At 45.5% G+C, this 121,896-nt stretch overlaps 37 non-coding genes across 37 annotated transcripts; 20 read left to right on the top strand and 17 right to left on the bottom strand.

The window, feature by feature from the left end:
- Positions 1-1,030: 1,030 nt before the first annotated feature.
- On the bottom strand, positions 1,031-1,112 carry trnas-aga (transfer RNA serine (anticodon AGA)). The gene has a single exon. It is a non-coding gene; the product is annotated as a tRNA-Ser (tRNA).
- A 15,136-nt stretch (positions 1,113-16,248) lies between these two features.
- On the top strand, positions 16,249-16,321 carry trnav-cac (transfer RNA valine (anticodon CAC)). Its single transcript has one exon. It is a non-coding gene; the product is annotated as a tRNA-Val (tRNA).
- Positions 16,322-17,884: 1,563 nt separating this feature from the next.
- trnat-agu (transfer RNA threonine (anticodon AGU)) lies at positions 17,885-17,958 on the top strand. The gene has a single exon. It is a non-coding gene; the product is annotated as a tRNA-Thr (tRNA).
- A 1,376-nt stretch (positions 17,959-19,334) lies between these two features.
- On the top strand, positions 19,335-19,476 carry LOC138234139 (U4 spliceosomal RNA). The gene has a single exon (XR_011187835.1). It is a non-coding gene; the product is annotated as a U4 spliceosomal RNA (small nuclear RNA).
- Positions 19,477-26,235: 6,759 nt separating this feature from the next.
- On the top strand, positions 26,236-26,352 carry LOC138234144 (U5 spliceosomal RNA). Its single transcript, XR_011187840.1, has one exon. It is a non-coding gene; the product is annotated as a U5 spliceosomal RNA (small nuclear RNA).
- A 391-nt stretch (positions 26,353-26,743) lies between these two features.
- Positions 26,744-26,860, top strand: LOC138234150 (U5 spliceosomal RNA). Its single transcript, XR_011187846.1, has one exon. It is a non-coding gene; the product is annotated as a U5 spliceosomal RNA (small nuclear RNA).
- A 757-nt stretch (positions 26,861-27,617) lies between these two features.
- On the bottom strand, positions 27,618-27,751 carry LOC138234138 (U4 spliceosomal RNA). Its single transcript, XR_011187834.1, has one exon. It is a non-coding gene; the product is annotated as a U4 spliceosomal RNA (small nuclear RNA).
- A 230-nt stretch (positions 27,752-27,981) lies between these two features.
- LOC138234155 (U5 spliceosomal RNA) lies at positions 27,982-28,098 on the bottom strand. The gene has a single exon (XR_011187851.1). It is a non-coding gene; the product is annotated as a U5 spliceosomal RNA (small nuclear RNA).
- Positions 28,099-34,344: 6,246 nt separating this feature from the next.
- trnan-auu (transfer RNA asparagine (anticodon AUU)) lies at positions 34,345-34,418 on the bottom strand. Its single transcript has one exon. It is a non-coding gene; the product is annotated as a tRNA-Asn (tRNA).
- A 1,174-nt stretch (positions 34,419-35,592) lies between these two features.
- Positions 35,593-35,665, top strand: trnar-ucg (transfer RNA arginine (anticodon UCG)). The gene has a single exon. It is a non-coding gene; the product is annotated as a tRNA-Arg (tRNA).
- Positions 35,666-37,224: 1,559 nt separating this feature from the next.
- On the bottom strand, positions 37,225-37,306 carry trnas-uga (transfer RNA serine (anticodon UGA)). Its single transcript has one exon. It is a non-coding gene; the product is annotated as a tRNA-Ser (tRNA).
- A 9,686-nt stretch (positions 37,307-46,992) lies between these two features.
- LOC138234111 (U4 spliceosomal RNA) lies at positions 46,993-47,134 on the bottom strand. The gene has a single exon (XR_011187806.1). It is a non-coding gene; the product is annotated as a U4 spliceosomal RNA (small nuclear RNA).
- Positions 47,135-47,249: 115 nt separating this feature from the next.
- Positions 47,250-47,362, bottom strand: LOC138234162 (U5 spliceosomal RNA). Its single transcript, XR_011187858.1, has one exon. It is a non-coding gene; the product is annotated as a U5 spliceosomal RNA (small nuclear RNA).
- Positions 47,363-49,579: 2,217 nt separating this feature from the next.
- trnar-ucu (transfer RNA arginine (anticodon UCU)) lies at positions 49,580-49,651 on the top strand. Its single transcript has one exon. It is a non-coding gene; the product is annotated as a tRNA-Arg (tRNA).
- Positions 49,652-52,068: 2,417 nt separating this feature from the next.
- trnar-acg (transfer RNA arginine (anticodon ACG)) lies at positions 52,069-52,141 on the top strand. The gene has a single exon. It is a non-coding gene; the product is annotated as a tRNA-Arg (tRNA).
- Positions 52,142-54,594: 2,453 nt separating this feature from the next.
- trnar-ccu (transfer RNA arginine (anticodon CCU)) lies at positions 54,595-54,667 on the top strand. The gene has a single exon. It is a non-coding gene; the product is annotated as a tRNA-Arg (tRNA).
- Positions 54,668-59,539: 4,872 nt separating this feature from the next.
- trnar-ucg (transfer RNA arginine (anticodon UCG)) lies at positions 59,540-59,612 on the top strand. Its single transcript has one exon. It is a non-coding gene; the product is annotated as a tRNA-Arg (tRNA).
- An 8,986-nt stretch (positions 59,613-68,598) lies between these two features.
- On the top strand, positions 68,599-68,672 carry trnat-agu (transfer RNA threonine (anticodon AGU)). The gene has a single exon. It is a non-coding gene; the product is annotated as a tRNA-Thr (tRNA).
- Positions 68,673-74,899: 6,227 nt separating this feature from the next.
- On the bottom strand, positions 74,900-74,972 carry trnav-cac (transfer RNA valine (anticodon CAC)). Its single transcript has one exon. It is a non-coding gene; the product is annotated as a tRNA-Val (tRNA).
- Positions 74,973-75,423: 451 nt separating this feature from the next.
- Positions 75,424-75,495, bottom strand: trnae-uuc (transfer RNA glutamic acid (anticodon UUC)). Its single transcript has one exon. It is a non-coding gene; the product is annotated as a tRNA-Glu (tRNA).
- An 847-nt stretch (positions 75,496-76,342) lies between these two features.
- trnav-aac (transfer RNA valine (anticodon AAC)) lies at positions 76,343-76,415 on the bottom strand. The gene has a single exon. It is a non-coding gene; the product is annotated as a tRNA-Val (tRNA).
- A 1,196-nt stretch (positions 76,416-77,611) lies between these two features.
- Positions 77,612-77,683, top strand: trnad-guc (transfer RNA aspartic acid (anticodon GUC)). Its single transcript has one exon. It is a non-coding gene; the product is annotated as a tRNA-Asp (tRNA).
- Positions 77,684-78,317: 634 nt separating this feature from the next.
- On the bottom strand, positions 78,318-78,390 carry trnav-cac (transfer RNA valine (anticodon CAC)). Its single transcript has one exon. It is a non-coding gene; the product is annotated as a tRNA-Val (tRNA).
- Positions 78,391-78,832: 442 nt separating this feature from the next.
- trnae-uuc (transfer RNA glutamic acid (anticodon UUC)) lies at positions 78,833-78,904 on the bottom strand. The gene has a single exon. It is a non-coding gene; the product is annotated as a tRNA-Glu (tRNA).
- Positions 78,905-79,105: 201 nt separating this feature from the next.
- trnah-gug (transfer RNA histidin (anticodon GUG)) lies at positions 79,106-79,177 on the top strand. The gene has a single exon. It is a non-coding gene; the product is annotated as a tRNA-His (tRNA).
- Positions 79,178-79,751: 574 nt separating this feature from the next.
- Positions 79,752-79,824, bottom strand: trnav-gac (transfer RNA valine (anticodon GAC)). The gene has a single exon. It is a non-coding gene; the product is annotated as a tRNA-Val (tRNA).
- Positions 79,825-82,616: 2,792 nt separating this feature from the next.
- On the bottom strand, positions 82,617-82,758 carry LOC138234106 (U4 spliceosomal RNA). Its single transcript, XR_011187801.1, has one exon. It is a non-coding gene; the product is annotated as a U4 spliceosomal RNA (small nuclear RNA).
- Positions 82,759-84,051: 1,293 nt separating this feature from the next.
- On the top strand, positions 84,052-84,170 carry LOC138234212 (5S ribosomal RNA). The gene has a single exon (XR_011187908.1). It is a non-coding gene; the product is annotated as a 5S ribosomal RNA (ribosomal RNA).
- A 15,740-nt stretch (positions 84,171-99,910) lies between these two features.
- LOC138234149 (U5 spliceosomal RNA) lies at positions 99,911-100,027 on the top strand. Its single transcript, XR_011187845.1, has one exon. It is a non-coding gene; the product is annotated as a U5 spliceosomal RNA (small nuclear RNA).
- Positions 100,028-100,257: 230 nt separating this feature from the next.
- Positions 100,258-100,399, top strand: LOC138234105 (U4 spliceosomal RNA). The gene has a single exon (XR_011187800.1). It is a non-coding gene; the product is annotated as a U4 spliceosomal RNA (small nuclear RNA).
- A 1,330-nt stretch (positions 100,400-101,729) lies between these two features.
- LOC138234117 (U4 spliceosomal RNA) lies at positions 101,730-101,871 on the top strand. Its single transcript, XR_011187812.1, has one exon. It is a non-coding gene; the product is annotated as a U4 spliceosomal RNA (small nuclear RNA).
- Positions 101,872-105,437: 3,566 nt separating this feature from the next.
- On the bottom strand, positions 105,438-105,556 carry LOC138234186 (5S ribosomal RNA). The gene has a single exon (XR_011187882.1). It is a non-coding gene; the product is annotated as a 5S ribosomal RNA (ribosomal RNA).
- A 1,806-nt stretch (positions 105,557-107,362) lies between these two features.
- Positions 107,363-107,526, top strand: LOC138234214 (U1 spliceosomal RNA). The gene has a single exon (XR_011187910.1). It is a non-coding gene; the product is annotated as a U1 spliceosomal RNA (small nuclear RNA).
- A 636-nt stretch (positions 107,527-108,162) lies between these two features.
- On the bottom strand, positions 108,163-108,281 carry LOC138234201 (5S ribosomal RNA). The gene has a single exon (XR_011187897.1). It is a non-coding gene; the product is annotated as a 5S ribosomal RNA (ribosomal RNA).
- A 1,755-nt stretch (positions 108,282-110,036) lies between these two features.
- Positions 110,037-110,200, top strand: LOC138234213 (U1 spliceosomal RNA). Its single transcript, XR_011187909.1, has one exon. It is a non-coding gene; the product is annotated as a U1 spliceosomal RNA (small nuclear RNA).
- A 636-nt stretch (positions 110,201-110,836) lies between these two features.
- Positions 110,837-110,955, bottom strand: LOC138234185 (5S ribosomal RNA). Its single transcript, XR_011187881.1, has one exon. It is a non-coding gene; the product is annotated as a 5S ribosomal RNA (ribosomal RNA).
- A 6,231-nt stretch (positions 110,956-117,186) lies between these two features.
- trnam-cau (transfer RNA methionine (anticodon CAU)) lies at positions 117,187-117,260 on the top strand. The gene has a single exon. It is a non-coding gene; the product is annotated as a tRNA-Met (tRNA).
- Positions 117,261-121,896: the final 4,636 nt, after the last annotated feature.

The raw sequence follows: 121,896 nt of genomic DNA, 5'->3' as shown, positions 1-121,896 counted from the left end.
TAAATCTTCAAACACTTTTCTCTTCTCCCGCAACACTCTTGTCTGTCGGCACTATGTGGCAGTGTTGCATGACAACCCATCTCACCACGGAAAGGAACCTAACAGCTTTGGTAAGAAAGGAGAAAAGGACCTGGCCCGTACGATTAGGCGTTATTAGCACCACGCTCTAACCAACTGAGCTAACCGGCCTCACGACAGTGCTCCTCTCTGTGCTGCAAAAAATCAAACTCAGGGAATTTCTTTTGCCCTCCTTTGAATAGAAAGCCGTTTAATTCAGTGTACGGGCTTTCTTGTGCAGTTTCATGGTTCTTGTAACCCAAATCCTACACTGGCCTGAAGTGCCCCCCCATTTCACAGCATTTTTCAGCTGATTTAAAATGTACCTAAAGGAGAAGCATTATTGAAGACCATCAATTACCAAGAGCTTTTGTCAAAGGTTTTGGTGGTCATTTTTAATGACCACAGAGCGCTGTGACCTCGGTTTTACATCTCATCCAAAAGACAGCGCCCTTTTACAACACAGCATATCCGTCACTATACTGGGGCATTAGGACCCGCACAGACCTCAGGGTGAGCGCCCCCCCGCCGGCACCATTAACACCGCTTCCAGCTGGAAGCTTTGTTTTTCCCTGTAGCTCACCCTCATCCGGGTACTGACCTGGCTCACACCTGCTTAGCTTCAGTGGGTTTTCAGTTGCGAGTTGCAAGGGGATGCAAGTGATGGAGCCGCTTGCTGCAAAAGCCACTGCATTGGCCGGGAATCGAACCCGAGCCTCCAGCGGGGCAGGCAAGAATTCGACCACTGAACCACCAATGCTCAGTGCCTGGGCCTTCAAAAAAGACGCTTTTTTGGTGCTCTGTGCAAAAAGCGTCGACATCTGCTTCCAGCTGCAAAATGCCATTCGCAGACGCTGAAGAATTTATTTCTAAGGCAGCGGGTACAAGCGATTTGGCGTTTTAAAACCACCAGGAACAGCAAAGAGGCACGTTTCTTTGCTTGCGCCGGAACACAACGACAGGAGGTGGACAACGTAGTCGGCAGGATTCGAACCTGCGCGGGGAGACCCCAATTGATTTCTAGTCCATCGCCTTAACCACTCGGCCACGACTACAGCAAGCCCCACCGCGGCTGCGTTTTTGATACAATCTTACCTGGATCGCGAGGCGCCGGCGGAAGCCTATTTCAAAGTCGTTCTCCGTTTCAAAAAAACATTTCCAAAATACAAGCCTTGCAGACAGACACGCCTCAGAGGACTTAAGGGTGGCTTCATGTCGGAATGATAAAGTCTCCCCGTCCGGACATGAAAATGCCACTTTGTTACACACAAAAAAAGAATCAACAACAGAGAAATGCCCACAAGCATTTGAAAAGCCGCACCACGTCGCACTTGAAATAGCTCTTACATTAGTGGTAGACGCAGGAATCGCCTTTTTATTTACGCTCTTACCAACGCGATGGAAAGCAAAACAAAGCAAAGCAGAGCAAAACAAAACGAACAAACGAAAACCCTCACGTCCCGCACTTGCATATAACGCCGTTACGTGCCCAAGCGGTATTGTACGTCATCTTAGCACTGCACCCCGGGGCGTACGGTATATGGGAACGAGCACACGCCACGAATCATCTCGAATCGCTCCCTATAGCTGTAAGGCGCCTTGAAGCGTGCACCCCCAACATTCTTCTTTGCGCATCTGTGAAAGGTACACTCTTGAGCAAACTCTGAACCAGCTCTAAGGAAACTAATCTGATTAAACGTTACTTTGACTCATCCTTTAAGGGACCCTTGTTAATTGGAGAAATCAATGATTTCTAATGAATTCTGTATGCGTTAAAAGTCAGCTATACACAGTATAGCTGCTCATGATGTTTCCCGAGCCGAAACACAGTGCGTTTTTCCAAGCCATCTGACAAAGCCCGCCCACTGAAAACTGCAGCAGATCGTGTAAAGACGTTCAACTTTGTAACTACTGCACGCACAGGAAGCAGAATAAATTCCTCTTTTCAAACTGTCAAAGGTTTGCTTTGCGAACCCTGCAGGACATCGCACAATCTCTTTTGAACGGGGACAAACGATTTCTTATGGGGCGCAGTAAGTACAGACGTTTAAAAAGCTCCACTCATGCCGACGATGCAGCATGAAGGAGCACAACCTAACGTTTGACAGACAAAAGCCGGGCGCCGCTACGAGCAATATGAAATCAAACTGACAGCACAGGGCGTTTCCCGCTGACTCAAAAGTGATCTCGACAGACGCTGTTCTCTGCATAAAGCCGAAAGAGCTAAAGAGCGTTTCTGTTGAGACGTAACAAGTTCGTTTCTTTCTACCATGATGTCACCACGACAAAATCTGTCTTTAAACACCTTGCTCTCGCTTTCGCTTTCGCCGATTGTATTGCAAGCCCGCGGAAGCTGGTGTAGTGTGCTCTCACGAGGCACCAGTTCTGTAGAGTTTGGGCATTTACGGGGACAATTATTAATTGTAGCCAAAAATTATTTTTGTGTAAGTCACAAAAATAATTATTTTAATGGCTTTAGAATCCAACTATGCGATATAACTCAAACAACGCACACACACAGGTACTAATACACGAGGATACATTTATTAATACATAGAATATGCATGTAAACCTAACAGATCTTATCGAGAGGGTTATCAGAATACAAAAGGTATATATTCATTCAGTTACAAAGAGTTACATATATCAAGAGGACATACGTTCAGTATATCATTCATCTAGACCGTTTCATAATTGAACTTGATTACAACTTCTACATTAGATACTCAAAACAAGTACATAACTCTTAGGAATTAAACTGATATCAACTGGTTGGGATAACAATGGAATTCTCGAGCTGTAATGCAGTGAAGTTGAATACTCATCCAATCTCTCGGGATTCAGATCTCCTGTGGGCACAAAGGAACAGTTGCAGGCTGTTGCTGTCCAATCCGCACTCTCTGGCTAGGTGCCAGGCTGTGCTGTGCTGCTTGCGACGGTGCGCTGCTGATGCTCACTGACCGGCTAGTTAGTGTTGGCTTTAACTAGCAAAGTTTGTGCACAGGAGAAAAGATGACTGTGGGTCCCAGCAGGTCAGGAAGAGGACCGATTCGTTCCTGATGAAGCGCTTGTTCTGAATAGTGATTCAGCTGTCCACAGTTCTGACCTGTTCACGAGGTTTGCTGCTGATGCTAACCTCGGGTGGATCCTCTGGTTACTCGTGGCAACCTCCGCTCTCGACTTTTAGAACAGAGGAAAGTACTGGCACTCAGACGCACTGGCCGTTCCGTGGTTGTCCGGGCTGAGTCTCAGGATGGTCAAGAGGCGCGCTGTGAGAATGTCCTGCCCTTGGGAGCCTTCTGCTCCTGGGCCGTCCTGCCATGGATTTGTCTTGCACCCCTGGAATTCTCCTTAGAATTCTCCTACTGGAATAGTCCTACTAGTTCTCCTTCTCCAGGCTCTCTGTTGCCTGTTTTTACCTGGAGGAACTTCAGCTTGTCATTGGCTGAAAGTTTAATGGGCATCAGAGTCCCACATGGGTTACATGGCCCTACCAATCCCTGACTGGTTGATCAAGGTGAGATATGAGTCACTTACTCCTGACACCTAGGAATGCAATCCAGATGTCCATCTGGCACTCCCTAGACAGATAGGCGCCAATGGATGACCATTGATCATGATAGCCAGGCTCAGCTAAGTGCATCCCCATTTGGGAGCTGTCCCTTATCAAAAGAAAACATCTTTAAATCAGCCTGCATGAATAGTTTCTCTGTGGTGCAGCCACAGAGATGAAGAGAGAGATGGGGCCTCATTTGGGAAAGCACAGCAACACTTAATTCTGTCTTATTAACAAGCATTGCCTCTACATATCCCCCCTTTTTGAAGGTCACGAGGTCCTGAGGCGTTGTTGCCTTCAAAACAAAACAGAGTTAAGTGATGTCCCTTGTCATTAGAACATTAACCTTAAATGTCCACATTACTCCTCGAGAATTCATACCGGAACCAGCATTGGGAACAAACAGGATGAATAACATCTGGAGTATGTATAAACAAGGTAGGAGACATCATCTCAGTCTAGGCATTACAAATCAGGAAGTTCACTGTCAGTATCTGATACCTCTGTAGGCAGATATTTGGGGAAGAGGTAACTTCCTTTCTTTTGAAATGCTACCTTTGACTCATTCGTGCTACCTGGAGTACATCTTGATGTAAGAGTACAGCATTCAGAGTACATTGTCAGTCATGATCCAGCTTCCCAGCACCAGTGTTACAATAACACCGGTTCCTGTTCCCAGCCCCCCTGATGAACCATGACACCTGTGTTGGGCACCTGCCAGGGTGGTTTGGAGGTTTGTTCCATTAAAGCAAACTAACTACCTGTACATCTTCAGGGCTTACTGTTTCTTGGATTTCTATCCAATTCAATAGTGTGGCACCTGAAGGCATCCACGACCTCAAGTTTGGTCTTATGTTGTCTGGTTGCAGACCGTACAGTGTTAAGTTACCATGCTGTACTATGGCCTCCTTGGGAACTTGCAGGAAACTGTTGGTTAGGTAGCTGCATTGTGGTAGCTGTATCATGCCTGTCACAAGTTATAGTGACAGTTAAATGTGGTGTGCTGACCAGCCATTTACTTCCCACCTGCTCTTCATGGGGTTCATTAACCTCCCTCTGCTCGTTAGTAGCTTTACACCCTTCATTGGTGGATCAGTTAGACACAGCCAATGGATAGCTTTGGTAGCCATACCCATCTCAAGATTTGGAACCGAATTCAATCTTGGATTGCCTTCTGGGTGAGCTATGAGCAATGGGTTTAATGTCACATACTCCTCTACTGAGAAGAGTGAAATCAAGTGGGTTAGGATTTGTGCTATGGCTAGACTGGCTACAGTGGCACTAAGCTCCCTTAACAGGTCTTGTGTCAACATTCTGGCCTGTTGCACACAAGCATAAACCCACTGTATAACACCAACAATCATGTCCACTAGGTGGGGGATAAGATTCAACCCTGTTGCATAGGAAGTTGCCTGTAGGGTTTTCCCTAAGCTTTCCAACTTTTGCTGCTGTTGATACAGTCTGTCACTACCCTCTGGCACCTCTGACACCTGCCTTCTTGGGGCAGTCAGGGTGAGAGTGCCAGTAGCACACAAACCTACCAGAAATAGCAAACACACAACAGTGGCGGCAGCAATCACTGTTTGATTGAAAGTGTTTGATCACTGTTTGAAAGACCCAAAAGTCTTTTCGGGTGGCTGATCCCAGTCATCTCCTTCTGAGTGACTGTCCCCTTTCTAAGCTGGCGCAGCATGTACATGGTCTCTTTCTCAGTATGCCATGTGGCATCTTGGGCACCAACATCCTGGAAATCTGAGGAGATCTGACGCAGCTGCTGATGCTGCTCCTCCATTTCCAGGACATCTGCTTTTTCGATTTGTTCATGCCTGTGCTCTAGGAACCCTGCAGGGGGTGGTGCAGCGGTGGAGCATGCCTGACCCTTGGCTTAGTGGTTATCTGGAGCACCTGAGGGATCTGGGATTGTTACTCCATTCTCACTGTTCAGGTCCACCCTGCACACTTCCTGATTGAGGAATCCCTCTATCGGCATGTTTACAATCGTTCGCTGGACGTGGGTGTAGGACACCTGCTCGCTCCCCCCTTCCCTCTCTAGGGGTTCAGGGAGCTGCCCCAGCACTGGGATAGCTAGTTCACTGTCTTCGAACTCACCATCACCCACCAGGCCCATGTCAGTGCAGGCGGGGATTCTGACACCCCCCTTTTCCATGTTCTGCACTAACAGTCGGGTGGCTTGCCCATCCAGCTCCAGTCTGGCTGAACCACTGTTGGTCAGACTCAGACTGACAAACTGAGCTGGTGGCTGTAAGAAAACCGGCTTGGCTTTCATTCCCTGTCCCTTCTGGGGGACTGGGTGTATTGGCAACCCTGCCGTTGAGGCAGGAACAATCAGGTCAATCTCACTCACTACCTGGTAGTTGTGAGAAATAATGTTACCTGACTGCAGGTTCCCTGGGTCACAGCAGAGGGAATCTCTGTGAATCTCTCTCAAATTCCTCAAATTATCATATTCCCGCCCCTTATGCAAAACCAAATCCTCCTCCCATCCCAGTTTATCCTCGTTATTATAAACAAAATCCACCTAAATTTTCAACATAAAGCATTACACAAAATCAATACCTCAACACGCCATACTCAACAACGATAATTCACCAACAGCCAGAACATGTAACTTCACATTCTCAAATAGACCTCATTTCTATAGCCCCACCCCTTATGCAAAACCAACATCCCTCCCCTGTTCTCTCTATCCGCTGGCGTTTGTAATCGTTTTTATTTTCAAATAAATTTTAGCAAAGTCATGTATTTTAAAAATATTAAGATTTCTATATTTATGTCTTTATTTTGTGGTTTCATTAGTAACAAAGGCTAAACTTTCTTGGAAAAATGTATTTTATGTAAACCATGTTTGCTATTAATTCATTTATGGCTAGAATATGTTCATAGTCTTCCAATGAAAGGAGGGTTCCTTTCGCCATAGTCAGGTTGACATTAGAAGCTGGCCACGCCCGGACTGTTACACCAAAGCATTAGCATGTTAAAGCGATTTCATTGAGGAGTCTAGCTTTCTTAACTAGTAAGTACTGTACTTCCTTGGTTTTTGAGGGGGGGAGGTGTCTTTTGCTGGAAATCTCGCCCCCTTCTACTTTGAAAATACTTGTGAAACCGGTTTAATTCGCCACAGCCAGAACTCCCGCAGAGAGGGGGGTTGTATGCAGCGTATCGGTATACAGTAGATGGGAAAGCCAGAGCCGACCGCTACGCCGCCCACGTGTTATGCTCTTCGTTTATGTCTAAACCGGAACACATCATTATATCTCATTTTGTAGTTCTTAAAAAAAAAATCGTTTGCCCAGTCAAACAGTATTGTTGTTATTGTTTTTAACCTGTAAAGTGCTTTGAGGAGCCACCTTTAAAGGCGCCATATACAATAAAGTTCATTATTATTACTATTGTTAATTTGCTGGACAGAGAGGTGAACATTATTACACAGAAGACAAAGATAGCGATTTACGTTGCATTGTGCATTGTGCTGCTGTAATACAGTTTTAAATAATTAAAAGTCTAAACAGTATCAGCTTTATTTATGGGTTTTAAATAACGGCGATTTAAACGCGATTTAAATCAATATAAATGTTTATATTGTAACGCATAGGTGACTATTCATTGTTATTAAAATGACTTAAATTCGATCATGTTGTGATTAGAAATATACATTTGTTTGGTGCGAGTGAAGTTTTATTTAATCTCTGAGCCATATTGATTCTTATGGAAGCCAATTTCCGCCAGGGAGTAAAAAAAAAAAACACACTATGGTATTCTCTCCGATGCAGTGCAGTTAAAAACATATCTCTGATGCTGTTCCTAAATGAATATCGTTTATGACCATCAGACGCTTTATGCTCCTTTTCTTTTTAACAGTAGATTGAACAGGGAGAGGCATTTCATGATGTACTTTTAACTGATGAAACAACAGTGTCTCTGGAACAGTTTTCAACCACGTTGTTTTATAAAAAGGGGAGATATGTGAACAAGCAAAACCCAAAACAAACATGTACACCATACGTACGCGTGAAGCTAAAAGTTTAGCCTTTTCACTAATGTAACCACTAAATAAAGACATATAGAAATCCCTACATTACAGACTGTATATGGCTAGTATTGGTAGTTTAAAGAAAAAATACAGACCAGTATTCCACTTTCTCCCTAAACATTCTGACCATGTTACTCTTTACTGTTACTGACCATATTAAGTTTAAGTGCCTGTGGGCACTTTTCCTGTCCGTGGGAGGTGGACCGTCTTTCATTAGAAGGTTAGTCTGTTCTACTCTGAGAATGTAGCGGGGGTGGAAAGTGCCCGCGGTCATTTAATTAGTATTAAAATTCGCACTGATTCCCTTGCGAAGATACGGACATAGGAATATTTGTGTGTGGTCAAAAAAATGGCATAAAAACAACAAAGTGAAGGCTGTGAAAACATTCACAATGTACTTTATACACAAAGCAAGTGTTCTCATAACTTTAGGAGGTTTCGTGAAAATGCTACAGGCGTGCCAAAATCGTTTTTTTTAAATTCAAGGTGACTTTACCGCTGTTTTCATTTTCAGATTGTGAATCAAAAAAGGCATTTAATTAAACGCACGATTGCGATTTTAATCAATTACTGTATTGATTGAAAGATACATTCTGTACAGATACAGTACAGTCACATTCTCCTGTCGTCCAGTGGTGTAAAACGAATTAGCAGGTGCTTGAGATAACATCCCACTGAGTGGAATGTTCTCATTTGTTCTCAAGTGTAAAAAGAGGTGATAATTCTTAATAATTCCGTGTCGCATTAACTAACCTCTTCAGTTTATTCCGCCAGACAGTACATTATTATAATTATATCATTATTAAGTTGTTTAGATACGCAATTCCATATTATATTCCCTGTTAATCAAATTCTAAAAGTATGCATTTGTTAGATAACAAGCGAATTCACAGAAAAGGCTAAATACTATCACTTTTCACAAAGTATATAATCCTAATATGGTCAGAAGGAGCACGTAAAAATGTTTCCCAAATAACAACATGTAAGACTTTGATGCTTAAAATGTTTAGGGAGAAATGGAATACTGGTGTGTATTTTTTCTTTAAACTACCAAGACCAGCAATATACAGTACAGTTTACATACATTAATATGTTTATATTCCTAAATTAAAATCGTTTATGAGCATGTGAAAGGCATGGTGAATCGGAGATTCTCAAGAATTACATTGTATGATTAGAAATGAATGCGTGATCGGATCAACTAAATGCTGTGGTGTTACTTTTTGTCAATGAAAAAATAAACTATTTTCGTTTACAAAGACGGTTACAAAGAATGTGGACCAGGGTAATACTTTGAGCTTACAGCTTGTCCAAGGTCATTCATTATTAATACTCTTAGTAATATCTTCAGTAAAGACTTTGATGCATAAAATATTCCTGCATAATTAAAATATTTATGATAAAGGTGGTAGGTTGTGTACTTTTGTCCAACAGAACAATCTTGCTTTTATAAAATATACCGCCTTTTTAATGTTTAATGATTAACATGCTGTAATACACTGTTTAAATTTAAAGTCTAAAGAGTATACACCTTAAATTCTTAATTGAATAAAGATTGTCCCTCAGCAGTGATCAGGATTCAAAACTGACGTTTTCTGGTGACAGCTCAAATGCTGTACAGGAGAGGTTAACCTTTATTAGCTCCACCTGGCGATTTTACAAGGTGATTCCGGATACTATTAACATAATCTAATTTGCGTCCGGTATGATGCGGTATACTGCGACACGCCCACCGTGTTATACCGCAGCGTACCCCGCTTGTTTTGAATGGCTGCATATGTATATAGACTCTATATATACATTTGGTGCATGCCACAATTTTGGATGGTGGTGGAGGAATAGGGATTTTCTCAACACAGCAGGGACTCCAGTTAAGAATGCTGGGTTTATCTCTGAACTGTTAGAAGCTTTGCAGCTACTGACTGAAGTAGCTGTGGTAATGTGTAAATCACATAATAAAGAAATGTTTCCAGTAACTCGAGGGAACAACTTTGCAGATGCAACTGTCAGGTGAGCAATACTTGTAGAACAGTAGTCTGAGACCTCTGTGAAGCAGAGAAATGGACATGGTTAGAAAAGATTGTGGGGCTGCATGATGATGGGGTGTGGAGCTGACAGCACACCAGACGCCCTGCATGCCCTCACAGCCTAATGCCCTTTATAGCCCGACAAATGCACTCTGTTGGACACCCAGGTGGGAGTCAAATGGTGTGCCGGTTACCCAAAACTGGGTGAGAACCGGGTTTGAAGCCGTAACCACTTATGTGGTATCTGGATGTAATGTTTATCAAAGGAACTCAACTACAGTTCAGGTGCGGGTGCAACAGCTCAAAAGGCCTGCTACTGAGGAACCTTTCAAACCTGGGAAATTGAAAATTGTAAAGGGAAACCTGGGCTCTTATAATCTGTTTTCCTGGTGGGTTGCTGCCACTGCCTCTGTGTCTACCAAACACTTGATAACAGAGATAAGCCCTCGGTGGGCACTGCCCTGCCCCTTGTATTATGATCAAGGAACACACTTCACAGGGAAGGTGTGTCAGGCTGTGGCTGCATTGTTCGGAGTGAGATGGACTGAGATCACCCTCAGTCTGCTGGAACAGTGGAATGAAGGAACAGATCTCTGAAAGATCGACTAGACATCAGACTGAAGGAACGCCATGGGATGCGGGCTGGATCAAACAGAACTGTGTAACAGCCTGTTTGATATCATCACGGGCCAATCAATGAAACTTCCTGGAGGGATGAATTTAGCTGGAGGAATGGATTGTTGAATTTGCTAATTCTCTATTGTAGTATTGTAGGTTGCTAGGACTTAGCAAAGCACATCTATGATGAAGAAAAATATATATCATAATTATAATCCAGATGATTGGGGCATTGGTACATGGCTACAGTCTGTGCTAGGAACATGGAGAGGGTCTCTGGTTCAATACATATTTGTGGGTCTGGTATTATTCGTTATGATCATATCGTTAATATCCTGTTTGAAAAACATGTGGACTAAAGCTGCTGCTTCTGTGCTAATTGTACACCCTGAAGGGATCATGAAGGTCAAAAAATGATTTCATGGGAAAGGTTCTCTTATCTAGTGGCAGAACCTGATGGGTAGAACAATATAGCTTTAAGGGGGGTTACCCTTGGGAGTGATTCCCCTAGATGCAAATGATTATTGTGGTTTGTTTGCTCATAATAAGATGTTTTGCAGGAACGGAACAAAGAGAAATTTTACAACTTCAGCTAGAATTGTTCTGCAAAACGTCACAGCTGAGGCAGGGGAACAATGTGTAGATTTTTCTAAGAGTTATTACCCAGTTGTTGACCAATCTGTTGACCAATGTTGACCAAAAAAGCCTAAGATTATGCTGGGCTCCAGCCCACAGGGATTTACCTGTGCTGTAAGAACTAATGAGTGAATAAGGAGACTGGATTCTGGTGAAAGACTTCAGGAAAAAGAAATGGTGTTCACTCAGGTGGAGGGGGCTGTACCAGGTGCTGCTGACCACTGCCACTGCTGTGAAGGTCACAGAAATGGTGCCCTGGATTCATGCTTCCCACTGTAAAAAGGTCACAAACGAACTGAGCAAAGCGCAGGAGTGATGTCTCCACAAGGACAGATGGGGATAACCTGCGTGGGACTGATGTGCACAGCCTTTTTCCTTTTTATGTAGAAGCCTGTCACCACCCCAAAAGAGGAAGAATCTAAACACGAAGCCTCTTTGTATACAAACTGGCTGAATGAAACTGATAATGAGGGGGATATGAGTAATTTGTGGTATAAATTTATAAATCATGCTGTAAAGTTAAAGAAATTTAATGCATCTTGTTATATATGTGCTTTAATGCCTCATTCTACAGCCTCACCCATGCGACTTTTTATGAAATGTACTCTTTTATTAATATCACGTTAGAAGGCTTAGACGCTATCAAACAAGAATTAAGGGGAGTTAGATTAATGGTACTTCAGAACAGGTTCGTGCTGGACCTTCAAAATGCAGCATCTGGAGGAGTCTATGCTTTAGTAGGAGACTCCTGTTGTACATATATTCCAGCTAATGACGATGATTACGGAAATATTACGCTCGCTATTCAGCATTTGAAAGAACTAAAAGACAAGGTGAATAAAGAGAGAGGCATAAAAGATACACTGGCTTTTCTCTCCTGGTTAGAATCACTGTTTGGGCCAGGGGGAATGTTTTTCTTTTAAGTTACTAACACCGATTATAGGGGCTGTGATACTTGTCTTCCTGTTTTTATGTTGCTGTATGACATGTATTATTCCAATGCTTCGAAATATGGAAATATGGTACCTAGGGGGATAAACTGTTCATCCTTCCAGTCTGGAGAATTGGCAGCTGTCTGACGTCAGTAAGTGATCCTTAAAAAATTAATAGTTCCATGACAGTGTGCATCACCAGAAAATCAATTTCAATGCATTAAAACTCTTGTTATCCTTCTGATCATTGAAGTGTCATTGCCCCAGCACTGTATACTCTTACTTTTGACGCCTGTCTGAAGTTGGATCCATTTCTAAGAATGGTGACTCACATATCCTCATGCTCAACTTTGGCTCAACCACACAAACTATGAAGTTAATCATCTGCTTTTGCTCCAAGATTTGTGTTACTAGGCTCTCTCCTGGGGATCCTCGTGTTCAAACATTGCCCTTATTGTGGATGATCCATGACAGAATTCAGGGAATTCAGAATTCTGATACCTCAGCTCAGATTCTGACTGGGCAGACTGTCATTGCCTGGTGTGAATGTGTGCATATCTGTTTTTGTGCATGTTCTGTGGCCTGTTGTACAGTACATCACAAATGAAAGGGAAATGGAAAACTAAAATAAGACTCAAGTGTTTTATCTTTCATTAACAGTGTTTCATTAGTATCTATGCTAGATCCTGTCATCCACTGCTTACCACGACAGGCTCTAGCACGGGATAGCAGCTAATACATTTAACAATCTCACTGCACAATGTTGTATATTCAAGGGCTGATCTTCTGTACTTTTTCTTTCACTTTTCATTTCCTGGAAACTCAGTCCTGCCAGGAATAATCTGAGAACATAATCAATCTGAGTGAAATTCTAAGCAGAGGAAGATTGTTTTACAGAGTCAACAAGGTCTAATTCAAGGTCATCAGCACTAACAAGATTCTCTCTGGAGACAGGCGATAAGAAAATTGAAAGTGTGTATTGTTACACAACAGCAGAGACTATGAGTTATGCTATCATGAGAGTGGTGATGGATTTTTTTCATTGCTTAGTTTTGCAGGTTCTGTACATTTGAACATTCAAAGTGACTAAAGTAAAGGAGTTTTCCCTTTTTACCACATAATTCCCAAAGATCAACACTAATAGAAAGCCTAATTCCAGCCAAGATTCAATTACTGTCTCTCAGGCATCCCAGCAGTGGATTTCATGACTTCAGACAGCCATCTTTATCAGTGGAGAACTCAATGCTCTGAGCTTTACTGGCAGAGTCTCACACTGGGTAATATGTTGGTAAATAATGTCCTATGGAATTCTACTATTGATAAATTCTACTATGGAACTGCGATGTGTCCTGAAAAAATCTTCTATGATAGTGGTACAGTCCATCACACCCCACCTACAGCCTTTAAAAGAGAAAAAAAAAACTGACAACAACAAAGTAAGTCTGGTGTAATCAACTAGGTCTTGCAAACATACTTAACCTCTTCCAGCTACCAACATTACAAATGCTGTTTACACATTAGATGGTTATTTTTTGGCTTCTGATATTATGGTGGAAAAAGAGCCCTGGAATCTTTGTAGAAGGACAAAAGACGGAAAGAACAGGCAGTGTAACCATGGCGAAGAGAAGGGAAATATTGGAGAGAGCTTTTTTCATACACTTTTTATCGTTGTTTTTCCAGCCCAACAATGATCAACAAATATGGGCAGGCGTCCTGTGCCAAATCCAATCTACCTTTCTTCCAAGCATACAGGAATGTCAGTGAATTAAATATTGACATATGAAAATACCCAAAAATATGCAATCACACATATGCAGTTTGAGCAAACATAAGACAATACCCAAGTACCACAAACTACCAGGCATCATAAGCAGTTCAGGTGGGGAGCTGTGTCAGCATGCGTAGGCTGCAAAGGAACAAGTAATAGGTCTATTCCATGCTTAAAAGAGAAGAAAGAAAACACAACATTTCAGCCGTGGAGCCCTCACACCTGAAGAAGGCTCCACGGCCGAAACGTTGTGTTTTCTTTCTTCTCTTTTCATCTAGTGTCATTAGCCAGTTCCTGTCAAAATAAAATAGAAAAGGATAACATTCTAGAGAGAGTTTGAAATACCAAGGTACAATTTAAACCATATTTCTTCCACTACAACCACAATATTTTGGAGAGATCGCTGAGCCTAACTGTTCTGGCATGTCCGTTAGCCTCCGTCCTGCTTCAGCAATGAATGCAACGGGGCACATTCTGAGGGAGATGCGGTCAATCAGGTTGCAGGAAAACCATGCTATGCTTTTTTTTGAGATCCTGAAAAGGACAGAGGGGCCATGTATATGTGTGCAGCTGGATATGTTATTGCAGGTGGCGTAGCAAATTCTGCTGAAGCCCCACTGCCTGGTGTGGACGGTAGCTGTGCATGTTGCAGCAGAATTGTGCATGTGAGATCAAGGGGGCATGTCATGTGTTTGAGCACTTCACTCCCTTCCGGAAGCACGTGATTCCCTGAGTCCAAAAAATTTGTAAGTTCTTTGGATGACCTGTGGACCGATCTTTCACGATGAAGAATTCCTTAAGAAGAATAGATCTCGGCCCACCATCCCAATGCCTCCATCTGAAAACAGCAACCTCCCACTGCCCTTAGTCTGCAAGGCAGTCCTTTCAAGTGCGATGATGACGCCGGGACCTTCGTTGCCTATTGTACGAGCTGAACTTTTGTGCTCATCAATTCAAGGCTCTTTCCATCAACTCATCTTGTCTTTTGACGCTTCATGTTTTGTACTCCTTTGACTATCGGCATATCGGGTGACTGCAAACACTGAAGTTCTTGCTTACGGAGTGTGGAACAGTGTTTTCAAGTGATCGCTGTTCTGTCATGTTGACGCCGAGCGAATCTTTCTTTGGCAACATGGGCAGGCTGACAGCAGCGCGAGCTAAAGTAATGGCAAATTTCTTGACTTATTTCTGAATGTGAATGTTCTTTAGAAAAGGGATGCGGCGTTGCTTCTCCCCCGTGTAAAGGTCACGCATTCCAGACGTGGTTATGAGCGAACAGTTGCCGCAAGTGTTTGAAAAGAGCAAGAGAGGAAGCAGCCCTGCCCCGTGTGAGGATCAAACTCAGGACCTTCAGACAATGAGACTGACGCGCTACCAACTACACCAACGAGGCCAGCTGCAGTACACAGCTGGAAAGTTTGCCTCATATGGATTTCAGTCGCCCATTCCCTAATCTTTAGACGCCCTCTGCTGGATGTTGCATTTGCCTTTTGATCTCACCGATACTTTTTTGGTCTGTTTCTGTTGCGAGTCCGTTTTTCAGATCTCACCTAGCACAAGTCTCTCTGGCTGAAGTGGCCTCTCTGCTTCAGCATCGTGCCCTCACTCAGCCATTAAAAACGTCACTCGGACTTCTGACATGCTGACATGAAATGTCAAGAGAGAGTGGCGGAGACGCTTAAGGCAGAGAGAAGATGAAGAGGGGGCGTGGCTGCAAAATGATTGACAGCTGCATGACGCTCTCCATGCAAGGCGTGACCACAGGCTAAAGGACACCTTTCGGCACATCAAGCTCTAAGCACACACCTGGAGGACGTGGGAAATGATCCCGTTATCTCTCGCATGCAAAGCGAGCGCTGTACCATGCAAGCTAACCCCCCTCGCTGGGGTTATGCCTCGGTGTCACCTAGTGCCGCTTGTTCCCCTCTTACCGGGTGCAGTTCACTGCCCTTCGTCTGCAAGGCAGTCGTGTAATTGCAGCTTTCTTGACTTATTGATGAAGGTCTGACTGGACGAGCGAATGACGCCTCTCCCCCGTCCTCAAGCTCGCTGACAGAATAAAATGGAAAGTGCTGCCGTGGCTCATTGGTTTAGGGGTATGAGTCTCGCTTAGGGTGCGGGAGGTCCTGGGTTCAACTCCTGGATGAGCCCTTGTGTGTTCTTTTTGTCCTCGTCCACAAGACTGGGAACTGCATGGGCGAATGTGAAGAAGATCCTTCTCGAACGTGCAAAACGTGCGAGAAGAGGGGGCGCTTGTTTCCAGCCAAAACTTCTCGCGTGTGAGACGAGCTGACCATCGCTGCAGGAGGTGGGAGGGTCACTCTGGTAGACAGAGCTGACCTTCGGCAATAGGATTTATACTCTCCAAGATGATATTTGCACTTTCTGGAGAGGCGATTTTCTCCACTTCAGTAGCCAGATTTCGTCGATTGCGTGGAGAGGGCTGTAGAATGTGGCAGCGCCTTTCCTGCTCCGTCCATGACAGGCGTGCTGGTCTCTGGAGAGAGAGCACGGTCCATCAGCGCACTCCAATAAAGGCACTGGAAGCAGCTGAATCGCAATGGCGAAGCTCAACACTGGGCCGCTGGGCATATCTTACCACCGTTTCCGTAGTGTAGTGGTTATCACGTTTGCCTCACATGCGAAAGGTCCCCGGTTCGAAACCGGGCGGAAACAGACTTCTTTTGTCGCCACGCACAAAAGGGGATTGGGGATTCGCCTAGCGCTGTGATCGAACAGACCCACTCACCCCTTAGTGTGGCGGGATCTGCACAGTGCATGTCGCAGCGCATCCTGCTTTCACTTCAATGCGCGTCCTGATGTACCCCGGTCTCCTGCGTGACAGGTGGGGACAGGTGACAGGTCCTATACTAACGAGGAAGACATCGCTCTCTCCGACCCCCGGCATTGTGTCCCGAACCACCGTGCTGGAAGCCGACGGGTGCTGTGATTCCTTTAAGGAGCAGAAATGACAACCGAGGAGCCGAGAGATCATTTCAGCATTTCGCGTCTGAACGGAAAACACAAACGACCAACTCGGAATGACTTGCCTTTGACGCTTTTCAAAGCGTTCTTTGTGCACGACGACTGCGCCGCCTAGCAGATACAAATGGGTTGTACAACTTTGAACTAGCAAATGGAAGAGGGTTAAGCCCCCTCTCTTTTAGCCCAGGTTCAATCTGTCTCCCAGAATCACCAGGGCGCACACACACACACCCGTGCCGTTGAAGTGCTCTGCTTCATTTCTAAGGGCAACTCAACATTCACTCCTACCCCGAGTGCAGAAAAGACAGTGTCTGCAGCAACAGCAGCTCAGGTCTCTGCACAGGAGCTAAGCTGCCCCCATCTCCTCTGCTCTGCGGCTCCTGCGGAGTGGAGTCCTGCCTGGAGCTGTGTTTGCAGGCGGCGGCTCCCCGCGCCCTGTCTGTGCGTCGTGAAATTAATTAATAACGTTAATAAATTTATAAAGTTAATTTATAAAGTTAATAAAGTTATAAATTAGAAATTAATAACGATATAATTATATTCATGTACCGCAACACAAGAATAGTACACGCTGTACATTGTCTGTCGATAATGTTTCTGTAGTGCTTTTTCAGCACTCAGCACGTGACTGTGCTGGTGGTGCTGTGGGTTAGGTTCCTGACTTCCATATCACACGGTCTATGATTGAATCCCATTGAACTATGACTTTATTTTTTAACAAACATTTCTTTGAAAAAATGAAACGTTTCCCTTGGTCAGAGATTAAATAAAACCTCACTTTTTTTGAGCAGAAGGTTTACTGTGACCTGAGAAGGGCCGGCATCCAATCACGGTGGTACACACACACGCTCTCACCTATATGAGCTACACGGCTACCAAGATGATCTCAGGTGCGCCGAGCTGGTACGGAACATATTGAACTGATCGACGGCGAATTGTCTCTCAGACAGGCTTTTCACCTCTGAGCTCCCTGACTGACAGTGATCAGCTAGGTAGTGAAACAGTCAGCTGCTTCTAAGCCTTAAACAGCTGCATCTCGGCGCTTCCACGGAGAGATGATTTGAAAGCCGAACATCACCCGTTGGGAACAACTTACTATCACTAGTTTAAGAGACTCTTAAGGTCTTGCAGAGGTGCCTGTCTAATAGCATGCACTTTGCAAGCTATAGGTGTTTAGGCTGAGGCAGAATGCCTGTTAACAAAATGTTTTTCTAAAGGTGTGTCCAAGTGGCTGCAAAAGGACAACACTCCTGGGGCGCCGTGGCTTAGTTGGTTAAAGCGCCTGTCTAGTAAACAGGAGATCCTGGGTCCGAATCCCAGCGGTGCCTTCTTTGTTCTGTCTTCTCGAACAGTACTGGTCATTATGGACAACCGCCTACGGCTAGACTTAATTAAATGCAAGTATTCATTTCCTGTCTTTAACGCGACTTGTTTTTCTTAAAATGGATGCAACTTGCAAAACATGAAATACAAACCTTGCTAATCAGCGCTAGCGGCTGGCAAAAAAAAAAGAAGTCAGCAATGTTTTTTTTCTTTAACCTTAACCCTGCTAATGGAGAAGAGTTAATCGACCGAGTCTATGCAGCTTAAACGGTGCGCATGTCGGGTCCTTAGCTGAAAGGGTGGTAAATCACGCTCACCCCAGTCCTTAATCTTTTAAAGAGGATACAAAATTGAACCTAGTCGCCACATCACATACATCCTATTCAACGATAAAAAGGTAACATCTATCCTCGTCCAGAGTAAATCTCACGTTGAGGGCATATTTTTTTCCACTTTACCATGAGTCGGGCTCGGCTGCACAGAGGAGAGAGCAGAGCAATGAGGTCACGGGGACAGGGGAGTCACATGCTGGCGGTTTGAATACGCGGAAGATCACTGAGGGATCCACAGTATGTGGACCCTCCGTGCGCCATCAGTCCGCACTCCGGACTCTGAATCCTGCCATCCGAGTTAAGATCTCGGCGGAACCTGAGGCGCAGTTCCTTCTTAAAACGTAATCTGGTGAGCATTTCTAGAATCGTACTTGTATAGATGCAGCCTTTAATGTGTTGCTAGGTTAAAATTGATGACTTCTTGAACTTCAGTAGGCAACTGCCCTCTTGATTTCGGATTTAATTTCTTTATTACAGGGGCGCTTTTATGAAGACAGAGTCATGTTCAGGTACTTTGCTTGATGGAGGAAGCTCATTTCGGACTCTGTGATCTGCTCACCTGGAAAGGTCTACTGTACTACTACAAGAGAGAAGTAGAGTCTGGAAGAAGGGACAATTTTATGATGCTTTGGAAGGTAATGCTTTTTTTTCTTTGAAATCGAAATGAATCAGAATATCAGTGCAAAAGACAAACTCTTGGTTTGGTTTAAAGAGATATGGTTTTAAAACAGACAAAATGTAGAAAACAGGTGTTTCTCACTTTTGGAAAAGAATGGACCGGGGGTAATATTTTACTAGTTGCAGGGCTGAGATCACTGGGTTACAGTCCTGTAGTGTCACACCAGGGACAGTGGCGCAATGCATAATGCATCTGACTACGGATTAGGAGATTGTAGGTTCGACTCCTACCTGGCTCGGGTCGTTTTAAAACACATCGGGCTATTCCCCAAGTAGCCTGTGCTACTTACTGCATTGTAATCGTACCCAGTAAGAGATTTCCTTCATATAAATGAACTGCACCTGACAGCTTTAGAATAACACCTGGGCTCAGTACGGTGCTGAGAGCTCAGCGTTGCTGTTGTTCTAATTAGCACGCACGATTGTTGCTAGTTGAAAACTTTTCCCAATACCCCGCTTCCGCTGGTTTGCAATACAATCGGCGAAAGCAATTTTTGACAGTCTCGTCAGAGACTGAGCAAGGTGTTTAAAGACAGATTTTGTCATGGTGACATCATGGTAGAAAGAAACGAGCTTGTTACGTCTCAACAGAAACGCTCTTTATCTCTTTCAGCGTTATGCAGAGAACAGCGTCTGTCGAGATCACTTTTGAGTCAGCGCGAAACGCCGTGTGCTGTCAGTTTGATTTCATATTGCTCGTAGCGGCGCCCGGCTTTTGTCTGTCAAACGTTAGGTTGCGCTTCTTCATGCTGCATCGTCGGCATGAGTGGAGCTTTTTAAACGTCTGTACTTACTGCGCCCCATAAGAAATCGTTTGTCCCCGTTCAAAAGAGATTGTGCGATGTCCTGCAGCGTTTGCAAAGCAAACCTTTGACAGTTTGAAAAGAGGAATTTATTGTGCTTCCTGTGCGTGCAGTAGTTACAAAGTTGAAGGTCTTTACACGATCTGCTGCAGTTTTCAGTGGGCGAGCTTTGTCAGATGTCTTGGAAAAACGCACTGTGTTTCGGCTCGGGAAACATCATGGGCAGTGTCCTGCATGTTTTCTGTGTATAGCTGTCTTTTAACACATACAGAATTCATTAGAAATCATTGATTTCTCCAATTAACAAGGGTCCCTTTTGAACCTGCGAGAAGCATTCCTTCAATGTAACAGATTTACTCCGGGGAAAGGCAGCATGACATTGAGAGTAGCTCAAGCTTTCAGCACCCGTATCGGACTGCGTGTATGCAGACACCGCTCAGAATCCCCTGTAAGATTCTCCTTCAATTCCGTTTTGCAGTGCTTTAGCTCTTTCAAAAGGCTTCGCTTTGCTAGTCATAATCCAAGGCTCATGACAGCATTTGAAACCAATTGCCACTGCGTTGGCCAGGAATCGAACCCGGGTCAACTGCTTGGAAGGCAGCTATGCTCAACACTATACCACCAATGCACGCCCACAGGTGCCCTGCAGGACACCACCAGAGAATGCTCACGATTTCGGAAGCTGTCTCCGGGACGTGCTGATTCCACACATCCTGAATAAATCATGATATTGTTAGTTGCTGTAGCTAGACGTTCAAATGAGTTTCATGGCCAGATGGACTGTTTCCTCCAGCGATTTCGATTTTTAAGAACTTTTATTTCCTTTTCACAATAAAATACAGGGCATCACAAATGCTTTACATTAATATACATACTTAAAACAGTATATATGATCACATCTTATTACATTTTGACACGGTACGAGTTACATAGCAACAATTTCTTTTTTCTGAAGCAAATCACATTCTTTACTTAAACATGATAGTGTTTTTCACAGTTTCTTGAGATATTGACCTATGCCCTCTATTTCCCACAGATTTTCTGCTTCCTCCCTCCCTTCTCTCCACAGATCTCTGAGGTAATAGTTCTCTCGGGTGATGAACAGGGCCAGGCTACCTGCAGCCTTGACTGGGATCTTGATGCCTTTGAACAGCCCCATGTTCCTCACTCTCCACAGGGCGTCTTTCCCACTGTTCACCACGGCCCAGATCCTGTCAAACACGTCAGGAGGAAGTTTGACAGGAGAGATGCCGTATATGACGAAAGCAGCGGTCAGGGTAAATTGGGGCGAGAGAGCCTGCAACCAATCTTCAAACTGTGCCCAGAAGGCCTTAGCAAAAAAGCAGGACCACAGGAGATGGGTCACAGTCTCCTCCTCGCTGCAGCCCACCCTAACGCAGCGAGGGCTGGGTGTGAGGACCATACGGTACAAGGAAGTTCGTACCGGTAAGCACTGGTGGACGACACTCCAGGCTAAATCTCTGTGAATGTTGCACAGAAACTTAGAGGATGTGTGTTTCCACACCTTCCTTGTTTGGGCTGATGTTAAAATGCCCACAGGGGTCTGCCTATTGTTCTGGGGTGCAAAGAAATCTTCCAGTTTTTGGACGCTGACATCTCGGAGGGGAATATGGCCAATTGTGTGAGATCTTAGAAAACTTTTAACTGTCCCATAAATTGCAGGGCATGTGTCAGAGAGTGGGACATCCAGCTTGGGTCTGACACCCCACACTCTGAACACCTCCCTACCTACCCAGAGCCTGGAAAAATAAGTCCAGGTACGCGCTGCAGGTGCTGTTGCAAAGCCTCTCAGCACAGAGGCCAGGAAAATGCACAGCAGCTTCGTAGCAATATCTGGGACAGACTTCCCCCCTGAGGGTAGCGGCCTGTACATTATTTCCCTTCTGAGTCTTTCCTGCTTCACACCCCATAGAAATTGAAACATCAATCTCCTCAGCACCGCCGCAACACGGTGTGGGATTGGGAAGGTAGAAGCCAGAAAATTCAAGACAGGCAAGAGCTTGGCTTTGATGACCAGCACCTTCCCTGTCATGGTGAGGTCTCGGTTCTTCCATTGCATCAGTTTTTTGTTTAAGATTGGCAATTTGTTCTGCCAATTTACTGTTCCCATCTCTTCTCCAAAATACACCCCCAGGACCTTAATTCTCTTCTCTTGCAGCCTGAGATCATGTCCTTCTTTTGGCTCCCTCCAGTTCTGATAAAAAATCTCACTCTTAGATTTGTTAATTTTTGCGGAGGAAGCCAAAGAGAAACGATCACAGCACTGCAGAGCTCTGCTAATTGAGGCATTGTCAGAGAGGAGCAGGGTGACGTCATCCATGTATAGAGATGTCTTTACCTCTCCTCCCCCACTTCCAGGTACTGGTATCCCATTAATGGCCTGATCCTGGCGCAAGGCACAGGCTAAGGGCTCCATAGCCAAAACGAATAACAAGGGGGATAATGGCCAGCCCTGCCTCACAACAGACTTCAAAGGGGCGTGATCTATTGCCATTAACCATTACTCTGCTGTTGCTACCTGTGTACAGCAGGTTAATCCACTTTCTCATGATGGGGCCAAACTTCATGTGCTCAAGTACCGAAGTTAAGTACTGCCGGTTTAGGCGGTCAAAGGCCTTTTCTAGGTCTACACCTGAAATGCACAGAGGGAGGGAGCGATCCTCTGAGTACAGACAGACATCCCTCAACAAGGCCAGGTTGTCGCTCATCAGGCATCCTGCTATCCCACAAGTCTGTTCTTTCCCTACCAGTGAGGCCACTACATTTTGTAGGCGCAGGAAAAGGGCTTTGGACAGGATCTTAGTGTCCACGCCTAACAGGCTGAGGGGTCTCCAGTTCTTTATGTCATTCTTTGCTCCTTTCTTAAACAAGAGAGAGATAGTGCCTTCTCTTAAGGAGTCAGGCAGCAATTCTGTCTTATAGCTTTCCTCGAATAGGAGCAGCAGCGGATCCTGAAGCAGATCCCAAAAGGTGCAATAAAATTCTTTAGGGAGCCCGTCAGCACCCGGAGTTTTCCCCTTCTGTAAGCTCTCCATAGCCTGTCTCAGCTCTTCTACTGTCAAATCCCTCTCAAGTACTTCCTTATCTTCTTCACTCAAAACGTTTTCTAGCTTTGAGGTAAAAAAATGAATTTCTTCATCCTTTACCTCTGTAGAGCTGTACATTCTTGAGTAGAAGGCCTCGGTGCAGGAGAGGATTGCACTCGGCTCTGTTCTCTCTCGTCCCTCCTCATCAACTACACTTTCCATGACAGACTTGGAGCCTTCCACTTTCCTGAAAAAGAGGCGAGAACACTTCTCATTTTCTTCCAAGAACTGCACTCGACTACTTTCTTCGGCTATGCTCCGGATGTCCTTTTTTAAAAGGGTGATATCCTCGAGCACATCGAAGCCACTGTGCATCATCGTGTAGAGACGCTGCAGCTGCCTCTGTTTCCTGGCTAGCACTCCTCTCCGTCTGGCAGCAGCCTTCCTTCCCTCAGCCATGAAAAAGGCCTTTGTCCTCATCTTCACCTCCTCCCACCACTCTCCTACTGACCCGTACAGACACTGCAAGGACAGCCACTGTGATAGTTTCTCCTTGTAGCGGGAGACTACCCCCTCGTTCTCTAGCAGCTTTGTGTTGAGTTTCCAGATGCCTGGGCCAAAGCCCTGGAGTTCCACTCTACGACCTAAAGCCTGATGATCTGAGAAGAAGACAGGCTGAAGAGTGACCCCAACAACTTTCACTCTCTCTGAGACAAAGCAATAGTCAATTCTGGAGCTGCTATTCCTCCCTGACCATGTATATCCTGCTGTTGTGGGATATATACATCTATATGTGTCTGAGAGTTTAAAGTCTTGAACTAAGTTTTGCAGGGCCAGTGACCTGGAATCCAATTTTATCAGAGAGCTAGACTGCCTGTCTGTGTGCTCTAAGATACAATTAAAATCCCCTCCCACTATCACGTCTGTGCTACATAACAATAGGTGAGAGAGTGCCTTGAGTAGCTCCACCCTTCCTCCCACGTCAGTAGGGCAATACACATTGAATATCCGCAGGTTAATGGTCCCCCATTCCACATCCACACACAGCAACCTGCCATCTATGACCCTCTGAATACTTTTCAATTTGAATGCCCATCCTTTGAAAAGAATGGCCACGCCAGAGGCTCTGTTGTTATTGTCCCCTGACCAAACAGAAAGCCCTTTATCCCATCTATCTTCAAAGCTTTTATACCTCTCTTGATAGGCTAAAGCACACTCCTGCAACATCAACACATCTCCCTCTCTCTGCTGGAGGTAATCAAAGACAGACTGGCATTTAACTCTGTCATTGATACCTCTGGTGTTAAGAGATATTATGTTTAGAGCCATATTACATAAGAAAGTGGAACCAGTCTTTACAAAACACATTTCTCTTCTGTCTCACCTGGTCCCTTCTTCTTTTTCTTTTTCTTCTTACCAATTTCCTGCCAGCCATCCTCTGAATGAGCCTTCATCAGGGTGGCAGCAGTAAAAGCATTCACGGAGTCCATTTCAAGGAAGGGGGTAGAGGGAGGGGTGGAGGGGTTCCAGCTGTTCCCATCGCCATTTTCTCCTTCCTCCTCGCTCGGGGAGAAAACAGAGTCATTTTTCCTTTTCCTCAAGTCCAGCTCCTGGGAGCACTGAGGGGAAAGGGGTGCAGCCGATGCACCAGTCTCCTCTTCCCCCTCACCAACCATTTGCTGCAGATCCTCTGTGATGGACTGGATGGAGGAGAGGAGGGCATCTGTAGCACTTGCAGAGTCTGAGAAAAGCAGCTCCGCTGAATCCTGGGTATCGTCGCTGGACCCGCTCCACCGGGGGGCCCCACACTGGCCCTCGTTCTGAGGAGCAGGAGTGGGGGAGGGGTCCTCGCTGTTCTCGGGGGTTTTCAAACCCTCGTGCTTGTCTGGTGCAGTCTGTTGTGGGGGCGTAGTGGATTTCTCTTCCACCGGCCCCGGAACCACAGCAGGGCAGATCCTGGCTGGAGGCTGAGACTTTATCAAACAAGGGTTCTTTGTTTGACTTGTTGTTTGCTTTGGCTTTTCGGGCCGGTTTGGCTGAAACAAGCACTGCCTCATCCTTTCTCATTTTGAGTTTATTGGCGTAGGCATGAGGGCAGTTTATAAAAACGTGTCCTTCCAAGCCAAGTAAATTGCACTTTGGCAGCATTGAACAGTCAGAGGCTAAATGTCCCTGTTTGCCACAGGTCTTGCAGCATTTCACAGTGCAGGGCGATGCCAGGTGTCCCACAGCGCCAACACACCTTTGGTTGTCCCACATAAAAAACATAGCCATTGCAGGCGCCCAGCCAGATTGTAGAGGGCAGGTGCCTTAAGCCTCCATTTATATTGTCCGGTAGCAAGCGAACCTCGAATTTCCTTGCTCCTGCTTTTATACCGTCAACATATCTAACCTCAGTTCCATGGTGGACGGTGCAGTACTGGTTAAGCCAGGTGTGAATGTCCTCCGTCTTTTTTGAAGGTACAGGCATTGAGCATTGGTGGTTCAGTGTTAGAATTCTCGCCTGCCACGCGGGAGGCTTGGTTTTGATTCCCAGCCAATGCAGTGGCTTTTGCAACTCGCAACTGAAAACCCACTGAAGCTAAGCGGGTGTGAGCTAGGTCAGTACCCGGATGAGGGTGAGCTACAGGGAAAAACAAAGCTTCCAGCTGGAAGCGGTGTTAATGGTGCCGGCGGGGGGGCGCTCACCCTGAGGTCTGTGCGGGTCCCAATGCCCCAGTATAGTGACGGAGATGCTGTGTTGTAAGAGGGCGCTGTCTTTTGGATGAGATGTAAAACCGAGGTCACAGCGCTCTGTGTTCATTAAAAATGACCACCAAAACCTTTGACAAAAGCTCTTGGTAATTGATGGTCTTCAAAAATGCTTCTCCTTTAGGTACATTTTAAATCAGCTGAAAAATGCTGTGAAATGGGGGGCATTTCAGGCCAGTGTAGGATTTTGGTTACAAGAACCATGAAAGTGCACAAGAAAGCCCGTACACTGAATTACACGGCTTTCTATTCAAAAGAGGACAAAAGAAATTCCCTGAGTTCGATTTTTTGCAGCACTGAGAGGGGCACTGTTGCGAGGCCAGTTAGCTCAGTTGGTTAGAGCGTGGTGCTAATAACGCCAAGGTTGTTGGGTCCGGCCGTCTGATTGGCGTTCTTTTCTTTGGGGGGCGGGAAGTGTCCGGCCGCAGGGGATCTTGGGACCTTGCCTGCATAGCAGCTTCCCAGAGTGCGTCGTTTCCGGCACAGTGTGGCCGGGTGTTTTCCGAGTTATCGCACGGATTGGTCACGCTCGCAAGCCGTGAGCCGCAGGCGATGAGCCCGGAGCTGAACGGGCCCCACTGGCTAGTTTGTAAGGCCAGGTGCATTGCCAACCACGACCGGCAGCGCAGAGGCTTTGAAGGCGGCCTGGGCTCCTGCAGCTGTGCAACCACGCACTCTGGTTTCTCTTCATCTTGTACAAATCTTTTGCCTTTTACTAAAGATTTCCGTGGAGAGGAGCATGAATGAGTTCCATGCAATTTTTGTGCTTCCCTGCCTTCGGGTGGGGCGCAGCCTGGCTGGTCAAAGAGAGAAAACAAAAACGCCCGCAATCGGTCTTGTTATGGCGATTGTGGCAGTCTGCTCCGCGAGTCCTCGGTCTCCATCCGTCTGATTGGCGCTCTTTTCTTTGGGGGTTGGGAAGTGTCCGGCCGCAGGGGATCTTGGGACCTCGCTTTGCATAGCGGCTTCCCAGAGTGCGTCGTTTCCGGCACAGTGTGGCCGGGTGTTTTCCGAGTTATCGCACGGATTGGTCACGCTCGCAAGCCGTGAGCCGCAGGCGATGAGCCCGGAGCTGAACGGGCCCCACTGGCTCGTTTGTAAGGCCAGGTGTATTGCCAACCACGACCGGCAGGGCAGAGGCTTTGAAGGCGGCCTGGGCTCCTGCAGCTGTGCAGCCGCGCACTCTGGTTTCTCTTCATCTCGTACAAATCTTTCGCCTTTTACTAAAGATTTCCGTGGAGAGGAGCATGAATGCGTTCCATGCAATTTTTGTGCTTCCCTGCCTTCGGGTGGGGCGCAACCTGGCTGGTCAAAGAGAGAAAACAAAAACGCCCGCAATCAGTCTTGTTATGGCGATTGTGGCAGTCTGCTCCGCGAGTCCACGGTCTCCGGCCGTCTGATTGGCGCTCTTTTCTTTGGGGGGCGGGAAGTGTCCGGCCGCAGGGGATCTTGGGACCTCGCTTTGCATAGCGGCTTCCCAGAGTGCGTCGTTTCCGGCACAGTGTGGCCGGGTGTTTTCCGAGTTATCGCACGGATTGGGCACGCTCGCAAGCCGTGAGCCGCAGGCGATGAGCCCCGAGCTGAACGGGCCCCACTGGCTCGTTTGTAAGATCTGCGGCAGATCGTGTAAAGACGTTCAACTTTGTAACTACTGCACCCACAGGAAGCAGAATAAATTCCTCTTTCAAACTGTCAAAGGTTTGCTTTGCGAACGCTGCAGGACATCGCACAATCTGTTTTGAACGGGGACAAACGATTTCTTATGAGGCGCAGTAAGTACAGACGTTTAAAAAGCTCCACTCATGCCGACGATGCAGCATGAAGAAGCGCAACCTAACGTTTGACAGACAAAAGCCTGGCGCCGCTACGAGCAATATGAAATCAAACTGACAGCACACAGCGTTTCGTGCTGACTCAAAAGTGATCTCGACAGACGCTGTTCTCTGCATAACGCTGAAAGAGCTAAAGAGTGTTTCTGTTGAGACGTAACAAGCTTGTTTCTTTCTACCATGATGTTACCATGACAAAATCTGTCTTTAAACACCTTGCTCAGTCTCTGACGAGACTGTCAAGAATTGCTTTCGCTAATTGTATTGCAAACCGGCGGAAGCGGGGTATTGGGAAAAGTAGCAATAATCGCGCATCGGCTAAACCTCAAAGGCTACGATACTGCCACTGCGCAAAGCTGACGGTTGCCAGGCAACCGCGTGGATCCTATGGAAATCGTTATCAATCGTCTCATGGCATGTCGTTGCTGTAACGCTTCATATTTGCGGCCGGACACTTCCCGCCCCCCAAAGAAAAGAGCGCCAATCAGACAGGCGGAGACCGAGGACTGGCAAAGCAGACAGCCACAGTCGCCGTAATAAGAGCGATTGTGAGCGGTTTTGTTTTCTCTCTTTGACCAGCCCAGCTGCGCCCCACCCGAAGGCAGGAAAGCACAAAAATTGTATGGAACTCATTCATGCTCCTCTCCATAGAAATCTTTAGTAAAAGGCAAAAGATTTGTACGAGATGAAGAGAAACCAGAGTGCGTGGCTGGACAGCTGCAGGAGCCCAGGCTGCCTTCAAGGCCTCTGCCCTGCCGGTCGTGGTTGGCAATGCACCTGGCCTTACAAACGAGCCAGTGGGGCCCGTTCAGCTCCGGGCTCATCGCCTGCGGCTCTCGGCTTACCTGGCAGGGGAGATACCTTGATCAGCCTGTAGTTGGAGTAGTTGGATTGTTTTCTTGTTTTGTGGAAGCAGTGTTTGTTTTGCAGTTTGAGATGGCAACCTTTGGATCCCGCAAGAATGCTGTACATTTTGAGCTTTTGGATGACCTCTTCATGGATCGTATGCAGTTCAGCAGAAAAGTGTTACAGAAGGAACTTGGCTTTGAACCTCGGCACTTGGATTTCATCTTCGCTCTCCCAGGTCAGAAAGCATTTGAGGTTGTATTTGCTACCTATCCTCCGTTTGAACAATGCGTGGATGTCTTTGAGGCAAAAAGAGGGAAAGTTCCTGCACTTGAGAAGATCAACTTGCAGCCTCTGACACAGAGAGAGAGGAAAACGGTGCATGTTGTTATGTTCTCGGAACAGGCAAAGACGGAGGACATTCACATCTGGCTTAACCAGTACTGCACCGTCCACCATGGAACTGAGGTTAGAGATGTTGACGGTATAAAAACAGGAGCAAGGAAATTCGAGGTTCGCTTACTACCGGACAATGTAAATGGAGGCTTAAGGCACCTGCCCTCTACAATCCGGCTGGGCGCCTGCAATGGCTATGTTTTTTATGTGGGACAACCAAAGGTGTGTCGGCGCTGTGGTGCTGTGGGACACCTGGCATCGTCCTGCACTGTGAAATGCTGCAAGACCTGTGGCAAACAGGGACATTTAGCCTCTGACTGTTCAATGCTGCCAAAGTGCAATTTATGTGGCTCGGAAGGACACGTTTTTAAGAACTGCCCTCACGCCTACGCCAATAAACTCAAAATGAGAAAGGATGAGGCAGTGCTTGTTTCAGCCAAACCGGCCCGAAAAGCCAAAGCAAACAACAAGTCAAACAAAGAACCCTTGTTGGACAAAGAGTCTCAGCCTCCAGCCAGGATCAGTCCTGCTGTGGCTCCGGGGCCGGTGGAAGAGAAATCCACTACGCTCCCACAACCGCAGACTGCACCAGACAAGCACGAGGGTTTGAAAACCCCCGAGAACAGCGAGGACCCCTCCCCCACTCCTGCTCCTCAGAACGAGGGCCAGTGTGGGGCCCCCCGGTGGAGCGGGTCCAGCGACGATACCCAGGATTCAGCGGAGCTGCTTTTCTCAGACTCTGCAAGTGCTACAGATGCCCTCCTCTCCTCCATCCAGTCCGTCACGGAGGATCTGCAACAGCTGGTGGGTGAGGGGGAAGAGGAGACTGGTGCATCGGCTGCACCCCTTTCCCCTCAGTGCTCCCAGGAGCTGGACTTGAGGAAAAGGAAAAATGACTCTGTTTTCTCCCCGAGCGAGGAGGAAGGAGAGCATGGCGATGGGGACAGCTGGAACCCTTCCACCCCTCTTTCTACCCCCTTCCTTGAAATGGACTCCGTGAACGCTTTTACTGCTGCCACCCTGATGAAGGCTCATTCAGAGGATGGCTGGCAGGAAATTGGTAAGAAGAAAAAGAAAGAGAAGGTAACAGGTGAGACCGAAGAGAAATGTGTTTTGTAAAGACTGGTTCCACTTTCTTATGTAAAATGGCTCTAAACATAATTTCTCTTAACACCAGAGGTATCAATGACAGAGTTAAATGCCAGTCTGTCTTTGATTACCTCCAGCAGAGAGAGGGAGATGTGTTGATGTTGCAGGAGTGTGCTTTAGCCTATCAAGAGAGGTATAAAAGCTTTAAAGATAGGTGGGATAAAGGGCCTTCTGTTTGGTCAGGGGACAATAACAACAGAGCCTCTGGCGTGGCCATTCTTTTCAAAGGATGGGCTTTCAAATTGAAAAGTATTCAGAGGGTCATAGATGGCAGGTTGCTGTGTGTGGATGTGGAATGGGGGACCGTTAACCTGCGGCTAATCAATGTGTATTGTCCTACTGACGTGGGAGGAAGGGTGGAGCTACTCAAGGCACTCTCCCCCCTATTGTTAAGTAGCACAGACGTGATAGTGGGAGGGGATTTTAATTGTATCTTAGAGCACACAGACAGGCAGTCTAGCTCTCCGATAAAATTGGATTCCAGCTCACTGGCCCTGCAAAACTTAGTTCAAGACTTTAAACTCTCAGACACATATAGATGTATATATCCCACAACAGCAGGATATACATGGTCAGGGAGGAATAGCAGCTCCAGAATTGACTATTGCTTTGTCTCAGAGAGAGTGAAAGTTGTTGGGGTCACTCTTCAGCCTGTCTTCTTCTCAGATCATCAGGCTTTAGGGTGTAGAGTGGAACTCCAGGGCGGGACTGTCTTTGGCCCAGGCCTCTGGAAACTCAACACAAAGCTGCTAGAGAACGAGGGGGTAGTATCCCGCTACAAGGAGAAACTATCACAGTGGCTGTCCTTGCAGTGTCTGTACGGGTCAGTAGGAGAGTGGTGGGAGGAGGTGAAGATGAGGACAAAGGCCTTTTTCATGGCTGAGGGAAGGAAGGCTGCTGCCAGACGGAGAGGAGTGCTAGCCAGGAAACAGAGGCAGCTGCAGCGTCTCTACACGATGCTGCACAGTGGCTTCGATGTGCTCGAGGATATCACCCTTTTAAAAAAGGACATCCGGAGCATAGCCGAAGAAAGTAGTCGAGGAGTGCTGTTAAGAGGCAGAGTGCAGTTCTTGGAAGAAAATGAGAAGTGTACTCGCTTCTTTTTCAGGAAAGTGGTAGGCTCCAAGTCTGTCATGGAAAGTGTAGTTGATGAGGAGGGACGAGAGAGAACAGAGCCGAGTGCTATCCTCTCCTGCACCGAGGCCTTCTACTCAAGACTGTACAGCTCTACAGAGCTAAAGGATGAAGAAATTCATTTTTTTACCTCAAAGCTAGAAAACGTTTTGAGTGAAGAAGATAGGGAAGTACTTGAGAGGGATTTGACAGTAGAAGAGCTGAGACAGGCGATGGAGAGCTTACAGAAGGGGAAAACTCCAGGTGCTGACGGGCTCCCTAAAGAATTTTATTGCACCTTTTGGGATCTGCTTCAGGATCCGCTACTGCTCCTATTCGAGGAAAGCTATAAGACAGAATTGCTGCCTGACTCCTTAAGGGAAGGCACTATCTCTCTCTTGTTTAAGAAAGGAGCAAAAAATGACATAAAGAACTGGAGACCCTCAGCCTGTTAGGCTTGGACACTAAGATCCTGTCCAAAGCCCTTTTCCTGCACCTACAAAATGTAGTGGCCTCACTGGTAGGGAAAGAACAGACTTGTGGGATAGCAGGACGCCTGATGAGCGACAACCTGGCCTTGTTGAGGGATGTCTGTCTGTACTCTGAGGATCGCTCCCTCCCTCTTTGCATTTTAGGTGTAGACCTAGAAAAGGCCTTTGACCGCCTAAACCGGCAGTACTTAACATCGGGACTTGAGCACATGAAGTTTGGCCCCATCATGAGAAAGTGGATTAACCTGCTGTACACAGGTAGCAACAGCAGAGTCATGGTTAATGGCAATAGATCACGCCCCTTTGAAGTCTGTTCAGGGGTGAGGCAGGGCTGCCCATTATCCCCCTTGTTATGCGTTTTGGCTATGGAGCCCTTAGCCTGTGCCTTGCGCCAGGATCAGGCCATTAATGGGATACCAGTGCCTGGAAGTGGGGGAGGAGAGGTAAAGACATCTCTATACATGGATGACGTCACCCTGCTCCTCTCTGACAATGCCTCAATTAGCAGAGCTCTGCAGTGCTGTGATCGTTTCTCTTTGGCTTCCTCCGCAAAAATTAACACATCTAAGAGTGAGATTTTTTATCAGAACTGGAGGGAGCCAAAAGAAGGACATGATCTCAGGCTGCAAGAGAAGATAATTAATTTACAGGTGCCATTCCCCGGCATTGTGGCCATTGTCGGTGCTCACACGCGATAAGATAAGGCGGAGGAGAGCGGGGCATGCCCAGCGCCAGACATTCAAGGAGGGGGCAGTGTGAGGTGAGGTGAGGTGAGGTGAGGTGCGACACGCCGGAGCCCCGACGCAGCTAATGCAGAGCAACTGTTGGACTGGCATCGAAAGGACGTGTGCGCACGGAGCGAGCCTTCCCTGCGGCGGAGCGCGGGAACTTTCTCCCACCTCCCGCTGCAGGAGTTGTGTGCGCTGCAGCGGTGCCGAGAGAAAAGCACAGAAGGCAGCAGGCTCTGGAGAGCAGGTAAGAGACGGAGCCTTGTGGGCAGGCGAGCAGGCCCGTTTTTTGGAAATTGCTGAAAAGGTTTGTTCGGTGTGTGGCAGGCGCACGTCGCGAGCTTGCGTGGCGATCTGCCGGTCTGGAGTTATGCAAATGAGGCCGAATTGCATCCCGGGACATGCTGCGAATGCGCAATGGCGACTGCAGATGTGTAGGAAACGGCGCGCTCGTTTTCTCGTTTTGCCCACACTTTTGAGTGTTAGTGTGGCGTGTGAGTGTGCGAAAGAGTGGGCCCAGCAGGAGGCGGTGGCGTGCGGGGCGAGGAGGTGGCCTAGGCTGCGCAATTTGTGCTGTGGGTGCGGGCCTCTTGCAACTTGGTTTATTTGGTTTATTTATGGTTCGCATAAATAAAACCGGAAAAGAGGAATTTATTCTGCTTCCTGTGCGTGCAGTAGTTACAAAGTTGAACGTCTTTACACGATCTGCTGCAGTTTTCAGTGGGCGGGCTTTGTCAGATGGCTTTTAAAAACGCACTGTGTTTCGGCTCGGGAAACATCATGAGAAGTGTCCTGCATGTTTTCAGTGTATAGCTGTCTTTTAACGCATACAGAATTCATTCAAAATCATTGATTTCTCCAATTAACAAGGGTCCCTTAAAGGATGAGTCAAAGTAACGTCTAATCGGATTAGTTTCCTTTGAGCTGGTTCAGAGTTTGCTCAAGAGTTTACCTTTCACAGATGCGCAAAGAAGAATGTTGGGGGTGCATGCTTCAAGGCGCCTTACAGCTGTAGGGAGTGATTCGAGACGATTCGTGGCGTGTGCTCGTTCCCATATACCGTACGCCCCGGGGTGCAGTGCTAGGATGACGTACAATACTGCTTGGGCACGTAACGGCGTTATATGCAAGTGCGGGACGTGAGGGTTTTCGTTTGTTCGTTTTGTTTTGCTCTGCTTTGCTTTGTTCCGTGGTCAAGAGGCGTAAGGTAAGTTGTAATCCAGGGAGAACACTGGTGGCAAACAGTCCAAGGTGAGAGGTGAGGTCCAAAGTCGAAAAGGCAGAAGGGGAGTCCAATATCCAGAATAAAAGAAGTAATGGAAAAAACGCCAGGTAGAGCTCTCAAGGAGTAGACTCAATACCAGCGGGAAGCAGGTAAAGATGGTAAAAATAGCACTGCGTACCGCACGGTGGAGTGTGTGCAGGTGGGTTAACTCGTGCGGCGGCGTTTGTTAATAATCACCCGCTGCTGGTGCTGATTAGATTGCTTAAGAGTTGGTCTTAACTGCCTGGCGGTCATGACAAGCTCCTCTTTAAGCTGTGGTTTAGTTTTGCATTCATGTGTTTCTAGAGCAGTTATTTATGGGGGTGGGTGGGTCTTTCACAGAGGCTCAGGACAAATCCCCTGCATGAAAGTCTACTGTGTGCGTTCAAACAGTCACAGGTCAAGAGCCAGGCAGGAGGACAATGGACAGAAGAAGCAACAAACTAAAAATAAAAGAACGAATATGAAAAAGCCACCATCTTTTTCTTTTTGACATTTTCCGACTTTCATGCAAGCCAGGACAAAGTTGCTCGTAGCTACTTGTGGATTCAAATACTCTATCGAGTGCTTTGATGAGTTTTTGCAATTTGATTGTCGTCCTGTCAGCCTGTTTCTGTTTTTTTTTTCAATCTAGGGATGGAAAGTATGAGGGAAATGATGGAGCAATCAATAACCGCTCCGGAAAAATGGCAGAAAGAAATGGTCCGTCACTAAGGACATTTGTGAAGCAGAGGAGTGACATCACCACAAAGGCGACACATTCTGCTGATGGTTTTGGTGAATAATGATTGAGGCGCGTTAAGAGAAAGGTAGCTGTGTCAGCCTGCGTAGGCTGCAAAGGATCAAGCAAAGGTTTGCTCCATGCTGAAAAGAGAAGAAAAGAAGCACAACGTTTCGACTGTGGAGCCTTCTGCGCCATTTTCTTTAGCGGTGATGATGTTTACATTGGAAAAACTGAGACATGCGTCCCTGGGTGGGCTTGAACCACCAACCTTCTGGTTAATAGCCGAATGCGCTAACCGATTGCACCACAGAGACTGACGGCCACTTGAGCTCCCTACATTTGCAGGTTTATGGTCAAAGAAAACAATCACTTGCGCTTCTTGCAGCCGGCAATCTTTTTCCACTGACAACCAAGAAATGGATTTCATCTTTCACAAGCTGTATGGATTTCTTCAAAAACAAGTTATTCCAGAAAGGAAATGAATTCTTGCATTAAACTGAACCAAGCTGTACATGTTTGTCTGAAATGAGACATTCGGCACAACAAGACACGGAGAGAGGCACCGCTGGTATTCAGACCCAGGATCGCCTGCTTACTAGGCAGGCACTTTAAGCCACTAGGGAACAGCGCCAGCAGAGCACCGCCCTTTTACAGACACTTGGACACATCTGTGTTCGGTGTGCACTTAACCTGCTCTCTGAGCCCGTTGCCTCCGTCCCATTTAATAGCAGAACTGACGCCAAGAGAAATGATGAGAAATGGCATTTATCGGGCACTTTTCATGTCCAAGGAGCTCAATGCCCTTGACACCTCCCATTCTTTGGCGACACCATTTTTTCTTTTGTTTAATTTCTATACTTATTGATAGAATAAAAACGATATGTCATGTACTGTAAGGGAAATGTCTCTTTTCATGGGGAAAGCTAGCACCAGCAAATGTTGTGTTTAGAAGAAGTGATTTAACATGACACGTGACCTAATTTACCGGAGCAAAAGCTCACCCAGCAAGCCCTGCTTTACTTCTACAGGAGAGAAGTACTGTAGAGTCTGCAAGATGTTCAGCTGGGTAGCTACGTCAGCATGCCTCGGCTGCAAAGGAACAAGTAATAGGTTTATTGCATGCTGAAAAGAGAAGAACGGAAACACAGTGTTTCGGCTGTGAGGTCTTCTCACACCTGAAGAAGCCTCACACCTGTAAAAGGCTCCATGGTTTTCTTTCTTCTCTTTTCAACATGGAATACACCTATTGTCTGCAAGATGTGACAATTTCATGGTGTTTTGGAAGAAAACCTTTTTTCTTTGAATTCAAAATCAATCGGAATTTCAGCACGACACATCAACACTTTTTCTGTTTTAAGGAGATGATATTTTAAACCTGATAAAAATAGTAGGAAACACAAGTTTCTTGCTGTGAAAATGTAGATGGGGAAGTGTACTACTAGTAGCAGTGTAGAGCTCTCTGTGGTTGAGTGCAAGCACATGTTCTATGGGCCAGTAGCGTAATGGATAATGCATCTGACTTCGGATCAGAAGATTGTAGGTTCGAATCCTGCCTGGCTCGTGTGGCTTTTAAACCTCTCAGGTTCCTCGGTAACAGGTTGCTGTCATGTATATGAACTATAGAAAAGCATTTGCCACAACCCGTAAATTAGCACGCAAGTGCGGGCTAGTTAACACAGAACTGTATGGAGATCATCTCCAGCTCCGAGCTCAATTGCAATGAAAAAACATGCAGAACAGAACTGGAGAGCAGCTGAATTTGTGCTCGGTAGGGTGGGGAGGACTCAGCATTGCTATTGTTCTAATTGGCATAAACTGCAGGGAATCTGAATCAGAACATGTCAGTTAGTTCGATCATTGCGTCAATATGTAGGCCACGTTAATATAGAATTATTAGTTTGTCTGTCTCGTCTTTGTATATAGCTGAATGTCCCTGACAATTTCATGTTAGTTTTTAAGAACGACATTGGTGCTAATATATACATATATAGCATATAAGGAACACGTAAAAGTTTAGTCCATGCTGAAAAGATAAGAAAACCGCCACAACGTTTCATCTTGGAATAAATCTTTACTTGTTGTTTTGCAGCCTACCCATTCTGACCTAACTCCTCCCTTGAAATTCCCTAACAGATAAGGGTACGTAACGGCTCATGCGATGCTCAGTTGCAATTTGTCCCAAAACAAACAAGAACAGCAGCTGAGGGTTTGAGTTTGAACATGCACTGTATTAAAGCAGCTTTTATTTCCATTGATAAATGCTAGATATTCCTACAGAGATTCTCCAGGTGTGTAAGCGATTCCTGTTTCTGTTTCTATTTCTGTTTCATATATATAAACAGTATATATATATATGTTACATGTGTCTCTGCAATAGTATAAATGTGTTATACACTATCAGGGGCTGCTTTTTTGGGCACCTCATCTACAACAAGGGATTTTTTTTCATTTATGTTTGTGGACCTTCACCATTTGAGGAAGTGAGTTAGATAAGAAAGTTACAGGTATGGTGAGCAATGACTGACAAAGGCACGTACTGCGTATTCCTTACAGAAGTGTAAGCAATTTGTTCTAAAAAACACCGGCTAAAGTCCAACATCGTTAGCAATCTTATTACTTAAACAGAATTAACATCAATAAACTGTAAGGTGCTGGTACATGCGAGTAGATTTGATCTTCTATTAAACAAAAATGCAATTACAGCTCTAAAAAGGTCAACCTAGACTTCTGTAACAGATCAGTTCAGATCATCGCTGTTCCTCTGACCTTGTGAGTCTTTGGAATTTTAATAATTGTATTTTGCTTGCCTTTCATGTGGTCTGTGTACAAGTCACTGTGGCGTATGCGGTCCTACACAGCCTTGCTATAGATGTGACGAGCCTCCGCTATGTTGCAATGGAGAACAGGTTCAGTAGGGAGCTGCCGAGAAAATTCAGCTGGAAAGCTCATTGCAGAAAAGCATCGGTATCTGTGTCCAGCTGCAAAGCGTCCTTCGTGGGTGCTGAAGAATCGATTTCACAGGCTGCGGGCCCAGACGATTTAGAGTGTTAAAGGTCCCAGCGAAAACGAAACGGCGCTGGTCCTTTTACACGCACGCACGCAACCAAATGCAAAGGACACCGTAGTCGGCAGGATTTGAACCTGCGCGGGGAGACCCCAACAGATTTCAAGTCCGTCACCTTAACCACTCGGCCACGACTACAGCGAGCACCACGGCCGCTGCCTTCTTGCTACAATCGAACAGGGAGTGCGAGGCGGCGGCGGCGGCGGAGGCAACTTTTTTCAAGTTCGCTCTCCGTTTAAGAAACCTTTTACGCCATACGTGCAAGCACACACACACACACCTCAGAGGACTTAAGGGTGGCTTCAAGTTGGAATGATAAAGTCTCCCCGTTCGGACATGAAAACAGAACGTTCTTAGACAGAAAGCAATCAACAACGGAGACATGTGGACGACGATTTTAGTCACTGCACTTTGAATAGCATTTTTACTCCAGTCACAGGAGATGCACCAATGGCCCTTGACCTACGCTCTTACCAATGCCTTGAACATTCAAACAAAACAGCCCTAAAGTCCTGCGGTTTAATATAACGCTGTTACGTGTCGAGGCAGTATTTGACTCCGTCCTACCGTTGAGACACGGGGCGTACAGATGCAGCTATTCAAAACAAGCGGGCGATACCACATTATTTTGCGGTGCGCTTTACGCAGTCTACCACGAGTTACCGTAAATTCTCCTATAAAACCGCAATTAAAATAATAGTATCCGGAATTTCTGCAAGGTGGAGCTAATAAAGCTCAACCTCTCATGTTTGAGCTGTCGCCATCAAAGTCTTTAACGAAGATATTACTAATAGTATTAATAATGAATGACCTTGGACAAGCTGTAAACTCAAAGTAGTGCCCTGGTCCACATTCTTTTTTTCATTGACCGTCTTTGTAAAAGTAACACCACAGCATTTCGCAATCACGCATTTGTTTCCAATCATGCAAAGTACAGTAATTTTTGAGAATCTCCGATTCACCATGCCTTTCACATGCTCATAAAAGAGATTGATTTAGGAACATAAACATATTACTGTATGCAAACTGTACTGTATACAGTATGTATATGTACATGTATATTTAATGTCTTTACTGTGCCCGTTTAAGCATTGAATATTTATATGGAATTTTACCACTGAAGGGAAATCTTAGTACCTGAGCATAAAAAGAATAGGAGCATACTGTAACACGTGTGAAGGCCATAAACGATATTAATTTTGGAACTTAAACATACAGTATATGGCTGGTCTCGGTACTTTAAAGAAAACATACACACCAGTATTCCATTTCTCCCTAAACATTTTAAGCATCGAAGTCTTTAACTAACGTGATACTGGAGTCAACAAGCTCCGGTACAAGAATTTGATTAAAAGGGAATATAATATGGAATCGCGTATTTAAAGAAATTAATAACGATATAATTATACTCATGTACCGCAACACAAGAATTGTTACATAATGTTTTGTAGGGCTTTTTCGACACTCTTTGTGTGACCTTGCTGGTGGTGCTGTGGGTTAGCTTCCTGACTCCTACATCACATGTTGTGTGTTTGAATCCTGCTGGAGCCGTTACTTTTTTTTTTAATAAACATTTTTTTAAAAAAATACAATGTTTCCCTGGCTCAGAGATTAAATAAAACTTCACTTGCACCAAACAAATTTATATTTCTAATTATCATAACATGATCAAATTTAAGTCATTTTAATAACAATGAATAGTCACCTAGGCGTTACAATATAAACATTTATATTGATTTAAAACCCATAAATAAAGCTGATACTGTTTAGACTTTTAATTATTTAAAACTGTATTACAGCAGCACAATGCACAATGCAACGTAATAATAATAATAATAATAATCATAATAATAATAATCATAATAATAATTGCTTACATTTATATAGCGCTTTTCTGGACACTCCACTCAAAGTGCTTTACAGGCAATGGGGACTCCCCACCAATGTGCAGCATCCACACATAAATCGCTATCTTTGTCTTCCGTGTAATAATGTTCACCTCTCTGTCCAGCAATTTAACAATAGTAATAATAATGAACTTTATTGTATATGGCGCCTTAAAAGCTGGCTCCTCAAAGCGCTTTACAGGATAAAAACAATAACAACAATACTGTTAGGCTGGGCAAACGATTTTTTTTAAAGAAATACAAAATGAGATATAATGATGTGTTCCGGCTTAGACATTAATGAAGAGCATAACACGTGGGTGGCCAGCGGGAGTGCTGGCTGTGACGGATTAAACCGGTTTCACAGGTATTTTTACAGTAGAAGGGGACCAGATTTCCAGCGAAAGACACCTTCCCCCCTCAAAAACCAAGGAAGTACAGTACTTACTAGTTAAGAAAGCTAGGCTCCTCAACGAAATCGCTTTAACATGCTAATGCGATGGTGTTACAGTCCGGGCATGGCAAGCTTCTAATGTCAACCCGACTATGGCGAATGGAACCCTTCTTTTATTGGAAGAAAATGAACATATTCTAGTCCTAAATGAATTAATAGCAAACATGGTTTACATAAAAGACATTTTTCCAAGAAAGTTTAGCCTTTGTCACTAATGAAACCACTAAATAAAGACATAAATAAAGAAATCCCCTGGAGCAACATTCACAGGTTAGACAGGAGGTTCAGCTGGACGCTGAGACTACTGCGCTGTGGACACACCTGATCCCAGATGCCGATTCCCTCTGCTGTGACCCAGGGAACCTGCAGTCAGGTAACATTATTTCTCACAACTACCAGGTAGTGAGTGAGATTGACCTGATTGTTCCTGCCTCAACGGCAGGGTTGCCAATACACCCAGTCCCCCAGAAGGGACAGGGAATGAAAGCCGAGCCGGTTTTCTTACAGCCACCAGCTCAGTTTGTCAGTCTGAGTCTGACCAACAGTGGTTCAGCACCAACCACTGGAGCTGGATGGGCAAGCCACCCGACTGTTAGTGCAGAACATGGAAAAGGGGGGTGTCAGAATCCCCGCCTGCACTGACATGGGCCTGGTGGGTGATGGTGAGTTCAAAGACAGTGAACTAGCTATCCCAGTGCTGGGGCAGCTCCCTGAACCCCTAGAGAGGGAAGGGGGGAGCGAGCAGGTGTCCTACACCCACGCCCAGCGAACGATTGTAAACATGCCGATAGAGGGATTCCTCAATCAGGAAGTGTGCAGGGTGGACCTGAACAGTGAGAATGGAGTAACAATCCCAGATCCCTCAGGTGCTCCAGATGACCACTAAGCCAAGGGTCAGGCATGCTCCACCGCTGCACCACCCCCTGCAGGGTTCCTAGAGCACAGGCATGAACAAATCGAAAAAGCAGATGTCCTGGAAATGGAGGAGCAGCATCAGCAGCTGCGTCAGATCTCCTCAGATTTCCAGGATGTTGGTGCCCAAGATGCCACATGGCATACTGAGAAAGAGACCATGTACATGCTGCGCCAACTTAGAAAGGCAACAGTCACTCAGAAGGAGATGACTGGGATCAGCCACCCGAAAAGACTTTTGGGAGGACTGATTGCTGCCGCCACTGTTGTGTGTTTGCTATTTCTGATAGGTTTGCGTGCTACTGGCCCCAAGGAGGCCATAGTACAGCATGGTAACTTGACACTGTACGGTCTGGAACCAGACAACATAAGACCAAACTTGAGGTCGTGGATGCCTTCAGGTGCCACACTATTGAATTGGATAGAAATCCAAGAAACAGTAAGCCCTCACAAGGTACAGGTAGTTAGTTTGCTTTAATGGAACAAACCTCCAAACCACCCTGGCAGGTGCCCAACACAGGTGTCATGGTTCATCAGGGGGGCTGGGAACAGGAACCGGTGTTATTGTAACACTGCTGCTGGGAAGCTGGATCATGGCTGACAATGTACTCTGAATGCTGTACTCTTACATCAAGATGTACTCCGGGTAGCACAAATGAGTCAAAGGTAGCATTTCAAAAGAAAGGAAGTTACTTCTTCCCCAAATATCTGCCTACAGAGGTATCAGATACTGACAGTGAACTTCCTGATTTGTAATGCCTAGACTGAGATGATGTCTCCTACCGTGTTTATACATACTCCAGATGTTTTTCATCCTGTTTGTTCCCAATGCTGGTTCCGGTATGAATTCTCAAGGAGAAATGTGGACATTTAAGGTTAATGTTCTAATGACAGGGGACATCACTTAACTCTGTTTTGTTTTGAAGGCAACAACGTCTCAGGACCTCGTGACCTTCAAAAAGGGGGGATATGTAGAGGCAATGCTTGTTAATAAGACAGAAATAAGTGTTGCTGTGCTTTCCCAAATGAGGCCCCATCTCTCTCTTCATCTCTGTGGTGCAGCCACAGAGAAACTATTCATGCAGGCTGATTTAAAGATGTTTTCTTTTGATAAGGGACAGCTCCCAAAGGGGGATGCACTTAGCTAAGCCTGGCTATCATGATCAATGGTCATCCATTGGCGCCTATCTGTCTAGGGAGTGCCAGATGGACATCTGGATTGCATTCCTAGGTGTCAGGAGTAAGTGACTCATATCTCACCTTGATCAACCAGTCAGGGACTGGTAGGGCAATGTAACCCATGTGGGACTCTGATGCCCATTAAACTTTCAGCCAATGACAAGCCAAAGTTCCTCCAGGTAAAAACAGGCAACAGAGAGCCTGGAGAACTTGAACTTGAACTTGAACTTTATTGCCATATGTAACCGGTACTGGTACAATGGAATTCTTACTTACAGAAAGTCTCTCGATTGTAAAACAAGTGTAAAAAACAAAACAAAGTGCAACCAGTGCATCAAGACAATGTACAAACAAACAATAGACAATGTGCAGGAGAACTAGTAGGACTATTCCAGTAGGAGAATTCTAAGGAGAATTCCAGGGGTGCAAGACAATTCCATGGCAGGACGGCCCAGGAGCAGAAGGCTCCCAAGGGCAGGACATTCTCACAGCACGCCTCCTGACCATCCTGAGACTCAGCCCGGACAACCACGGAACGGCCAGTGTGTCCGAGTGCCAGTACTTTCCTCTGTTCTAAGAGTCGAGAGTGGAGGTTGCCACGAGTAACCAGAGGATCCACCCGAGGTTAGCATCAGCAGCAAGCCTCGTGAACAGGTCGGAACTGTGGACAGCTGAATAACTAATCAGAACAAGCGCTTCATCAGGAACGAACCGGTCCTCTTCCTGACCTACTGGGACCCACAGTCATATTTTCTCCTGTGCATAAACTTTGCTAGTTAAAGCCAACACTAACTAGCCGGTCAGTGAGCATCAGCAGCGCACTGTCGCAAACCGCACAGCACAACCTGGCACCAAGCCAGACAGCGCGGATTGGACAGCAACAAGCCTGCAACTGCTTCTTTGAGTCCGCAGGAGATCTGAATCCCCAGAGATTGGATGAGTATTCAACTTCAATGCATTACAGCTCGAGAATTCAATTGTCATCCCAACCAGTTGATACCAATTTAATTCCTAAGAGTTATGTACTTGTTTTGAGTATCCAATGTAGAAGTTATAACCAAGTTCATTTACGAAACGGTCTAAATGAATGATATACTGAACATATGTCCTCTTGATATATGATACTCTTTGTAACTGACTGAATATATACCTTTTGTATTCTGATAAACCTCTTGATAAGATCTGTTTGGTTTACATGCATATTCTATGTATTAATAAATGTATCCTCGTGTATTAGTACCTATGTGTGTGCGTTGTTTGAGTTATATCGCATGGTTGGATTCTAAGGCCACCCAAAGAATCATTTTATGATTTACTGCTACAATTAATAATTGTCCCAGTTAATGCCCAAACCCTACAGAACTGGTGCCTTCAGAGAGCACGCTACAATCTATACAAGTACGATTCTAGAAATGCTCACCAGATTACGTTTTAAGAAGGAACTGTGCCTCAGGTTCCGCCGAGATCTTAACTCGGATGGCAGGATTCAGAGCCCGGAGTGTGGACTGATGGCGCACGGAGGGTCCACATACTGTGGATCCCGCAGTGATCTTCCGCGTGTTCAAACCGCCAGCGTGTGACTCCCCTGTCCCCGTGACCTCATTACTCTGCTCTCGCCTCTGTGCAGCTGAGCCCGACTCATGGTAAAGTGGAAAAAAATATGCCCTCAACGTGAGATTTACTCTGGAGCGAGGATAGATGTTACCTTTTTATCGTTGAACAGGATGTATGTGATGTGGCGACTAGGTTCAATTTTGATTCCTGCGGCGATTCCTGTGTCTACCACTAATGTAAGAGCTATTTCAAGTGTGGCGTGGTGCGGCTTTTCAAATGCTCAACAGGATGACTTCGCATGCACGCGTGCTTTCATGCAGTCGTTTGTGAAACCATGTCTGCTTACGTGCAAACGGGCGTGGTTTCATGTATGCAAAAAACTTTCCTGGGCTTTTCTGAAGCACATAAAATTATTTGGAGATATACATTTGTCTTGTTTTCCTCTTAGGCTCTAGAATTGATAACTTTTTTTTCATTTTTGGCCTTTTTCTTCGTTTTCCAGAAAGTGGTTGCAAGCCCAATATCATGCGAAGAAACTTCAGGATTCGGGGATCAGTCAATGGATTTTGTTCAAAGTTGGATTGTTGCTCTCTGTGGACCAAGAGATGTTGTTCTATAATGTTTTTTTTTTCAAATTTAAAAATATCATTTTTTCATGGAGCTTTGAAGGGGATGGATTCACCCTCCTTTAGCCAGGACAGAGCTCCAGGAGCCTGGGTAGGATTCTAGCTTTCTCCCCTTGCAGGCACCTGGCACAGAAGACATCATTTTTTTCCTTAAAATCTTTTTTTTTTGTGTTCCTTGTTGTTCCAAACTTAATTTTAATCACTTTTAATTAGAGATTTTATTAAAAATAGTGCAAAAAATGACAAATTTCACACAAAATAATGTAATATAAAACGGATGTTTTTAACTTTATTGTAGTGTTTTAGAAACTAATATGTCTTCAAAAATGGTTGTTTTTCACTCCTAGGAATGAAAGCTGTTGTTAAATGATGTTTATTTTCAAATTTTGAAAAAATAAAAGGATTCTAGCTTTCTCCCCTTGCAGGCATCGGACACAGAGAACCTCATGGTTTTCCAAAAAATCATTTGTTATGTTCCCTGGTGTTCCAAACTTAGTTTTAATCAATTTTAATTTGTTATTATGTTAAAAACAGGGTAATAAGTTTCTAATTGGACTATAAATAATGTCATATTGTCTGCTATAAAACTGATGTTTTCAACTCCATTGTAGAGATTCTAGAATCAACTAATAGAGAATTAAAATAAAAAAGGGCATAAGAAGACATTACCAACAACGACCACAAGATGGAGATGTTGTCTAGACATTACCAACAACGACCACAAGATAGAGATATTGTCCAAAGAGCCAAGAAGGGCAAAGCCGCGATAAGGAGATTGCGGTCAAAATGCACATCCGGATCCCAAACAAATCTCTAGTAAAATATGATCATTTGTGAAACAGGCAAATGAGTGTCTGCTACAATATGATTGCTACATATCTGCATTTGTTGGTTTTTAAGGAGTAAGAGTGCAGGCGGTTTAAACCTGCGATCCAGTGTGTTGAAGTATTTCACAACACTACCCCTAGCACATCTGGAAATAATTCCTCATAATGATTATTGCCCTGGGCATGTACCAAAAAATCAGTGAGCATATACATATATCGCTGTGTTGAAGCTAGAGACACAGAATAAGTGCAAACACATCCTAAATACAGTGTTCCTGCACCTTGACCTCATCCAGAATGTATCGTTTTTTGAAAGCGATTGCTGTCAGAATGCACAACTGAATCCCAAACAGAATCTCTAGTCAAATATGATCATTTGTGAAACAGGCAAATGAGTCTCTCAGGTGCCCATTGCTCATTTTCAGACACATTTATGCAATACTTTCACCATGCGTTGAGCAATAGGGATTAAAGATACCAGAGGTAAGGTTTAAAAGTGATTCTGAGGTGCAACACATCAGCGAAACAGCTAGGCATCTGAAATGCGGGGTTTGAGAGCCCTTCAGGGAACACCGTACCCTAAAGGTACCAGAAGTCCACTAGTATAAGCATTAAGTCACTGTCAGCCCTGTTGCAATGTGATTGCTACATATCTTCATTTCTTTGGTTTTTAAGGAGTAAGAGTGCAGGGGGTCTAAATCTGCGATCCAGTGTGTTGAAGTATTTCACAACACTACCTGTAGCCCGTCTGGAAATAAATCCTCATTCTGATTATTGACCTGGGCATGTACCAATAAATCACTGAGCATATATATATATCACTGTGTTGAAGCTAGAGACCTGTATGTAATATGATGCTAAAATGTCATTTTCACATATATTAATGTATGAAATGATTGCTTATGCTTTATAAACAAATCTAATTAAAATAAAATCTTAAGTTTTGTATTTATCTTGTACCATAGAACATGATTTTCTTTGTATTTCAAGCCCACAAAGTGTCCAAATGACGCACTACATGATAAAAGGAAGATTATCACATGCATATCTGTATAATCTTCCTCATGAATATGCATTCCTTCCATTACCTTTTAATTTTTAAAATGAACTCAAGTTGTGTATAATGTAATAATTTAAGTAGAATAGATTCAAATAATATAATGATCCAGTGTGTTGCACTACTTCACTGCTTCACTGCTCTATGCCGTCTGGAAATAAATCCTCAGACTGCTTACTGCCCTGGGCTTGTACCAATAAATTACAGGAGCACATCTATATATCACTGCGTTGAAGCAGGAGACACACAATCACTGCAAACACATCCTAAATACAGTGTTCCAGCACCTTTGACCTCATCCAGAACGTATCATTTCTTGAAAGGGATTGCTGTCCGAATGCACATCTGAATCCCAAACAGAATCTCTAGTAAAATACGATCATTTGTGAAACAGGCAAATGACTGTCTCAGGGGCCCATTCCTCATTCGCGCTTCTTTGCTTGCACCGGAACACACCGACTGGAGGCGGACAACGTAGTCGGCAGGATTCGAACCTGCGCAGGGAGACCCCAAAGGATTTCTAGTCCATCGCCTTAACCACTCGGCCACGACTACAGCAAGCCCCATCCCCACTGCGTTCTTGCTACAATCTTACCCGGCGGAAGCCTATTTCAAAGTTGTTCTCCGTTTCAAAAAACATTTCCAAAATACAAGCCTTGCAGCCAGACACGCCTCAGAGGACTTAAGGGTGGCTTCATGTCGGAATGATAAAGTCTCCCCGTCCGGACATGAAAATGCCACTTTGTTACACACAAAATAAGAATCAACAACAGAGAAATGCCCACAACAGCTATACACAGAAAACATGCAGGACACTGCTCATGATGTTTCCCGAGCCGAAACAGTGCGTTTTTCCAAGCCATTTGACAGAGCCCGCCCACTGAAAACTGCAGCAGAACGTGTAAAGACGTTCAACTTTGTAACTACTGCACGCACAGGAAGCAGAATAAATTTGTCTTTTCAAACTGTCAAAGGTTTGCTTTGCGAATGCTGCAGGACATCGCACAATCTCTTTTGAACGGGGACAAACCATTTCTTATGGGGCGCATTAAGTACAGACGTTTAAAAAGCTCCACTCATGCCGACGATGCAGCATGAAGAAGCGCAACCTAACGTTTGACAGACAAAAGCCGGGCGCCGCTACGAGCAATATGAAACCAAACTGACAGCACACGGCGTTTCGCGCTGACTCAAAAGTGATCTCGACAGACGCTGTTCTCTGCATAACGCTGAAAGAGCTAAAGAGCGTTTCTGTTGAGACGTAACAAGCTCGTTTCTTTCTACCATGATGTTACCATGATAAAATCTGTCTTTAAACACCTTCCTCATTCTCTGACGAGACTGTCAAAAATTGCTTTCGCCGATTGCATTGCAAACCAGCGGAAGCGGGGTATTGGGAAAAGTTTTCAACTAGCAATAATCGCGCCTCGGCTAAACCTCACAGGCTACGATACTGCCACTGCGCAAAGCTGACGGTTGCCAGGCAACCGCGGGGATCCTATGGAAATCGTTATCAATCGTCTCATGGCATGTCGTTGCTGAAATGCTTCATATTTCTGTTTGCTCTCTTTGACCAGCCCAGCTGCGCCCCACCCGAAGGCAGGGAAGCACAAAAATTGCATGGAATTCATGCTCCTCTCCACGGAAATCTTTAGTAAAAGGCGAAAGATTTGTACGAGATGAAGAGAAACCAGAGTGTGTGGCTGCACAGCTGCAGGAGCCCAGGCCGCCTTCAAAGCCTCTGCCCTTCCGGTCGTGGTTGGCAATGCACCTGGCCTTACAAATGAGCCAGTGGGGCCCATTCAGCTCCGGGCTCATCGCCTGCGGCTCTCGGCTTGCGGGCGTGCCCAATCCGTGCGATAACTCGGAAAACACCCGGCCACAGTGTGCAGGAAACGACGCACTCTGGGAAGCCGCTATGCAAAGCTAGGTCCCAAGATCACCTGCGGCCGGACACTTCCCGCCCCCCAAAGAAAAGAGCGCCAATCAGACGGCCGGAGACCGAGGACTCGCAGAGCAGACAGCCACAATCGCCATAATAAGAGCCTAACCCTAACCCTAACCCTCGGAAATCTGTGGCGTTTAGCGTGACATAGTCTTGCAGGCATCGTGCTGTCTCACTGCAATACTATACCGCTGGAGGAAACAGTCCATCTGGCCATGAAACTCATTTGAACGTCTAGCTACAGCAACTAACTATATCATGATTTATTCAGGATGTGCGGAATTAGCACGTCCCGGAGACAGCTTCCGAAATCGTGAGCATTCTCTGGTGGTAGGGGCGTTCAAGATGGCGCTCAGGGGTGGGAGGTAAAGTTTAGTGGTTGAGGAGTTTTTTTTGAGTTTTTCATGACCTGAATGTTAATTTTTGCTTTTTTTGACTACTGAAAAATAAGGACTTAACAGTAGTTGTTTAAACTTCAGTTATAACTGAAAGAAAAAAAAACAATTTTTTTTAGATTTAAGAATTTCAATATGAGTAACACTGAGAAAAGAAAAGAGAGTGCTGGGTCTTCGAAGGAGAAATCTAAGATACCTCAATCGTATATGTATAGCACTACAAGAAAATTGATGGCAACTAAAGGGAAAAGTGAAGCAGCTGGAGGGGACGTGGAAAGAGTGCTGGAGATGCGCTCGTACGCGAGCGCTCGCAGCCCAAGTGAGACTCAGAGGAAGAGCCGGAGTCCCTGCCCAGCACACCTGTGAAAACCCCGGCAACCAAGAGAGGAAGGGGCGAGCTGACGCTGGAGGAGCTCCAGACCAACATCTTCAACATGATGGCACAGAGCATGGGTGAGCTGAAGGAAATGATTCGATCTAATACAGTCGCAATCGAAAGTCATAAAAAGTCCATGGACTGTGTGTTTAAAGAGGTTGAAGACTTAAAGAGTGAAGTAAAAGTTCTTAAACAAGTAAATACCGAACAAGAAAAGCATATTAAAGAACTTGAATTGAAAGTGAACGATGTAGATAGATACCGTCGACGATGGAATTTAAAATTATTTGGAGTTAAAGAGGAACGTGATAAGGACCTTGTTGCAACAGTGAAGGGTATCTGTAAAAGGACCCTGCCGGACCAGGAGGACGTAATATCGGCCATTGACTTTGTTCACAGGCTCAGGAGAGCGAACATGTCTGAGCGAACTGAGCAAGTGCGCCCCAGATCGATTATAATACAGTTCACCAAGAGGACGGCGAGGGACATGCTGTGGCGAGCGGCGAGGGGGAATGAGTATTTGAATGGGAACAAACTGAGGTTTGCAGAGGACCTGTCTGCCGCGGACAGGAGTACCAGGAACCAGCTGTGGCCCCAGGTTGAAGCTGCCAGAAGAGAGGGGAGGAGAGCCTACTTTGTGGGAGCGAGGGCCTTTGTGGACGGGAAGGAGATTTGCTCCCAGTGACTGCTCAGTTAACGATTATGTTTGGTTTTATTTGTTATACCAGTATATACTAGTGTTTCTTTAGTGTTAGTTTGGAATGGTGTAGTTAAGTGTTAAGGACTGTTATAGTTCTGGTTCTTTGAAAAACTCAATAGTTTAGACAGTCTTAGAGTTAGTTATTTGCTTTTGTGTATGTCTTTTTCATGAATGCCAGAGGTACTCGAAATGTTGTTAAAAGAAAAACTGTGTGCTGAGTTTTATTTTTTACAGGAAACGCATGCATGTTGAAACTAAAGTTTATAAATAATTGAGAAATATTAAAGCAAGGAAAATATGATACGTGTAAAATATACAATTTGATCACATAATTACTTAATTACCTCTGGTAGTTAAATGCTTTTTTCTTCTGTGTTTTTTTTCTCTTGTACATGACTCTGATCCTCTTGTTGTATTTGTATTTGTAAATTCTATGTTTAATAAAAAAATTTTTTTAAAAAGCATTCTCTGGTGGTGTCCTGCAGGCTTCCTGCGGGCGTGCGTTGGTGGTATAGTGGTGAGCATAGCTGCCTTCTAAGCAGTTGACCCAGGTTCGATTCCTGGCCAATGCAGTGGTGAATGTTTTCAGATGCTGTCATGAGCCTTGGATTGTGACTAGCAAAGCGAAGCCTTTTGAAAGAGCTAAAGCACTGCAAAACGGAATTGAGGGAGAATCTTACAGGGGATTCTGAGCGGTGTCTGCATACACGCAGTCCGATACGGGTGCTGAAAGCTTGAGCTACTCTCAATGTCATGCTGCCTTTCCCCGGAGTAAATCTGTTACATTGAAAGAATGCTTCTCGCAGGTTCAAAAAGGGACCCTTTGTTAATTGTAGAAATCAATGATTTCGAATGAATTCTGTATGCGTTAAAAGACAGCTATACACAGAAAACATGCAGGACACTGCTCATGATGTTTACCGAGCCGAAACACAGAGCGTTTTTTCAAGCCATTTGACAAAGCCCGCCCACTGAAAACTGCAGCAGATCGTGTAAAGACGTTCAACTTTGTAACTACTGCACGCACAGTAAGCAGAATAAATTCCTCTTTTCAAACTGTCAAAGGTTTGCTTTGCAAACGCCGCAGGACATCGCACAATCTCTTTTGAACAGGGACAAACGATTTCTTATGGTGCGCAGTAAGTACTGTTACTGTCACTGCTCGATACCGACGTTGGCCTACTATACCATGTTCAGCCACCGCTAGAAAATGTACGGCTCTAGCACCAGAGCAAACAACAGGAGGGCCGACGTCGAACAGGCACACGTGTCAGACATGGAGAGCGATGAGAATGGGATTCGAACCCATGCGTGCAGAGCACAATGGATTAGCAGTCCATCACCTCAACCACTCAGACACCTTGTCAGCGAAACTGGGCTGTCCGGACATGGGTTGGCGCGCTCCAGATGATCTTTTTCTTTTTTTTCCCCTCGTACTCGAGGGTCATTTTCCTGTTCCACATGCGATTTCAACATTTTCCTTGGGAGATGTCAAGCCAGCAAGCCACTGCTGTGGTTCAGTGGCCAGTGTGGAGTTCAGTGGCCCTGTTGTACACAGAAAGCACATTGAGCTCCTTGGACATGAAAAGTTCCAGATAAAAGCCATTTGTCATCCTTTCTCTTGGTGTCGATGTTGCTATTGTATGTAAAGGTGGCAACTTGCTCAGCGAGCAGGCGGAGCACACACCGAATGCAGATGTGTCTGAGTGGTGTGTCCAAGTGGCTGCAAAAGGACAACCCTCCCGGGGCGCCGTGGCTTAGTTGGTTAAAGCGCTTGTCTCTTAAACAGGAGATCCTGAGTCCGAATCCCAGTGGTGCCTTCTTTGTTTTGTCTTCTCGAACAGAACTGGTCCTAACAGACAACCGCCTACAGCTAGACTTAATTAAATGCAAGTATTCATTTCCTGTCTTTAACGCGACTTGTTTTTCTTAAAATGGATGGAACTTGCAAAACATGAAATACAAACATTGCTAATCAGCGCTAGCGGCTGGCAAAAAAAAAGAAGTCAGCAATGTTTTTTTTCTTTAACCTTTACCATGCTAATGGAGAAGAGTTAAACGACCGAGTCTATGCAGCTTAAACGGTGCTCATGTCGGGTTCTTAGCTGAAAGGGTGGTAAATCATGCTCACCCCAGTCCTTAATCTTTTAAAGAGGATACAAAATTGAACCTAGTCGCCACATCACATACATCCTGTTCAACGATAAAAAGGTGACATCTATCCTCGATCCAGAGTAAATCCCACGTTGAGGGCATCTTTTTTTTTCACTTTACCGTGAATCGGGCTCGGCTGCACAGAGGAGAGAGCAGCGCAATGAGGTCACGGGGACAGGGGAGTCACACGCTGGCGGTTTAAACACGCGGAAGAAAACTGAGGGATCCACAGTATGTGGACCCTCCGTGCGCCATCAGTCCACACTCCGGATTCTGAATCCTGCCATCCAAGTTAAGATCTCGGCAGAACCTGAGGCGCAGTTCCTTCTTAAAACGTAATCTGGTGAGCATTTCTAGAATCGTACTTGTATAGATGCAGCCTTTAATGTGTTGCTAGGTTAAAATTGATGACTTCTTGAACTTCAGTAGGCAACTGCCCTCTTGATTTCGGATTTAATTTCTTTATTACAGGGGCGCTTTTATGAAGACAGAGTCATGTTCAGGTACTTTGCTTGATGGAGGAAGCATATTTCGGACTCTGTGATCTGCTCACCTGGAAAGGTCTGCTGTACTACTACAAGAGAGAAGTAGAGTCTGGAAGAATGGACAATTTTATGATGCTTTGGAAGATAATGTTTTTTTTTCTTTGAAATCGAAATGAATCAGAATATCAGTCCAAAAGACAAACTCTTGGTTTGGTTTAAAGAGATATGGTTTTAAAACAGACAAGATGTAGAAAGGTGTTTCTCACTTTTGGAAAAGAATGGACCGGGGGTAATATTTTACTAGTTGCAGTGCTGATCTCACTGGGTTACAGTCCTGCAGTGTCCCACCAGGGCCAGTGGCGCAATGAATAACGCGTCTGACTACGGATCAGGAGATTGCAGGTTCGACTCCTGCCTGGCTCGGGTCGTTTTTAAACGCATCGGGCTACTCCCTAAGTAGTCTGTGCTACTTACTGCATTGTAATCGTACCCAGTAAGAGATTTCCTTCATGTAAATGAACTGCACCTGACAGCTTTAGAAAAACACCTGGGCTCAGTACGGTGCTGAGAGCTCAGCGTTGCTGTTCTAATTAGCACGCACTGCATCGGCTATGAGCCCGAACCTTTCAATTATTCCGATCAGTAAGTCAACACGTAGTCCACATGAACGGTAGAAATATTCTCTTGTCTGTCTCTTGTTTGTATAGAACTGAATGTCCCTGACAATGTACTGTTAGTTTTAATTGAAGAACGGCATTTGTGTTCAAATATACCAGACAAGTTTACGTAACTGCTCATGCGACACTGAGTTGTAATTAGTCAAGAAATAAAGTCGAACAACAGCTGCGGGTTTGATTCTGAACGTATGAGATTGCAGCGCCTTTTACTTTCATTGACAAATGATAGAGATTCGAAGAGAGATCCTTCAGACCAGCAAGCAAACCCACGGCTATTTCGGTTTTCTATCTAGGCAACGTTGGTGTCTGCAATAGCATACATGAAAGCGTGATGCAATTTCTGTGGCTACATTTGTTGCACGTCATGCACAGTAAGAGTGTTTCTAACACCAAATAAAAAGTCAACAATTAGCGATCACGCCTTCTCCTCAGTTAACCCACTGAAACCCTTGCTGTTAACAGTTCTTTACTGCGTGCTTTACCAGCACCTACATATCGTGTCGGTTCTTTCAGCTTTATTCATTAGGTTTTCAAAGGCATAAGTAGAGCACCAGAGGTGCGAATGCAAGATGCGTGGTTATCTGAAGAATTGATTTCCACGGCAGCGGGTCCAAACGATTTCGCGTTGTTATAGTACCAGGAAAGGAGAAGCGGCACTTCGCCTCTGCCGCGCAGGCACAAGGCGACGTGCAGCAGACGCCGGAGTCGGCAGGTTTCGAACCTGCGCGGGGAAGCCTCAACGCATTTCGAGCCCATCACCTTAACCACTCGAGCACGACAAATGCGAGCTCAACGCCGCCGCATTCCTCCTATAATCAAACACGGACTGCGAGGTGGCTGCGGAAACCTTTTTAAAGTTGGTCTTCGTTAAAAAAAATACCTTTCACAAGATTCGTGCCGGCAGACAGACACGCCTCAGAGGGTTTAAGGCTGGCTTCACGTTCAAATGGTAAAGTCCCCCAGTCCGGATGTCAAAATGCAACTTTGGCAGACAGAAAAAACATCAACAAACCAAAAATGTGGACAAGGATTTTACAAGCTGCACCACACTGCACTTTCAAAAGCATTTACATTCGTGTTAGACGCAGGAATTGCCTTTGATTTGCGCGCTTACGAACGCCATGGAAAACGAAACAAAACTAAAGCCCTCAGCTCCTGCACTTGATTATAATCCCGTTACGTGTCGAAGCAGGAATTTACGTCATCCTACCACTGCAACACGGGGAATAGAGGGAAATGAGCACAAGCTACGAATTGTCTCTAATCAGTCCCTACAGTTGTAAGACGCCTGGAAGCGTGCACCCCCATCATTAATCTTTGCGCATCTGTGCAAGGTAAACTCTGGAGCAGTCTCTGAAACGGCTCAAAGGAAACACGTGATTGATTCCATGTGCATCTGGGGTTCATTTCTTATTTACATTTAATTCAAGGGAAAGGCTTGGGTCAGTTTCAGACGGCCTCCAACAGCGAGATTCAAGCGCCCCACCTTCAGCCCAATCTGCGGCGCCAGAACGCCAACGGCTCCTCTGGTCTCCGATGTGCGGTTGTGACCCCGTAACCTAAAGTGTTGGTGGCAGACAAATGGAGACTAACAGGTGATGTCCTAGGACATGACTACATTGTGACACTCGGTGGGGATGGTGACCATTGCTTGGAAAAGAGTGCGAGGCCCCTTTAGAAAAACATTTTGTTAACAGGCATTCTGCCTCAGCCTAAACACCTATAGCTTGCAAAGCGCATGCTATTAGACAGGCACCTCTGCAAGACCTTAAGAGTCTCTTAAACTAGTGATAGTAAGGTGTTCCCAATGGGCGATGTTTGGCTTTCAAATCATCTCTCTGTGGAAGCGCCGCGATGCAGCTGTTTAAGGCTTAGAAGCAGCTGACTGTTTCACTACCTAGCTGATTACTGTCAGTCAGGGAGCTCAGAGGTGAAAAGCCTGTCTGAGAGACAATTCGCCGTCGATCAGTTCAATATGTTCCGTACCAGCTCGGCGCACCTGAGATCATCTTGGTAGCCGTGTAGCTCAGATGAGTGAGAGCGTGTGTGTGTGTGTACCACCGTGATTGGATTCCGGTCCTTCTCAGGTCACAGTAAACCTTCTGCTGCCTAACTTTCCTAATTTTGGGGATCCCTTTGAAAAAGCAAAGGAAAAAAAAAAACTGGCTCTTCATCAGCGTGATCGACCCAACCCAGTGTGCCCCAGTGGCCTAATGGATAAGGCACTGGCCTCCTAAGCCAGAGATTATGGGTTTGAGTCCCATCTGGGGTGCTCCTGTCCCATTTTGAGCATACAAATGTCCTTGTGATTTGCAAAGCTGCAACCCCACCTTACTCAGTGAGCGTCTCTGCTTTTCTCTCACATACAGTTGGGAGAAAAACTTTTGTAAACAGCCCTTCGGAATGATGTGGATTTCTGCATGAATGGCTCCTAACATGTGATCTTATCTTTATCTAAGTCATAATAATTAATAAAGAGAGTCTGATTTAACAAACAACACACGCCCAACATTTGACATTGCTGTTTCTTTATTGACCAAATGGTTTAAACAATCAAGGTCATTGATGGAAAAAGTATGTGAACCCTTATATTAAGGAGCTAGTGGAACCTCCTTTATGACAAAAACCTCAACCCCTACTTTCTGTAGCGGCTGGTCAGACCTGAGCAGCAGTTAGGAGGTATTTTGGCCTATTCCTCTATGAAAAACTGTTTCAGTCATGTAAATTTTTGGGATGTCTTGCGCTGAACGGCCTGCTTCAGATCACGCCACAGTACTTCAATGGGATTGGGGTCAGGACTCTTACTTGGCCATCCCAAAATACGGAATTTCTTCTGTTTCAGCCACTCTGTTGTTGATGTACTCCTTTAACTTTCAACTTTTGTCACATCTGTCCACAGAACATTGTTCCAGGAGTTGCTGTGGAACATCCATGTGGTCTTTAGCAAACTTGAGAGGGGCAGTGGTGCTTTTTTTGGGGGGGAGAGCAGTGGTTTCCTCCGTGGTGACCTCGCATGATCACCACTCCTGTTCAGATTTCTTCTTATGGTGGACTCATGAACACAGACGTAAGACAAAGTCAACCACCTGTTCGCTAGATCCCATCCCCACTCAGCTAGTCAAAGATTCCCTCGAAGGACTGGCAGGACCTATAATTAGTATGATGAATGCATCGCTTGCGTCAGGCGTTGTACCTGATCAATTTAAGGTAGCGGTTGTTAGACCGCTCCTTAAGAAGTCAAATTTGGATCCACAAGTTCTTAACAACTACAGGCCTGTCTCAAAGGTCCCATTTCAATCTAAAAGTCTTGGGAGAATAGTTGTTGCCCAACGTCAATCGTATCTGGATTCAAATAATATACTTGAGAAATTTCAGTCTGGTTTCTGAAACTGCATTAACAAGAGTCGTAAATGATATTCTCTTAGCTACTGATGCGGGGAATGAAACAGTGCTTGTGCTTCTAGATCTTAGAGCTGCCTTTGACACGGTTGACCTCTCTGTTTTGTTACACAGGCTTGAGTTTGAGGTTGGCTTATCTGGAACCGTCTTTCAGTGGTTTACTTCACATTTAACTCATCGTTTTCATTATGTTCAAATATCTAATAATTGTACTGCTTCATCAATGTCACCAGTTCAATTTGGGGTACCAGAAGATCAGTGCTGGGACCAATATTGCTCTCTCTCTCTACATGCTGCTGCTAGGTAGGATAATATGAAAAAATAATATGAACTTTCATTCATATGCTGATGACACTCAAATAAACATTTTGTTTACACCAAACGACAACTCGTCTATTATCAGTTTAGTTAAATGCATTAAGGAAGGAAATACTTGGATGTGTGAAAACTTTTTGTTACTCAACTCTGAGAAAAATGAGGATCTGTTGATCGGAGGCAACAATACTGATAGGACTACTATAACTTCAGCACTTAACTCAGAGGATTTAAACATTTGCCTCAAAGAGACAGCACGTAACCTAGGCGGCATATTAGACACAAGGCTCTTAACAACTTGCATTGTTAAGTGCCTTGGGACAACCTTGTTGTGAAAGGCGCTATATAGAAATACATTGATTTGAATTGAATTGACAATGTAAAATGTTGTGTGTGTTGTTTGTTAAACAAGACTGTCTTTATTTATCAAAAAATAAAAGGAATTTGCTAGGAATGCAAACGTTAGGTTGCGCTTCTTCATGCTGCATCGTCGGCATGAGTGGAGCTTTTTAAACGTCTGTACTTACTGTGCCCCATAAGAAATCGTTTGTCCCCGTTCAAAAGACATTGTGCGATGTCCTGCAGTGTTCGCAAAGCAAACCTTTGACAGTTTGAAAAGAGGAATTTATTCTGCTTCCTGTGCGTGCAGTAGTTACAAAGTTGAACGTCTTTACACGATTTGCTGCAGTTTTCAGTGGGCGGGCTTTGTCAGATGGTTTGGAAAAACGCACTGTGTTTTGGCTCGGGAAACATCATGAGCAGTGTCCTGCATGTTTTCTGTGTATAGCTGTCTTTTAACGCATACAGAATTCATTCGAAATCATTGATTTCTTCAATTAACAAGGGTCCCTTAAAAGATGAGTCAAAGTAACGTCTAATCGGATTAGTTTCCTTAGAGCTGGTTCAGAGTTTGCTCAAGAGTTTACCTTTCACAGATGCGCAAAGAAGAATGTTGGGGGTGCATGCTTCAAGGTGCCTTACAGCTGTAGGGAGTGATTCGAGACGATTCGTGGTGTGTGCTAGTTCCCATATACCGTACGCCCCGGGGTGCAGTGCTAGGATGACGTACAATACCGCTTGGGCACGTAACGGCGTTATATGCAAGTGCGGGACGTGAGGGTTTTCGTTTGTTCATTTTGTTTTGCTCTGCTTTGCTTTGTTTCGTGGTCAAGAGGCGTAAGGTAAGTCGTAATCCAGGGAGAACACTGGTGGCAAACAGTCCGAGGTGAGAGGCGAGGTCCAAAGTCGAAAAGGCAGAAGGGGAGTCCAATATCCAGAATAAACGAGGTAATGGAAAAAACGCCAGGTAGAGCTCTCAAGGAGTAGACTCAATACCAGCGGGAAGCAGGTAAAGATGGTAAAAATAGCACTGCGTACCGCACGGTGGAGTGTGTGCAGGTGGGCGTTTGTTAATAATCACCCGCTGCTGGTGCTGTTTAGATTGCTTAAGAGTTGGTCTTAACTGCCTGGTGGTCATGACAAGCTCCTCTTTAAGCTGTGGTTTAGTTTTGCATTCATGTGTTTCTAGAGCAGTTATTTATGGGGGTGGGTGGGTCTTTCACAGAGGCTCAGGACAAATCCCCTGCATGAAAGTCTACTGTGTGCGTTCAAACAGTCACAGGTCAAGAGCCAGGCAGGAGGACAATGGACAGAAGAAGCAACGAACTAAAAATAAAAGAACGAATATGAAAAAGCCACCATCTTTTTCTTTTTGACATTTTCCGACCTTTCATGCAAGCCAGGACAAAGTTGCTCGTAGCTACTTGTGGATTCAAATACTCTATCGAGTGCTTTGATGAGTTTTTGCAATTTGATTGTCGTCCTGTCAGCCTGTTTCTGTTTTTTTTTTTCAATCTAATGATGGAAAGTAAGAGGGAAATGATGGAGCAATCAATAACCGCTCCGGAAAAATGGCAGAAAGAAATGGCCCGTCACTAAGGACATTTGTGAAGCAGAGGAGTGACATCACCACAAAGGCGACTTATTCTGCTGATCGTTTTGGTGAATAATGATTGAGGCGTGTTAAGAGAAAGGTAGCTGCGTCAGCATGCTTAGGCTGCAAAGGATAAAGCAAAGGTTTACTCCATGCTGAAAAGAGAAGAAAAGAAGCACAACGTTTCAGCTGTGGAGCCTTCTGCGCCATCCTCTTTAGCGATGGTGATGATGTTTACATTGGAAAAACTGAGACACGCATACTGGAGGGGCTTGAACCACCAACTTTTCAGCACCACAGAGTCTGACAGTCTTTTGTGTGCCCTACATTTGCAGGTTTTTGGTCAAAGAAAACAATCACTTGCGCTTCTTGCAGCCGGCAATCTTTTTCCACTGACAACCAAGAAATGGATTTCATCATTCACAAGCTGTATGGATTTCTTCAAAAACAAGTTATTCCAGAAAGGAAATGAATTCTTGCATTAAACTGAACCAAGCTGTACATGTTTGTCTGAAATGAGACATGCGGCACAACAAGACACGGAGAGAGGCACCGCTGGTATTCAGACCCAGGATCGCCTGCTTACTAGGCAGGCACTTTAAGCCACTAGGGAACAGCGCCAGCAGAGCACCGCGCTTTTACAGACACTTGGACACATCTGCGTTCGGTGTGCACTTAACCTGCTCTCTGAGCCCGTTGCCTCCGTCCCATTTAATAGCAGAACTGACGCGAAGAGAAATGATGAGAAATGGCATTTATCTGGCACTTCTCATGTCCAAGGAGCTCAATGCCCTTGACACCTCCCCAAGGCGACAGAGCTGTGCATTCTTTGGCGACAACATTTTTTCTTTTGTTTTATTTCTATACTTATTGATAGAATAAAAACGATATGTCATGTACTGTAAGGGAAATGTCTCTTTTCATGGGGAAAGCTAGCACCAGCAAATGTTGTGTTTAGAAGAAGTGATTTAACATGACATGTGACCTAATTTACCGGAGCAAAAGCTCACCCAGCAAGCCCTGCTTTACTTCTACAGGAGAGAAGTACTGTAGAGTCTGCAAGATGTTCAGCTGGGTAGCTACGTCAGCATGCCTCGGCTGCAAAGGAACAAGTAATAGGTTTATTGCATGCTGAAAAGAGAAGAACGGAAACACAGTGTTTCGGCTGTGAGGTCTTCTCACACCTGAAGAAGCCTCACACCTGTAAAAGGCTCCATGGTTTTCTTTCTTCTCTTTTCAACATGGAATACACCTATTGTCTGCAAGATGTGACAATTTCATGGTGTTTTGGAAGAAAACCTTTTTTCTTTGAATTCAAAATCAATCGGAATTTCAGCACGACACATCAACACTTTTTCTGTTTTAAGGAGATGATATTTTAAACCTGATAAAAATAGTAGGAAACACAAGTTTCTTGCTGTGAAAATTTAGATGGGGAAGTGTACTACTGGTAGCAGTGTAGAGCTCTCTGTGGTGGAGTGCAAGCGTAAGTTCTATGGGCCAGTGGCGTAATGGATAACGCGTCTGACTTCGGATCAGAAGATTGTAGGTTCGAGTCCTGCCTGGCTCGTGAGGCTTTTAAACCTCTCAGGTTCCTCGGTAACAGGTTGCCGTTATGTATATGAACTATAGAAAAGCATCTACCACAACCCGTAAATTAGCACGCAAGTGCGGGCTAGTTAACACAGAACTGTATGGAGATCATCTCCAGCTCCGAGCTCAATTGCAATGAAAAAACATGCAGAACAGAACTGGAGAGCAGCTGAATTTGTGCTCAGTAGGGTGGGGAGGACTCAGCATTGCTATTGTTCTAATTGGCATGAACTGCAGGGGATCTGAATCAGAACACGTCAGTTAGTTCGATCATTGCATCAATATGTAGGCCACGTTAATATAGAATTATTACTTTGTCTGTCTCGTCTTTGTATATAGCTGAATGTCCCTGACAATTTCATGTTAGTTTTTAAGAACGACATTGGTGCTAATATATACATATATAGCATATAAGGAACACGTAAAAGTTTAGTCCATGCTGAAAAGATAAGAAAACCGCCACAACGTTTCATCTTGGAATAAATCTTTACTTGTTGTTTTGCAGCCTACCCATTCTGACCTAACTCCTCCCTTGAAATTCCCTAACAGATAAGGGTACGTAAGGGCTCATGCGATGCTCAGTTGCAATTTGTCCCAAAACAAACAAGAACAGCAGCTGAGGGTTTGAGTTTCAACATGCACTGTATTAAAGCAGCTTTTATTTCCATTGATAAATGCTAGATATTCCTACAGAGATTCTCCAGGTGAGTAAGCGATTCCTTTTTCTGTTTCTATTTCTGTTTCATATATATATACAGTATATATACAGTATTGTACTATTATTATATAATTCGTTACACTGTGGCTGTGTTGTGTGTGTTAAGCTGCTTTTGCACTGCAATTTCCCTCACGGGATCAATAAAGTATCTATCTATAAGAAGACATTACCAACAACGACCACAAGATGGAGATATTGTCTAGACATTACCAACAACGACCACAAGATGGAGATATTGTCCAAAGAGGCAAGAAGGGCAAAGCCGCGATAAGGTAAAATCATTTTTTGTAAGAGATTGCTGTCAGAATGCACATCAGTATCCCAAACAGAATCTCTAGTAAAATATGATAATTTGTGAAACAGGCAATTGAGTGTCTGCTACAATATGATTGCTACAGGTGCAGCCATTCAAAATGTGCGGGCGTACGCTGTACGCAGTCTACCACAAGTTACCGGTAAATACCGCGAGTTACCGGTAAATACCGCTAGCAAAATAATAGTATCCAGAATTTCCGCAAGGTGGAGCTAATAAAGCTCAACTTCTCATGTTTGAGCTGTAGCCATCAAAGTCTTTAATGAAAATATTACTAATAGTATTAATAATAAATGACCTTGGACAAGCTGTAAACTCAAAGTATTGCCCTGGTCCACATTATTTTTTTCATTGACCGTCTTTGTAAAAGTAACACCACAGCATTTCGCAATCACGCATTTTTTTCCAATCATGCAAAGTACAGTAATTTTTGAGAATCGATTCACCATGCCTTTCACATGCTCATAAAAGAGGTTGATTTAGGAACATAAACATATTACCGTACGCAAACTGTACTGTATACAGTTTGTATATGTATATGTATATGTATATTTAATGTCTTAACTGTGCCCGTTTAAGTATTGAATATTTATATGGAATTTTACCACTGAAGGGAAATCTTAGTGCCTGAGCATAAAAAGAATAGGAGCATACTGCAACGCGTGTGAAGGCCATAAACGATATTAATTTTGGAACATAAACATACAGTATATGGCTGGTCTCGGTACTTTAAAGAAAACATACACGAAACATGGTTTCATTATGACCAGAATCGGTCTTGAGATATTTTTAACTTGATTTACAGTATTTGAGAGGTATGTCTTGACACCGATTCTACGTAAATACTCCTCACGTATATGTTTCTAGGTTTATATTATGCATTTCATACAGTCAAATTGCTTTTGAGCAACTGATAAGAAGCGCAAAACAGTATGCCCAGGGCGTTTTAGTTTTCGTTTTGTTTTAATGCAGTGCAGTGGATTGATTAGAGATATCAAGTACATACAAGTCATTTTTTAAATGTTGTAGTTCGTCTTGTAAAAATGTTACGAGTACATCATCTGTCAACAATTACACAGGTTCTGTTTCCATATTGCGGTTTTTGGTTACGTAATATTATTTTCTAATTTCACGTTGTGAATATATGATTTGGGCAAACAGAGCCGCAAAGAAGTACATTATGGGTTGTTGTTGTTTTTTTGCAGTTTTATCTAAAATAAGCGATGCTTAAACCTTTGTCTGATTCTTGTGAAACTATCCACACGACAGTTACCTAGGAGTTGACTTCAGTGATGTCACTGATGGGATGTTTCTAAAAATCCATCCTCTGTAAAACATCTTCTCTAGATGTTCTGCATATGTATTCGCTAATGAAGCTGTGTGTTCTGAACCTGGTTCTCTACATTTCTGTATGAACCAGCTTAGAGGGCTAAAGACAGCTTGTGTTTAAATTGAGTGTAAGGTAATTTATGCTTCTAAACTCATGGTCAGCATTTATTATTGTACTGTGCTGTAAACTTCTTCTGTGCCTAATTACATTATTTTATAGTCGATAATGTTTCTGTAGTGCTTTTTCAGCACTCAGCATGTGTCTGCGCTGGTGGTGCTGTGGGTTAGGTTCCTGACTCCTATGTCACATGGTCTGTGGTTGAATCTCATGGAACTATGACTTTAATTTTTAACAAACATTTCTTTGAAAAAATGAAACATTTCCCTTGGTCAGAGATTAAATAAAACCTCACTCACATCAAAACAAATTTATATTTCTAAATATCACAACATGATCGAATTTACGTCTTTTTAATAACAATGAATAGTCACCTATGCGTTACAAAATAAACATTTATATTGATTTGAATCGCGTTTTGATTTAAATCGTAAACGGGTGTTTAAATATATGTGTTTAAAGGCGATATACTGTATAAAAGCGCTGATTCTTATGGAATGTGTTTGGCCGGGGATTCAAATTTTTTTTTTTTTAATCGCGTATCTAAGGAAAATTGCAGTATAACTTTGTTCATGCACAAACAGTGGCATGTTACATTATAATTTGGGTGTCTCCTCTTGCCAGAAAGCTCTAAATTGCATTTTGAGTGCGGTTTTTGACTTTTTCTAAATTGCAACCCATAAATAAAGCTGATACAGTTTAGACTTACTGTATTCTAAACTGTATTACAACATCACATTGGACAATGCAACGTAAATTGCAAAAATGCACTTGGAATCTGTCCAAGCCCTACTACGAAAATTATTTAAACTGCGACACTTATCATTCATCTTTAAATAAACTTTATTTTATATAGCGTTTTAAGCAAATAGGTAATTAGATTGCTCATAAACCTAATCGCTTTTTCTACATAAACACAGCGTGATTGCTCTCTGAAAATGCTTTTTTCTTTATATTTAGGCTCAGATTTCAACTATAGATCGTATTATTATAAACTTTCTTGGAAAAATGTATTTTATGTAAACCATGTTTGCTATTAATTCATTTAGGGCTAAAATACGTTCATTGTCTTCCAATCGAGTCGAGTTGACATTGGAAGCTTGCCACGCCGGGACTGTTACACCAACGCATTAGCATGTTGAAGCGATTTCATTGAGGAGGCCATCTACTAGTTAACACTGTACTTCCTACTTTGAAAATACCTGTGAAATTGGTTTAATTCGTCACAGCCAACACTCCGGCAGAGAGGGGGGTTGTACTCGTTAATGTCTGATGACATACAAGTGGAAAGATTACAGATTTTAATCGTCTTTTTTCTGAACCAGGGAAAATCTGATCATGTTTCTCTATAACAATAATAAAAAACTTTATTTTCAATTATTTTACATATCCCGCTTGCACATCGCATGACTTTAATAAATCTATTCTTTATTAATACTAAATAAATAATACTAAAAATACTACAGCAAAGAGGTCACTTGATTTTTGGAATAATTCCAAATAGCACAATGATCCACTGGCATCCCTGAAGTCTGTTTAGTGCATAATCTTCCAAATACAATCACTAAGCAATTATAAGAATTATACCATCCTATTTCTTTGTGATGTCCTGTAAAAACTAAACCTATTTTTATAAGGCTTTTACTCAAAAGATTTCCAAACACACAAAGCATTTGTGAAGTACTATAGTATTTCTAAAGGTTACTGGTACAACATCAATCATTAAAGCTTAACAATAAAGTTTAGATTGCTGATTATGGACTAACTACATTAACTAACTGCAATGCAACAGTATACATTTTACAAGAATATCTGGTTGAATTCTTGCATTTGTAGCCAATTTAATGCGAGAGAAATAAGCCAATTTAATTATTTCACAAAAAATAATGTAATATAAAATGGATGTTTTTAACTTTATTGTAGTATTTTAGAAACTAATATGTCTTCAAAAATGGTTGTTTTTCACTCCTAGGAATGAAAGCTGTTGTTATATAATGTTTATTTTCAAATTTTGAAAAATCAAAGGATTCTAGCTTTCTCCCCTTGCAGGCATCGGACACAGAGAACCTCATGGTTTTCCTAAAAATCATTTTTTATGTTCCCTGGTGTTCCAAACTTAGTTTTAATCAATTTTAATTTGTTATTATGTTAAAAACAGGGTAATACATTTCTAATTGGACTATAAATAATGTCATATTGTCTGCTATAAAACTGATGTTTTCAACTCTATTGTCGAGATTCTAGAATCAACTAATAGAGAATTGAAATAAAAAAAGAGCATAAGAAAACATTACCAACAACGACCACAAGATGGAGATATTGTCTAGACATTACCAACAATGACCACAAGATGGAGATATTGTCCAAAGAGGCAAGAAGGGCAAAGCCGCGATTAGGTAAAATCATTTTTTGAAAGAGATTGCTGTCAGAATGCACAACTGAATCCCAAACAGAATCTCTAGTCAAATATGATCATTTGTGAAACAGGCAAATGAGTCTCTCAGATGCCCATTGCTCATTTTCAGACACATTTATGCAATACTTTCACCATGCGTTGAACAATAGGGATTAAAGATACCAGAGGTAAGGTTTAAAAGTGATTCTGAGGTGCAACACATCAGCGATACAGCTAGGCATCTGAAATGCGGGGTTTGAGAGCCCTTCAGGGAACACCGTACCCTAAAGGTACCAGAAGTCCACTAGTATAAGCATTAAGTCACTGTCACCCCTGTTACAATGTGATTGCTACATATCTTCATTTCCTTGGTTTTTAAGGAGTAAGAATGCAGGGGGTCTAAATCTGCGATCCAGTGTGTTGAAGTATTTCACAACACTACCTGTAGCCCGTATGGAAATAAATACTGATTCTGATTATTGCCCTGGGCATGTACCAATAAATCACTGAGCATATATATATATATCACTGTGTTGAAGCTAGAGACCTGTATGTAATATTATGGTGCTAAAATGTCATTTTCACATATATTAATGTAATAAATGATTGCTTATGCTTAATAAACAAATCTAATTAAAATAAAAGCTTAAGTTTTGTATTTGTCTTGTACCATAGAACATGATTTTCTTTGTATTTCAAGCCCACAAAGTGTCCAAATGATGCACGACATGATATAAGGAAGATTATCACATGCATATCGGTATTATCTTTCTCATGAAAATGCATTCCTTTTATTACCTTTTAATTTTTAAAATGAACTCAAGTTGTGTATAATGTAATAATTTAAGTAGAATAGAATCTAATAATATAATGATCCAGTGTGTTGCACTACTTCACTGCTTCACTGTTCTATGCCGTCTGGAAATAAATCCTCAGACTGCTTACTGCCCTGGGCTTGTACCAATAAATTACAGGAGCACATCTATACATCACTGCGTTGAAGCAGGAGACACACAATCACTGCAAACACATCCTAAATACAGTGTTCCAGCACCTTTGACCTCATCCAGAACGTATCATTTCTTGAAAGGGATTGCTGTCCGAATGCACATCTGAATCCCAAACAGAATCTCTAGTAAAATACGATCATTTGTGAAACAGGCAAATGACTGTCTCAGGGGCCCATTCCTCATTCTCAAGACACATGTATGCAGTACGTACACCATGCATTGAGCAATAGGGATTAAAGAGACCACAGGTAAGGTTAGAAGTCATTCTGACTATATTCTAAAATATTGGACTCATATTCTTATGATGGCAGACATGATGCTGCGTTTAAAACCGGGGTTAATGGACATTATATGACTGTCAATTCTGTTTTGTTTTGGAGACTCTTGGCTGCCTATATGGTACAGTGCAGCGTGAAGGAAACATTTTCCAAAACTGTGTCAGCTCAAAAGTTGTAAGAGAACCTCTCCAGCTGCTTTAACTCTCTTCATTTTTGTATATTAATTGCCTGTCGGCACTATGTGGCAGCATTGCATGACAACCCATCTCACCACGGAAAGGAACCTAACAGCTTTGGTAAGAGAGGAGAAAAGGACCTGGCCAGTAAGGGGCTCGAACCCGCGACTTTGGCGTTATTAGCACCATGCTCTAACCAACTGAGCTAACTGGCCTCACGACAGTGGTCCTCTCTGTGCAGCGCCTTTTACTTCCATTGACAAATGATAGCGATTCGAAGAGAGATCCTTCAGACCAGCAAGCAAACCCACGGCTATTTCGGTTTTCTATCTAGGCAACGTTGGTGTCTGCAATAGCATACATGAAAGCGTGATGCAATTTCTGTGGCTACATTTGTTGCACGTCATGCACAGTAAGAGTGTTTCTAACACCAAATAAAAAGTCAACAATTAGCGATCACGCCTTCTCCTCAGTTAACCCACTGAAACCCTTGCTGTTAACAGTTCTTTACTGCGTGCTTTACGAGCACCTACATATTGTGTCGGTTCTTTCAGCTTTATTCATTAGGTTTTCAAAGGCATAAGTAGAGCACCAGAGGCGCGAAAGCAAGATGTGTGGTTATCTGAAGAACTCATTTCCATGGCAGCAAGGCCAAGTGATTTAGCGTATTTATAGTACCAGGAATGGAGAAGTGGCACTTCGCCTTTGCCGCGGAGGCACAAGGATACGTGTTGCAGACGCCATAGTCGGCAGGATTCAAACCTGCGCAGGGAGTTCGCAACGGATTTCAAGTCCATCGCCTTAACCACACGGCCACGACTACAGCAAGCTCACCCCCGCCGCATTCCTCCTATAATCTAACACAGAGTGCGAGGTGGCTGCGGAAACTTTTTCAAAGTCGCTCTCCGTTAAAAAAAAATAAATACCTTTGACAAAATACGTGCCGGCAGACAGACATGCCTCAGAGGGTTTAAGGCTGGCTTCACGTTCAAATGATAAAGTCTCCCCGTCCGGATGTCAAAATGGAACTTTGGCAGACAGAAAAAACATCAACAAACCACAAATGTGGACAAGGATTTTACAAGCTGCACCACACTGCACTTTCCAAAGCATTTACATTCCTGTTAGACGCAGGAATTGCCTTTGATTTGCGCGCTTACGAACGCCATGGAAAACGAAACAAAACTAAAGCCCTCAGCTCCTGCACTTGATTATAATGCCGTTACGTGTCGAAGCAGGAATTTATGTCATCCTACCACTGCAATACGGGGAATAGAGGGAAATGAGCACACGCTACGTATGTCTCAATCACTCCCTAGAGTCGTAAGGCGCATTGAAGGGTGCACACCCATCATTAATCGTTGCGCCTCTGTGAAAGGAAAGCTCTTGAGCAGTCTTTGAAACAGCTCGGATGAAACACTTGATTGCTTCCATGTGCATCTGGAGCCCATTTCTTATTTTCACTTCACGCCGCCCAAAGCATTTCTAAAACAGGAGATTCGTGTTTGGGAATGCGCCCTGCCCTACGAATAAAACAGGTCTACGGGTCTGAAACCTGCTCCACGGAAAACAGTTCTGTTGCGCTTTTGATCAAAGGGAGATTCGCTGTTCTTACTTTTTGATGACATAACACCCAAAGGGGCTTCTTTGGAGCTGGATTCCAACCAGCATCCTAAAGTTTCTTGGCGGTATCCTTTACAGTCCTCTGTTCGGTCGACAAGGGACAGAAGGGGGCAGCTTTCCTCACACACACAGTGCAATGTACTGTAGTGTTCCCGTTCATTGAATTCGCAGTTCTGCATCAGACCTCTAACTCGTTTCCTTAGCTTGGATTTAAGCCATGAAGCAGGCTTCTAGTGTATAAACGTCTAGAGAAATCACAAACTATTTGAGAGGCCATCATCCCAGGGGGAACTGACAAAGTCTATCCCTAAACACCTAGCGCAATCTCTCGAGAGACTGTCAAAAATCGCTTTCTCCGTTTGCGTTGCAAGTAAGTGAAAACGCGGTCTCAAACCAGAGCCACTTGGCAGCAGCGGCACGTAAATACTGTTACTGTCACTGCTCGATACTGACGTTAGCCTACTATACCATGTTCAGCCACCGCTAGGAAATGTACGGCTCTAGTACTGGAGCAAACAACAGGAGGGCCAAAGGCACACATGAAGAGTGACGAGAAAGGGACTCGAACCCATGCGTGCAGAGTACAATGGATTAGCAGTCCATCGCCTTAACTACTCGGCCACCTCGTCTAGGAAACTGGGCTGTCCAGACATGGGTTGCAGCGCTCCAGATGATCTTTTTCTTTTTTTTCCCTCGTACTCGAGGGTCATTTTCCTGTTCCACATGCGATTTCAACATTTTCCTTGGGAGATGTCAAGCCAGCAAGCCACTGGTTCAGTGGCCATTGTGGAGTTCAGTGGCCCTGTTGTACACAGAATGCACATTGAGCTCCTTGGACATGAAAAGTTCCAGATAAAAGCCATTTGTCATCCTTTCTCTTGGTGTCGATGTTGCTATTGTATGTAAAGGTGGCAACTTGCTCAGCGAACAGGCGGAGCACACACCGAATGCAGATGTGTCTGAGTGGTGTGTCCAAGTGGCTGCAAAACGACAGCACTCCCAGGGCGCCGTGGCTTAGTTGGTTAAAGCGCCTGTCTAGTAAACAGGAGATCCTGGGTCTGAATCCCAGCGGTGCCTTTTTTGTTCTGTGTTCTCGAACAGAACTGGTCATTATGGACAACCGCCTACAGCTAGACTTAATTAAATGCAAGTATTCATTTCCTGTCTTTAACGCGACTTGTTTTTCTTAAAATGGATGCAACTTGCAAAACATGAAATACAAACCTTGCTAATCAGTGCTAGCGGCTGGCAAAAAAAAAAGAAGTCAGCAATGTTTTTTTTCTTTAACCTTAACCCTGCTAATGGAGAAGAGTTAAACGACCGAGTCTATGCAGCTTAAACGGTGCGCACGTCGGGTTCTTAGCTGAAAGGGTGGTAAATCACGCTCACCCCAGTCCTTAATCTTTTAAAGAGGATACAAAATTGAACCTAGTCGCCACATCACATACATCCTGTTCAATGATAAAAAGGTAACATCTATCCTTGCTCCAGAGTAAATCTCACGTTGAGGGCATCTTTTTTTTCACTTTACCATGAATCGGGCTCGGCTGCACAGAGGAGAGAGCAGAGCAATGAGGTCACGGGGACAGGGGAGTCACATGCTGGCGGTTTGAATACGCGGAAGATCACTGAGGGATCCACAGTATATGGACCCTCCGTGCGCCATCAGTCCGCACGCCGGACTCTGAATCCTGCCATCCGAGTTAAGATCTCGGCGGAACCTGAGGCGCAGTTCCTTCTTAAAACGTAATCTGGTGAGCATTTCTAGAATCGTAGTTGTATAGATGCAGCCTTTAATGTGTTGCTAGGTTAAAATTGATGACTTCTTGTATTTCAGTAGGTAACTGCCCTCTTGGTTTCGGAATCAATTTCTTTATTACAGGGGCGCTTTTATGAAGACAGAGTCATGTTCAGGTACTTTGCTTGATGGAGGAAGCTCATTTCGGACTCTGTGATCTGCTCACCTGGAAAGGTCTGCTGTACTACTAAAAGAGAGAAGTAGAGTCTGGAAGAAGGGACAATTTTATGATGCTTTGGAAGGTAGGTTTTTTTTTCTTTGAAATCGAAATGAATCAGAATATCAGTGCAAAAGACAAACTCTTGGTTTGGTTTAAAGAGATATGGTTTTAAAACAGACAAAATGTAGAAAACAGGTGTTTCTCACTTTTGGAAAAGAATGGACCGGGGGTAATAGTTTACTAGTTGCAGTGCTGAGCTCACCGGGTTGCAGTCCTGCAATGTCACACGACGGTCAGTGGCGCAATGGATAACGCGTTTGACTACGGATCAGGAGATTGTAAGTTTGACTCCTGCCTGGCTCGGGTCGTTTTTAAACGCATCGGGCTACTCTCCTAAGTAGTCTGTGCTACTTACTGCATTGTAATCGTACTCAGTAAGAGATTTCCTTCATGTAAATGAACTGCACCTGACAGCTTTAGAAAAACACCTGGGCTCAGTACGGTGCTGAGAGCTCAGCGTTGCTGTTGTTCTAATTAGCACGCACTGCATCGGCTATGAACCCGAACTTTTCAATTATTCCGATCATTAAGTCAACACGTAGTCCACATGAAAGGTAGAAATATTCTCTTGTCTGTCTCTTGTTTGTATAGAACTGAATGTCCCTGACAATTTACTGTTAGTTTTAATTGAAGAACGGCATTTGTGTTCAAATATACCAGACAAGTTTATGTAACTGCTCTTGCGACACTAAGTTGTAATTAGTCAAGAAATAAAGTCGAACAACAGCTGCGGGTTTGATTCTGAACGTATGAGATTGCAGCGCCTTTTACTTCCATTGACAAATGATAGAGATTCGAAGAGAGATCCTTCAGACCAGCAAGCAAACCCACGGCTATTTCGGTTTTCTATCTAGGCAACGTTGGTGTCTGCAATAGCATACATGAAAGCGTGATGCAATTTCTGTGGCTACATTTGTTGCACGTCATGCACAGTAAGAGTGTTTCTAACACCAAATAAAAAGTCAACAATTAGCGATCACGCCTTCTCCTCAGTTAACCCACTGAAACCCTTGCTGTTAACAGTTCTTTACTGCGTGCTTTACCAGCACCTACATATCGTGTCGGTTCTTTCAGCTTTATTCATTAGGTTTTCAAAGGCATAAGCAGAGCACCAGAGGTGCGAAGGCAAAGTGTGTGGTTATCTGAAGAATTGATGTCCATGGCAGCGGGTCCAAGCGATTTCGCGTTGTTATAGTACCAGGAAAGGAGAAGCGGCACTTCGCCTCTGCCGCGCAGGCACAAGGCGACAGGCGACATGCGGCAGACGCCAGAGTCGGCAGGTTTCGAACCTGCGCGGGGAAGCCCCAACGCATTTCGAGCCCATCGCCTTAACCACTCGACCACGACAAAAGCGAGCCCGCTGCCGCCGCCGTATTCCTCCTATAATCAAACACGGACTGCGAGGTGGCTGCGGATACCTTTTTAAAGTTGCTCTCCGTTAAAAAAAAAATACCTTTCACAAGATACGTGCCGGCAGACAGACACACCTCAGAGGGTTTAAGGCTGGCTTCACGTTCAAATGATAAAGTCCCCCCGTCCGGATGTCAAAATGCAACTTTGGCAGACAGAACAAACATCAACAAACCACAAATGTGGGCAAGGATTTTACAAGCTGCACCACACTGCACTTTCAAAAGCATTTACGTTCGTGTTAGACGCAGGACTTGCCTTTGATTTGCGCGCTTACGAACGCCATGGAAAACGAAACAAAACTAAAGCCCTCAGCTCCTGCACGTGATTATAATGCCGTTACGTGTCGTAGCAGTAATTTACGTCATCCTACCACTGCAACACGGGGAATAGAGAGAAATGAGCACACACTACGAATCGTCTCAATCACTCCCTAGAGTCGTAAGGCGCATTGAAGGGTGCACCCCCATCATTAATCGTTGCGCCTCTGTGAAAGGAAAGCTCTTGGGCAGTCTTTGAAACAGCTCGGATGAAACACTTGATTGCGTCCATGTGCATCTGGAGCCCACCCAGTGGGCAAAAGACGTATAATATACGTCTATTAAACGCATACCTTATACGTCTAAATGTGGTCTACAATTCGTCTAGAATGAAATTCTAATATACGTCTAAAGTTATACGTCAATTATACGTCTATGTTTAGACGTTCATTATACATAAATGGTTGGAGTTCTATTATACGGATAAGTTTAGAGGACTATTATACATATATGGTTGGAGTTCCGGATAACTTTAGAGGTCTATTATACGGATAACTTTAGAGGACTATTATACATATATGGTTAGAGGTCTGTTATACGTATAACTTTAGAGGTCTATTATACGTATATGGTTAGAGGTCTGTTATACGTATATGGTTAGAGGTCTATTATACGGATAACTTTAGAGGTCTATTATACGTATATGGTTAGAGGTCTATTATACGCATAACTTTAGAGGTCTATTATACATATATGGGTAGAGGTCTATTATACATCAAAGATAGATTTTATAGGTGTAGAAACAAGTAAACCAAGCCAATGATTAGATTTAGAAATGTATTCTGAAAATACACATTCACACCTGAAACATATGTATTTCAAATTATACATTGTATACAATCAATCAACAATCAACATATGGGCAATAATCATAAAAAACACATCTAGTCTTAAACTTCAGCTTCAAATTCTGGTAATATGGCAATATACAGTATAGAAATGACAAACACAAAACTAATTACATTAAAACACTAACTCAAAACCACATTTTGATTCAAATATACATTTTAAAATGTACAACTTCTATATTTCCAAGAAAAAAAAATATTACAATGGAAGTTAAGATGATTTTTTCCCACTATTTGCAAACCCTGTCTAATTGTCCTAACAGTTAGAACCAAAAACCTATTATTTTCAGAGTCCAGATCTCCTGGCCCCCTGCCTTGCATATGCATTCTTCAAGTAACACATTGCGTGCTCCTTTATTTCTTTTTCTGTTGATGTAGGGTGGGACTTCAGCACCGCAGCTAGGAGAAAATTATATAATATTACTTCCCAAATAAATGATGATTAATATCTTCTTTAGTATAATCTAAAAAGTGAACGGTTTACTAAGCTCAAAACTGAAATAAATGTATAAAATTTGGCTTGCATCATAGCAGTTGAGCAATAAAGTCTGTCCTAATTAAAGAGTACCCAAAATTTGAAAGTACAACATAGAATAAGAATAGAGAAACGGCAAAACGATTTTGTGTCATCTTCCCCATTCACACTATTTTATGTGCCATTTTTTGCTTATTCACGTACTATTTTAATCAAAATAATATTAAGAAAGATCTGTATGTATTCAGATAGTATTATTATTGTTCATACTTACTCGTCAAAAGAGGATTGCTGAGATATTTGCGGATATACTTCTACGTTTGAAAAACGTGTCCAAAATTGTGACCAACGAATACTAGCAATGCATTGTGGTATATAACCGGAAAATATGCTGGGTTCGATATTTTCTCAACGTATGCGTTTATTAATGTTGTCGATATTATGGTTGAAATATAACATTGATAATACATCGCGGCTATGTGCCCCCTGCTATGAGCTGATGTGCAATTTTAACGCATGTAGTTAGTAAGGATCGGTCACTGTTGTATGGTATTATATATAATGACATTATGGAATAGGATGGGGACAGGCCTGGCATCACGGGGGGAGGGGGGAATGTTGCCCCTTCAGTTTTGGGCAAAAAGATTTACCTAACTTAATTTGCGCCCTAAAAAAATAGTTGTACTTTGTCAATGGTCAGACAACACTAAATGACAGGAACAGTCACTCAGTCTGTTTGATGGGCAGGAGGGCTATCCATCCAGGAACTGCACATATCAGTGTCGTTATTGAGTGTCAACATTACGATCCTGTTTGCTCAGGTGGACCGATTCCTTGCAGTAGTTTATCATTATACTTAAAATCGTTATATAACTAGGACTAGTTATAGCAGTCTGTGCTTTCTGTTGGTTTTACAACATTTTTTCTTAACGATTCAGAACGTCCATGTAGCTGCAAAAATGAACGCTTATGGTACTTTTCGCTCCAGGCAATACTCTCCAGTGAGAGTGACGAAAAATGTGAAACTGAACTTCATCGCAAATACCAGATTGCTAGTCGATATCTTCTATCATGAAGCACTAATCAATGGCATAGCTGCGAGATTTCATTTGGGTAGCTGCACCGTACAGCTCCGTTTCAACCGAAATATCACCCCCGCTCAGAATTTCAGACGCCCCCCTACAGATTTTTCCCCGGGCACCGCGCACTGATGGGGGACGGGGTTTCCAGGAAATGGTATCAACTTTTCTCAAGAAAATAAAAATAGAAACTCTATAGGCACTCAAACATTTTACTGTTTTTTTTCAGGCAGGTGGCAAGACCCCTCCGCAAAACCCTTGTATGCCAAGCTGTGGGCATTGATTCGTCGAATACAGTATATTCACGGCGAAAATACGGCTATACGTATATATACGTCGCCTCGACGTATAATCAACGTCGAATTGCAACCGTAAAATCGACGACATTAATAAATGCATATATAACGTCGAAAACACATCTAACACTAGGAGTATACGGCACTCTGCACAGTGTACGAAGTAAATTTATTTTGCAGTAATTAATTTACACGTGTATAATAAATATAGTAAATATAATTAATTACTGCGAAAATAATTTACTTCGTACACTGTGCAGAGTGCCGTATACTCCTAGTGTTAGATGTGTTTTCGACGTTATATATGCGTTTATTAATGTTTATTTCACAGCGTCATGCACCTTTTCATTGCTCTCGCTTTCAGAGCCTCCGCACGGCACACGACTCGACATCAGGAAGCACATTGAAGTGAAAGCAGGGAGCGCTGCGACATGCACTGTGCAGATCCCGCCACACTAAGAGGTATATAAGCGTCAAAGGCAAGTCATTCCGAGTTGGTCGTTTGTGTTTTCCGTTCAGACGCGAAATGCTGAAATGATCTCTCGGCTCCTCGGTTGTCATTTCTGCTCCGTAAAGTAATCACAGCACGAGTCGGCTTCCAGCACGGTGGGTCGGGACACGATGCCGGGGGTCGGAGAGAGCGATGTCTTCCTTGTTAGTATAGGACCTGTCACCTGTCCCCACCTGTCACGCAGGAGACCGGGGTACATCAGGACGCGCATTGAAGTGAAAGCAGGATGCGCTGCGACATGCACTGTGCAGATCCCGCCAAACTAAGAGGTGAGTGGGTCTGTTCGATCACAGCGCTAGGCGAATCCCCAATCCCCTTTTGTGCGTGGCGACAAAGGAAGTCTGGTCTGTTTCCGCCCGGTTTCGAACCAGGGACTTTTCGCGTGTGAGGCGAACGTGATAACCACTACACTACGGAAACTGTGGTAAGATGTGCCCAGCGGCCCAGCGCTGAGCTTCGCCAATGCGATTCAGCTGCTTCCAGGGCCTTTATTGGAGTGCGCTGATGGACTGTGCTCTCTCTCCAGAGACCAGCACGCCTGTCATGGACGGAGCAGGAAAGACGGCGCCACATTTTACAGCCCTCTCCACGCAATCGACGAAATCGGGCTACTGAAGTGGAGAAAATCACCTCTCCAGAAAGTGCAAATATCATCTTGGAGAGTATAAATCCTATTGCTGAAGGTCAGCCCTGTCTACCAGAGTGACCCTCCCACCTCCTGCAGCGATGGTCAGCTCGTCTCACACGCGAGAAGTTTTGGCTGGAAACAAGCGCCCCCTCTTCTCGCACGTTTTGCACGTTGAGTAGTTTTAATGCGGCTCCTTCGTACACAGTGCTGATGTTTTGGAAAGCAGGAGGCAAAATTGACACGTTCCCATACCGGGAGTCAAACCCGGGCCGCCTGGGTGAAAACCAGGAATCCTAACCGCTAGACCATATGGGAGTGCACAACCCTGCTGTTCCGGGCATCATGCAAGCTAACTACATAAATATGAGAAAACACGCAAGAGAGTTGTCACTCAGAGTGTCGAAGGGTCGATGTATACTGGGGCTCAGTTGAAATGCAACGTCAGGACTTTCCCGAATTATGTCACACGAAGAGAGCACAGCCTTTTCCGCCCTACCACGTGTGTATCGGTAACTCGCCGTGATCGTATAGTGGTCAGTACTTTGCGTTGTGGCCGCAACAACCCCGGTTCGAATCCAGGTCACGGCAGAATAGGGGCGTCTGCTTTTACTACTTGCACGAATGAAGGCAAAAAAAAGCCAATTGATGTGAACGAACGGCGCTTTACAGAGGAGTACTGCCTGACTGGATCGTTGATGAACGACAGAGACCACTCCGACCTCTTCTCGGGTTTCTTCAATGACTTACTAAGGATCTTCTTCACATTCGCCCATGCAGGGGAAGCCAGTTACACCAAAGCAAATGCAGGAAAGTGCAATTCAAGCAGAGACCAGGAGGGACTTGTTTACACCGAGAGTGGTCGGAGAATGGAACAATGCGCCCAGCCCTGTTGCTGGAGCCGATTCTTGATGAGATCTTGGGCTCACTATGAAGCCCCCGCTGGATGCTAATCTTTCTGTTGTTCTTGCAGGTCCTGCGCTGCTTTTGAGCCGACAGAGCTCGTCCTGATCTGTCGGCACAGCCCAATTGCAAATGATCGGATCCGCATACAGAAGGAACGTGCGTTTGGTACAAGAGTGCATGAAGGCACCGGAAATACATTGGGAACAAATGACCGGTCGCTCAATACCTCTGTGAAGTACAGGAGCGTGCAAAATGAGGCTGTTTCCGCCCGGTCTCGAACCAGGGACCTTTCGCGTGTTAGGCGAACGTGATAGCCGCTACACCACGGAAACCTGCAGGGACTGCTGCTGGTGTCTCGCTTGCGTTTCGGGCTGAGAAAGGGACGCGTCACTTTAGGCAGGGGGCGCTGGAGAGAGGAACAAAGGGCGCGATGAAACAAAACACCGAAACCCGGGATCTTTAGATCTTCAGTCTAACGCTCTCCCAGCTGAGCTATTTCGGCGGTGCACAGAGCCCACAGCCACCTGCTCCAGCCTTCCTGTGTTGCGGCATGAGCGCACCAAGAGTAGCGGGAGAGTGTTGCAGGAACGTCACTCAGAAGGAAAGCCACCCAGGTGCGCCCTCTGAGCTCTGTCCAGCGCATCTTCCTCGCATGGACTCCTGCCTGCGACGGGCAGGAAACAATTAGCAAGAACAGAACAACACCCCATGGGTGTCTCATGACCACACCTTAGGTTGTGACACGTGCAGGTGTGAGGGGTTGCCGGGCTACTTTGGAGCAGAGCTTGGGCGGAGGGAGGGCGGGAAAGCAGACAAAGAGGTGACACCTCAAGGTCTGCACGATCACAGCTCTCCGCCGCCCCAGGCTTCCGCTCGATAAGCTGCTGGACACACCCGCCCCTCCTCACACAGACCGTGGAAAAGCCCTCGAGTGGGAGGGCTCTCTCTTCCTCCCAGGAGCTCTTGGACACGATGCACAGACAGGGTGCGGGGAGCCGCCGCCTGCAAACACAGCTCCAGGCAGGACTCCACTCCGTAGGAGCCGCAGAGCAGAGGAGATGGGGGCAGCTTAGCTCCTGTGCAGAGACCTGAGCTGCTGTTGCTGCAGACGCTGTCTTTTCTGCACTCGGGGTAGGAGTGAATGTTGAGTTGCCCTTAGAAATGAAGCAGAGTACTTCAACGGCACGGGTGTGTGTGTGTGCGTGCGCCCTGGTGATTCTGGGAGACAGATCGAACCTGGGCTAAAAGAGAGGAGGCTTAGCCCTCTTCCATTTGCTACTTCAAAGTTGTACAACCCATTTGTATCTGCTAGGCGGCACAGTCGTCGTGCTCAAAGAACGCTTTGAAAAGCGTCCAAAGCAAGTCATTCCGAGTTGGTCGTTTGTGTTTTCCGTTCAGACGCGAAATGCTGAAATGATCTCTCGGCTCCTCGGTTGTCATTTTTGCTCCGTAAAGGAATCACAGCACGCGTCGCCTTCCAGCACGCTGGGTCGGGACACGATGCCAGGGGTCGGAGCTTGCGATGTCTTCCTCGTTAGTATAGTGGCAAGTATCCCCGCCTGTCACGCGGGAGACCGGGGTTCGATTCCCCGACGGGGAGTAGCTTTTCTTTTACCTCCTTAGAGAAAGGACTGCCTTTCACTTCTCTGTTTTCTAACACAGCGTCGTGCACCTTTTCATTGCTCTCGCTTTCAGAGCCTCCGCACGGCACACGACTCGACATCAGGAAGCACATTGAAGTGAAAGCAGGGAGCGCTGCGACATGCACTGTGCAGATCCCGCCACACTAAGAGGTGAGTGGGTCTGTTCGATGCACAAAGAACGCTTTGATAAGCGTCAAAGGCAAATCATTCCGAGTTGGTCGTTTGTGTTTTCCGTTCAGACGCGAAATGCTGAAATGATCTCTCGGCTCCTCGGTTGTCATTTCTGCTCCGTAAAGGAATCACAGCACGAGTCGGCTTCCAGCACGGTGGGTCGGGACACGATGCCGGGGGTCGGAGAGAGCGATGTCTTCCTCGTTAGTATAGGACCTGTCACGTGGACCTGTCACCTGTCCCCACCTGTCACGCGGGAGACCGGGGTACATCAGGACGCGCATTGAAGTGAAAGCAGGATGCACTGCGACATGCACTGTGCAGATCCCGCCACACTAAGAGGTGAGTGGGTCTGTTCGATCACAGCGCTAGCCGAATCCCCAATCCCCTTTTGTGCGTGGCGACAGAAGAAGTCTGGTCTGTTTCCGCCCGGTTTCGATCCGGGGACCTTTCGCGTGTGAGGCAAACGTGATAACCACTACACTACGGAAACTGTGGTCAGATGTGCCCAGCGGCCCAGTGCTGAGCTTCGCCAATGCGATTCAGCTGCTTCCAGTGCCTTTATTGGGGTGCGCTTATGGACCGTGCTCTCTCTCCAGAGACCAGCACGCCTGTCATGGACGGAGCAGGAAAGACGGCGCCACATTCTACAGCCCTCTCCACGCAATCGACGAAATCGGGCTACTGAAGTGGAGAAAATCGCCTCTCCAGAAAGTGCAAATATAATCTTGGAGAGTATAAATCCTATTGCCGAAGGTCAGCCCTGTCTACCAGAGTGACCCTCCCACCTCCTGCAGCGATGGTCAGCTCGTCTCACACGCGAGAAGTTTTGGCTGGAAACAAGCGCCCCCTCTTCTCGCACGTTGAGTAGTTTTAATGCGGCTCCTTCGTACACAGTGCTGATGTTTTGGAAAGCAGGAGGCAAAATTGACACGTTCCCATACCGGGAGTCGAACCCGGGCCGCCTGGGTGAAAACCAGAAATCCTAACCGCTAGACCATATGGGTGTGCACAACCCTGCTGTTCCGGGCATCATGCAAGCTAACTACATAAATATGAGAAAACACGCAAGAGAGTTGTCACTCAGAGTGTCGAAGGGTCGATGTATACTGGGGCTCAGTTGAAATGCAACGTCAGGACTTTCCCGAATTATGTCACACGAAGAGAGCACAGCCTTTTCCGCCCTGCCACGTGTGTATCGGTAACTCGCCGTGATCGTATAGTGGTCAGTACTTTGCGTTGTGGCCGCAACAACCCCGGTTCGAATCCGGGTCACGGCAGAATAGGGGCGTCTGCTTTTACTACTTGCACGAATGAAGGCAAAAAAAAGCCAATTGATGTGAACGAACGGCGCTTTACAGAGGAGTACTGCCTGACTGGATCGTTGATGAACGACAGAGACCACTCCGACCTCTTCTCGGGTTTCTTCAATGACTTACTAAGGATCTTCTTCACATTCGCCCATGCAGGGGAAGCCAGTTACACCAAAGCAAACGCAGGAAAGTGCAATTCAAGCAGAGACCAGGAGGGACTTGTTTACACCGAGAGTGGTCGGAGAATGGAACAATGCGCCCAGCCCTGTTGCTGGAGCCGATTCTTGATGAGATCTTGGGCTCACTAAGAAGCCCCCGCTGGATGCTAATCTTTCTGTTGTTCATGCAGGTCCTGCGCTGCTTTTGAGCCGACAGAGCTCGTCCTGATCTGTCGGCACAGCCCAATTGCAAATGATCGGCTCCGCATACAGAAGGAACGTGCGTTTGGTACAAGAGTGCATGAAGGCACCGGAAATACATTGGGAACAAATGACCGGTCGCTCAATACCTCTGTGAAGTACAGGAGCGTGCAAAATGAGACTGTTTCCGCCCGGTCTCGAACCAGGGACCTTTCGCGTGTCAGGCGAACGTGATAGCCGCTACACCACGGAAACCTGCAGGGACTGCTGCTGGTGTCTCGCTTGCGTTTCGGGCTGAGAAAGGGACGCGTCACTTTAGGCAGGGGGCGCTGGAGAGAGGAACAAAGGGCGCGATGAAACAAAACACCGAAACACGGGATCTTTAGATCTTCAGTCTAACGCTCTCCCAGCTGAGCTATTTCGGCGGTGCACAGAGCCCACAGCCACCTGCTCCAGCCTTCCTGTGTTGCGGCATGAGCGCACCAAGAGTAGCGGGAGAGTGTCGGAGAATCTTACAGGGGATTCTGAGCGGTGTCTGCAAACATGCAGTCCGATACGGGTGCTGAAAGCTTGAGCTACTCTCAATGTCATGCTGCCTTTCCCCGGAGTAAATCTGTTACATTGAAAGAATGCTTCTGGCAGGTTCAAAAAGGGACCCTTGTTAATTGGAGAAATCAATGATTTCGAATGAATTCTGTATGCGTTAAAAGACAGCTATACACAGAAAACATGCAGGACACTGCTCATGATGTTTCCCGAGCCGAAACACAGTGCGTTTTTCCAAGCCATCTGACAAAGCCCGCCCACTGAAAACTGCAGCAGATCATGTAAAGACGTTCAACTTTGTAACTACTGCACGCACAGGAAGAACCAGGGAAAATCTGATCATGTCTCTCTATAACAACAATAAAAAAAAACATTATTTTACATATCACCTTTATGTGCAATAAAATTTATGTGCAAAGAAATTTAAAATAGTCTTCTTTAGGTGTGAGGGTAGGAGTGGATCACAGCAGGCATAATTGGCAAATTAGGAAAACAAAGAACTGGACAGGCGAGACATTTATCCAGAGAGCGAGTGATCAGAAAAAGGAACAGCTGTTACACCCAGGTTTTACGCTCTCTCTCTGTTGAATGAATGAAAGCATTTTATTAAAAACGCGTTTGCGTTTGTCTGGGTATTTACTTTGTAATCTGTGGTTTACATCTACTGTATTGTTTTGAGATGCCACTTTTAAAGGTGATATGTAAAATAAAGTTTTTTATTATTGTTATAGAGAAACATGATCAGATTTTCCCTGGTTCAGAAAAAAGACGATTAAAATCTGTAATCTTTTCACTTGTATGTCATCGGAAAATACAATCAGTTTCTGCTTTGTGTAAGGATGGTGTCAAAAAGTAATCTAAGTGGTGAGAAAGCTGTGCTCCTCAAAGCGCTTTACAGGATAAAAACAATAACAACAATAGTGGCTGGGCAAACGATTTTTTTTTATAGAAATACAAAATGAGATACTGTATAATGATGTGCATGAACAAAGTTATACTGCAATTTTCCTTAGATACGCGATTAAAAAAAATAAAAAATTTTGAATCCCTGGCGGAACACATTCCATAAGAATCAGCGCTTTTATACAGTATATCGCCTTTAAACACATATATTTAAACACGCGTTTACGATTTAAATCAAAACGTGATTCAAATCAATATAAATGTTTATTTTGTAAAGCATAGGTGACTATTCATTGTTATTAAAAATACTTAAATTCGATCATGTTGTGATATTTAGAAATATAAATTTGTTTGGTGCGAGTGAGGTTTTATTTAATCTCTGACCCAGGGAAACATTTAATTTTTTCAAAGAAATGTTTGTTAAAAAATAAAGTCATAGTTCCATGGGATTCACTCACAGACCATGTGACATGGAAGTCAGGAACCTAACACACAGCACCACCAGACAGTCGGATGCTGAGGGCCGAAAACTACAGAAACATTATCGACAATGTACAAATTTGATAAAGCTATAAAATAATGTAATTAGGCACAGAAGAAGTTTACAGCACAGTACAATAATAAATGCTGACCATGAGTTTAGAAGCATAAATTACCTTACACTCAATTTAAACACAAGCTGTCTTTAGCCCTCTAAGCTGGTTCATACAGAAATGTAGAGATCCAGGCTCAGAACACACAGCTTCATTAGCGAATACATATGCAGGACAAGTGGAGAAGACGTTTTACAGTGGATGGATTTTTAGAAACATCCCATCAGTGACATCACTGAAGTCAACTCCTAGGTAACTGTCGTGTGGATAGTTTCACAAGAATCAGACAAAGGTTTAAGCATCGCTTGTTCTAGATAAAACTGCAAAAAAAAAACAACAACCCATAATGTACTTCTTTGCGGCTCTGTTTGCCCAAATCATATATTCACAACGTGAAATTAGAAAATAATATTACGTAACCAAAATTCGCAATATGGAAACAGAACCTGTGTAATTGTTGACAGATTATGTACTTGTAACATTTTTACAAGACGAACTACAACATTTAAAAAATGACTTGTATGTACTTGATATCTCTAATCAATCCACTGCACTGCATTAAAACAAAACGAAAACTAAAACGCCCTGGGCATACCGTTTCGCGCTTCTGTAAATCAAGTTAAAAATATCTCAAGACCGATACTGGTCATAATGAAACCATCTTTCGTGTATGTTTTCTTTAAAGTACCGAGACCAGCCATATACTGTATATATACCATATACAGTAAGTACAGACGTTTAAAAAGCTCCACTCATGCCGACGATGCAGCATGAAGAAGCGCAACCTAACGTTTGACAGACAAAAGCCGGGCGCCGCGACGAGCAATATGAAATCACACTGACAGCACACGGCGTTTCGCGCTGACACAAAAGTAATCTCGACAGACGCTGTTCTCTGCATAACGCTGAAAGAGCTAAAGAGCGTTTCTGTTGAGACGTAACAAGCTCGTTTCTTTCTACCATGATGTCACCATGACCAAATCTGTCTTTAAACACCTTGCTCAGTCTCTGACGAGACTGTCAAAAATTGCTTTCGCCGATTGTATTGCAAACCGGCGGAAGCGGGGTATTGGGAAAAGTTTTCAACTAGCAATAATCGCGCCTCGGCTAAACCTCACAGGCTACGATACTGCCACTGCGCAAAGCTGACGGTTGCCAGGCAACCGCGGGGATCCTATGGAAATCGTTATCGATCGTCTCATGGCATGTCGTTGCGGTAACGCTTCATATTTGTCGTCTTCTTCTTCTTCTAGCTTGAGGTTTTGAAGAATTTCATGACAGACAAGGGCTCCGTTGGGAACAAAGGGCGTTGTGAGAAAACCGTTGCTTATTTTCAGCAGCAGAAATACAACCCTTTAAATACAAGATGACAGAACAATGACGAAGGGCATGCCGGGAGGAACTCATGCACTACAGAGGAAAGGGGGCGGGCACGTACAGTTCACATTCAAGCCACAAGTACTCTTCTCGGATGTTGCACAAACAAATCCTAACGTCATGAAAGCATTGCAGCATGTTTGTGTCCCACTTCCCGTGGCTGCGGGACGACTGACACGAACGGACAAACACAATCTGTGGCGTTTAGCGTGACATAGTCTTGCAGGCATCGTGCTGTCTCACTGCAATATTATACCGCTGGAGGAAACAGGTCCATCTGGCCATGAAACTCATTTGAACGTCTAGCTACAGCAACTAACAATATCATGATTTATTCAGGATGTGTGGAATCAGCACGTCCCGGAGACAGCTTCCGAAATCGTGAGCATTCTCTGGTGGTAGGGGCGTTCAAGATGGCGCTCAGGTGGGAGGTAAAGTTTAGTGGTTGGGGAGTTTTTTTGAGTTTTTCATGACCTGAATGTTAATTTTTGCTTTTTTTGACTACAGAAAAATAAGGACTTAACACTAGTTGTTTAAACTTCAGTTATAATTGAAAGAAAAAAAAACGATTTTTTTTAAGGTTTAAAAAGTCCGATATGAGTAACACTGGGAAAGGAAAAGAGAGTGCTGGGTCTTCGAAGGAGAACTCTAAGATACCTCAATCGTATATGTATAGCACTACAAAAAAATCGATGGCAACTAAAGGGAAAAGTGAAGCAGCTGCAGGGTCAGCAAGAGGGCGGAGGCGCCGCGCGTACGGCCGACGTGTTGGACCGGTGCGCTTTACGTGCTGAAATAAACACGCGACAGCCCCGAAATGTTTCCAGAGTGCTGTGCACTGAAGACTTGCCTGGTGCTCCTCCGTGCAGATTGTTTGTCCTCCTCCAGTGCGGGACGAGCCAACACAAGGGAGCGCATTCGCCAACATCCAGGCACGCAATGCGATTTGGAAAGCAGCTCCTTTCCAAAGAGTTGCACACGAACGATCCTTCCGTCCCGATCGGGGGGCACGGAACCCCCGCCACACACAGCTTCAAGTAGCGAGTCAGGCGGCAGGGATTTCGCTTACGGCCACACCACCCTGAACACGCCCGATCTCGTCTGATCTCGGAAGCTAAGCAGCGTCGGGCCTGGTTAGTACTTGGATGGGAGACTGCCTGGGAATACCAGGTGCTGTAAGCTTTTGCTCTCCCGGCCAGCAGGGGTCTCCGTTGGTGCCGTAGGCTTTGGGAGGAAAACCTGCAGGATGGAAAGGTGATCTATAGCCTCATCTCTAGAGATGTTTTGTTGCTGTGGCATGTGTGTGACCCATATTCAAAAAAAAAAACCCGTCTGTAAAACGAATATCGAAGCTGCCTCTAAATCTGCAAATGAAGATGAGTCGATAAACCACTCGTTTTTCGTATAACTAGACATATATTCATTTGTTACCGATTTCATTCATTGAGCACGGATACAATAGAGGTACAGCCATTCACTGTTTGACATGTCTGCACTGGTACAGAACCGAGCAATCAGAAAACGGGTGAAACTGTCTTTAGACTCAGCATACAGTACCGAGGCCCCCCATGACCAAATAAAGGCTAACCTCGATAATCAGCCTAAAGAACGCAGACTACAGCAAAACGACTGACTTTGAAAAGGGAATGAACGTCCGGAAGGAGTAGTGGAACTAGCTTGAGATGCTTCTCCGGACCCCTAACTAAAAGCCAGCGAGAACCAGCAGCGGCGTCCACTCCTGTCGAACCGGGATCCTTCCGCAGCCACGCAGCTCGTGGTGTCCTAACCCTCCCGTATCTGATTTTGGACCAAGCACATCAGGGGAGATGTATGTATCGTACTATACGTATATATACGTCTAGTCTTTCGGCATTAGGGACTAAATATACTAAACATATGATGCTAAAATGTTATTTTCACATATATTAATGTAATAAATGATTGCTTATGCTTTATAAACAAATCTAATTAAAATAAAAGCTTAAGTTTTGTATTTATCTTGTACCATAGAACATGATTTTCTTTGTATTTCAAGCCCACAAAGTGTCCAAATGACACACTACATGATATAAGGAAGATTATCACATGCATATCGGTATTATCTTTCTTATGAAAATGCATTCCTTTCATTACCTTTTACTTTTTAAAATGAACTCAAATTGAGTATAATGTAATAATTTAAGTAGAATAGATTCTAATAATATAATGATCCAGTGTTTTGCACTACTTCACTGCTTCACTGCTCTATGCCATCTGGAAATAAATCCTCAGACTGCTTACTGCCCTGGGCATGTACCAATAAATTAAAGGAGCACATCTGTTTATCACTGCATTGAAGCAGGAGACACACAGTCTCTGCAAACACATCCTAGATACAGTGTTCCAGCACCTTTGACCTCATCCAGAACGTATCATTTCTTGAAAGGGATTGCTGTCCGAATGCACATCTGAATCCCAAACAGAATCTCTAGTAAAATACGATCATTTGTGAAGCAGGCAAATGACTGTCTCAGGGGCCCATTCCTCATTGTCAGACACATGTATGGAATGCTTTCACCGTGCATTGAGCAATAGGGATTAAAAACACCGCAGGTAAGGTTAGATGTCATGTTCTATGATCATTTCTTTCAGCATTAGGGACTAAATATACCAAACGTATGATGCTAAAATCCTGAAAAAAGGATGTGCTCCATCTCGTCAGTAGATTGGATTCCAAAACTGATTTGGGTCAATATACATTACCTTTGAAATTAAAGTACAGTCTACTGTAGGGAACCATCAACTTAGAAAGCATTGGCCTTCCCTGGGGGTCAGGTAGGTGCAAAAGATAAACCTTTATCCTATCTTTATCTTAAGATAAGTGGCCAAGCAGTATTTTTCCAAGTTTCACCAAGCACATCATGTTGCCATAGTAGACAAAGTTCTATAAAATGTTAAATAACTTTTAAAAAAAGCATCTTGGTCTTACAGTACTGTACAAGGTGAATTAAACTGTCCCTGGTAATAAAAAGTAATTAGAAGCATCTCAGAAACTTTATCTCTAGAAACATTAGCTGTTTTATATCATGTAATTTAGTGTGATGTTGTCAGAATTCAAGGACATTATCACACACAGAAATTGGTTCAGTTAAATCTAAAAAACACAGCTAAACATGGGTTTAAATGTAACAGAAGTCTTACCTCTTGTCAAAAGATTTAATTCAAGAAGCGATGTAATAAATGATTGCTTATGCTTTATAAAGAAGCTTAAGTTTTGTATTTATCTTGTACCATAGAACATGATTTTCTTTGTATTTGAAGCCCACAAAGTGTCCAAATGATGCACTACATGATATAAGGAAGATTATCACATGCATATCGGTATTATCTTTCTTATGAAAATGCATTCCTTTCATTACCTTTTACTTTTTAAAATGAACTCAAATTGTGTATAATGTAATAATTTAAGTAGAATAGATTCAGGTAGGAAATATAGAGTCATGATGTTTATGGCTGACATCATTTCACATGGGTGAATTTTAAGCTAAGAAATAAAAACATTTACAATGAAGATACCATTGCTTAATTTTAAATGCCTTTAAAAAATAAATACCTCCTGAGAATAATTTGCCACTCCCAGATCCTTGGTAAGGTACTGTTTGAATCCAATCAGGAGAGGAGCATCCAGGGAGTGCTTTCTATAGAGTCCAGCTTGGGCCACTCTCTTCCGGCCTGCTGATACTTTTTAACTACTCAGGGCCTGTAAGGATATAAAACACCGGTTTAAACATTTTATACCTATAAGACAAATTAGAATTTTAGTAAAAAATAGATACATCTGAAAAATAAAAAAGTCTTACTGCTGATAGAGTTCTTCAGAGCTCACATCTTCCCCTTCCTTATCCGCTTCTGTTTCAGTTTCTAGAGCAGCCTCTGGCATCTCTTCCTCCTGGACAGCGGCCTCTTGCTCAGGGCCGCTGGAATGCAGGTAGATTCTTTTCAACATGCTTTTACATAATATGTTGTAACAATGATTTCAAAAAGAAACTACAGAAGCCTTACAGATTAAAAATATCTCACCTTGCCAATGTGTCTTCAGGCTTCCCATGTACAAAAAGGCCCAAGGACTCTAGCAGTCTTACAACCACTATCCTGTTTGCCTCACCAGACACGATCTCTATTCTGTGGTAATCCACGATGACCCCGTTCTTCAGGTGATTCATCATGTCCTCCCTCGCCTGTTGAGAGGCCATCCTGATCTTTTCTGCCGTGGCGTGCTTCATACACGCCCTCTTCAAGTGAGCAGGAAGCTGATCAAGAGTATTCAGGCACATCTTGCACACCAGGGGAATCCTCGCGGGTTTCCTTTGAAAATAAATAATACCATCTGTGTATAGAAACAAGCTAAGACTGATTTCTTAAATTATCCTTAATTTTCTCTCTCATAGTTTGAGCATAATGATTTTATTGCATTTATATAAGAATTGCTCAGTGCTCCTAAATAAATAATGGTTTCATAAAAAAGTGAACACTTACTTGGTCTCAGTCACAGACTTTCCAATAGAAGCCATTGTGGAGTTCAGCAACTGCAGGTCCTAGAAGTGGGGAAGGAATTTTAAAAGAGAAATTGAATTACAATACAGAAGGAATGGCTGAGGGTTCACTGAAATATATAAATATACAAATTCCAAAGACTGAGTCCATATAGAAACAACTACCTTTCATTTTCAGTATAAGAAAAAAAAACATTATCTTCCAAAGCATCATAAAATTGTCCCTTCTTCCAGACTCTACTTCTCTCTTGTAGTAGTATAGCAGACCTTTCCAGGTGAGCAGATCACAGAGTCCGAAATGAGCTTCCTCCATCAAGCAAAGTACCTGAACATGACTCTGTCTTCATAAAAGCGCCCCTGTAATAAAGAAATTAAATCCGAAATCAAGAGGGCAGTTGCCTACTGAAATACAAGAAGTCATCAATTTTAACCTAGCAACTCATTAAAGGCTGCATCTATACAAGTACGATTCTAGAAATGCTCACCAGATTACGTTTTAAGAAGGAACTGCGCCTCAGGTTCCGCCGAGATCTTAACTTGGATGGCAGGATTCAGAGTCCGGAGTGCGGACTGATGGCGCACGGAGGGTCCATATACTGTGGATCCCTCAGTGATCTTCCGCGTATTCAAACCGCCAGCGTGTGACTCCCCTGTCCCCGTGACCTCATTGCTCTGCTCTCTCCTCTGTGCAGCTGAGCCCGACTCACGGTAAAATGGAAAAAAATATGCCCTCGACGTGAGATTTATTCTGGAGCGAGCCAGTGTTGCGCATAGCTGCCTTCAAAGCAGTTAACCCAGGTTCGATTCCCGGCCAACGCAGTGGCGAATGTTTTCAAATGCTGTCATGAGCCTTGGATTGTGACTAGCAAAGCGAAGCCTTTTGAATGAGCTAAAGCACTGAAAAACGGAATTGAGGGAGAATCTTACAGGGGATTCTGAGCGGTGTCTGCATACACGCAGTCCGATATGGGTGCTGAAAGCTTGAGCTACTCTCAATGTCATGCTGGCTTTCCCCGGAGTAAATCTGTTACATTGAAAGAATGCTTCTCGCAGGTTCAAAAAGGGACCCTTGTTAATTGGAGAAATCAATGATTTCGAATGAATTCTGTATGCGTTAAAAGACAGCTATACACAGAAAACATGCAGGACACTGCTCATGATGTTTCCCGAGCCGAAACACAGTGCGTTTTTTCAAGCCATCTGACAAAGCCCGCCCACTGAAAACTGCAGCAGATCGTGTAAAGACGTTCAACTTTGTAACTACTGCACGCACAGGAAGCAGAATAAATTCCTCTTTTCAAACTGTCAAAGGTTTGCTTTGCGAACCCCGCAGGACATCGCACAATCTCTTTTGAACAGGGACAAACGATTTCTTATGGGGCGCAGTAAGTACTGTTACTGTCACTGCTCGATACCGACGTTGGCCTACTATACCATGTTCAGCCACCGCTAGAAAATTTACAGCTCTAGCACTGGAGCAAACGACAGGAGGGCCAACATCGAACAGGCACACGTGTCAGACATGGAGAGCAATGAGAATGGGATTCGAACCCATGCCTGCAGAGCACAATGGATTAGCAGTCCATCACCTTAACCACTCAGCCACCTTGTTGACAAAACTGGGCTGTCCGGACATGGGTTGGCGCGCTCCAGATGATCTTTTTCTTTTTTTCCCCACGTACTTGAGGGTCATTTTCCTGTTCCACATGTGATTTCAACATTTTCCTTGGGAGATGTCAAGCCAGCAAGCCACTGCTGTGGTTCAGTGGCCAGTGTGGAGTTCAGTGGCCCTGTTGTACACAGAAAGCACATTGAGCTCCTTGGACATGAAAAGTTCCAGATAAAAGCCATTTGTCATCCTTTCTCTTGGTGTCGATGTTGCTATTGTATGTAAAGGTGGCAACTTGCTCAGCGAGCAGGCGGAGCACACACCGAATGCAGATGTGTCTGAGTGGTGTGTCCAAGTGGCTGCAAAAGGACAACACTCCTGGGGTGCCGTGGCTTAGTTGGTTAAAGCGCCTGTCTAGTAAACAGGAGATCCCCGCCTACAGCTAGACTTAATTAAATGCAAGTATTCATTTCCTGTCTTTAAAGCGACTTGTTTTTCTTAAAATGGATGCAACTTGCAAAACATGAAATACAAGCCTTGCTAATCAGCGCTAGCGGCTGGCAAAAAAAAGGAGTCAGCTATTTTTTTTTCTTTAACCTTAACCCTGCTACCGGAGAAGAGTTAAACGACCGAGTCTATGCAGCTTAAACGGTGCGCAAGTCGGGTTCTTAGCTGAAAGGGTGGTAAATCACGCTCACCCCAGTCCTTAATCTTTTAAAGAGGATACAAAATTGAACCTAGTCACCACATCACATACATCCTGTTAAATGATAAAAAGGTAACATCTATCCTCGCTCCAGAGTAAATCTTACGTTGAGGGCATAGTTTTTTTCACTTTACCGTGAGTCGGGCTCGGCTGCACAGAGGAGAGAGCAGAGCAATGAGGTCACGGGGACAGGGGAGTCACACGCTGGCGGTTTGAATACGCGGAAGATCACTGAGGGATCCACAGTATGTGGACCCTCCGTTCGCCATCAGTCCACACTCCGGACTCTGAATCCTGCCATCCGAGTTAAGATCTCGTCGGAACCTGAGGCGCAGTTCCTTCTTAAAACGTAATCTGGTGAGCATTTCTAGAATCGCACTTGTATAGATGCAGCCTTTAATGTGTTGCTAGGTTAAAATTGATGACTTCTTGTATTTCAGTAGGCAACTGCCCTCTTGATTTTGGATTTAATTTCTTTATTACAGGGGCGCTTTTATGAAGCCAAGGGACCAGGGAGCTGCCCCAGTACTGGGATGGCCAGTTCGAAATCATAGAAACTATTGTCAATTCCAGTCCCATGTCAGTGCGAGCAGGGATTTTGACATCTTGTTTTGCTATGTTCTGCACCAACAGGCAGGTGGCTCGGCCATTCCGTTCCAGTCTGGGGGTACAACAGACTGCTAGGTTCAGTCTGATAAACTGAGCTGATGGTTGGAAGAAAACCATCTCAGCGTCCATTCTCTGTCCCTTCTTTAGGACAAGGCGTACCGGAAACCCTGCTGTTGACGCAGGAACGATCAGGTCCGATTCGTTTACTACCTGGCAGGCCTGAGGAATCGTCTGACCTGACCGAATGTTCTCGGGGTCACCGCTTAGAGAGTGGGCATCTGGGTCCACCCGTTTCCACAGCACACTGTTTACTGTGTCCAGCTGGGCGCCCAGTCGAACCAATAGGTCTGCACCAATGCAGACCGAATGGGTCAGCTGAGGTGCTACCTGGAAGTAGTGAGCAAACTTCCTTTTTCCGATGGAGATGGAAGCTACACAGCTTCCTTTGCTCCAAATGGACCTATGAGGTGGGGGTGCCCACCACAGAACCTGTGACTGCGTCACCAGGGTCACCTGACAGCTTCGCGACAGGTCCTCGAACAGACCTTCACTGATTATGGACTTCTCAGAGCTGAGGCTAAGAATTACATCATCAACCTGCACTTCTGCCACCTGGACCCCCTCCCACCACCATGGGGTGGTAGTCCTGGACCCCCTGAGGTACCAGGGTGCACAGAAAGGACTCCCATTCATTACCGGACAGGGAGATCCACTCTTCTTCAGGGATGAAAAGGGGGTGTGCTTTACCTGGCGGGTCAAGCAGCTGCTCGGAGCACTGCTCCTGTAGTTGGGAGACCGTGGGAGTGCTGGCCTGGGCAGGACTTCCCTGTAGTTTTGGAAAGCAAGAAGAGACATTTATTCTCGTCCAGAGGAACCAGGAGGAACCTCCAACTCAGCTATAGTGTTCAGTGGGCACTGTGTGATCACAGCATAACCACTGAATCCCCCTTTTTGCTGTGCAACAGGCTTAGGGTTTTTGACCTGAGCCCACAATTTTCCACGCTGGCAGTCCACCAGAGGCTCCAGCCTGTCAAGCAGGTCTTGGCCAATGAGTAGTGGCTCTGTTTTTAACCTAGAGATGTAAACAGGATGCACCACGTTCATTGGCCCGAACCTAAGTGCCACCCACACTCGGTGTGTGATCCTGGCATGATCCTGGGTATAGCTGGAAATATCTATCTTACACGGTTCTACCTTAAGTCTGATGCCTTTTCCTTTCGCTACTCGTTTGAGCTCGCTGAGTAGATCGGCTGACATCAAACTAACTTCAGCCCCAGTGTCAATCAGTGCTTCTCTATCTAAGACGTTTTCAAGAGAAACCTTGATATAAATACGCCTTGCTTTGCCTTTCTGGCTGAGATTCCCTAAGAATTGTTGGAAGCCTGCCTTTTCTTTGACTTCAGGGGCGGGGTCAGCGCCCAACTCAGAGTCACAGCCTTCTTCCAGGCAGGAACCCTCCCACCCAATCAGATAGACTGAGGGAGGGGCTTGGGACGGATCCCCGCCTCCTCCAGTGAGAAGGGGCGTGGTCCCCCTAAGCTCATTCACACTTCTGGCATTCGGTGCGGAAGGTTTACCCTGTCCTGATCTCTCAGGCAGGGCTTGTTCAAGCCTGGCCAGGCGGGCTGCAGTCGACTCCCTTCGTCCAGTCTTATGATAGACTCTGCCTGAGCCCTTGCCTTCCCCGTAGCGCTCACGGCGGCTCTGACGCTTAGTGCGGTCCTGCCTGCCTATTTTGCGCCGGGGCTTAGCGAGCTCAGGAACCTCAGCTGCCTCGAGCTGAGGCGAGTCGTCAACCCTGCTGGCTTTAGTGGCGAACACGGCCGTTTTAGCAGGTTTTCGCTCTGAGGAAGCAGAGATTTCAGCTCCCCAGGCTTTTTGAGCCAACCTTCTAATGTCAGCCATTTTCATCGCTGTGTGTGCATCACAATCATTTTCCTGACTGAGGGATGCAGATTAGCAATGAATAAACCTTTGAAATTCACGTTCTCTTCGCAACCCTCTTCATTCCGCCCTGCAAAATAAGTGCGCCTAAGCCTCTGATAATAGTCGCGAGGGGCTTCAGCTTTTTCGTGCTTAATATGGTGCACAGCAGCCACAGCAGCTATGGGATCGATAAAAGCCGAAAATTCTCCGATCATTGCCTGACACAGCTCCTCAAAGCTATTACAGACCTCCGGTCCTTGTCTAGACATCCACTCGTGGACCGCTCGGCTGGTAGTTTTCCTTACTTACATAGCCTTTTCCTGTTCGGACGCTTCGGGCATAAACTGCAAAGTATATCTCAGCTCATCGATGTAGGTCTCCACATTATTCCCTGACACTGACGGGTCAAACCTTTCTACATCTTTGGCTAACTGCCTCAGGGAGTGGAGGTTAATTTTTACGGTTTCACCGCGGTCAGGGAGACGGCCGTGATCAGGAGCAGGGGGTCTATGCCTGAATTGACTCGCCCTTGCGTTTCGCGCAGGACTCGGCGATCTCCCCCATGCCGATCCGACCACAGACCCTGGCCGGGAGAAACCTCCTCCCGGCGCGCTGGGTGAGCGCTCCGGGCTGCTAGGTGGGCTGGCATGCAAGTGGGATCTAGTCTATTTTGCTTCCAGTACGGCAGCATCTGACTCCTTTTGCCTTTCCTGGCTGAGCTCATTTAAACTCTCAATTTCTTTTTCTTTTTCTTTCGAGCTCGCTTCCAGGTCTCTCCTAGCTACCTCAGCCGCAGTTTCTCTAGCAGACAAGTCATCTAATTTACCTAAAACTTCCCTGAGTCAGTCTTCACTTTCCTCATTTTTCACTCTCTTTTCTCTGATTATATCCAACAACTCGACTCGCTCCGCCCTATATCTTTCTAGCGTTCCCTGAAGCTTTTGAAACTTTGTCAGCTCGGACAAAGACAGTTCCAGCTGTTTAGCTAGATTTAAGGTGAAACTCGATAGGACCAGAACTGCGTTCACAGACACTCCTGTGTTAAGCTGGTTCGCTACCTTAGCTACTAAATCTACTTGCAGCTTCTCAATATCATCAAAGTTCAACTTTTCGATACCACTCCAGTAACCAGGATTGTCGTCGCTAGAAATAGTACTTATAAGCGACTCCACTTCAGACATTTTAGCAGCCATTGTCATTACGTCAGAGAAACTTTAAGAGTATTACTTTTTTTTTTCTTTTTCCAAAATACAGTATGGAATCTAGACACCCGAGCAGATGGATTTCCAATCAGCACACGTTACACTAAACGCTAGAAAACAGGGGGATTTCTTTACGCAGTTATCAGCACACCCGGTATTCGCGTATAGAAGCCACGGTGCTGTGCTGAACTTCAGTTATTCTGTGCGACTGATTCTCATTTCATTCTAAACTCGCCCACCCAGGGACGCCATTAAATGTAATGGTTTGATGGGTTTACTGAGACAATTATTAATTGTAGCAGTAATCACAAGGTTGTTCGTTGGGGCTTTTAGAAAATCAATCGTCAGAACAACTAACAACGCACACACAGGAGTTCAATACACTAGATACATTTATTAATATAAATTGTGCACCAAACATATACTAGTCTGCCTGGATACGAGTGGCAGACCTTACTGTGAGGGTTATCAATATACAAGGTATATAATCCCGAAGAGATGCAAACACAAAGAGATACACAACAGAGAATATATGTCAATATATATCGTTCGGTTACCAAATCGCTAATCAGTGTTATTACCCACTGTTACTCTAAACTCGGAAGTAAATACATTACTCATGAATTAAAATTGATAACAACTTGTGTTGAGGTACAATTGAATTCTCGAGACGCAATGTAGAACATGGGGTTTACTTATCCGCTGTGTATGGATTTGGAATTTCCCGGCACGAACACCAAACCAGCTGACAGGCTCTGTTGCAGCCTCTGTTCCAGCGGTTGTCCAATGGGCGTTGTCCCGGCGTCCTCTGGCTACCGGCCAACCAGTCAAGGTGCAGCTCGGAGTAGGACGGGCGGAGGAATCTGACTGCGGCGCGCAGGGCAGTCGTTGCTCCGAGGGGATCTACCAGCAGTCCGGCTGGCTGGTAGAAAGTCTCTATGCACAGAGTGTGACCGCGAGTCCTCACAAGTCACTCTTGTGCCTGGGAAGAAGCTGGTTCGTTCCCGGTCCAGCACTGCTTCTGAATAAGCTATTCAGGTTGTCGACGAGGGTCCAACTGTAGGGTCCAACTGTCCAACACAAACACAATCTGTGGCGTTTAGCGTGACATAGTCTTGCAGGCATCGTGCTGTCTCACTGCAATACTATACCGCTGGAGGAAACAGTCCATCTGGCCATGAAACTCATTTGAACGTCTAGCTACAGCAACTAACAATATCATGATTTATTCAGGATGTGTGGAATCAGCACGTCCCGGAGACAGCTTCCGAAATCGTGAAAAAAGCACTGCAAAATGGAATTGAAGGAGAATCTTACAGGGGATTCTGAGCGGTGTCTGCATACACGCAGTCCGATACGGGTGCTGAAAGCTTGAGCTACTCTCAATGTCATGCTGCCTTTCCCCGGAGTAAATCTGTTACATTGAAAGAATGCTTCTGGCAGGTTCAAAAAGGGACCCTTGTTAATTGGAGAAATCAATGATTTCGAATGAATTCTGTATGCGTTAAAAGACAGCTATACACAGAAAACATGCAGGACACTGCTCATGATGTTTCCCGAGCCGAAACACAGTGCGTTTTTCCAAGCCATCTGACAAAGCCGGCCCACTGAAAACTGCAGCAGATCGTGTAAAGACGTTCAACTTTGTAACTACTGCACGCACAGGAAGCAGAATAAATTCCTCTTTTCCGGTTTTATTTATGCGAACCATAAATAAACCAAATAAACCAAGTTGCAAGAGGCCCGCACCCACAGCACAAATTGCGCAGCCTAGGCCACCTCCTCGCCCTGCACGCCACCGCCTCCTGCTGGGCCCACTCTTTCGCACACTCACACGCCACACTAACACTCAAAAGTGTGGGCAAAACAAGAAAACGAGCGCACCGTTTCCTACACATCTGCAGTCACCATTGCGCATTCGCAGCATGTCTCGGGATGCAATTCGGCCTCATTTGCATAACTCCAGACCGGCAGATCGCCACGCAAGCTCGCGACGTGCGCCTGCCACACACCGAACAAAACCTTTTCAGCAATTTCCAAAAAACGGGCCTGCTCGCCTGCCCACAAGGCTCCGTCTCTTACCTGCTCTCCAGAGCCTGCTGCCTTCTGTGCTTTTCTCTCGGCACCGCTGCAGCGCACACAACTCCTGCAGCGGGAGGGGGGGAGAAAGTTCCCGCGCTCCGCCGCAGGGAAGGCTCGCTCCGTGCGCACACGTCCTTTCGATGCCAGTCCAACAAGTGCTCCGCATTAGCTGCGTCGGGGCTCCGGGGTGTCGCACCTCACCTCACCTCACCTCGCACTGCCCCCTCCTTGAATGTCTGCCGCTGGGCATGCCCCACTCTCCTCCGCCTTATCTTATCGCGTGTGAGCACCGACAATGGCCACAATGCCGGGGAATGGCACCTGTAAATTAATTCTCTTCTCTTGCAGCCTGAGATCATGTCCTTCTTTTGGCTCCCTCCAGTTCTGATAAAAAATCTCACTCTTAGATTTGTTAATTTTTGCGGATGAAGCCAAAGAGAAACGATCACAGCACTGCAGAGCTCTGCTAATTGAGGCATTGTCAGAGAGGAGCAGGGTGACGTCATCCATGTATAGAGATGTCTTTACCTCTCCTCCCCCACTTCCAGGCACTGGTATCCCATTAATGGCCTGATCCTGGCGCAAGGCACAGGCTAAGGGCTCCATAGCCAAAACGAATAACAAGGGGGATAATGGGCAGGCCTGCCTCACCCCTGAACAGACTTCAAAGGGGTGTGATCTATTGCCATTAACCATTACTCTGCTGTTGCTACCTGTGTACAGCAGGTTAATCCACTTTCTCATGATGGGGCCAAAATTCATGTGCTCAAGTACCAATTTTAAGTACTGCCGGTTTAGGCGGTCAAAGGCCTTTTCTAGGTCTACACCTAAAATGCACAGAGGGAGGGAGCGATCCTCTGAGTACAGACAGACATCCCTCAACAAGGCCAGGTTGTCGCTCATCAGGCGTCCTGCTATCCCACAAGTCTGTTCTTTCCCTACCAGTGAGGCCACTACATTTTGTAGGCGCAGGAAAAGGGCTTTGGACAGGATCTTAGTGTCCACGCCTAACAGGCTGAGGGGTCTCCAGTTCTTTATGTCATTCTTTGCTCCTTTCTTAAACAAGAGAGAGATAGTGCCTTCTCTTAAGGAGTCAGGCAGCAATTCTGTCTTATAGCTTTCCTCGAATAGGAGCAGTAGCGGATCCTGAAGCAGATCGCAAAAGGTGCAATAAAATTCTTTAGGGAGCCCGTCAGCACCCGGAGTTTTCCTCTTCTGTAAGCTCTCCATAGCCTGTCTCAGCTCTTCTATTGTCAAATCCCTCTCAAGTACTTCCCTATCTTCTTCACTCAAAACGTTTTCTAGCTTTGAGGTAAAAAAATGAATTTCTTCATCCTTTACCTCTGTAGAGCTGTACAGTCTTGAGTAGAAGGCCTTGGTGCAGGAGAGGATAGCACTCGGCTCTGTTCTCTCTCGTCCCTCCTCATCAACTACACTTTCCATGACAGACTTGGAGCCTACCACTTTCCTGAAAAAGAAGCGAGTACACTTCTCATTTTCTTCCAAGAACTGCACTCTGCTTCTTAACAGCACTCCTCGACTACTTTCTTCGGCTATGCTCCGGATGTCCTTTTTTAAAAGGGTGATATCCTCGAGCACAGCGGAGCCACTGTGCAGCATCGTGTAGAGACGCTGCAGCTGCCTCTGTTTCCTGGCTAGCACTCCTCTCCATCTGGCAGCAGCCTTCCTTCCCTCAGCCATGAAAAAGGCCTTTGTCCTCATCTTCACCTCCTCCCACCACTCTCCTACTGACCCGTACAGACACTGCAAGGACAGCCACTGTGATAGTTTCTCCTTGTAGCGGGATACTACCCCCTCGTTCTCTAGCAGCTTAGTGTTGAGTTTCCAGAGGCCTGGGCCAAAGACAGTCCCGCCCTGGAGTTCCACTCTACACCCTAAAGCCTGATGATCTGAGAAGAAGACAGGCTGAAGAGTGACCCCAACAACTTTCCCTCTCTCTGAGACAAAGCAATAGTCAATTCTGGAGCTGCTATTCCTCCTTGACCATGTATATCCTGCTGTTGTGGGATATATACATCTATATGTGTCTGAGAGTTTAAAGTCTTGAACTAAGTTTTGCAGGGCCAGTGAGCTGGAATCCAATTTTATCGGAGAGCTAGACTGCCTGTCTGTGTGCTCTAAGATACAATTAAAATCCCCTCCCACTATCACGTCTGTGCTACTTAACAATAGGGGAGAGAGTGCCTTGAGTAGCTCCACCCTTCCTCCCACGTCAGTAGGACAATACACATTGATTAGCCGCAGGTTAACGGTCCCCCATTCCACATCCACACACAGCAACCTGCCATCTATGACCCTCTGAATACTTTTCAATTTGAAAGCCCATCCTTTGAAAAGAATGGCCACGCCAGAGGCTCTGTTGTTATTGTCCCCTGACCAAACAGAAGGCCCTTTATCCCACCTATCTTCAAAGCTTTTATACCTCTCTTGATAGGCTAAAGCACACTCCTGCAACATCAACACATCTCCCTCTCTCTGCTGGAGGTAATCAAAGACACACTGACATTTAACTCTGTCATTGATACCTCTGGTGTTAAGAGAAATTATGTTTAGAGCCATATTACATAAGAAAGTGGAACCAGTCTTTACAAAACAAATTTCTCTTCGGTCTCACCTGTTACCTTTTTCTTTTTCTTTTTCTTCTTACCAATTTCCTGCCAGCCATCCTCTGAATGAGCCTTCATCAGGGTGGCAGCAGTAAAAGCATTCACGGAGTCCATTTCAAGGAAGGGGGTAGAAGGAGGGGTGGAGGGGTTCCTGCTGTCCCCATCGCCATGCTCTCCTTCCTCCTCGCTCGGGAAGAAAACAGAGTCATTTTTCCTTTTCCTCAAGTCCAGCTCCTGGGAGCACTGAGGGGAAAGGGGTGCAGGCTATGCACCAGTCTCCTCTTCCCCCTCACCCACCAGCTGTTGCAGATCCTCCGTGATGGACTGGATGGAGGAGAGGAGGGCATCTGTAGCACTTGCAGAGTCTGAGAAAAGCAGCTCCGCTGAATCCTGGGTATCGTCGCTGGACCCGCTCTACCGGGGGGCCCCACACTGGCCCTCGTTTTGAGGAGCAGGAGTGGGGGAGGGGTCCTCGCTGTTCTCGGGGGTTTTCAAACCCTCGTGCTTGTCTGGTGCAGTCTGCGGTTGTGGGAGCGTAGTGGATTTCTCTTCCACCAGCCCCGGAGCCACAGCAGGACTGATCCTGGCTGGAGGCTGAGAGTCTTTGTCCAACAAGGGTTCTTTGTTTGACTTGTTGTTTGCTTTGGCTTTTCGGGCCGGTTTGGCTGAAACAAGCACTGCCTCATCCTTTCTCATTTTGAGTTTATTGGCGTAGGCGTGAGGGCAGTTCTTAAAAACGTGTCGTTCCGAGCCACATAAATTGCACTTTGGCAGCATTGAACAGTCAGAGGCTAAATGTCCCTGTTTGCCACAGGTCTTGCAGCATTTCACAGTGCAGGACGATGCCAGGTGTCCCACAGCACCACAGCGCCGACACACCTTTGGTTGTCCCACATAAAAAACATAGCCATTGCAGGCGCCCAGCCGGATTGTAGAGGGCAGGTGCCTTAAGCCTCCATTTACATTGTCCGGTAGCAAGCGAACCTCGAATTTCCTTGCTCCTGTTTTTATACCGTCAACATCTCTAACCTCAGTTCCATGGTGGACGGTGCAGTACTGCTTAAGCCAGGTGTGAATGTCCTCCGTCTTTGCCAGTTCCGAGAACATTACAACATGCACCGTTTTCCTCTCTCTCTGTGTCAGAGGCTGCAAGCTGATCTTCTCAAGGGCAGGAACTTTCCCTCTTTTTGCCTCAAACACATCCACGCATTGTTCAAACAGAGAATAGGTAGCAAAAACAACCTCAAATGCTTTCTGACCTGGGAGAGCGAAGATGAAATCCAAGTGCCGAGGTTCAAAGCCAAGTTCCTTCTGTAACACTTTTCTGCTGAACTGCATACGATCCATGAAGAGGTCATCCAAAAGCTCAAAACGTACAGCATTCTTGCGGGATCCAAAGGTTGCCATCTCAAACTGCAAAACAAACACTGCTTCCACAAAACAAGAAAACAATCCAACTACTCCAACTACAGGCTGATCAAGGTATCTCCCCTGCCAGGTAAGCCGAGAGCCGCAGGCGATGAGCCCAGAGCTGAACGGGCCCCACTGGCTCGTTTGGTGCATTGCCAACCACGACCGGCAGGGCAGAGGCCTTGAAGGCAGCCTGGGCTCCTGCAGCTGTCCAGCCACGCACTCTGGTTTCTCTTCATCTCGTACAAATCTTTTGCCTTTTACTAAAGATTTCCATGGAGAGGAGCATGAATGAGTTCCACACAATTTTTGTGCTTCCCTGCCTTCGGGTGGGGCGCAGCTGGGCTGGTCAAAGAGAGAAAACAAAACCGCTCACAATCGCTCTTATTACGGCGACTGTGGCCGTCTGCTCTCCGAGTCCTCGGTCTCCGCCTGTCTGATTGGCGCTCTTTTCTTTGGGGGGCGGGAAGTGTCCGGCCGCAAATATGAAGCATTACAGCAACGACATGCCATGAGACGATTGATAACGATTTCCATAGGATCCCCGCGGTTGCCTGGCAACCGTCAGCTTTGCGCAGTGGCAGTATCGTAGCCTGTGAGGTTTAGCCGAGGCGCGATTATTGCTAGTTGAAAACTTTTCCCAATACCCCGCTTCCGCCGGTTTGCAATACAATCGGCGAAAGCAATTTTTGACAGTCTCGTCAGAGACTGAGCAAGGTGTTTAAAGACAGATTTTGTCATGGTAACATCATGGTAGAAAGAAACGAGCGTGTTACGTCTCAACAGAAACGCTCTTTAGCTCTTTCAGCTTTATGCAGAGAACAGCATCTGTCGAGATCACTTTTGAGTCAGCGCGAAACGCCTTGTGCTGTCAGTTTGATTTCATATTGCTCGTAGCGGCGCCCGGCTTTTGTCTGTCAAACGTTAGGTTGCGCTTCTTCATGCTGCATCGTCGGCATGAGTGGAGCTTTTTAAATGTCTGTACTTACTGCGCCCCATAAGAAATTGTTTGTCCCCGTTCAAAAGAGATTGTGCGATGTCCTGCAGCGTTCGCAAAGCAAACCTTTGACAGTTTGAAAAGAGGAATTTACACTGCTTCCTGTGCGTGCAGTAGTTACAAAGTTGAACGTCTTTACACGATCTGCTGCAGTTTTCAGTGGGCGGGCTTTGTCAGATGGCATGGAAAAACGCACTGTGTTTCGGCTCGGGAAACATCATGAGCAGTGTCCTGCATGTTTTCTGTGTATAGCTGTCTTTTAACGCATACAGAATTCATTCGAAATCATTGATTTCGCCAATTAACAAGGGTCCCTTTTTGAACCTGCGAGAAGCATTCTTTCAATGTAACAGATTTACTCCGAGGAAAGGCAGCATGACATTGAGAGTAGCTCAAGCTTTCAGCACCCGTATCGGACTGCGTGTATGCAGACACCGCTCAGAATCCCCTGTAAGATTCTCCCTCAGTTCCGTTGTGCAGTGCTTTACCTCTTTCAAAAGGCTTCACTTTCCTAGTCACATTCCAAGGCTCATCGAACCCGGGCTGTTTCCTCCATTGGTATAGTATTGCAGTGAGACAGCACGATGCCTGCAAGACTATGTCACGCTAAACGCCACAGATTGTGTTTGTCCGTTCGTGTCAGTCGTCCTGCAGCCACGGGAAGTGGGACACAAACATGCTGCAATGCTTTCAGGACGTTAGGATTTGTTTGTGCAACATCCGAGAAGAGTACTTGTGGCTTGAATGTGAACTGTACGTGCCCGCCCCCTTTCCTCTGTAGTGCATGAGTTCCTCCCGGCATGCCCTTCGTCATTGTTCTGTCATCTTGTATTTAAAGGGTTGTATTTCTGCTGCTAAAAAGAAGCAAAGGTTTTCTCACAACGCCCTTTGTTCCCGACGGAGCCCTTGTCTGTCATGAAATTCTTCAAAACCTCAAGCTAGAAGAAGAAGACGACAAATATGAAGCGTTACAGCAACGACATGCCATGAGACGATTGATAACGATTTCCATAGGATCCCCGCGGTTGCCTGGCAACCATCAGCTTTGCGCATTGGCAGTATCGTAGCCTGTGAGGTTTAGCCGAGGCGCGATTATTGCTAGTTGAAAACTTTTCCCAATACCCCGCTTCCGCCGGTTTGCAATACAATCGGCGAAAGCAATTTTTGACAGTCTCGTTAGAGCGTGACATAGTCTTACATGTCTAACTGCAATACTATACCGCTGGAGGAAACAGCCCGGGTTCAATGAGCCTTGGAATGTGACTAGGAAAGTGAAGCCTTTTGAAAGAGGTAATGTCGATGCTTTTTTAACAGAGTACCAAAAAAGCGTCTTTTTTGAAGGCCTGGGCACTGAGCATTGTTGGTTCAGTGGTAGAATTCTCGCTTCTCATGCGGGAGGCTCGGGTTCGATTCCCAGCCAAAGCAGTGGCTTTTGCAGCGAGCGGCTCCATCACTTGCATCCCCTTGCAACTCGCAACTGAAAACCCACTGAAGCTAAGCAGGTGAGCCAGGTCAGTACCCGGATGAGGGTGAGCTACAGGGAAAAACAAAGTTTCCAGCTGGAAGCGGTGTTAATGGTGCCGGCGGGGGGGCGCTCACCCTGAGGTCTGTGCGGGTCCCAATGCCCCAGCATAGTGACGGAGATGCTGTGTTGTAAAAGGGCGCTGTCTCTTGGATGAGATGTAAAACTGAGGTCACAGCGCTCTGTGGTCATTCAAAATGACCACCAAAACCTTTGACAAAAGCTCTTGGTAATTGATGGTCTTCAATAATGCTTCTCCTTTAGGTACATTTTAAATCAGCTGAAAAATGCTGTGAAATGGGGGGTCACTTCACGCCAGTGTAGGATTTGGGTTACAAGAACTATAAAACTGCACGAGAAAGCCCGTACACTGAATTACACGGCTTTCAATTCAAAGGAGGGCAAAAGAAATTCCCTGAGTTCGATTTTTTGCAGCACAGAGAGGATTGCTGTCGTGAGGCTGGTTAGCTCAGTTGGTTAGAGCTAATAACACCAAGGTTGTAGGTTCGAGTCCCGTACGGGCCAGGTCCTTTTCTCCTCTCTTACAAAAGCTGTTAGGTTCCTTTCCGTGGTGAGATGGGTTGTCATGCAACGCTGCTACATAGTGCCGACAGACAATTAAATGACAAAAATGAAGAGAGTTAAAGCAGCTGGAAAGATTTTCTTACAACTTTTGAGCTGACACAGTTTTGGAAAATGTTTTCTTCACGCTGCACTGTACCACATAGGCAGCCAAGAGTCTCCAAAACAAAACAGAATTGACAGTCATATAATGTCCATTAACCCCGGTTTTAAACACAGCATCATGTCTGCCATCATAAGAATATGAGTCCAATATTTTAGAATATAGTCAGAATGTCTTCTAACCTTACCTGTGGTGTCTTTAATCCCTATTGCTCAATGCATGATGTACGTACTGCATACATGTGTCTTGAGAATGAGGAATGGGCCCCTGAGACATTTACCTGTTTCACAAATGATCGTATTTTACTAGAGATTCTGTTTGGGATTCAGATGTGCATTCGGACAGCAATTCCTTTCAAGAAATGATACGTTCTGGATGAGGTCAAAGGTGCTGGAACACTGTATTTAGGATGTATTTGCAGTGATTGTGTCTCCTGCTTCAATGCAGTGATATATAGATGTGCTCCTGTAATTTATTGGTACATGCCCAGGGCAGTAAGTTGTCTGAGGATTTATTTCCAGACGGCATAGAGCAGTGAAGCAGTGAAGTAGTGCAACACACTGGATCATTATATTATTAGAATCTATTCTACTTAAATTATTACATTATACACAACTTGAGCTCTCAGCACCGTACTGAGCCCAGGTGTTTTTCTAAAGCTGTCAGGTGCAGTTCATTTACATGAAGGAAATCTCTTACTGGGTACGATTACAATGCAGTAAGTAGCACAGACTACTTAGGGAGTAGGCTGATGTGTTTAAAAACAACCAGCGCCAGGCAGGAGTCGAACCTCCAAACTCCTAATCCATAGTCAGACACATTATCCATTGCACCACTGGCCCTCATATGACACTGCAGGGCTGTAATCCAGTGAGCTTAGCACTGCAACTAGTAAAATATTACCCCCGGTCCATTCTTTTCCAAAAGTGAGAAACACCTGTTTTCTACATTTTGTCTGTTTTAAAACCATATCTCTTTAAACCAAACCAAGAGTTTGTCTTTTGCACTGATATTCTGATTCATTTCGATTTCAAAGAAAAAAAAAACATTACCTTCCAAAGCATAATAAAATTGTCCCTTCCTCCAGACTCTACTTCTCTCTTGTAGTAGTACAGCAGAACTTTCCAGGTGAGAAGATCACAGAGTCCGAAATGAGCTTCCTCCATCAAGCAAAGTACCTGAACTTGACTCTGTCATCATAAAAGCGCCTGGAGTGTGGAATGATGGCGCACGGAGGGTCCACATACTGTGGATCCCTCAGTGATCTTCCGCGTGTTCAAACCGCCAGCGTGTGACTCCCCTATCCCCCTGACCTCATTGCTCTGCTCTCGCCTCTGTGAAGCTGAGCCCGACTCATGGTAAAGTGGAAAAAAATATGCCCTCAACGTGAGATTTACTCTGGAGTGAGGATAGTTGTTACCTTCTTATCGTTGAAACGGATGTATGTGATGTGGCGACTAGGTTCTTCTCCATTAGCAGGCTTAAGGTTAAAGAAAAAAACATTGCTGACTTCTTTTTTTTTTGCCAGCCGCGAGCGCTGATTAGCGAGGTTTGTATTTCATGTTTTGCAAGTTGCATCCATTTTAAGAAAAACAAGTCGTTCAAGACAGGAAATGAATACTTGCATTTAATTAAGTCTAGACGTATGCGGTTGTCCATAATGACCAGTTCTGTTCGAGAACACAGAACAAAAAAAGGCACCGCTGGGATTCGGACCCAGGATTTTCTGTTTACTAGACAGGCGCTTTAACCAACTAAGCCACGGCGCCCCGGGAGTGCTGTCCTTTTGCAGGCACTTGGACACACCACTCAGACACATCTGCATTCGGTGTGTGCTCCGCCTGCTCGCTGAGCAAGTTGCCACCTTTACATACAATAGCAACATCGACACCAAGAGAAAGGATGACAAATGGCTTTTATCTGGAACTTTTCATGTCCAAGGAGCTCAATGTGCTTTCTGTGTACAACAGGGCCACTGAACTCCACACTGGCCACTGAACCACAGCAGTGGCTTGCTGGCTTGACATCTCCCAAGGAAAATGTTGAAATCGCATGTGGAACAGGAAAATGACCCTCGAGTATGAGGGAAAAAAAAGAAAAAGATCAACTGGAGTGCGCCAACCCATGTCAGGACAGCCCAGTTTCCTAGACGAGGTGGCCGAGTGGTTACTGTATGCTGAGTCTAAAGACAGTTTCACCCGTTTTCTGATTGCTCGGTTCTGTACCAGTGCAGACATGTCAAACAGTGAATGGCTGTACCTCTATTGTATCCGTGCTCAATGAATGAAATCGGTAACAAATGAATATATGTCTAGTTATACGAAAAACGAGTGGTTTATCGACTCATCTTCATTTGCAGATTTAGAGGCAGCTTCGATATTCGTTTTACAGACGGGTTTTTTTTTTTTGAATATGGGTCACACACATGCCACAGCAACAAAACATCTCTAGAGATGAGGCTATAGATCACCTTTCCATCCTGCAGGTTTTCCTCCCAAAGCCTACGGCACCAACGGCGACCCCTGCTGGCTGGGAGAGCAAAAGCTTACAGCACCTGGTATTCCCAGGCAGTCTCCCATCCAAGTACTAACCAGGCCCGACGCTGCTTAGCTTCCGAAATCAGACGAGATCGGGCATGTTCAGGGTGGTGTGGCCGTAAGCGAAAGCCCCGGCGCCTGACTCGCTACTTGAAGCTGTGTGTGGCGGGGGTTCCGTGCCCCCCGAGCGGGACTGAAGGATCGTTCGTGTGCAACTCTTTGGAAAGGAGCTGCTTTCCAAATCGCATTGCGTGCCTGGATGTTGGCGAATGCGCTCCCTTGTGTTGGCTCATCCCGCACTGGAGGAGGACAAACAATCTGCACGGAGGAGCACCAGGCAAGTCTTCACCAGACAAAAACCTCCAGTGCACAGCACTCTGGAAACATTTCGGGGCTTTCGCGTGTTTATTTCAGCACGTAAAGCGCACCGGTCCAACACGTCGGCCGGGCGCCCGGCGCCTCCGCCCTCTTGTGGCCTTGCGGCGTCAGAGCAAGAGGCTCCTTCTCGCTGCCCTTCCGCTGTGTTGCAGGGCCCCGAGAGGGAACCCGGAGCGCGCACTTTGTGGGGGGCGGGGACCGCGTTCGCGCTCTGCCCCCGGTCTCTTGCGCGAGTACTAAATCTCACGGACAGGGGGGCCTCGTCATTGATTGTTACAGGTGAGACGGGGATTAGGAGGAGACCCCGACTGATGGGTAAAGGGGAGCACTAACACCAGAGGGACACCCCCGGCGTCTCTTTTTGAGAGACGCCCTGGGGTTTCCTAATGGCCAAGGAGGGTCGGGACCTCGGTTTGACGCCTCCCCCGAAGGACGGCGCCTGTTTGTGCAGCAGAGTGTCGCCATCAGGAGGCTGGGGCGTAAGAGAGCCACACAGCCCGCAGGGTGAGCGCTCCCTACTGGTCCCAGTCACACCTCTTGCAGGAGCAGCAGCAACCGGAGCTTTTCCGGGGTGGAATCTCCCATCCGGGTGCCGGCCAGGCTCACACCTGCTGGGCTGCCCCGGGGGTGAGCCCAGTCGAGAGTCGCAGGGCCAGATCTAGTCACCGGGGAGAAACGATACAAGTGAAGGATTGCTCGGCTCTCGGCACTTGAAAAGACCGACAAATGTCTCGTTCCCGCCGGAGCTGAATGTACCCGCATGTGTGGTGTCGTCTTCTTCCCCCGCCCCGCTGTGTTTGCTGTATTGTCTCTGAAGCCGGCCCCCCCGAGACGAGACGGGCTGTTCCTGTGCCCCAATTAACACTTTACAGGTGCCATTCCCCGGCATTGTGGCCATTGTCGGTGCTCACACGCGGTAAGATAAGGCGGAGGAGAGCGGGGCATGCCCAGGGGCAGACATTCAAGGAGGGGGCAGTGCGAGGTGAGGTGAGGTGCGACACGCCGGAGCCCCGACGCAGCTAATGCGGAGCACTTGTTGGACTGGCATCGAAAGGACGTGTGCGCACGGAGCGAGCCTTCCCTGCGGCGGAGCGCGGGAACTTTCTCCCCCCCTCCCGCTGCAGGAGTTGTGTGCACTGCAGCGGTGCCGAGAGAAAAGCACAGAAGGCAGCAGGCTCTGGAGAGCAGGTAAGAGACGGAGCCTTGTGGGCAGGCGAGCAGGCCCGTTTTTTGGAAATTGCTGAAAAGGTTTGTTCGGTGTGTGGCAGGCGCACGTCGCGAGCTTGCGTGGCGATCTGCCGGTCTGGAGTTATGCAAATGAGGCCAAATTGCATCCCGGGACATGCTGCGAATGCGCAACGGCGACTGCAGATGTGTAGGAAACGGCGCGCTCGTTTTCTCGTTTTGCCCACACTTTTGAGTGTTAGTGTGGCGTGTGAGTGTGTGAAAGAGTGGGCCCAGCAGGAGGCGGTGGCGTGCGGGGCGAGGAGGTGGCCTAGGCTGCGCGATTTGTGCTGTGGGTGCGGGCCGCTTGCAGGGGCCTGTTTAACTCATACTTACCTGGCAGGGGAGATACCTTGATCAAGAAGGAGGTTCACCCAGGGCGAGGCTCGGCCATTGCACTCCGGCTGTGTTGACCCCTGCGAATTCCCCAAATGTGGGAATCTCGACTGCATAATTTCTAGAAGTGGGGGACTGCGTTCGCGCTCTCCCCTGATGTGCTTGGTCCAAAATCAGATACGGGAGGGTTAGGACACCACGAGCTGCGTGGCTGCGTAAGGATCCCGGTTCGACAGGAGTGGACGCCGCTGCTGGTTCTCGCTGGCTTTTAGTTAGGGGTCCGGAGAAGCATCTCAAGCTAGTTCCACTACTCCTTCCGGACGTTCATTCCCTTTTCAAAGTCAGTCGTTTTGCTGTAGTCTGCGTTCTTTAGGCTGATTATCGAGGTTAGCCTTTATTTGGTCATGGGGGGCCTCGGTACTGTATGCTGAGTCTTAAGACAGTTTCACCCGTTTTCTGATTGCTCGGTTCTGTACCAGTGCAGACATGTCAAACAGTGAATGGCTGTACCTCTATTGTATCCGTGCTCAATGAATGAAATCGGTAACAAATGAATATATGTCTAGTTATACGAAAAACGAGTGGTTTATCGACTCATCTTCATTTGCAGATTTAGAGGCAGCTTCGATATTCGTTTTACAGACGGGTTTTTTTTTTTGAATATGGGTCACACACATGCCACAGCAACAAAACATCTCTAGAGATGAGGCTATAGATCACCTTTCCATCCTGCAGGTTTTCCTCCCAAAGCCTACGGCACCAACGGCGACCCCTGCTGGCCGGGAGAGCAAAAGCTTACAGCACCTGGTATTCCCAGGCAGTCTCCCATCCAAGTACTAACCAGGCCCGACGCTGCTTAGCTTCCGAGATCAGACGAGATCGGGCGTGTTCAGGGTGGTGTGGCCGTAAGCGAAAGCCCTGGCGCCTGACTCGCTACTTGAAGCTGTGTGTGGCGGGGGTTCCGTGCCCCCCGAGCGGGACTGAAGGATCGTTCGTGTGCAACTCTTTGGAAAGGAGCTGCTTTCCAAATCGCATTGCGTGCCTGGATGTTGGCGAATGCGCTCCCTTGTGTTGGCTCGTCCCGCACTGGAGGAGGACAAACAATCTGCACGGAGGAGCACCAGGCAAGTCTTCACCAGACAAAAACCTCCAGTGCACAGCACTCTGGAAACATTTCGGGGCTTTCGCGTGTTTATTTCAGCACGTAAAGCGCACCGGTCCAACACGTCGGCCGGGCGCACGGCGCCTCCGCCCTCTTGTGGCCTTGCGGCGTCAGAGCAAGAGGCTCCTTCTCGCTGCCCTTCCGCTGTGTTGCAGGACCCGGAGCGCGCACTTTGTGGGGGGCGGGGGACCACGTTCACGCTCTGCCCCCGGTCTCTTGCGCGAGTACTAAATCTCACGGACAGGGGGGCCTCGTCATTGATTGTTACAGGTGAGACGGGGATTAGGAGGAGACCCCGACTGATGGGTAAAGGGGAGCACTAACACCAGAGGGACACCCCCGGCGTCTCTTTTTGAGAGACGCCCTGGGGTTTCCTAATGGCCAAGGAGGGTCGGGACCTCGGTTTGACCTCTGTTTGTGCAGCAGAGTGTCGCCATCAGGAGGCTGGGGCGTAAGAGAGCCACACAGCCTGCAGGGTGAGCGCTCCCTACTGGTCCCAGTCACACCTCTTGCAGGAGCAGCAGCAACCGGAGCTTTTCCGGGGTGGAATCTCCCATCCGGGTGCCGGCCAGGCTCACACCTGCTGGGCTGCCCCGGGGGTGAGCCCAGTCGAGAGTCGCAGGGCCAGATCTAGTCACCGGGGAGAAACGATACAAGTGAAGGATTGCTCGGCTCTCGGCACTTGAAAAGACCGACAAATGTCTCGTTCCCGCCGGAGCTGAATGTACCCGCATGTGTGGTGTCGTCTTCTTCCCCCGCCCCGCTGTGTTTGCTGTATTGTCTCTGAAGCCGGCCCCCCCGAGACGAGACGGGCTGTTCCTGTGCCCCAATTAACACTTTACAGGTGCCATTCCCCGGCATTGTGGCCATTGTCGGTGCTCACACGCGATAAGATAAGGCGGAGGAGAGCGGGGCATGCCCAGCGGCAGACATTCAAGGAGGGGGCAGTGCGAGGTGAGGTGAGGTGCGACACGCCGGAGCCCCGACGCAGCTAATGCGGAGCACTTGTTGGACTGGCATCGAAAGGACGTGTGCGCACGGAGCGAGCCTTCCCTGCGGCGGAGCGCGGGAACTTTCTCCCCCCCTCCCGCTGCAGGAGTTGTGTGCACTGCAGCGGTGCCGAGAGAAAAGCACAGAAGGCAGCAGGCTCTGGAGAGCAGGTAAGAGACGGAGCCTTGTGGGCAGGCGAGCAGGCCCGTTTTTTGGAAATTGCTGAAAAGGTTTGTTCGGTGTGTGGCAGGTGCACGTCGCGAGCTTGCGTGGCGATCTGCCGGTCTGGAGTTATGCAAATGAGGCCGAATTGCATCCCGGGACATGCTGCGAATGCGCAACGGCGACTGCAGATGTGTAGGAAACGGCGCGCTCGTTTTCTCGTTTTGCCCACACTTTTGAGTGTTAGTGTGGCGTGTGAGTGTGTGAAAGAGTGGGCCCAGCAGGAGGAGGTGGCCTAGGCTGCGCGATTTGTGCTGTGGGTGCGGGCCGCTTGCAGGGGCCTGTTTAACTCATACTTACCTGGCAGGGGAGATACCTTGATCAAGAAGGAGGTTCACCCAGGGCGAGGCTCGGCCATTGCACTCCGGCTGTGCTGACCCCTGCGAATTCCCCAAATGTGGGAATCTCGACTGCATAATTTCTGGTAGTGGGGGACTGGGTTCGCGCTCTCCCCTGATGTGCTTGGTTCAAAATCAGATACGGGAGGGTTAGGACACCACGAGCTGCGTGGCTGCGTAAGGATCCCGGTTCGACAGGAGTGGACGCCGCTGCTGGTTCTCGCTGGCTTTTAGTTAGGGGTCCGGAGAAGCATCTCAAGCTAGTTCCACTACTCCTTCCGGACGTTCATTCCCTTTTCAAAGTCAGTCGTTTTGCTGTAGTCTGCGTTCTTTAGGCTGATTATCGAGGTTAGCCTTTATTTGGTAATGGGGGGCCTCGGTACTGTATGCTGAGTCTAAAGACAGTTTCACCCGTTTTCTGATTGCTCGGTTCTGTACCAGTGCAGACATGTAAAACAGTGAATGGCTGTACCTCTATTGTATCCGTGCTCAATGAATGAAATCGGTAACAAATGAATATATGTCTAGTTATACGAAAAATGAGTGGTTTATCGACTCATCTTCATTTGCAGATTTAGAGGCAGCTTCGATATTCGTTTTACAGACGGGTTTTTTTTTTTGAATATGGGTCACACACATGCCACAGCAACAAAACATCTCTAGAGATGAGGCTATAGATCACCTTTCCATCCTGCAGGTTTTCCTCCCAAAGCCTACGGCACCAACGGCAACCCCTGCTGGCCGGGAGAGCAAAAGCTTACAGCACCTGGTATTCCCAGGCAGTCTCCCATCCAAGTACTAACCAGGCCCGACGCTGCTTAGTTTCCGAGATCAGACGAGATCGGGCGTGTTCAGGGTGGTGTGGCCGTAAGCGAAAGCCCCGGCGCCTGACTCGCTACTTGAAGCTGTGTGTGGAGGGGGTTCCGTGCCCCCCGAGCGGGACTGAAGGATCGTTCGTGTGCAACTCTTTGGAAAGGAGCTGCTTTCCAAATCGCATTGCGTGCCTGGATGTTGGCGAATGCGCTCCCTTGTGTTGGCTCGTCCCGCACTGGAGGAGGACAAACAATCTGCACGGAGGAGCACCAGGCAAGTCTTCACCAGACAAAATCCTCCAGTGCACAGCACTCTGGAAACATTTCGGGGCTTTCGCGTGTTTATTTCAGCACGTAAAGCGCACCGGTCCAACACGTCGGCCGGGCGCACGGCGCCTCCGCCCTCTTGTGGCCTTGCGGCGTCAGAGCAAGAGGCTCCTTCTCGCTGCCCTTCCACTGTGTTGCAGGACCCAGAGCGCGCACTTTGTGGGGGGCGGGGGACCGCGTTCGCGCTCTGCCCCCGGTCTCTTGCGCGAGTACTAAATCTCACGGACAGGGGGGCCTCGTCATTGATTGTTACAGGTGAGACGGGGATTAGGAGGAGACCCCGACTGATGGGTAAAGGGGAGCACTAACACCAGAGGGACACCCCCGGCGTCTCTTTTTGAGAGACGCCCTGGGGTTTCCTAATGGCCAAGGAGGGTCGGGACCTCGGTTTGACCTCTGTTTGTGCAGCAGAGTGTCGCCATCAGGAGGCTGGGGCGTCAGAGAGCCACACAGCCCGCAGGGTGAGCGCTCCCTACTGGTCCCAGTCACACCTCTTGCAGGAGCAGCAGCAACCGGAGCTTTTCCGGGGTGGAATCTCCCATCCGGTGCCGGCCAGGCTCACACCTGCTGGGCTGCCCCGGGGGTGAGCCCAGTCGAGAGTCGCAGGGCCAGATCTAGTCACCGGGGAGAAACGATACAAGTGAAGGATTGCTCGGCTCTCGGCACTTGAAAAGACCGACAAATGTCTCGTTCCCGCCGGAGCTGAATGTACCCGCATGTGTGGTGTCGTCTTCTTCCCCCACCCCGCTGTGTTTGCTGTATTGTCTCTGAAGCCGGCCCCCCCGAGACGAGACGGGCTGTTCCTGTGCCCCAATTAACACTTTACAGGTGCCATTCCCCGGCATTGTGGCCATTGTCGGTGCTCACACGCGATAAGATAAGGCGGAGGAGAGCGGGGCATGCCCAGCGGCAGACATTCAAGGAGGGGGCAGTGCGAGGTGAGGTGAGGTGCGACACGCCGGAGCCCCGACGCAGCTAATGCGGAGCACTTGTTGGACTGGCATCGAAAGGACGTGTGCGCACGGAGCGAGCCTTCCCTGCGGCGGAGCGCGGGAACTTTCTCCCCCCCTCCCGCTGCAGGAGTTGTGTGCGCTGCAGCAGTGCCGAGAGAAAAGCACAGAAGGCAGCAGGCTCTGGAGAGCAGGTAAGAGACGGAGCCTTGTGGGCAGGCGAGCAGGCCCGTTTTTTGGAAATTGCTGAAAAGGTTTGTTCGGTGTGTGGCAGGCGCACGTCGCGAGCTTGCGTGGCGATCTGCCGGTCTGGAGTTATGCAAATGAGGCCGAAATGCATCCCGGGACATGCTGCAAATGCGCAACGGCGACTGCAGGCTTCTCCTTTCCCGGTACTATAAAAACGCTAAATCGCTTGGACCCGCTGCCATGGAAAGCAGTTCTTCAGATTACCATACATTCTGCGTTCGCACCTCTGGTGCTCTACTTATGCCTTTGAAAACCTAATGAATAAAGCTGAAAGAACCGACACGATATGTAGGTGCTCGTAAAGCACGCAGTAAAGAACTGTTAACAGCAAGGGTTTCAGTGGGTTAACTGAGGAGAAGGCGTGATCGCTAATTGTTGACTTTTTATTTGGTGTTAGAAACACTCTTACTGTGCATGACGTGCAACAAATGTAGCCACAGAAATTGCATCACGCTTTCATGTATGCTATTGCAGACACCAACGTTGCCTAGATAGAAAACCGAAATAGCCGTGGGTTTGCTTGCTGGTCTGAAGGATCTCTCTTCGAATCTCTATCATTTGTCAATTGAAGTAAAAGGCGCTGCAATCTGATACGTTCAGAATCAAACCCGCAGCTGTTGTTCGACTTTATTTCTTGACTAATTACAACTGAGTGTCGCATGAGCAGTTACGTAAACTTGTCTGATATATTTGAACACAAATGCCGTTCTTCAATTAAAACTAACAGTACATTGTCAGGGACATTCAGTTCTATACAAACAAGAGACAGACAAGAGAATATTTCTACCTTTCATGTGGACTACGTGTTGACTTAATGATCGGAATAATTGAAAAGTTCGGGTTCATAGCCGATGCAGTGCGTGCTAATTAGAACAACAGCAACGCTGAGCTCTCAGCACCGTACTGAGCCCAGGTGATTTTCTAAAGCTGTCAGGTGCAGTTCATTTACATGAAGGAAATCTCTTACTGAGTACGATTACAATGCAGTAAGTAGCACAGACTACTTAGGGGAGTAGCCCGATGCGTTTAAAAACGACCCGAGCCAGGCAGGAGTCAAACTTACAATCTCCTGATCCATAGTCAAACGCGTTATCCATTGCGGGACTGCAACCCGGTGAGCTCAGCACTGCAACTAGTAAACTATTACCCCCGGTCCATTCTTTTCCAAAAGTGAGAAACACCTGTTTTCTACATTTTGTCTGTTTTAAAACCATATCTCTTTAAACCAAACCAAGAGTTTGTCTTTTGCACTGATATTCTGATTCATTTCGATTTCAAAGTAAAAAAAACCTACCTTCCAAAGAATCATAAAATTGTCCCTTCTTCCAGACTCTACTTCTCTCTTGTTGTAGTACAGCAGACCTTTCCAGGTGAGCAGATCACAGAGTCCGAAATGAGCTTCCTCCATCAAGCAAAGTACCTGAACATGACTCTGTCTTCATAAAAGCGCCCCTGTAATAAAGAAATTAAATCTGAAATCAAGAGGGCAGTTGCCTACTGAAATACAAGAAGTCATCAATTTTAACCTAGCAACACATTAAAGGCTGCATCTATACAAGTACGATTCTAGAAATGCTCACCAGATTACGTTTTAAGAAGGAACTGCGCCTCAGGTTCCGCCGAGATCTTAACTCGGATGGCAGGATTCAGAGTCCGGAGTGCGGACTGATGGCGCACGGAGGGTCCATATACTGTGGATCCCTCAGTGATCTTCCGCGTATTCAAACCGCCAGCGTGTGACTCCCCTGTCCCCGTGACCTCATTGCTCTGCTCTCTCCTCTGTGCAGCCGAGCTCGATTCACGGTAAAGTGAAAAAAAAGATGCCCTCAACGTGAGATTTACTCTGGAGCGAGGATAGATGTTACCTTTTTATTATTGAACAGGATGTATGTGATGTGGCGACTAGGTTCAATTTTGTATCCTTTTAAAAGATTAAGGACTGGGGTGAGCGTGATTTACCACCCTTTCAGCTAAGAACCCGACGTGCGCACCGTTTAAGCTGCATAGACTCGGTCGTTTAACTCTTCTCTATTAGCAGGGTTAAGGTTAAAGAAAAAAAACATTGCTGACTTCTTTTTTTTTGCCAGCCGCTAGCGCTGATTAGCAAGGTTTGTATTTCATGTTTTGCAAGTTGCATCCATTTTAAGAAAAACAAGTCGCGTTAAAGACAGGAAATGAATACTTGCATTTAATTAAGTCTAGCTGTAGGCGGTTGTCCATAATGACCAGTTCTGTTCAAGAACACAGAACAAAAAAGGCACCGCTGGGATTCGGACCCAGGATTTCCTGTTTACTAGACAGGCACTTTAACCAACTAAGCCACGGCACCCTGGGAGTGCTGTCGTTTTGCAGCCACTTGGACACACCACTCAGACACATCTGCATTCGGTGTGTGCTCCGCCTGTTCGCTGAGCAAGTTGCCACCTTTACATACAATAGCAACATCGACACCAAGAGAAAGGATGACAAATGGCTTTTATCTGGAACTTTTCATGTCCAAGGAGCTCAATGTGCTTTCTGTGTACAACAGGGCCACTGAACTCCACAATGGCCACTGAACCACAGTAGTGGCTTGCTGGCTTGACATCTCCCAAGGAAAATGTTGAAATCGCATGTGGAACAGGAAAATGACCCTCGAGTACGAGGGAAAAAAAAAGAAAAAGATCATCTGGAGCGCGGCAACCCATGTCTGGACAGCCCAGTTTCCTAGATGAGGTGGCCGAGTGGTTAAGGCAATGGACTGCTAATCCACTGTACTCTGCACGCATGGGTTTGAGTCCCATTCTCGTCACTCTCCATGTCTGACATGTGTGCCCGTGTGCCTTTGGCCCTCCTGTTGTTTGCTCCAGTACTAGAGCCGTACATTTCCTAGCGGTGGCTGAACATGGTATAGTAGGCTAACGTCAGTATCGAGCAGTGACAGTAACAGTATTTACGTGCCGCTGCTGCCAAGTGGCTCTGGTTTGAGACCGCGTTTTCACTTACTTGCAACGGAAACGGAGAAAGCGATTTTTGACAGTCTCTCGAGAGATTGCGCTAGGTGTTTAGAGATAGACTTTGTCAGTTCCCCCTGGGATGATGGCCTCTCAAATAGTTTGTGATTCCTCTAGACGTTTATACACTAGAAGCCTGCTTCATGGCTTAAATCCAAGCTAAGGAAACGAGTTAGAGGTCTGATGCAGAACTGCGAATTCAATGAACGGGAACACTACAGTACATTGCACTGTGTGTGTGAGGAAAGCTGCCCCCTTCTGTCCCTTGTCGACCGAACAGAGGACTGTAAAGGATACCGCCAAGAAACTTTAGGATGCTGGTTGGAATCCAGCTCCAAAGAAGCCCCTTTGGGTGTTATGTCATCAAAAAGTAAGAACAGCGAATCTCCCTTTGATCAAAAGCGCAACAGAACTGTTTTCCGTGGAGCAGGTTTCAGACCCGTAGACCTGTTTTATTCGTAGGGCAGGGCGCATTCCCAAACGCGAATCTCATGTTTTAGAAATGCTTTGGGCGGCGTGAAGTGAAAATAAGAAATGGGCTCCAGATACACATGGAAGCAATCAAGTGTTTAATCCGAGCTGTTTCAAAGACTGCTCAAGAGCTTTCCTTTCACAGAGGCGCAACGATAAATGATGGGGGTGCACCCTTCAATGCGCCTTACGACTCTAGGGAGTGATTGAGACGTACGTAGTGTGTGCTCATTTCCCTCTATTCCCCGTGTTGCAGTGGTAGGATGACATAAATTCCTGCTTCGACACGTAACGGCATTATAATCAAGTGCAGGAGCTGAGGGCTTTAGTTTTGTTTCGTTTTTCATGGCGTTCGTAAGCGCGCAAATCAAAGGCAATTCCTGCGTCTAACAGGAATGTAAATGCTTTGGAAAGTGCAGTGTGGTGCAGCTTGTAAAATCCTTATCCACATTTGTGGTTTATTGATGTTTTTTCTGTCTGCCAAAGTTGCATTTTGACATCCGGACGGGGAGACTTTATCATTTGAACGTGAAGCCAGCCTTAAACCCTCTGAGGCATATCTGTCTGCCGGCACGTATTTTGTCAAAGGTATTTATTTTTTTTTAACGGAGAGCGACTTTGAAAACGTTTCCGCAGCCACCTCGCATCCTGCCGTGTTAGATTATAGGAGGAATGCGGCGGGGGTGAGCTCGCTGTAGTTGTGGCCGAGTGGTTAAGGCGATGTACTCGAAATCCGTTGAGAACTCCCTGCGCAGGTTTGAATCCTGCCGACTATGGCGTTTGCCACACGTATCCTTGTGCCTCCGCGGCAAAGGCGAAGTGCTGCTTCTCCTTTCCTGGTACTATAAATACGCTAAATCACTTGGCCCTGCTGCCATGGAAATGAGTTCTTCAGATGACCACACATCTTGCGTTCGCACCTCTGGTGCTCTACTTATGCCTTTGAAAACCTAATGAATAAAGCTGAAAGAACCGACACGATATGTAGGTGCTCGTAAAGCACGCAGTAAAGATCTGTTAACAGCAAGGGTTTCAGTGGGTTAACTGAGGAGAAGGCGTGATCGTTAATTGTTGACTTTTTATTTGGTGTTAGAAACACTCTTACTGTGCATGACGTGCAACAAATGTAGCCACAGAAATTGCATCACGCTTTCATGTATGCTATTGCAGACACCAACGTTGCCTAGATAGAAAACCGAAATAGCCGTGGGTTTGCTTGCTGGTCTGAAGGATCTCTCTTCGAATCGCTATCATTTGTCAATGGAAGTAAAAGGCGCTGCACAGAGAGGACCACTGTCATGAGGCCGGTTAGCTCAGTTGGTTAGAGCATGGTGCTCATAACGCCAAAGTCGTGGGTTCGAGCCCCTTACTGGCCAGGTCCTTTTCTCCTCTCTTACCAAAGCTGTTAGGTTCCTTTCCGTGGTGAGATGGGTTGTCATGCAACGCTGCCACATAGTGCCGACAGACAATTAAATGACAAAAATGAAGAGAGTTAAAGCAGCTGGAGAGGTTCTCTTACAACTTTTGAGCTGACACAGTTTTGGAAAATGTTTCCTTCACGCTGCACTGTACCATATAGGCAGCCAAGAGTCTCCAAAACAAAACAGAATTGACAGTCATATAATGTCCATTAACCCCGGTTTTAAACGCAGCATCATGTCTGCCATCATAAGAATATGAGTCCAATATTTTAGAATATAGTCAGAATGACTTCTAACCTTACATGTGGTGTCTTTAATCCCTTTTGCTCAATGCATGGTGTACGTACTGCATACATGTGTCTTGAGAATGAGGAATGGGCCCCTGAGACAGTCATTTGCCTGTTTCACAAATGATCGTATTTTACTAGAGATTCTGTTTGGGATTCAGATGTGCATTCAGACAGCGATCCCTTTCAAGAATGATACGTTCTGGATGAGGTCAAAGGTGCTGGAACACTGTATTTAGGATGTGTTTGCAGTGATTGTGTGTCTCCTGCTTCAACGCAGTGATATATAGATGTGCTCCTGTAATTTATTGGTACAAGCCCAGGGCAGTAAGCAGTCTGATGATTTATTTCCAGACGGCATAGAACAGTGAAGCAGTGAAGTAGTGCAACACACTGGATCATTATATTATTAGAATCTATTCTACTTAAATTATTACATTATACACAACTTGAGTTCATTTTAAAAATTAAAAGGTAATGAAAGGAATGCATTTTCATGAGAAAGATAATACCGATTTTTCATGTGATAATCTTCCTTATATCATGTCGTGCATCATTTGGACACTTTGTGGGCTTGAAATACAAAGAAAATCATGTTCTATGGTACAAGACAAATACAAAACTTAAGTTTTTATTTTAATTAGATTTGTTTATTAAGCATAAGCAATCATTTATTACATTAATATATGTGAAAATGACATTTTAGCACCATAATATTACATACAGGTCTCTAGCTTCAACACAGTGATATATACAGTGCCTTGCGAAAGTATTCGGCCCCCTTGAACTTTTCAACCTTTTGCCACATTTCAGGCTTCAAACATAAAGATATAAATTTTTTATTTTATGTGAAGAATCACCAACAAGTGGGACACAATTGTGAAGTGGAACGAAATCTATTGGATTTTTGAAACTTTTTTAACTAATAAAAAAATGAAAAGTGGGGCGTGCAAAATTATTCGGCCCCTTTACTTTCAGTGCAGCAAACTCACTCCAGAAGTTCAGCGAGGATCTCTGAATGATCCAATGTTGTCCTAAATGACTGATGGTGATAAATAGAATCCACCTGTGTGTAATCAAGTCTCCGTATAAATGCACCTGCTCTGTGATAGTCTCAAGGTTCTGTTGAAAGCGCAGAGAGCATCATGAAGACCAAGGAACACACCAGGCAGGTCCGTAATACTGTTGTGGAGAAGTTTAAAGCCGGATTTGGATACAAAAAGATTTCCCAAGCTTCAAACATCCCAAGGAGCACTGTGCAAGCGATCATCTTGAAATGGAAGGAGTATCAGACCACTGCAAATCTACCAAGACCTGGCCGTCCCTCTAAACTTTCAGCTCAGACAAGGAGAAGACTGATCAGAGATGCAGCCAAGAGGCCCATGATCACTCTGGATGAACTGCAGAGAACTACAGCTGAGGTGGGAGAGTCTGTCCATAGGACAACAATCAGTCTTACACTGCACAAATCTGGCCTTTATGGAAGAGTGGCAAGAAGAAAGCCATTTCTCAAAGATATCCATAAAAAGTCTCGTCTAAAGTTTGCCACAAGCCACCTGGGAGACACCCCAAACATGTGGAAGAAGGTGCTCTGGTCAGATGAAACCAAAATCGAACTTTTTGGCCACAATGCAAAACGATATGTTTGGCGTAAAAGCAACACAGCTCATCACCGTCAACACACCATCCCCACTGTCAAACATGGTGGTGGCAGCATCATGGTTTGGGCCTGCTTTTCTTCAGCAGGGACAGGGAAGATGGTTAAAATTGAGGGGAAGATGGATGCAGCCAAATACAGGACCATTCTGGATGAAAACCTGTTGGAGTCTGCAAAAGACCTGAAACTGGGACGGAGATTTATCTTCCAACAAGACAATGATCCCAAACATACAGCAAAATCTACAAAGGAATGGTTCACAAATAAACGTATCCAGGTGTTTGAATGGCCAAGTCAAAGTCCAGACCTGAATCCAATCGAGAATCTGTGGAAAGAGCTGAAAACTGCTGTTCACAAACGCTCTCCATCCAACCTCACTGAGCTCGAGCTGTTTTCAAAGGAAGAATGGGCAAGAATTTCAGTCTTTCGATGTGCAAAACTGATAGAGACATACCCCAAGCGACTTGCAGCTGTAATCGCAGCAAAAGGTGGCTCTACAAAGTATTAACGCAAGGGGGCCGAATAATTTTGCACGCCCCACTTTTCATTTTTTTATTAGTTAAAAAAGTTTCAAAAATCCAATAGATTTCGTTCCACTTCACAATTGTGTCCCACTTGTTGGTGATTCTTCACATAAAATAAAAAATTTATATCTTTATGTTTGAAGCCTGAAATGTGGCAAAAGGTTGAAAAGTTCAAGGGGGCCGAATACTTTCGCAAGGCACTGTATATATATATGCTCAGTGATTTATTGGTACATGCCCAGGACAATAATCAGAATTAGTATTTATTTCCATACGGGCTACAGGTAGTGTTGTGAAATACTTCAACACACTGGATCGCAGATTTAGACCCCGCATTTCAGATGCCTAGCTGTATCGCTGATGTGTTGCACCTCAGAATCACTTTTAAACCTTACCTCTGGTATCTTTAATCCCTATTGCTCAACGCATGGTGAAAGTATTGCATAAATGTGTCTGAAAATGAGCAATGGGCACCTGAGAGACTCATTTGCCTGTTTCACAAATGATCATATTTGACTAGAGATTCTGTTTGGGATTCAGTTGTGCATTCTGACAGCAATCTCTTTCAAAAAATGATTTTACCTTATCGCAGCTTTGCCCTTCTTGCCTCTTTGGACAATATCTCCATCTTGTGGTCGTTGTTGGTAATGTCTAGACAATATCTCCATCTTGTGGTCATTGTTGGTAATGTTTTCTTATGCCCTTTTTTATTTCAATTCTCTATTAGTTGATTCTAGAATCTCTACAATAGAGTTGAAAACATCAGTTTTATAGCAGACAATATGACATTATTTATAGTCCAATTAGAAATTTATTACCCTGTTTTTAACATAATAACAAATTAAAATTGATTAAAACTAAGTTTGGAACACCAGGGAACATAAAATGATTTTTAGGAAAACCATGAGGTTCTCTGTGTCCGATGCCTGCAAGGGGAGAAAGCTAGAATCCTTTGATTTTTCAAAATTTGAAAATAAACATTATATAACAACAGCTTTCATTCCTAGGAGTGAAAAACAACCATTTTTGAAGACATATTAGTTTCTAAAACACTACAATAAAGTTAAAAACATCCATTTTATATTACATTATTTTTTGTGAAATAATTAAATTGGCTTATTTCTCTCGCATTAAATTGGCTACAAATGCAAGAATTCAACCAGATATTCTTGTAAAATGTATACTGTTGCATTGCAGTTAGTTAATGAAGTTAGTCCATAGTCAGCAATCTAAACTTTATTGTTAAGCTTTAATAATTGATGTTGTACCAGTAACCTTTAGAAATACTATAGTACTTCACAAATGCTTTGTGTGTTTGGAAATCTTTTGAGTAAAAGCCTTATAAAAATAGGTTTAGTTTTTACAGGACATCACAAAGAAATAGGATGGTATAATTCTTATAATTGCTTAGTGATTGTATTTGGAAGATTATGCACTAAACAGACTTCAGGGATGCCAGTGGATCATTGTGCTATTTGGAATTATTCCAAAAATCAAGTGACCTCTTTGCTGTAGTATTTTTAGTATTATTTATTTAGTATTAATAAAGAATAGATTTATTAAAGTCATGCGATGTGCAAGCGGGATATGTAAAATAATTGAAAATAAAGTTTTTTATTATTGTTATAGAGAAACATGATCAGATTTTCCCTGGTTCAGAAAAAAGACGATTAAAATCTGTAATCTTTCCACTTGTATGTCATCAGACATTAACGAGTACAACCCCCCTCTCTGCCGGAGTGCTGGCTGTGACGAATTAAACCAATTTCACAGGTATTTTCAAAGTAGGAAGTACAGTGTTAACTAGTAGATGGCCTCCTCAATGAAATCGCTTCAACATGCTAATGCGTTGGTGTAACAGTCCGGGCGTGGCAAGCTTCCAATGTCAACTCGACTCGATTGGAAGACAATGAACGTATTTTAGCCCTAAATGAATTAATAGCAAACATGGTTTACATAAAAGACATTTTTCCAAGAAAGTTTATAATAATACGATCTATAGTTGAAATCTGAGCCTAAATATAAAGAAAAAAACATTTTCAGAGAGCAATCACGCTGTGTTTATGTAGAAAAAGCGATTAGGTTTATGAGCAATCTAATTACCTATTCGCTTAAAACGCTAT

The sequence above is a fragment of the Lepisosteus oculatus genome, unplaced genomic scaffold, assembly GCF_040954835.1.
Source record: "Lepisosteus oculatus isolate fLepOcu1 unplaced genomic scaffold, fLepOcu1.hap2 HAP2_SCAFFOLD_74, whole genome shotgun sequence".
In the NCBI taxonomy this organism is placed as follows: domain Eukaryota; kingdom Metazoa; phylum Chordata; class Actinopteri; order Semionotiformes; family Lepisosteidae; genus Lepisosteus; species Lepisosteus oculatus.
The sequence above is the reverse complement of the archived record's forward strand: the minus strand, read 5'-3'. Positions and strand labels throughout refer to the sequence as shown.